At 42.4% G+C, this 144,179-nt stretch overlaps 1 protein-coding gene across 1 annotated transcript; it reads left to right on the top strand.

Annotated features, from left to right (window-relative positions):
• Positions 1-25,802: 25,802 nt before the first annotated feature.
• On the top strand, positions 25,803-102,634 carry kdr (kinase insert domain receptor (a type III receptor tyrosine kinase)). The gene is made up of 30 exons (XM_078217277.1): positions 25,803-26,165; positions 34,800-34,881; positions 36,531-36,736; positions 39,801-39,925; positions 49,107-49,275; positions 51,028-51,167; positions 56,021-56,189; positions 58,978-59,095; positions 59,924-60,099; positions 63,669-63,822; positions 66,231-66,363; positions 66,643-66,751; positions 68,905-69,255; positions 69,579-69,725; positions 73,958-74,089; positions 83,044-83,150; positions 83,604-83,739; positions 84,346-84,450; positions 85,078-85,191; positions 87,645-87,733; positions 89,490-89,646; positions 89,949-90,046; positions 90,580-90,702; positions 91,004-91,115; positions 91,242-91,341; positions 92,234-92,339; positions 93,818-93,963; positions 94,787-94,880; positions 96,104-96,189; positions 99,739-102,634. The coding sequence occupies exons 1-30, from the start codon at positions 26,102-26,104 to the stop codon at positions 99,935-99,937; spliced, it is 4,047 nt and encodes a 1,348-aa protein (XP_078073403.1). The 5' UTR covers positions 25,803-26,101; the 3' UTR covers positions 99,938-102,634.
• Positions 102,635-144,179: the final 41,545 nt, after the last annotated feature.

Below are 144,179 nucleotides of genomic sequence, written 5' to 3'. Positions count from 1 at the left end.
TTGGGAGGGCGGAGAGATGGTAAAAGAAAGATAAAGGCAGAGTACTTCTGTCATCAAGCTAATTTTGTATCCAATTGGCTATCTCACCCTGAATCCCATGAGATTTAGCCTTATGCAACAACCTACCATGCGGTACTTTGTCAAAGGCCTTGCTAAAGTCCATGTAGATAACATCAACTGAACTGCCCTCATCTACCTTCTTGGTTACCGCTTCAAAAAACTCAATCAAGTTCATGAGACATAATTTTCCACTCACAAAGCCATGTTGACTGTCCCTAATCAGTCCTTGCCTCTCTAAATGCCTGTAGGTCCTGTTTCTCAGAATACCTTCGAACAATTTACCCACTACAGATGTTAGGCTCACCGGCCTGTAGTTCCCAGGCTTTTCCCTGCAGCCCTTCTTAAGAAAGGCCCAAAATTTGCCACCCTGCAATCTTCAGGTACCTCACCTGTGGCTGTCAATAATTCAAATATTTCTGCTGGGGGGACCCGCAACTTCCTCCCTTGCCTCCCACAACAATCCTGGGATACACTTCATCAGGTCCCGGTGATTTATCTACCTTGATGAGTTTTAAGACTTCCAGAACCTCCTTCTCTGTATTATGTAAACTCCTCAAGACATCGCTATTTATTTCCCCAAGTTCCTAACATCCATCCCTTTCTCAACAGTAAATACTGATAAGAAATATTTATTTAGGATCTCATCCATCTCTTGTGGATCCACACATAGATGGCCTTGTTGATCCTTAAGAGGCCCTACTCTCTCCCTAGTTACTCTTTTGCCCTTTATGTATTTGTAGAAGATCTTTGGATTCTCCTTTGCCTTATCTGCCAAAGCAATCTCGTGTCCCCTTTTTACCCTCCTGATTTCTCTCTTAACTGTACTCCTTCATCCTCTACACTCTTCAAGGGATCCACTTGATCCCAGCTGCCTATGTGTGTCATATGCCTCCTTCCTCTTCGTGTCCAGGGCTTCAATATCCCAAGTCATGCAGGGTTCCCCTGGAATGACTTCCATTTCACCCTGCAAGCTTCATCTGGGACCACAGCTGTGGCAATTTCAGATTTCCTTCATCAAATGAGAAACTAATACTGTTGTGAATCCTGAGGACATGGGAACACACAATATTAATGCAAGGCTACTCTTTCCTACTGGTTTGAGGAGGCAAGGAGCCAGGTTGTTAATTTTAAGCTTTCTTTAGCTTCGAGTTAAGGACAGGTCACGCAATTGGAAAATCTGTACATTGTTGCAAAACTAACAACATTTTTGATGGGAGAATTTCTGCAGCATTCTCCTGTTTCACTGTAACTCTGGCAGAAGATAGGTGGACACACTGGAGAAATGATTTAAATACTTTTTTTTGTTCAACTCTTTTGTTTAGGCTTCCCTCAATTCTTTTTCCTTGAGAACCCTCGTGTAAACTCCAGCTGATTGTCCTTAACTCTGAAAACTCCAGCAATTGTTGAACAAAGTAACAGCTGTTATTAATATACAAAAGACCAGCAACTTATTACAAGGAAGAAATACCCTATCAATTACAAATCACCACAAGTTTCTGGATGATTGGTGTTGCTCCATTGTTTGCTTTGTGAAAACAACATTTTGACCTTAACTTGCCTTTGAGTTCCATGATTTGTAGTATTGTACCTTCATTGACCATTAAAATGATGACAGAAAGTTAAAGCTAGTAAATTAAAAGCATAAATATCCTTTCAATGGCATGATAATTTTTTACTCACTCCCAAACATCCAATCTGGCCTAGAAAGTGAATAATTTAAAGTGTGGCATCTCATTCCTTCAGTGGATGAATCGTTGTCGGCGAATTTTTAAAATGGCAAATTAAAAGAAAATGTTATTTTTATTTATTTTATTTTCTCTCCTCCCTTTCCCCACAACCCAAACTTTATTTTCATTTAATATTACCCTATCTGTACCTGAGTTGATGTTCAATCCATCCCCATATATTCATCCTCCTTCTCAATCATTCCTTGGTTAAAAATAACAGAAAGATTTGCATTTATAACACACCTTTCATGACCCCAGGACATCCTAAAGTGCTTACAGACAGTGGAGTACTTCTGAAGTGTAGTCATTGCTGTAACATTGGATTCCTAATGTAATCTCAATCCTTAATCCTCTTTGGTGGCCCTGCCCACTCATTTAGTCTAACAGCACGCTGTGAGATATCTCATTCAAAATTCAGTGCCAATGAAATTTCCTGGCTCAGATCAATGCTTATTATATCCTGGTATCTCTAAACATCTCACAGCCTGTTTTCAGTCATAACTAATCAGACATAGCTTTGTAATTACTACATCCCCTGAGACATTGGACATTATGACTTGTGTACATAATGAGAAACTGTGCCTTCCAAATGAACATTTGATTGTTAAAATTGTCTGCTGGGGAGACCAGCAGGATATCATAATGTTAATGAGACTAACTTGCAGGTGGCAACGCTCCTAACGAGAGGATGCCAGGGTCAGGAAACATGTGGAAAGGGGGAGCTGTGATCATGCAATTCTTCCTGGAATTAGGATCAGGCCAAGGAAAATGAAAGGCTGTCCAAATTTACTTTTATGAGCTTCAGTTGCAGACTAAACCTGCACCACGTTATCTGCATTTTGCAGGGATGGAAATCTCTATATAAAGGGTGTGAGTTCAGTGCGCAGCTTGTCGTATAACAAAATACTAACTAGCGAATTATTACACGTGGGATTTAAAAATTAATGAAAGGAAACGGATTGAGTTGAGATGAAACGGTTCAAGCACTTGACATAAGAATATTTACTTTTTGAAGCAGCATATTAGATCTTGTGTAATTTACACTTATTCAGGTCAGGTTAGTTATACTACTGGAGCTAAATGCCAAATACATGCCTTGCCTTTCAGTTGCAATTTAACCACTAAAGCGAAGTCTTAACCGAGACACTGAATACATACTGGTTCATTGCATTGTTTCCAATCATTTACACAATTTACAGTGTCAAATGATGGGTCAATGAATGCTTCTCTCAATTTTAGGGACAATTTTGCATGGATCCAATCCAACTTTGGCAGCAATAAGAGGGTGCTGCAAACATCAGACCGCTTTGTGTAGCAGATGCACAGAATGCTGCCGCATACTATAAAGGAATTGACAGTTTTCCTTGAGAATGCATGTGAGTAAGAGCCTTGTTTGAACCTTGAAAATTCTGTTAATGAAGGATGTCCCATGCTTTTGGCCAGCTTGAACCACAGCTCTGAGTTCATAGAATCATAGAATCATACAGCGTAGAAGAGGCCTTTCAGCCCATCGAGTCCACACCAAGACATTAGAAACATCTGAATTCCAACAATCTCATCTGCCAGCACTTGCCCTAAGCCCTGAATGTTATGATGTGCCAAATGCTCATCCAGATTACTTTCACAATTGCAATCTTCACTTTTTTCAGTCACTCAGCATGGCTGCTTGGTTATGGTTTGCTCCCAGTAGTTGTTTCAGTTACAATGCACTTCACAGTTTTTGTACCTTTTCCCCCAACACTGTTATTGCAGTTCATCTTACAACCAACAAAATGGTGAACGTGGGAATTCCTCTGGAGGTTCCCCTCCCCCACACCTGCCAACATCTCCCCACCAACCATTTGTTCTAAAATAATAGGAATTTCACTTACCGCTTTTCAACAGAGAGCACTCTCTTGACAATTGCTGTCCTGTTGTTTCTCACCTTCAGGTAGCTTTGTGGTCTTCTGGCAAGCTTTCCAATATGAAATTGGAACAATTAAGTGACCCAAAGTTGAGAAGCAGCAGTGCAGCAATTTGTGAAACTGACCTGACAGACCAACTTTCAAAAAAATAAGACCTGTCAGCTGACAGTTCCAATTATTTAAACTGATCTTTCAGGCCTGAGGCTCTGATGATTTGAGAGCTCCATTTGCAACACAGAGTCTGGGTGCCCCTAACCCCCAGGCTCTGATTTATGGCATTGCCTGCATTCCCCTCTCTGAGGCTCTGAATCCACCCAGATATAATTGATCACTGTGAATTACAAAATCTCACCAAAACTCAGTGTCCCTCATGAGAGACACTTTTGAAGACCTAGCTTCCGTTTTCCCTCAAAAGCTGGTCCAATTAGGATTGCCTCAATAATTACTCACTTCCGATGGTTCAATGTGTCTTCCTGGAGCCTATTCACAGCTTCCAGGGCTTCTCTGTGAGATTCAAACCATATAAGGTCCAAATTGCAACCAAAACCCCTCTCCCACCAAACAGGGAAATAAATTGAAGCCACAGAACCTTCTTAAGCTCCACACATTTCCATGATGATGTAGCCTTTAAGACTAATTTAGCTCTAACTCCCAAACCAAAACATCTCTCTGTATTTCACTTCTTTGCAAGCAGTGTAGAAATCCCTTCTCCAATTCATCAGCTAAGTCAAAAGGCTACTTCCATTTCTGTGCACTCTCAGCTTTGCCAGTAATCTTTTGTGGGGGATCTTGGCAAATGCCTTATGGGCTACAAACAACTAAATTTGAGCGGAAATCAGTCCAAAGCTCCAGTTTAAAGTAGAAAGAATCCACTTGACCTTTGGTCAATAGAACAGGAATTACTTCCTGTAAGAATGAAGGGAAATCTTGTGCAAAAAAAAAAGTTTATGAAAAGATAACTTAACCAGCCGGGTGATTTCAGGAATGGTGAGAATGCGAATGTGTGCTACAGACCAACTGATAATGTAGAATAAGTTCTACTAAATGGCCAGATAAACAGACCAGCACATTAAACTTTGTTCAATTGAGGAAAACTGAACTGAAATGCATTCTATTTAAGACTCAGCTGTGATAGGCTGATCATTCTCAGGATACCAGATGGGTGGCTCCCTCAGGTTGAAATTTGCGGTTGAAAGAATGAAACAAAGAAAAAAAGCAGTGATGTCAAGAAATTGTATTAGGACACATTGAGGGAAAACATTAACCATCACAATATTTCTAGCACCTTCTGGGAAAATATTTGATTTGATTTATTATTGTCACATGCATTAGTATGCAGTGAAAAGTATTGTTTCTTGCGCACTATACAGACAAAGAACACCATACATAGAGAAGGAACGAAGAGGGTGCAGAATGTAATGTTATAGCCATAGCTAGGGTGTAGTGATGGTTTGTGTGATGGACTGGGCTTCATTCAGGACCTTTTGTACTTTCTTGTGGTCTTGTGCAAAGTAGGAGCCATAACCTGTGATACAACCTGAAAGAATGCTTCCTATGGTGCATCTGTAAAAGTTGGTGAAAGTCATAGCATACATGCCAAATTTCCTTAGCCTTCTGAGAAAGTAGAGGCGTTGGTGGGCTTTCTTAACTATAGTGTCGTCATGGAGGGACCAGGAGAGGTTGTTGGTGATCTGGACGCTCTCTCATGTTCACTCTTGACAATTTCCATTTCATCCCTGTTGATGTAGACAGGATGTGGAAGATGCCGGCTTTGGACTGGGGTAAACACAGTAAGAGTTTTAACAACACCAGGTTAAAGTCCAACAGGTTTGTTTGGTAGCAAATGCCATTAGCTTTCGGAGCGTTGCTCCTTCATCAGATGGAGTGGATATCTGCTCTCAAACAGGGCATATAGAGTCACAAAATCAAGTTACAGAATACTGATTAGAATGCGAATCTTTACAGCCAACCAGGTCTTAAAGATACAGACAATGTGAGTGGAGGGAGCATTAAGCACAGGCTAACGAGATGTGTATTATCTCCAGACAGGACAGCCAGTGAGATTCTACAAGTCCAGGAGGCAAGCTGTGGGGGTTACTGATAGCGTGATATGAACCCAGGATCCCGGTTTAGGCCGTCCTCATGTGTGCGGAACTTGACTATCAGTTTCTGCTCAGTGACTCTGCGCTGTCGTGTGTCGTGAAGGACGCCTTGGAGAACGCTTACCCGAAGATCAGAGGCTGAATTCAGCCTCTGATCTTCGGGTAAGCATTCTCCAAGGTGGCCTTCATGACACACGACAGCGCAGAGTCGCTGAGTAGAAACTGATAGCCAAGTTCCGCACACATGAGGACGGCCTAAACCGGGATCTTGGGTTCATGCCACGCTATCAGTAACCCCCACAGCTTGCCTCCTGGACTTGCAGAATCTCACTGGCTGTCCTGTCTGGAGATAATACACATCTCTTTAACCTGTGCTTAATGCTCCCTCCACTTACATTGTCTGTATCTTTAAGACCTGGTTGGCTGTAGAGATTCGCATTCTAATCAGTATTCTGTAACTTGATTGTGTGTCTCTGTATGCCCTGTTTGAGAGCAGATATCCACTCCATCTGACGAAGGAGCAGCACTCCGAAAGCTAATGGCATTTGCTACCAAATAAACCTGTTGGACTTTAACCTGGTGTTGTTAAAACTCTTACGATGTAGACAGGGTCATGAATGAAGCCCAGTCCATCACTCAAACCAGCCTCCCACCCATTGACACTGTCTATACTTACCGCTGCCTCTGAAAAGTAGCCTACATAATTAAGGACTTCACGCATCCTGTACAAATACTCTTCCACCATCTTCTGTCGGGAAAAAATACAGAAGTCTATGGGCACGTACAAACTGACTCAAGAACAGCTTCTTCCCTGCTGCCATCAGACTTTTTAATGGACCTACCTCTCATTAAGCGTATCTTTCTCTACACCCTAACTATGATTATTACACTACATTCTGCACTCCCTCCTTTCCCTCTCTGTGAACAGTATGCTTTGTCTGTTACTATGCAAGAAACAATACTTTTCACTGTATAGTAATACTTGTGACAATAATAAATCAAATCAAATCAAAATCAAAACAGGCTTATTTCTCAAATTATTTATCGAAGAAAGTAACATAAGTGAGTTATGGAAACCCAAACCAAACATAGAAGTTTGAACCCAGTTTATAAGGGGTTAAAGAGAATGCTGAGATTCTTTTAAAAGTTCCTTACAGATTGTAGGATAAAATAAATACTTTATAGAGAGAATATGATTATGAGCAGACTGGTAGAATGTTGCAAGAATCTTCGAGATACATTTAAAGATGTGTATTCCAATTCATAGAGAGATGAAATTGAACTTAAATCCAGAATGCATGTGATTTTTATAGATGCAAAAACCCTTTGAAGACAGGCACTGATGTTTGTTGTGGAATGTAAAAGGATGACTTTTTAGGCCATTGGTATAACCTAATGGCACCTAAATCTAAGCAAGAGAACCCTTTTGAATTGGTTAAGGTGATTTTTTTTCCTCATTATTTTTGAATCAAAATATTCATATAATAAAGATGCCAGACTGGAATTCCTAACAGTTATAACAGTATTATAGCAGAACATGAATGAAAATTGCATAATTGGTCTGCATATCCCAGTAATAGTCAAAGGTGCGAGATTATGTGACAGTTGCTATCTGTCCTAATCGGGGAAAAAGCTCCTTTATACAGGCACTCATTACAGTGCAGCAAAAAAATGGGAACTCCTTCACATAGATTCCAAATTCTGAATCTCATACAGGTCTGGTAAAGGCTGGAACCCAGTAAACCTGAATAAAAAGCAGGTACCAACCTCTTCAAAGGTGCATGTGAGCTCAAATGGAGAATACAGATGATGTTTATTGCAAGTTTTATACACTATCTGTAAAATTTTCCATAATGAATACTACATTAGTGGCAGGAACAGAAGATGGAATGACCTCTGCTGGAGGGTGAGGTGGCTAAACACATACAATCAAATGATGTTCAGCTCATTAATTACACAACCGCAAGGATCTCATCAAATCTCATGGTGGGGCGGGCAGGAATGAGAAAAAAATGGAAATGTGCCCCCCTGCCATGCAAAAAGGTTGGACAAATTAGTATAAGGTCAAAGGGGAGGCAGTAGCATGGTAGTATTGTCACTGAACTAAAAATCCAGAGTCCAAGGGAAATGCTCTGGGAACCCTAGTTCAAATCTTGCCACAGTGAATGGTGGAATTTGAGTTCAATAAAAATCTGAAATTAAAAGTCTGATGATGACCTTGAAACCATTGTAAATTATCATAAAAACTCACCTGGTAAACTAATGTCCTTTAGGGAAGGAAATCTGCCGTCCTTACCAAGTCTGATCTACATGTGACTCCAGATCCATAGCAATGCTGTTGACTTTTAACTGCCCTCTGAACTGGCCTAGCAAGCAACTCAGTTGTATCAACCTCTTAAAAAATGTCTAAAAGGAATTAAACTGCCCGGACATCAACCTAGGCCCTGGAAACAACAACTGTCATCCATGCGAAGTCCTCCATACTAACATCTGGGACCAAATGCAAAAATTAGGAGAGCAGTTCCACAGACAAGTCAAGCAACAGCCTGACACAGTCATACTCACGGAATCATACCTTACAGATAAAGTCCCAGACACCACCATCACCGGCCCTGGGTATGTCCTATCCCTATAGCAGGACATCCAGCAGAGGTGGCAGCACAGTGGTATATTGTTGGGAGGCAGCTGCCTTGTGAGTCCTCAACAGTCTCAGGTCACCAGGGAAACATAGACAAGGAAACCTCCTGCTGATTACCACAGACTGTTTCCCCCCCTCTGCTGATAAATCAGTACTCCTCCATGTTGAACACCACTTGGAGGAAGCACTATGAGTGCCAAGGGCACAGAATGTACTCTGTGTGGGGATATTAATGTTAATCACCAAGGTTGGCTCAGTAGCACCAAAATGGACTGGGCTGGCTGTGTCCTAAAGGACATAGCTGCTAGACTGGATCTGCGGCAAGTGGTGAGGGAACCAACAAGAGGGAGAAACATACTTGACTCCATTCTCCCTAATCTGTGATTTGACTGTAACCTATAACTTGAATGTCAAAATCACTGATATCCCACATATGGCCAACCCGAATAACCAAAATAATCTAAATTATGATAATGAATGGCCAATAATTTGCGGGTAATTTTATTGCAACCATTATAGCCATTTCCTGGAATCACATGACTTTGAGTCCAGTATTTGCTGTTTCATTTTAGCTATTTTTTCCTAATAAAATACAAAGCTCAAACTCCTACAAAACATGACATACAGCTTTCACAGGTCAGCAAAACATTTTTCTTAGCTGCTGCCTCAGAAAAAAAAATTACACTCAATATCAAAGTTCAGGTTGGTCATATCCAGCCGTTGAGCTGGTGAGAAAATGGCACTGTTAACTGTCGGGTGGCAATTACCACATTATCACTAGAGGAAAAATATTTAACAGCCACAGAAATGCTGATGCCACTCAGCATTTTTAATGGCTGGATTAATGAATGACAACTGCTCCCAGATGAATATATAGATGGAACTCGCAGACCTGACTCAGAGCTGGAAAACCAAATTCCTTTGTGCTTAGATCTGAAACAGGGAAACAATTGCTCTGACTAATTTATATAGTAAAAGCGTGAACACCTTTTTTCTCAATGCTTTATTGATATCACTGCACCTGGCAACCAGAGAAATTCTTCTCTTCAGAATGTACACCAAATCAACAAACTATCCTCAGGGTCAACATCCCACCTTAAGTGCCATGATATGCTTATTAGTGGCCTCTTTAAATTTTGCCAGCAGTCTCCTGCACCACTGTGAGTGTATCTTGGGCTCCTGAAGTAGCTTGTGGAGTTTGCCTGTTCTGGGGCTACCTCTAGAAATGTACCATAATGTGGTCCACAGCTATCTTTGATCAAACAGATCATTAGCGAAAGGTCAAAAATGTGTGGCCCACCCAATGCACACTCTCTGAAAATCCAACGGCTGTGCTGGTAATTAGGCCAAGGACCAGATATGGTGAAGTCCTTCCTTCTCCTTCAGTGTCTGTGGGATTCATTCAAGTAAGAAGTCTCACAACACCAGGTTAAATCCAATAGGTTTATTTGGTAGCAAAAGCCACTCGCTTTCAGAGCGCTGCTCCTTCGTCAGGTAAGTGGGAGTTCAAGAGATTCATTCAAGAGCAGAACTTCAAAACAGTCCAGATAAGGTCTCACGTATCAGAGAGGTCATGGGCAGTGTGAAGGGGACTTTAATACCTGAACTTTCCTTTGTCTTGTTTTGACCAAATAACAGTTGTCCCAATGAAAAGAGGATGCACTGGCTACTGCAAGGATCCATCTTGACTTAAAAAGTGTATTGATGGCCCACCAGGCATATTCACTAGTTATGGATTGTGGAAGTAACTCTTGATGGGATTCCTTGTCAGTACCTCAGAAGGTAAGAACAATTTGTTTCAATAATGAAAGTGTCATGTGCGCTCCTCTATTCTTGCTCTGTTTAATATTAAGTGGGTGACTAACAGATGATTGTAGAGCCATTCATCATTTCTGCCACAGCTCGTTCAACAACTTAATCTTGGACATGGAGACAATAACTAAATGGTTCATTGATCTTGAGCTTTGATTTACACATGCACGTTCTGGAGTGCAGTGATTGTTAAAATGGGCAATAGGTCAGGTTAACAATAACCTGCTACTGTTGGGATAACTTATTACAAGATAGAATGTTCTTTTTTACCATATTGTACTGTTAGGAAATAGATGGTGCACAATGCTTATTGGGGTAATAAAATAAAAGCAAAATACTGCGGATACTGGAAATCTGTAGGTAATCCATATTTATATTTTTGTGTTCAGTATAAGCAATAGTTCTAAGTTTAAGTTTTAGATTTAAGTTTAAGCTTAATTTATATTTCTGTAGGAAACCTGAGTTTTTGTTTCACTTTAAAAGATGCCTGCATTTTAATGATGTCTTACAACTCCTAACAAAGGGGAAAACTATGCTGTTGCTGAGCAACAAGGGGCCCCACAGAAAGAAAAAAAAGCAGTCAAGTGCAGTTAGAAGCAGCATTCTACAGAAAGTTCCAGAACAGGCAGGACATGAAAAAGGGATAGAAAGTAAGTCCCAAAGAAGAAGGTTCCAAAAACCAGGGAGGGACAGAAAAAAGTTCTAAGACGACAGCTAAGTCAAGGAACAAGAACAGGGATTGTGAGCAGGTCCTACTCAGTGAAACTAAGAGAATGGAGCTGAGGAAAAGGGCTCCAAGGCAAAAGATAAAGGGCAGGATTTTGCAGCCCTTCCCACAGGTGACTACGACAGTAGATCCTCCGGTGGTGGTTTGAGCAAGCCATGCAAAACACTATAGGCATTAGCAGGACCAGAACATCCTGCTGGCGGCCAATGACGAGCTGTCTCCTCTGCGGGAAAACATGCTGCATGGGGACTGGAGAATCCCAGTCAAAGTAGCAAGAAGCAAATGTAAAGCAATATAGGCTTGCAAGAAGCCAGAGATCCAAGCCGAAGGTCTGTAACCCCTTAATACAGACATGTTAAGCAGTGGTGTTATGTTGGCATGGCTAGGTGTCTGAGAGATTGCAAGGAAAGTGAAACTTGAATGCACATGGCACTCCAGGGCAGAGGAACATCAGAAGTGGAGGTTGAAACCCTGGAGGAGGATCCTTGATGAAGACATCCAAGAGAAAGTGTTGTTTGACAGAAGATTCCAAGGCGTGTTCCTTGAGAGCTGAAATGGGAAACCCTCAAGTGAAAGACAGAGTTGACCTAGAATATGACAAGCACCTGGGAGGAATTGATGAGAAATCCGTACAAATTGTTTGGGTGACATCTGTCACTTGATTTCAGAGTCTGACCACAAGTTGTCTTTTGTTTTACATGGACTGTGTACTTTCTGTGAACATTGGAGAATGAGGTAGATTTTGTAACTTGTGTTATCCCTACGATTCTGTATATATCTGTAAATGACCTGTTATGGATGAAGGAGTAGTGCAATATAGTTCTTTCCTTTTTTAATAAATATTTTATTATTTTGTTAAAAGTACATCAGAGCTCTCTGTGAGTCTGTTCAGTAGCTGCTCTCTGCATTTCTGAACCAAAAAATACAGAAGTTCTACCAAAGCAAGTTCCACCTAGGGATCTGACTTTTTCAGTAGTAACATCAGCTGGAATTTTAACAGCTTGATGGAAAATATAGATCAGTTGTTCCAGCTTATCCAAAAGCTGTTTTAATTGTATTTATTTTAAACTTAAACATTGCCTATCAAACTTCACTTATTTCACAGCAGAATGCAAACAGCAAATCAATAACCTTCCCATCAATGGGAATGTACTGACAATCTTTAGCTGTATGCATTTAATTTATTTTTATGGCTAGATTGACAAACTGACCTCAAACTTGAATTAAGGGCATTACCCCTGTCACATTATAATAAGTAGGATGTAATATTTCATATATGCCATAGAGAGAAAAATTATTTCAGAACAATAATTTGCCAACATTTCCTATATCTGGGGTCAATTTAGATAAAGAAATATTTGTATGGACCAATTATTGCTATACTACAAAGAATGAGACATGCATTGTTTTTAATACATTTGGTTTAGGGAAATAGTGTTTTCTCTAATTTGTTTAATTGTCCAGACACAATAAATGACATAAGTAACATAAATAGTAATTTTACCCATTAATTTTAAAGTTAAAGATGATGTTTGGCACAATAATAAGTTTTTCACGTGTAATAGCAGTTATCACATTAACTTCAGTGTCCAGATGGAAAAAAATAGATGTATCATTTCCTTCCTTCACAGAAGTATGAAGCTGATAAAAGATATTTCTTTATCTTGATAATGGAGATGAATTTATGTGTATTTATGGTTACGTAGAGATATATCAGACTTCTTTTCACTTTATCAAACAAGTCTGACCACTAATCATGACATCCTGCTGAGTCACGGATTCCAGTCCCACATCATAAGCTTACTGGATTCTCCAGAATAATTATGAAATGTTATTAATTATATTGCACCATGCTAAGATTTTTAAAATGGCATTGTCCATTTCATGGCAATATTGATTTGACTCTGTTTTACAAATTTCTGTGGTCTGAAGCATATTTTGGAGCTGACAAATTGATCCCTGGGAAGATTCATGCGGCAGCAAGAGAAGACAAGACATAACTTGTAATTGTTGGTTCTGGCCAAATGCTGTTGAACTGATTGTGGGTGCCTGGCTGCAATAGTGACTGCAATAACAAGGGGATTATTATTCTCCTGAACTTTTTTTTATTATTTCAATCAAAAAAGCCAATTCAAATTACGTCCAATTTATGGTCCCTACAAGAGGCACAAATGAGATCCAAGCTGACAAGACAAGACTTTGTATCCCATCTTGGGCTCAATCAAATAAGATCCAAGCTGATAGGATGAGGTATTGCACCCCTTCCCAGACTTGATCTACCGCTTCATCTTAGCCAAAAGGCTGAGGTGGTTTGGAAAAATTGCACCAGATAAAGCCTTGGTTTTACCTCATTGACTACCCTGGCCCTTTACCCCACCCTAGCTTAGGCAAACCACAATCACTTTATTGCTACTGATATTAGACCTGGTGGAAAGGTCAATGTTAATTTAGAAAGTCACATGTTCTTCACCTGCTATTCTATCAACAGAGTCAGCTTATTTCTTTGGCTTCTTGACTCAGATCTATCGCCAGTGCATACATACACTTAGGAAAGTAAAACCAAAGTTGGTAACAGTAAAAGTTGGTAACATCCCTGTTACAATATTAATAGACTGACCCAGCATCAGCATAAGCAGATTGGCCCCAGTGCAGTGTAAACAGACTGTCCCCAGTAGCAGCATCTCTCCTATTTACTGTACAAAGGAAAACCCGGTCTAATCAGAGAAATTCTGATTGACTTGAATAGGGCCTGACCATTCAGAATCATATTGATTTGAATTTCAGAAACTCAATATATTGGATTATGACATTAGACTACAATGCAAAAAGCAACAGTGTGTGCATATCTGACACATTGCAGATATGCCTAAGCATTGTGTTATTACATGCCTCAGTATATATGGTATTATAAAAATAAATTCATAAGCCACGAAAGGAAGTACCACAGGCATTCCCAGTAGTATTTAGGTCAAATGCACTGCTAGGTGTCATATTGACATGTTTAAGCATGAGCAGTGCTGAATTGATTGGTCGCAGCCAGGGGATCAATGCAGTTTTCCTCAGAATGCCAGGGCTAATGAAAGTAAAAGTCAACCAGGGTTTCTGCTCATAATTGCGAACCAGAAATTCCTGTTGAAAATTGCATGCGTGGAAGCTGAGCACACATAGAATACAGATCACATGGCAATCTCTAAGGTGAAATATGCCAACACTCACTGATTAATCAACCACATGAGGAATGGGCAGTAAGGTGAGGTACCAGAATTCTGCCAAAGCCCATAAAACTGGTACCTCAGTAAAGAGTCAGTGCTTTCAAGAAAGAAATAAAAACTGAGGAAGATGAGGATTGACGTCCATTAGAAGCTGAACAATTCAATCATGGAACTACCTGGTCAAGTCCACATCGACAATTACTTTGATGTATTTTTGCCAGTGCTGGGGAGGTAGAATAGTGGATAGCTTTTTGAGAGTGAATAATCACTGAATAAAAGTCTCAATTTTGACCAAACCTATGCGGCAAGAACTGGCCAGGAATGGCTCAGCTGGCTGATCTACACTTCATCCAATTTCTACCTCCATTCAAGTCAATAGAGCATAAATTTGGGCAGGGTGTAAAACAGACTTGAGACCCCAGCGTGCCCCACCCAGTCTTGTGCGGTTTGTTAGGTTGAAATCAGGGCTTAAATATCTTCTGTGTTGAAGTGAGTTTCGTTTTTTAAACTAGGTGCAAACAGACAGTGATGGGGTCTAAACTGCACCCAAGGTATTACAAAACTCATCAATTATCTGAAATTCATACACTGGTGACAATGCTGGGAAGTACCTTGGAATGCCTTACTATATTTAAAGAATTATAGCGGTGTAAGTTAAGATATTAATTTCACTGGGATAATTATAATTGCTCAAGACATATGGACTGCATCGGTTCAAGAGGCAGTTCATCAACACCTTCTCAAGGGCAATTAGGGATGGACAATAATTGTTGGTCTAGCCAGTGATACCCACATCCCATAAATGAATTCTAAAAAAACGCAGCCCTATAAATAATGTTTGAATTAAGGGCCATGTTCCAGTAAAATGTTGAAAAAGGTGTGTATTTTATATGCTTCAGCAATGGGTCCAAGACAATAGATGGGGGGTCAGAGAAAAATAGATGGGGGTTATGAGCACTCCTTACTCTAAGACGATGCCCTGCAATACATAGAAGCCCAGGCAGTGTCCAGCTCTGCCCATCCCCTGCTCCTGTCTCGGTCTCTCCCCATGGTGTGGCAGAAGAGAGCAATAAATACACTTGGCAAGTGAGCAGGGAGATTAAATAAATATCTTATGTAGGCTGCAAACATAAGAACATAAGAACTAGGAGCAGGAGTAGGCCATCTGGTCCCTCGAGCCTGCTCTGCCATTCAATAAGATCATGGCTGATCTTTTCGTGGATTCAGCTCCACTTACCCACCCAATTACCATAACCCTTAATTCCTTTACTGTTCAAAAATGTATTTATCCTCGCCTTAAAAACATTCAATGAGGTACCCTCAACTGCTTCACTGGGCAGGGAATTCCACAGATTCACAACCCTTTGTGTGAAGAAGTTCCTCCTCAACTCAGTCCTAAATCTGCTTCCCCTTATTTTGAGGCTATGCCCCCTAGTTCTGGTTTCACCTGCCAATGGAAACAACTTCCCTGCTTCTATCTTATCTATTCCATTCATAATCTTATATGTTTCTATAAGATCTCCCCTCATTCTTCTGAATTCCAATGAGTCTCGCCCCAGTCTACTCAGTCTCTCCTCACAAGCCAACCATCTCAACTCTGGAATCAACCTAGTGAATCTCCTCTGTATCCCCTCCAATGCCAGTATATCCTTTCTCAAGTAAAGAAACCAAAACTGTACAGGGTACTCTAAATGTGACCTCACCAGCACCTTACACTGCTGCAACATGACCTCGCTGTTTTTAAACTCCATCCCTCTAGCAATGAAGGACAAAATTCCATTTGCCTTCTTAATTACCTTAATTGGAGGGATACAAAAGAGTGGTCTAGTTTGGACCAGGGAGCGGCGCGGGCTAATTGTTCCTGGTTTCTCGTTTCAAGGCTTCATTCTATGATCATCTTGCTGGTGCCAGTACAGAGTGAGACTGCGGATAGTTGGGAACCTGTCTCGGGGGCAGGGAATTCATATGGTGTTCGTGGAAGTGGAAATGACTAGGGTTGGGAAGCATTTTCCGATCGGGGCCATTGTGATCTCCTGGACTCGTTTCGATCGCCTCAGGGGGTCGGAGAGGAATTTCCCAGATTTTTTTTCCCCATATTGGCCCTGGGGTTTTTCACTCTGGGTTTTCGCCTCTCCCTGGAGATCACATGGTCTGGAATGGGGGGGTGGGGGTAAGTTAATAGGTTGTAATGAACAAAGCATCGTAGCTGTGAGGGACAGCTCGGTGGATAGGATATTGGTATGTAGATAGGCTGGAAAATTGGGCGGGGATCCTGGATTCAGGATTCAATCCTGGACCGGGGAGCGGCGCGGGCTTGGAGGGCCGAAGGGCCTGTTCCTGTGCTGTATTGTTCTTTGTTCTTTGTTCTTTGTTCTTTGTACCTGCTGCACCTGCAAACCAACTTTTTGTGATTCATGCACAAGGACACCCAGGTCCCTCTGCACAGCAGCATGCTGCAATTTTTTACCATTTAAATAATAGTCCATTTTCCTGTTATTCCTACCAAAATGGATGACCTCACATTTACCAACATTGTACTCCATCTGCCAGGCTCTTGCCCACTCACTTAGACTATCTACATCCAAACAAGGAATGACCTGATCCTGTGTTTCCATTGAGCAGAGTAGCAGCTGCAGGGCTTCTTCCAGTGACAGGCCTGACAATGAACTTTCATCTCTATAGAGGGCAATGAGCAGGAGGGCATATGGACAGTCATCCTGGGCCAGGAAGCTGGAGGGGAGGACCTTCACTGGGTCTCCTATCACTTGGGGAATATGGAGAGCTCGACTGAAATCTGCATAAATGCATGAACTAATAACATTTTTACAAAGTAGAAAAAAGTACAGATTTGCGTATCAGTATAATGTTTATCCATAATGCACAAACTATAATAATTATATGCTGAATGTTACTACGCTATTTTATTGCTGTTTTGCTTTTGTTGGGATCTTGGGTCATGTTGATTTTCAAATATTAAATTAAAGTCATATTGGTAATTAAGAATTAAGTTTGAATTGTAGAGATAGGCACGACAACACGCAAACAGTCTGGGAGGTTTTGCACATAAAAAGGTCAGAATAGAAGAGGGAGAGCTGTAAAACAGCAGGTGGAGAAACTGTCTAACTGTATGAGGATTCTTGCAACATGTGTTATTAGCAGACCTGCCATTTTGCCTTGATGTCACTATAAATATCTTCTTTAGAGTTTAACACTGCCCAGCAGAAGCAGCGTGTGATAGACAGAGATAAGTGATCCCACAGTAAACAGATCAGATCAAACTCTGCTGACCTGTCACATCCAGTCATGAATCGTGGTCGACAATTAAATAACTAATAGGAGAAGTCTCCATTAACACTTTGTGTCTTTTGCCCATGACATCTCGGTCAAAGCTCTCCTAATTCCCACCTATCACTGACCTATTTTGTTCCATCTGCTGCACTCCTCTTAAACAGTATAAAATCCATCATATTTCTCCCTCTCTGAAGAAGAATCATATGGACTCGAAATGTTAACCCATTTTCTCTCTCCACAGATGCTGCAGAGTTTTTCCAGCATTTTCTGTTTTTATTAATGCAAATTAGTTTGGAAGAAACGGAAAAATAACCAAAACAAGGGACTGAATCATTTGGGGTCAAGAGATGGTAAATGACAGTTTTACCTCTAAGAATAGCTGGAGCTAAGGGGGATTAAAGTAGTCTTCAGAGGACTGTAGCATTCTTATGGTCCCGACAGAGGTAAATAATGTTAAGATTGATGTACATTGCAAGAGGGATATAAAGGGGGTTATCAAAAATAAACCAGAGTGCATAAAATAAAATCACCATAGTCCCAAATGACCATAGACTGGTGGTGATTTTAACCAGCAGATCTTGCAAGGGGCAAGGTGGAGAAGGCAGGATTTCATGAATAACCTCAGCTGGTATGGGAATTTTACCTGTGTTGTTGTCATCACCCTGCGTCATGAACTAACTCCAGCCAACTGAGCTAAACCGAGCCCCAATGCATAAAATACATAGTTATAACCATATTGTTAAATGAATAGTGCTGGTTTTATTTCAGTCTTTTATATACAATAAAGTTTGTTTTTGTTTAAGAATGTGAAATCTTGTGGCGTAGTTTGGCTTTCTCTTTAAATGCTAATGTTCTCTAACCGAATCATAATGATCTGCTATCTCATAACCTGGCATATTCCTCACTATTATTACCAACAAGTCAGGTGACCAACCCTGATTCAATGAGGCGTATAGAAGAGCATGCCAGGATCAGTACCAAGCATACCACAAAATAAAATGCCAACTTGGTGAAGTTACAACACAGGACTGCATGCACGTAAAGCAGCAGAAGCAGTGTGTGATAGACAGAGATAAGTGATCCCTCAGATCAAACTCTACTGTCCTGTCACATCCAGTCATGAATTGTGGTACACAATTAAGTAACTAATAGGAGGAGGCTCCATGAATATCCGCATTCTCAATGATGGCAGATCCCAGCACGTCAGTCACAATTTCAAGATGGTGCTGCAGCGAGACGACTTCTTGGAAGCTGTGTCCAGCATACCTTCTAATTCTATCTTTTACTTTCATTCTATGCTTCATTCTAACTCTTTTAAACTCTCTAATAATGCTCACTAAGTTGATCTTTCTCCACACCCTAGCTATGGCTGTAACACTACATTCGGCACTCTCATTTCCTTCTGTATGTACGGTATGCTTTAGAACATAGAACATAGAACATTACAGCGCAGTACAGGCCCTTCGGCCCTCGATGTTGCGCCGACCAGCGGAACCAATCTAAAGCCCCTCTAATCTACACTATTCCAATATCATCCATATGTTTATCCAATAACCATTTGAATGCTCTTAATGTTGACGAGTCCACTACTGCTGCAGGCAGGGCATTCCACGCCCTTACTACTCTCTGAGTAAAGAACCTACCTCGAACATCTGTCCTATATCTCTCACCCCTCAATTTAAAGCTATGTCCCCTCGTGCTAGCCAACACCATCCGAGGAAAAAGGCTCTCACTATCCATCCTATCTAATCCTCTGATCATCTTGTATGCCTCTATTAAGTCACCTCTTAACCTCCTTCTCTCTAATGAAAACAACCTCAAGCCCCTCAGCCTTTCCTCATAGGATTTTCCCACCATACCAGGTAACATCCTGGTAAATCTCTTCTGCACCCTTTCCAACACTTCCACATCTTTCCTATAGTATGGCGACCAGAACTGTACGCAATACTCCAAATGCGGCCGCACCAGAGTTTTGTACAGTTGCAGCATGACCTCCTGGCTCCGAAACTCAATCCCTCTACCAATAAAAGCTAACACACCGTACGCCTTCTTAACAACCCTATCAACCTGGGTGCCAACTTTCAGGGATCTATGCACATGGACACCCAGATCCCTCTGTTCATCCACACTACCAAGTATCTTACCATTAGCCCAGTACTCTGTATTCCTGTTACTCCTTCCAAAGTGAATCACCTCACACTTTTCCGCATTAAACTCCATTTGCCACCTCTCAGCCCAGCGCTGCAGCTTATCTATGTCCCTCTGTAACCTGCCACTTCCCTCCGCACTGTCTACAACTCCACTGACTTTAGTGTCATCCGCAAATTTACTAATCCATCCTTCCACGCCCTCATCCAGGTCATTAATAAAAATGACAAACAGCAGTGGCCCCAAAACAGATCCTTGCGGTACACCACTAGTAACTGAACTCCAGGATGAATATTTCCCATCAACCACCACCCTCTGTTTTCTTACAGTTAGCCAATTCCTGATCCAAACCACTAAATCACCCTCAATCCCATGTGACCGTATTTTCTGCAAAGTCTTACCATGGGGAACCTTATCAAACGCTTTGCTGAAATCCGTATACACCACATCAACCGCTTTACCCTCATCCACCTCTTTGGTCACCTTCTCAAAGAACTCAATAAGGTTTGTGAGGCACGACCTACCCTTCACAAAACCGTGCTGACTATCCCTAATCAAATTATTCCTTTCTAGGTGATTATAAATCCTATCTCTTATAATCCTTTCCAATACTTTGCCCACAACAGAAGTAAGGCTCACCGGTCTATAATTACCAGGGTTGTCCCTACTCCCCTTTGTCTGTATAGCGTGCAAGAAACAATACTTTTCACTGTATACTAATACATGTGACAATAATAAATCAACTCAAATCAAAGTAAATGACAAGACTGAAGTGCTCTCAGCTATTTTCAGCCAGAAGTGCAGAATGAGATGATCCATCTTGGCTTCCTCCATAGCATTGCAGAAACCAGAAATGACATTTGGATGATGAGAGAATGTCAGCATGAAGTTTGGAGAGAAGAGTGTTACAACTAGGAGGGGAACCCTGGCAGAGGAAGCATACCTCTGAGAGGAAGGCCCACCACAGCAGATTGTGAAATTTGAATTCAATAAAAATCATAGATCATAGAATCTCTAAAGTGCAGAAGGAGGCCATTTGGCCTGACTCTCCATAACCCCACTCATTTACCCCACTAATCCCCCTAACCAAGGGAGAGGGGCACTCAGGGGCAATTTTACATGGCCAATCCACTTAACCTGCACATCTTTGGACTGTCTGGGGTGTTTGCCAAATGTGAGAACTTAGAGAAGAGGTGGAGGATTGTTCAGATAACCTTTGGGGACATCAGACATAAATGTGTAAAAATGCTTACATCTAGGATGCAGAGTTTCAGTGTTAAAGTTATTTTTCATTTCTAAAAGTATTTTGTTTTTTCCAATAATGAACTGTCTGCTGACACTGAGAAGAAAAGGTTTTAAAATATAGACAGAATCCCTGTGTCAAATGCAAGATAAAAATTAGCAAATTATCAATTTTTTAAGAGGAATTCCCTTGTTCATTGTATCTTTGAAATGTTGGAAAACTCACCCACTTTGTGGGAGGCATGTCTCAGAGTGTCCTAGAAATTAGGTCTTGGGCTTTCAGCACCAATCCTTCTTCCAATGCACATTCCGATTTCCATGTAATTCTGCAATCCCCCACTTCCATTGGAGTGCATCACTTTCAGGGATGTTCTATGAGGGAATTTCAGCCACACAGCCAGGGGTCATGTGGCTAACAACCTCTTAACATAACATCATAGTCTAAAATTTCTGAAATGAACAGAATTCTTTATTCTTGGTGAATTCCGCTTTGGTGTTTTACTTGAAGGTGAAGACAACTTGCGAGGATGACTCCTCAGACATCAAAACTATTCTCGTCTGTATTCATTCATAGCCTCTGTGAGAGTCTTGGGCAGAAGCAGAGCTCAGATACCACACAGTTATCATTAGAGGATACCAGTAATTTCGAGTGACTAACAGTACAACCTCCACCATCATTATTGCATGCTGTGTATAATGTGGTAATGCAAACACACACAAGCATTGAGGTCCACCCCACACCCAAGACCAGAGTGAAATATAAAAATCGACCAACGGAATATCAATGTAGGAACCCTAGATCAGCCAGAGATTCAAAGAAGACGTTTTTTAAAAAACTTCCATTTACATTGTATCCAGTAGAGCGCCGTACAGGCCGGAAATGTATATTGGCATTTCAAATGTATATTGCCACGTTGTTCATAACTTATCAAAGGAAAACAAAATCAATGGACAGAAAATGTACAGCCTGATCGAATTTGAAAATGCGTTTTCACCAAGCAAGGCTACTCGCTGTCGAAGTCAGGGAAGGAGTCCTTATTACTCACCATAGTGAGATTAGGCAGGCACTTAAATCAACTCCTAGACTGTGTACTGAGATCTCTTGTAATACTGCCACCTTGGCCTTCACGTGAACCAAAAGTTTATTTTTTTATATGTTGATAAGAGCCAGGCAGGAGTGAGTAGGGTACATGGACGATATACAGCGCGCCAGCCTCGTGCTTATCTAACAGAGAGCCAGAAACCCAACAAGTTCTTTTCTAAACTAGAAATCGTGACAGAAACTGGTCAGGCGTGACTGCAGGAGATCATCTGCAAGGGGGAAAAAAGCATTCCTTCGAGCAGGAAGTCTTCCCCCATTGTGGAAAAAAAAGCACTTAAGGAATACAGTTCTTTTCCCCGGTGTGCTACAATAGTTTGTTTTATCTAAATGTGGAACAGTTTGATCTTGTGTAAACCATAGAGTAACACATGCAGCTCAGTCACAGACTCCTGCCATCTACTCTGAAGAATAATGTTGCTGACAAGTCAGTCAGCAAAGTAGCAACTTGATAAGCGGGTCTGTGAGGGAATCTGGGGATTAATGGTTTGTGTGATGTTTCATAATTGTGTGAATTGGTTGGGACATAATTCCATAAAAATATAAGTATTTCCTGGGCAAATCATAACCCGGATTGTTTAATATCACCCAAGACACAGCAATGAAAATTCAAGAGTCCAGTTTGTGGTATGTTGGGGTGTTGTCTTGAGCGACAGAAACCTCTCAGGACTCGATATGGACGGACAGCGCCTTCACTCGCATTAATCTTTAGTGTTTGCCCTCATCAACTGGGAACTGCTTCCGTTGAATGACTTGTTGGGAGTGTTATACAGATAAGCACGACACAAATACTGCAGCAGTCCAGCCACTTCTCCCGCTTCAAAGGTAACAAGCTGTGTGAAGGTCCTGAAAATAAAAGCTCTTCTTCACACGGCCTCCAAACTGACGGGGAACTCAACACAATTCATGTTGAAAACTTGCTGAATGAAACATAGTCGATACGTGGCAGGAGCAGTCAGCCCTGAACACCGAGCCGGCACAGTCTGGCCACACCAGTGTAACTGGACAAAGGTAGCCACCGTGTAACTCTGAAACACACAAAGAAAATGGTGCAATAACAAGTCAGCAGATCAGGCAACATCTGGGTTAGCAGGGGTGGGGGGGGGGGGGGTGCGGAGCAGGTAGCTCAACTTCTGTTAGCTCTGTGTGGAGATAGCAATGGGCAACTTTTACTTCTGAGATTGCCATGGACTGAAGGTATAGTTTAATGTCCTCTGCATTTTTGGATTCTCTTATCGTGGCTCCGTTTTTCTATTTGATTTCCACCCCCCCCCCCCCCCCCCCCCCCACTCCATTCCTGAATATATTGATTCATGCTGGGTCTGAACTCCACAGGGACCACTCCACAGAGACCATGCCCATGTGATTAACCTTCATGCGTAATCGAGGGCAGTATCTTAGGGGAGGCCAACTCAATTCTGACATTCCCGCAGAAACAGCATACTTCCAGCACCTTTACAGATTTGCGGTCTCCAGTATCACAAGAGATCCAAAATAAATATTTTTGTAGTCGATTTGAATGGAAAATGTGCCCTTACTAGAAATTCCAAAGGGCCCTCAATGTTCACAGTCTTTTAATGACTGTGAACAGTATCGAGTAAAGTGCTTGAGATAAGACCCAGTAAGACCTCAGCAACGTCTGAGGTGAGGAGAAATTTATTCACCCAGAGGTGGAATTCACTATCACCGAATGCAGTTGAGGCCAAAACGTTGTCTAATTTCAAGAAGAAATTAGATATAACTCTAGATGCTAAAGTGATTAAGGGGTATTGGGGGGAAGGGGGATCAGAATATTGAATTCGATGATCAACCATGATCAAAATGAATGGTGGAGCAGGCTCGAAGGGCCGAATGGCCTACTCCTGCTTCTAGTTTCTATGTTTCTATATCTGTAACAGCTGTATTTTAAACATAGGTTAGCAGATGCATGGAAGCGTTTGGCTGGAAAGGAGTTGAGTCGTTCCGAAAACATCAGAATGAAGTTTGAGTCACTTGTTTGGATAACATCCAAAGCGAAAAGGTGTTTGTACAAAACTGTAAATGTTCAGGATAATCCAACATCCAGACTGTAGTGTATGCCGCAGGGCTGAAGAAAGTCAGTATTTTCGCCCATCAGCATGACTCAGATCAGGAGTCCGCTAACAACTCGAATGACTGCTTTCTGAAAAGGTTTTTTTGTGTATTTTGTCTATTCATCAGTGCGAGGAATACCAATGGTAGTGGTGGAGCCGTTTTCCTAAGGTGCCCGGTATTAGCTGAAACACTGGCAAGTCACTAATCTGCTCCAATAGTTGGCCTTGGTATACCACAGCAATATTCTTTCCCCATTTCCACCAGTTACACCGGCTGGGGCCGCCACTTGGTGCCGACTGGTGCCAAAATAAAGATAGTTTTGTTCTATTCTTCCCATTTGAAATGATGCCCTTGCCCACCTCCTGGTAAATTCATTGCATGATGTGGAGATGCCGGCGTTGGACTGGGGTAAACACAGTAAGAAGTTTAACAACACCAGGTTAAAGTCCAACAGGTTTATTTGGTAGCAAAAGCCACACAAGCTTTTAGAGCTCTTAGCCCCTTCTTCAGGTTGAAGAAGGGGCTAAGAGCTCCGAAAGCTTGTGTGGCTTTTGCTACCAAATTCATTGCAATCAGCGCATTGGACTCACGGGTTAAAGAGTGGGCAGTGAGGAGAGAAACCTAAAATGTTTACTTGGCCGTGAACTTCTGATTGAAATGAATTCCATGGGGTGCCGATGCAAAGAAATGGCAGGAAGAGAACAAGTCACCAAAACGACAACAGTTTTTTGTGAAGTATGACGGGAAAGCATCAATGAGTCACAGACATTCATATTTGTGCATATAAAGTACTGGTACTGTTGGGCAGAAAATCTACAAAGTGCCACCTGGATTGAACTGAAATTAAATGTATTGAATTTATTGTATTTCTCGGTGGCCCTTGTGTTCATTCAGGAAAAGGTGCCTCTGTTGGCGGACAGGGCACATACTGTATGCCCCTAATGTCAGGATTAGTGATCAGATGTTACTCCCGAGAAAATGCAAGAGCCAGCTCTGCACCCCCAAAGTTAAAAATTCCAAATTGTGCTTTTGATTCACATCCTCCGAGAAATGGACGGAGATTACTCAAATTTATTTCACACAATATCATTCCAAATTGTTCAAGAGAGAGAGACACAGGTAAAGCGCCAGGCTGTGACTGACTGGAGCTCCCTGTGGGAAGCTAACAGCGGAGAGACCTGCCGCCACATGTCAACGTTAAGAGAGTCGTGTTGTAATTTAATCAACATCGCCGGGCAGTGATAGGTGCTCATTGTATCAAGATGGGCTCATTATTCTTTGAATTGTCGTTGCTTGGTTTGTGCCAAATAATTACAGATAGTAATAGATCCAGATTAAAAGTTAATGGACTTTGTACAATTAATTTGTTTAAATATTTGTGATTTGGGCTTTTCACTTCCCAATAATTATACTAAAGGAGCGCCGTGTTACATAACTGCAGCAGTAAGATAGGTTTACTTTCGCATTTTGGAGCTTTTAGATTTAGATATGATCTTATTTTCAGTGTTGTGTGCGGATGTTGTTTCCATTCATTTTTCAATACGCGTTTTTAGTGCGAGCTTGTTTTCTGCTGGGTGATCTGAAAGATTTACTATTTAGTGTTTCTCAGTCAACTTCGTGATTATCTTCCTTTCTAGATTGTTTGGGGTATTTTTTTTCTTTTTTGTTACAGGAGACACTACGCCCTCACGTCACGTGACGGGTGGATCAACTTTCCCAGTTTGGAACCGCCTCCTGTATATAATCAGCAAATTGCCATCTCCACTTGACACTCATCCAACCGAACCCAAAGTGTGATACCTTCCTTCTCGGGGACGGCCTGGATTCCAATAGCAGCTCCTAGGATTATCGCTTTAGGCGACCTTTGCCGAATTCCTTTGCATCTCCAACGAATGAAAGGCGATGTTAATATGTTACGCGATTTGGGTCGACGATAAACGAATAAGACTGTGAGGCTGGAGAGCATCCCATAATTTATTGAGAAAACAGGCGCCCTTGGAGCAGCGGCTGCTGGAATAATCCATTGGAGGTCAGGACAATCTGGACCCCGGGCTTCCCATTGTGACATGTGGAAAACAGGACTGTTCGCGCTGGTGGTGTGGCTGCGGATGGGATTCTCTGAAGCAAAGGGTGAGGACTGTTTGCAAAGTAACATTGCAATATTGTTGTTGTGTAATATTTAATGGCACCAAATTCAAACCGAGGAATTCCAGTTGTAGGACAGAAAGGGGTTTGGTATTGCGAAGGCGAATTAGTTTTACAAATTAGTGAAAGCATATTGCAATCGAGTTTTATCGCGCACCGGAATTTAACCCCTTGTGAGATTTAATTTCGTTTGAGACTAAACCCTGAGTACGAGGTGTACAAATTAAACAGAGTACAGACGGTGGATTGTTGCGATTATGCTGAACCTATTGTGTGAAACATCTGTTGGATCCAGGTGTGGAGGGTCCGGTCTGCTACTATTGAAATTCCACTGAACAGACATAGCTGCCAGCTTCACCCTAACAGGTCACTAGCAGGCAAGGTCCACCTTCTCACTTTAAGAAGCGGTCTGACAAGCCTCTCCTTCAAATAATTCCCCAGGTTCTGGTTAGTTCGAGTTGCAGAGTTCTTTAAACAGTCACACAGTCTGACAACAGGTAGAATTGCAGGAACACTTTATGAAGCAAGGGGCTGGGATAGAAATGCTGGATGTGACTGTTTATGATCGAAATGATTATGTATGGACCCTCTGCTCAGGGAAATACTAACAATAGTTAATTCCTTACAACAGACGGAGGATTTTAAGACAAAACTTTGTAATCACCTTCAATGTAAAACGCAGTTGGGCACCGGGTTGCTGGCCACATCCCATCCAATCTTCCTCATTCTCCTGCTGAAGGGCTGGAGAAAGTTGAGCAGGGAACCGGCTGTTTTATACCCACATTCATTTATGTTAAGGAGAACTCTGTGCTGACGGTGTGGAGAGCTAAAGGCAGCGCACTGTAATTAACCCAAGTGGAACATAGGAGCAGGAACAGGCCATTCGGCCCCTCGAGCCTGCTCTACCATTCAACAAGATCACGGTTGATCTGGTTGTGTCTCAGCTCCACTTTCCTGTCTGCCCCACCCCCCCCCCCCCCCCACCATAATTCTCGTGTCTATCAAAACTCTAACTTAGCTCTGAATACAGTCAATGACCCACCTTCCACTGCTGTCTGTGGAAAAAAAGTTCCACACACTAATGATGGAGATTCTCTGAGATCAGTTTAGGAAAAGCTGGGTAACACAGCACTGAAATCAGCCAGGACCCGCCTCCCTCAGTGGGCCAGCTTTAACACTGGAATAACGAGTGTCTGATGTGAGAGAGCCATGGCCCCAGTCAGATGCCGATTTCAGAAAGTATGAAATGCACAACACATGCCTCAATGTCCATCTATTCCGAACCAGCACCCAGAGTATGGAGTTGGGGCAAACTTCACAGTAGTTAGCACTGCTGCCTCCCAGCGCCAGGAACCCGGGTTCAATTCCAGCCTTGGGTGACTGTCTGTGTGGAGTTTGCACGTTCTCCCCGTGTCGGCGTGGGTTTCCACCAGGTGCTCGGGTTTCTTCCCACAGTCCAAAGATGTGCAGGTTAGGTTGATTGGCCATGATAAATTGACCCTAGTGTCAGGGGATTAGCAGAGTAAATATGTGGGGTTACGGGTTAGGGCCTGGGCGGGATTGTGGTCGGTGCAGAATAGTTGGGCCCAATGGCCTCCTTCTGCACTGTAGGGATTCTATGATTCAGCTGCCCATCGAGAATCTGCTCCAGGATCTGGGGCGGGGAGGGGGGGGGGTGGTCTGTGAGACGGATTTGAGGTCTTATTTAGTGCTCACACTTCTCCAGAAACAGCCAACCAAACAACCAGTAAGGCGCAGAAAGGAAGTAGAATACAGATAGGCGCGGTGAAGCTCTATCGAGATCTGTGCAAATGAGTCTGAGCCACCATCCCCATCTCAATACGAGTAACCAAGTAACTTCAATACAAGTAACTCCAGGCAGCAACCAATCCACTATTTGTGATTCAAATAGAAGACACTCCTTAGTCAAAATAAACGTATTTGCTTTCTCTCTCTCTACATATATATACATGTATAATAGTTCCCAGTCTTCTGAACTTTACAAATATATTTCGATTGGATTCGATGGTTTACATAGTTTGGAGGAAAAGAAATTAGAACAAAATAATCTGATTTAAACCGCCCGTTTTCCCACGTATTCCTCGAAAAGGAAATTGAAAAAGGCCAGGGGCCAGAGAGGCTTTGAAACTCTTTGGACCGTTATTCACTTTTACAAGGGTTTTAATTCACTGCAGTTCCCCAGTAGCTGATTAAAGGTGAATGGTGTGGGGGGCGGGCAATCGAATCGCTGAAGTCTGCTGTCAACACGGATTGTCTCGCTGAAGTAGTTCGTGACAGACGGGCAGGAGATGTGGGAGTCGAAACAGAGGAAATCTATTACACAATAAGTGCAAGTGCCCGAGAACAGAGAGTGTTCATTCTCATGAGGTGAATCTATACCCCTTTTAAACTCAACTTAATTCCAGATTTGGACCCAGAACTATTCAGCAGTCCTCCGAAATAGGGATGCCTTCTGTTGCAATATATTGGTAGAACGATTGTACAATTCACATTTCTTAAACTGTCATTGTCATAATCGTGATGTTAGTTGGATATAAGAAAGCTATATAAAGATTGCAGTCTATGATAGAATGAACCATATAAAGAAACAGATAGAATTTTATACTGTTTAAATAATTGCACCATGTCCAAAACACTTCGTAATGTGCATTTATTTCTTTATTTCTCTATGTGCATGAATTTCTTTTACCGATCCTACAATTTAAGGAAAGATATGTGTAGAAAAAGCTTTGAAATTCCCCAAAGCGTGAGATCATCTGCTGATTGTCCAATTCATTCCAATGTTTCACATCCTTTGGAAGTCCTTGAAGTTGGGCAACATCAGAAAATCGGAACTCTGCCCACAGTTTGCAAGGTTTCAATCAATCAACTAATGCTTGACCATTTGCCCTTCATCCTGTTATGACAGAGGCTGCATAACAACATACTGTGATTTGAAGAGACAGTGTTCTTTTTATCACCCAGTATTTCAGAACTACTGCAGTACAGGATAAAGCACTCTGGATATCCCATCAGTATGTTCCTAGCATTGTTAAAGTGCGCATCCAGTTATTCAAATATTTCCTTTTGAATGTTGTGTTTCTGTGAATCAAATGGAATTCACTGCACTTTGTTTGATGTTCTTGAAGCAGTTAAATGTAGAAAATAACAATATTGTGCATTTTACTAATGGCATCAACTTGAAATAGTTTGTGGATCAGTAGAATGTGTATTTTTTTTAATACTTTTCCAATTCAATCAAATCAAATCCAATTCAGAGTCTCAACAAGTTGAGACATTTCAGATCCAGGCTGACAAGACAGGACGGGAGACCAAAACCACTCTGTCCTGGGCCTGATCAACATGAGTCAAGCTGATTGGAGAAGGGGGAGGATCCTCCTCCAAGACTTGAGCTCATTTGCATCTTAGCCAAAAGGCCGAGATGCCGCTTTTAAAAATTGCTTCATATGAAACATATGAAGCCTCAGCGTGTATTGTGCTACACAAGATCACAAGATACCTATAGAGGGAGAAAGGCGTTAGGTTCATTCTAATTCATCTATTCACTACAACATGCTTCTTAGCCTTTTGGCTAAGATCAGGTGTAGTATAGATTGGATGCTGCGCTTGGTTGAGGCCATTGGGTTGCATTTAAGCTTCATATTCATATGAAGCAATTTTTAAAAGCGGCATCTCGGCCTTTTGGCTAAGATGCAAATGAGATCAAGCCTTGGAGGAGGAAACCTCCCCCTCCTCCAATCAGCTTGGCTCATGTAGATCAGACCCAAGACAGGTGTGAAGGCCCTGTCTTGTCAGCTTGGATCGGAAATGTCTCAGCTTGTTGAGAGTCTGAATTGGACTTGATTTGATTGAATTGCAATAAAATAAAAAAAACATGACACTCCTCAGCCTTTTGGCTAAGATCAAGCGTGAGATCAGATGCAATGCCTGGTCTTGTAGCTTGGATCTGGTATGGGGACCATGAATTGGATTCAATTTGAATTATCATAGAATCATGGAATCCCTACAGTGCAGAAGGAGGCCATTTGTCCCATTGAGTCTGCACTGACCACAATCCCACCCAGGCCCGATTCCCAGAACATGACATATTTACCCTGCTAATCACCTGACACTAAGGGCCCTATTTTACCATTTTCATTCTAAGTGCTAGGCGGACTTGAAACTGGGAGTGTTTCAGATCCAAGCTTTAGGCCCGTTCTCAGGCACCCCTATTCTAAGTGCCAGGCAGACTTGAAACTGGGAGTGTTTCAGATCCAACCTTTAGACCCGTTCTCAGGCACCCCCATGCGCACTCTGCCTGAAAAAATATCAGTGATTCTGAATCGTACTGCAGAAGCCTGTGGGCGGGGCATAACGCACCCAAAAACCTGCAGCTCCGACCGGTGCCTCCAACTGTGCATGTGCAGAAAAAAAAGGATAGAATGCAGGTCCACCGCCACATCACTCCCGGGCCAGATAATGCCTCCCCCTCTCCCCCACAGATATTGCCACACCCCCACAACATTATTGGCACCCTTATCCCTCCACCCCCTCCGCTACCCAGACCGATCCCCCTTCCCCGTCACTGATCTCAGGCAGAGTAGCAGTGGACCCCCCCCCCCCCCCCCCCCCGCCCCACCGATCTCAAGCAGAGAACCGTTGGACATTCGGCACTTACTTCCTCACTAACTAGAGCGCCCGAATTGGACTTTTGTGGAGCATGTCAGTTTCAAACCAAATCTGGATGGGCAAACACGGTGTAAAGGGGGAAGTGCCGGTAAGGTTGGGCATGCAGCCCATTAAGTCAAATTAGATGCATGCAAATGCATTTAAATGGCCATCATGCCCGTTTCAGGCACTGTCCCTATCGCAGCCATTTTTGGCCTTGGTAAAGGGGGAACCGGCGCGGAGGCGGGCATGGATTGTGCTACTCGCCTCACGCCCAACTTTACTAAGTTTCCGCACCCGAAGACGGGTGCAACTTGATGGTAAAATTTGGCCCTAAGGGTCAATTTAGCCTGGCCAATGAACCCAATGATGTGGAGATGCCGGCATTGGACTGGGGTAAACACAGTAAGAGTTTTAACAATACCAGGTTAAAGTCCAACAGGTTTATTTGGTAGCAAATGCCATTAGCTTTTGGAGCACTGCTCCTTCCTCAGATGGAGTGGATATTCACTCCATCTGAGGAAGGAGCAGCGCTCTGAAAGCTAATGGCATTTGCTACCAAATAAACCTGTTGGACTTTAACCTGGTGTTGTTAAAACTCTTACTGCAATCAAGCTGACCCACACATCTATGGGCTGTGAGAGGAAACAGGAGCACAGATATCCACTCCATCTGAGGAAGGAGCAGCACTCCGAAAGCTAATGGCATTTGCTACCAAATAAACCTGTTGGATTTTAACCTGGTGTTGTTAAAACTCTTACTGCAATCAAGCTAACCCACACATCTATGGACTGTGGGAGGAAACAGGAGCACCCGGAGGAAACCCACACAGACACGGGGAGAATGTGCAAACTCCACACAGACAGTGATCCAAAGCCGGAATTGAACTCCGGTCTCTGGCGTTGTGAGGCTGCAGTGCTATCCACTGTGCCACCAAGCCACCCTTGTTGAATTGAATTGGTTTTTGGAGCAAGGAATTGGATTCGGGGCTTGCCCTGTCCCCTCTCTGCATTGGCTTTGTAACTCGGAGAAAGGAATACATTTTCTTTTCAATACAACACTCCTCCACATATTGAGTCTAAGAATCATCACCTTTAACTGTTTCTTTAATGATTCCAGGGCCTTTACCTCCACTAATCCTGTGGTGGTCCATTTCAATTAATTAGCTCAAATATATTATAATATATGCCAAGGTGTTCAAATGCAGCAATGTATGTAACACACATTACCCATATTCAATAGTGTTCTAATCTTTGTCATCTTTCCGTTTTTCATTAAAATTAAAAATGCCGAGTTAGACATAAATTATTATAATTTGTCAAAATCTATCCTATAGGAACTATAGCATAAGTCTAAACTACAGCTAATGCAAGTCAAACATGAAACTAAAATACTCTAATTAATTACACAATTTGGAGAAACAACATTTTTACTAATGAGCCTACTAATGTGATGCCAGGTAGTTATATTTCCGAAGTGCATGGAGTGGAGTGTAGTTGTACTATCAGCTTTTGGGGCAGGTGGACCCAACTGCATCTGTTGAATGTTCCATGGGAGTAATGCAATGGGAAATCATCTGTGTCACTGAGGGCGAGCATGCACTGGTATTGCACCAGTTACTGATACCCCAGAAAATATTTAAGGGCCGTGCTTTATGCTATAGTTTTAGCCCATGAGCAGCACTGCCAGACCTCAGCACCCATAAGAAATAGGTACCTTTTGAATGGCCCCTCAGCCATGTTGACTCTGGTTCTGTAAATGTGTTGAGTCGGCAGTCACAAAATCTTGACATGGCAATTTTGTTATTTACTCATGGATTTTGCTATTGTTCCTTTTTAAATTTGGACGTCATTTATCATCAGTTAGCCAAAGAGTATAATGGAGCTCATTCTCATTGAAAACTATGGATATTCTACCTCTCAACCTCTGCTAATCCCAAAAGAGGAAGGACAGGAACAGAGGAAGCGAGTCATATAGGTTGGCATTGCTGTCGTGGATGATTGAAATCTGGTGGCCCTTGCACAGCCTCAGCATTCAAATGAATAGGAGAAGTTTCCTCAATCAGTAACAGGCATCATCTAATATATCTTGCACTCAGTGATTGTCCTTGGCTGAACTGGAATGGCAATATCTCAATGGTCACACTGAAATGTTTAAAGTTTAAAGTTTATTTATTCGTGTCAGTAGGCATACATTAACACTGCAATGAAGTTACTGTGAAAATCCCCTAGTCGCTGCACTCCGGCTCCTGTTCGGGTACACCGAGGGAAAATTTAGCATGGCCAATGCACCTAACCAACGCGTCTTTCAGAATGCATGGCGAGTGCAGAGCTAAAAATATGGATGGCCTAAGTGAAAGAATGTGCCATGGATTCTTGCTCTGTGATGTGTCATCAGGCTTACAATAACAACTTTTAAGAGTCATTTCTAGGCAACACTGTATAATTAAGCAAAGTATAAACATGTTTATGCTGGCAACATTTCAAAGAGGAGCAATTTTCTTCCTCACCTGTTGCTAGCATCTGGCCATGGTTAATGACATATTCGCTCTTTGTCCTATCTCCATCCACCTACTCTTATAGTGGCCTTCAGAGAAGTTATTCCCTGCTCTGGACAAGTACTGCCCTTTCTCTTCAGCACCTCTTGCTACAGGACCTTCAAAGGTCTATTCTGGAAGAGTGCTGTTCATCATCATAGGCTTGATGAAGCCATTTCTATCTTTTAGCAGCAGTACAGTTTTAAGATTAGTTTGCAAGGGATGTGGACAGCCTTTAGTGTACCTCTGTGCTACATGTGCTGTACGCTGATAGCACCACAAAATCATGTAAAAGAGCTGACTTCATATTGTAATATGAGCTTAACTCATAGAATTAAAACTGCAGGCAGCACTTCACTCCCATTGCCACAGTATACTGTGTGTGAATGATGAATCCTCAAGCTGCAATATTTTGTCACTATGTAATAAAAGAAGTTAAATAATTTTAAAAGTCCTTTTTTTAAAAAAAAGGCCTAGCTCCTTTTGCAGCCGTAACTGGCATTCCCTAAATATTGCTTTGGTGTCACCATGTTGCCTCCTGAATTAAGTTTGTCATGCAGCCAACCCTCTTCTGGTATGTTCTTATATAATGGGTTCTGCTAAAAAACGTTTGCTTATTAGGGCACCATATTTTCCATTAATTAAATTGATAATTTGCTTCATTTGTTTTAAATGAGATATTGTGCAATTACTTAACTCTTGGCAGAGTCAGGCTTTATTCATTGAAGTTAGAGCTAAAACTACGTGTAATTAAAAAAACATGCATGCAAATTTATATGGGATTTGTGGCCCACATAGTATATGCAATATAGATGCACATTTGCTTTGTTTATTGAAGAATTTGTGATAGAATGTTCAGATAGAAAGGTTTATCATAACTTCATGCAGCAAATGTACTACGATTTATTAAAGACACTAACAATGTGATCAGTGAATTGTCATCCTCATTGTTCTATCACAACCTTCAATCTCCGGCTGGGCCTTCAAATATTGTAACAGACATAGTCTCAATGACAGGAAAATACATATTTGAAAGTATAGTTTTGCAAGGTTCCTCAGGGGAAACAGTCTTTGGACCCTCCCTGGAAGAATTTCCTTCCTATCTCCCTCCAACAGTAGTTACATATTTTCTAGTCCTTCCTGACTACACCCTCGCACACTATGCATAATGCAATGGTAATTGACGGCTGATACATGGACAGGTTTCTATTCAATAACACTAATAAAAGAGTGAGGTGGCAAACAAAGACAACTTATTTTGGCACAAATCTTCACTCACAACAATTGTGGGAGCATTTCAGCCATCAAACTTACTTCAGCATTTCTATAGTCAGCTAATGTGCACAAGTGTGTTCACTCTATTTAGTTTCTACAAATGTTTCTCTTAAAAATTAATCCGATGTTTTAATTTGCAGGCTCCTACCCATCCCCACACCTCAGCATCCAGAATAAAGAACATGTAATTAATGCAAATGAAACTTTAATAATTACTTGCAGGTAAGAGAAGTTTCTGCATTTTACCTGACATAATACTTTTGGAGTAAATATATATCACATAATCTTGTACTTGATTTGTATATTTGTGCGTAAATAAGTGTGTATTCCTGAGCATCTATTCTATTCTATAATTTTAAGTCAATCTATCTTTCTAGTTACTATTATGCATACCAGCTATGACCTAAAGTTACTACTGGCAATATCAATGGGCACAGTTAAATATTTGTAAGATTCTTTTAACCTTGTATAAATGAAGATAATTCAAGATAAAGAAGTTAACACTTGTGTATAATTCACAGTGTAAGCATTAAGTTCATCGATGTATTAAAACAGTCAGATATCGACCATTTCCAGTTTTTCTGTACTAAAATGTATTGATTAGCTATAACGTTGAAAAAAGTGAGACTTATAAAATTTACTATAGAAAGTTCGCAATCACCTCTAATCATTTTTGAAGCAGGCAAACAGGAAAATATAAAGTTTTTAAAAAACGTTTATTCATTAGTCACAAGTAGGCTTACATTAACACTGTAATGAAGTTACTGTGAAAACCTCCTAGTCACTACACTCCAGTACCTGTTCGGGTACACTGAGGGAGAATTTAGTATGGCCAATGCACCTAACTAGCACATCTTTCGAACTGTAGGAGGAAACCCATGCAGACTCAGAGAGAACGTGCAGTCTCTGCACAGATAATGACCTTAGCTCGGAATCAACCCCGGGTACCTGGAGCTGTGAGGCAGCAGTGCTAACCACTGTGCCACCATGCCGCCGTGCCGTGATGTTATCATTCATAGCTCATAGTCCATGTTGCATTTCTGTCAACAAGGGTAGCACATGGACAACACTTTATGAGTTAATTTAATTTTTCCCATGATCTCTCACTAGGAAATTTACTAAATATCTCAAAATATATGTTTAATGAATTTGACACTTTTTTGTTGGAACTACTGAAATGTTTTCATTTTCTGCATAAAATCGGTACTGTCAATGGATCGATTACGATGTTTCAAAAAATATCAAATCTGTGACTGATTTCTTCCCTGGCTTTCCCCTTTGAACTGCCTGCTGCCAATTCATCTCACCAAGCTGACCATCTCACTATATGTTGATACACCTTAAACAAAGAGCTATGAATAGCAGAGTGCATCCCCAAGGCGCCTCACCAGGGAAAGCTACTGGTTTTAGCATTACTCCATGAAGGCAAAATAGTTCTATAACATGCTCTGGAGCTACCTTTCTTTGCAATTTTCACTTTAAAATAGTAGTGAAAATACAACAAATGTGTATGCAACTGTCTTTAATTTTTTTTAATTATGGGACATAACCATTCATAAAATAACCTCACTGTGTAACACTATGATCTATTATATTCTAAATAATTACTCATTATTTCCAATTTAAACAGTAATTGCAACCCCATCCTGAAGAACCTCTTTCTGTAAATTATAATATGCCTGTTAAATAATAATTTATATCCTGGATTTTGTTCCTTTTTGGAAACAGAATAGGGAAAAAATGAATAAAAATCATTTTGTTAAATGAGATTTTATCATCATTTGTGGTTAAGCAAAAAAACAAATGAAAAGAACTTCATGCAGCTCTGCATTTCTAACCAAGAGTATGTTGCTTCTGAATGTTTGCTGCAGTGGACGTGAGCCGTTGGAATGGTCATGGCCCAGGAATCACAGTAGCATGGAGCACAGGATATCATTGAGTGACTGCACCAACGGGACTTTGTTTTGCAAAACTCTTATTCTGACAAAAACCATTGCAAATGATACGGGGACATACCGATGTTTCCACAAGCATTCTATGATGCAAATAGCTGCAAGTATCTATGTCTTTGTTCAGGGTAAGAGAATTTTTCTTAAAATGTCATTATGCAACAATGGGAAGAAATTTGTTGTGTAGGTTCCAGTAAACAGCAAACATTTCCACCTCGTTAGTCCTCTAGAGGTCACTTCTTCTCTGTTTAGTGTCTAAGTATTCCCATGTAGTAATTTAAAAAGGTAACTAATGAAGGAAAAAGTACAACCAACATTTTAAACTTAACATTAGAAGTAATAGCACAAGTGTGAGTAGCAATAATAGCAAATGAATTCAATGCTTGCGTATGGAAATAAATACAAACAGAGCTCATTTTCAATTGGTAACATTTTCTCCAGTAGGTAGCATTTCAATTTAAACTTGTATTTCCTGCAGCATGTGGATTCATTCTGTTTTACTCTTTGATCTCAGGGCAATGCCTCGTTTGTGGGAACAGATACAGATCCTTATCAGACGCCGTACAAATGATCACCTTTGCTTCCACTGGAGTAGTGTACCCACAATAAAGCCCACCACATGCTGGGGTTAACCTCCATAGGGTTCCTGTTCTTCGACTTCCAAAGCAATGTGGTTAAATGCACATTGCCTGCAGCACTTCCTTCTGTCTTACCGATCAGACAGAGCTATAATGAGAAAACAGACCAATTTCCTGATTGGTGTCCTTCACGCCTTGCATTTTATGTCTGTCATACTATTATACTTCAGACAATTGTGAATCAACCTCATACAGTGATTTAAAAAAAATAAAAGAATGCAATTCTCCTGGAGCTATAATGCTTAACCAAAATTACACTTTTTGGGGAATACCTTATAAACGTAATGGGAAAGATGTTTTGTGCTTTATTCAAAGCTTTTTGGTCAGTAGACCTTATGCAACTCACTTACTCAAATATTTTGTAAGATAGCTCATTTTAAGATGAAGCATACAACAAATCCATCAGTGTCATGTAAATAAAGAAAGCGTCTGTAATGGATATAAATGATCTGAGAGAAAAAGCTCAAAATTTGTTCTCAGCGTATGTTGACATTCTTTTAGCTAATGCCTCAGTTGCATACCCAATAGCTCCATTGTACGTAGCTGATGAGATGCTGAAGAGGTTATTTGGCTAACAACACATTTTTGAACAATTTTGAAGCGCCCATAAGCTTTAGAATTTTTGGTGCCTCACTGGAGCTTAGAGATGTTGCAAGAAAATATATTGATTGATTTGCAATTGTCAATGCGGCTTGTAGGTGTTCAGGCTGATACAAAGTTCCCTCAGAGACTTTATGTAAATCTATCTTGCTACAATGTTTATTAATTGACTGATAATATAGATGGTTGCTTACAAGCCTTTTGGAACTTTTTAGTCCAATACTGACATTTACTGACATTTTTATACATTTATGGTTTGAATGTGTATCAGCATTGAAAGTAGACAGGTAAACATTTGTCAAATGTGAATGACAAATTGCCTCATTGTTCTCACTGAATTTTAGAGGCAGCTTAATTAACTTTCAATTATTTGATGGTTACTTCATATGAAAATTGTTTCCTTAATAAGGGGTGGCACGGTGGTTAGCACTGCTGCTTTGTAGCGCTAGGGATCTGGGTTCAATGCTGACCTCAGGTGACTGTGAGGAATTTGCATGTTCACCCCGTGTCCATGTGGATTTCCTCCAGCTGTTCCAGTTTCCTCTCACACCCCAAAGATGTGTGGGTTAGGTGGATTGGCCATGCTAAATTTCCCCTTAGTGTCAGTGGAATTAGCGAGGTAAATACGTGGGATTATAGGGATAGGGCCTGAGTGAGATTGTTGTCGGTGCAGGTTTGATGGATCGAGTGGCCTCCTTCTGTACTGTAGGGACTCTTTGATTCTATGAACATTCAAATCAAAAAAGAAACATTAATCAAACATTTTAGGCCTGGTTCTTCGAGGTTCTTCTGCCTGCACTAATTCTAGTGAGAGTCCGGCAGATTCCATCATAAAACAACATCAACCTGGTTGCTTGGCAATCTCCTTTTCTGGGCTTTTCCAAAAAGCCTTGTAAGATGTGGAATAATTTCCCACGCCGTCCAAGGTCAGTGATATGAAAAGGCTCCCACTGGGGCTATTAGGTATGGTGTGGGAGGGTGAGGGCCTTCTTACTCTAGAGGTTTGTGTTTTCCTGGCCCCATGGTGGAAAGGAGACAGATTTTTTGGCTGAATGGGGCAAATGTTGGTTTAATGCTTGTGCATGCTCCTTGACTCAATACAAATTAGTAGGCTCCCATTGATTCTGTGTGGTCAGCGTGGTCTGCTATAATTGTAAATCTGTAGGCCCTTAACTCTTTTTCCTTTCTCAATATTCCTGCCTTGTGGCACAATCTTTGAAGAAGAAGGAAATAAGGATTTTCTGAGTGATGGATCTTTCACCCACTATGACCAGTATTAATCCATTTCATTCAACCCATGCATTCTTTGCAAGGCCAGAATTAATGACTTTCCTTTTCCAAGATGAAATAACTACAGGAATGTTTTTTTTTATCGTGAAACTGTGAATGTTGAAATGCTCTTGATGTAACAGTCTGAAAAATGGCAAAGTTGCTGCCTAATGTGGTAAACTTGTGAAAGCTGACATGCAATCCAAACCTTAAGAATGGGAAACCAGTTGAACACCAGTAGAGCAATCAAAAAACTATACATCTAGCACCTTTCCACATTAAGTCAAATGGACTTCTCCTCCTAAGCCCAACCAGGAACTATAGGCATTGCTTGGAATTTCCTGGCCCCCTCACAGCAGATTTCCCGGCAGCGGAGGCAGTTTGCCAAGGGTTTTGGTGGGATCTTCCAGTCCCACCAAAGTCAATGGCCATTTGCGTTGGTCGCCAGCTGCGCCACTGAGGAGTCCGCCTTAAGTGGGACTGGAAAATCCTGCCGGTGGGATGGGTTGGAAAATCCTAGCCATTGTTTCAAGTTTCTTGAAGGACTTTGCAATTATATTGTTCTAAGGATTTAATTTAAGTCATCAGCACCTGTTGATAGCCTAAAATGTGTTCTAGAAGCATCTGCCAGTTATATCAAATTACTCCCCTTCGGGCCTAAACAGATATGTTATTTACTTTTTAGACTATAAAATTCCCTTTGTGAATTCCTATCCTGGGAACCCAGAAGCACTGTACATAATGGAAAACAAGACACCAGTCGTTCCATGCAAGGTTTCCATGCCAGATCTTAATGTGACTCTACATACGGTAAATATAATTGCTTAAGTTGCAATGTATAACTTCATATAATTTGTCACTCCCATGCTGTAAGTTAAGGCCCAGGCTACAGTGAAAATAGGTCTGTTTGAACGCAGCACTGAGTTTAAATCGACATGCTGAATTCAGGTTTCTCTCAATCCCTTTCCCCTACCAACGAAATGGCATCTATTAGAAATTGTGGTAGGACTTCCAAATCCAGGTCCCACCCATCATTGTTAAAGGTTCCTATAGTCTCCATGCAAAATCCATCCCTTTGTATTTACAATATAGTTTACCTTTTTAACAGCCATGTTATTCAAGATATGAATGTGCATAGATATCTAATATAATGGTGTTAATAGTGTGATCACATTCAGGATAATTGTTTATTTATCTGCATCATATTGGAATACTGGAGCCCTCTCTGAAATGGGAATGAAAGTAACCATCAGCTAAATCAAGCATTTTAGGATACTGTACAGTATTATACAACAAAACGTGTTTGACGAATTTACTGGATTTTTATGAAGATGTGACTAGTGCGGTTGACAGAGGGGAACCGGTGGATGTGGTGTTTTTAGATTTCCAGAAGGCGTTCGACAAGGTGCCTCACAAAAAGTTGCTGCAGAAGATTAGGGTACACGGAGTTGGGGGTAAGGTGTTGGCATGGATTGGGGATTGGCTATCTAACAGGAAGCAGAGAGTTGGAATAAATGGGTGCTTTTCTGGTTGGCAGTTGGTGACCAGTGGCGTGCCGCAGGGATCAGTGCTGGGGCCTCAACTGTTTACCATTTACATAGATGATCTGGAGGGTATCAAAGTTTGCTGGTGACACGAAGATGAGTGGGAAAGCGAATTGCGTGGAGGACGCGGAAAGTCTGCAGAGAGATTTGGATAGGCTGAGCGAGTGGGCGAGGATCTGGCAGATGGAGTATAACGTTGGCAAATGTGAGGTTATCCACTTTGGAAGAAATAATAGTAAATTGGAATATTATTTAAATGGAGAAAAATTACATCATGCTACTGTGCAGAGGGACCTGGGGGTCCTTGTGCACGAGTCGCAAAAACTCAGTCTGCAGGTGCAGCAGGTGATCAAGAAGGCGAATGGAATGTTGGCCTTTACCGTGAGGGGGATAGAATATAAAAGCAGGGAGGTCTTGCTGCAACTATACAAGGCACTGGTGAGGCCGCAACTGGAGTACTGTGTGCAGTTTTGGTCCCCTTATTTGCGAAAGGATATATTGGCCTTGGAGGGAGTGCAGAGAAGGTTCACCAGGTTGATACCGGAGATGAGGGGTGTAGCTTATGAGGAGAGATTGAACAGATTGGGTCTGTACTCGTTGGAGTTTAGAAGGCTGAGGGGTGACCTTATAGAGACATATAAGATAATGAAGGGGCTGGATAGGGTAGAGGTAGAGAGATTCTTTCCACTTAGAAGGGAAACCAGAACTAGAGGGCACAGCCTCAAAATAAGTGGGGGCCGGTTCAGAACAGAGTTGAGGGGGAACTTCTTCTCTCAGAGAGTAGTGAATCTCTGGAATTCTCTGCCCATTGAAGTGGTGGAGGCTACCTTGTTGAATATGTTTAAATCACGGGTAGATAGTTTTCTGATCGGTAGGGGAATTAAGGGATATGGGGAGCAGGCGGGTAAGTGGAACTGATTCGCTTCAGATCAGCCATGATTTTGTTGAATGGCGGGGCAGGCTCGAGGGGCTAGATGGCCTACTCCTGCTCCTATTTCTTATGTTCTTATGTTCTTATGTAAAACAGTGACATGGAGAGAGGGCAGGTATTGAGGTCCTATGATTAGACTTTCAGGAGATAAGGAGGAAATTAAAAAGCAGGACCGCAAAGATAATAATATGCAGATTACTCCCACAGTCACACACATGCAAGCGTAGGAATAGGAAGGATAGGGAGGGACAATGAATGATTTGAGGCATGTTGTAGGTGGGAGGTCTTCAGATTTTTGGGTCATTAGGGCCAATTCTCAGGCAGGAGGCACCTATTCAATAGGGAAAAGTTGCATCTCAGCAGGACTGGGACCAATGTCCTCATGGGGAGATTCACTAGTGTAGTGGAAGGATTTGAACTAAATTGGTAGTTGGATGGGCACCAACATATAGAAGGAGAAAATAAAAATAAAGTGAATAAAGCAGTGGAAATGTTAGGTATTGGAGAGAAGGAAGCTGTACCATATTAGGTAGGAGCAGACTAAGGAGAACTATAAGGAATACAACAACAGGTTTAGAATGCATTCATGTAAATGCACAAAGGGCTGGATCCTAGAAACCTATTTAGCTCTTTAAAAATGATCGGTAGGAGCTGGATTTAGAAGTCCCACCACACTTTCCAATGGATCCCATTTTTGCCATTAGGGGAAAGAGAGTGAAGTGCAATTCACATGAGAGAAAACTGAATTCCAGTTTAAATCAGTGCTGGGTTCAAAAAGATTCAACTTTCGCTGGAGCAATGGCCTTCACTTACAGTGTGGGAGTCACAAAGTTTTAGGTGAGACGTAAATGCTTGTGTAGGGCGGATAAAGTCTGTAGGGACTGTCAAGCTGTGAAACTATTTCAATCCACAACCCATTAAAAATTAAAAACTTCATTGCAGTGTTAATGTAAACCTACTTGTGACTAATAAATAAACTTTACTTTAAAATGACTGCCTATGTTAATGTGAGTAGAATAAATCTGTTCTAGCAGCTCCAATAGCTGTTTGCTGACATTGTTATTGCCAATGAATGCTATCCTTATTAATGCTTGTCTGTTTTCCACAACCTAAAATTATCTCAGCAGTGATTTACTAGCTCAATTTTATTGAAAGTTCAAGGAAGTTATAAAAAGATTAGCTGTCTTTGATGTGGGGTAATGATTACAAGTCTTTTTGTCTTTATAAAGGATTCAGTAATTGATGCTATCTAAAAGCTTTGAATGGGCTTTCAGGTATGGGATTTCTTTTACTATAGTAAAGGCTATAATACATATTTAGAACTTTATCTTATTTCATCTGAACAGGGCTCCTAAGGTCTGCCCATTGGTGGATACTGGGTGAGTTGGCATGGAGGCCATGAGGGGCAAGTGTGGTGGATGGGTTTTGAGTACAGGAGCAGGGATGTGTTGTTGAAATTATACAGGGCCTTGGTGCGGTCACACCTAGAATATTCTGTGCAGCTTTGGTCTCCTTTTCTGAGGAAGGATGTTTTTGCTCTCAAGGGAGTGCAGCGAAGATTTACCAGGCTGATTTGGGAATGGTGGAACTGATGTATGAGGAGAATTGACTAGGTTAGGATTGTTTTCGCTGGAGTTCAGAAGAATGAGGGAGGATTTTATAGAGACTTATAAAATTCTAACAGGACTACAGGGTAGATGCAGAGAGGATGTTCCCGATGGTGGGAGTGTCCAGAACCAGGGGTCACAGTCTGAGGATTCGGGGTAGACCATTTAAGACGGAGATGAGGAGACATTTCTTCACTCAAAGAGTGTGAGCCTGTGGAATTCATTACCACAGGAAGTAGCTGATGCCAAAACATTGACTGTATTCAAGAGGCAGCTGGATATAGCACTTGGGGAAAAAGCAGGATTAGGCTATTGAGTTGGACTATCAGCCATGATCGTGATGAATGGTGTAGCAGGCTTGAAGGGCCAAATGGCTTCCTCCTGCTTTTATCTTCTATGTTTCTATGCTGGCATGAGTTGATATGGGAGCTTGAGGTGGCATGCAGAGAAGTGGGGGAAAGGGATGTTGGGGTGTGAGGGGTGAGGGTTAGAGAGCCTAAAAATTAAGGAATAAAATGGGAATGTGTGTCAGAGTACTGAGGCAGGCTGTTTAAACAGCTCATCTCACCACTTGGGTGTTTTTGTAGCTACCTATAATCTGCATCTGGGGATGGTATGCCCAATTCCATTCTGCAGCATACCTCCACCCTAGAGCAAAAGTCAGGTCTAGTAAGACGCTTTCTTACAAAACCAGTGCGATGAGCCAGAAACTATCCTGACTCACACTATCTGCTTTGAAAGTGAAAATCTGGCTCAAAGGTTTGTTGAATAGGATTGATAAGGTGCAAGCACAAATAATTGTGGGACTGTGATGCAGTGACAATAATGGAAACGTGGTCTAAAAATGGTGAGGAACAATTGCTTAATATCCAAGGATACAAAATATTCCGAAAAGATGGGGAAGGGAAAAAGGGGAGTGGTGTGGAATGCTAATGAGGGAAGAAACTGAACTTTGGAAAGTAAGGATGTCAATGAGGGGGCAAGAGCAGAATCAATTTGGTTCAAGATGAGAAGAATGAAAGGTATGATCACACAACTGAGGTTGCTCTATAGGTTTCCAAGTATTATGAGATAGAGGAGCAAATCTGCAGCGAAATCATAGATATGTGGTTAGCACTGCTGCATCACAGCACCAGAGATCCGGCTTCAATTCTGGCCTCGGGTCACTGTCTGTGTGGAGTTTTCACAATCTCCCTGCGTCTGTGTGGTTTTTCTCCGGGTGCTCCGGTTTCCACCCACAGTCCAAAGATGTGTGGGTTAGGTTGATTGGCTATGCTAAATTGCCCCTTAATGTCAGAGGGACTGGCAGGGTAAATATGTGGAGATTGCAGAGATAGGGCCTGGTTGGAATTGTTGCTGGTGCAGGCTCGATGGACCGAATGGCCTCTTTCTGCATTGTAGGGATTCTATGATTCTATTCTGTATGTAAAAACGATGGAGTGATGATATTGATGAAAATTAACCAAATCTCACTTTAGGATAATGTTAAGAGTTAAAGTTTCATTGGTCAGAACATTGAATACAGGAGTTGGGACGTCTTGTTGAAGTTGTACAAGACATTGGAGTACTGTGTACAGTTCTGGTCACCCTATTATAGAAAGGATATTATCAAACTAGAAAGAGTGCAGAAAAGATTTACTAGGATGCTACCGGGACTTGATGGATTGAGTTATAAGGAGAGGCTGGATAGACTGGGACTTTTTTCCCTGGGGCGTAGAAGGCTGAACATAGAACATAGAACATAGAACAGTACAGCACAGAACAGGCCCTTCGGCCCACGATGTTGTGCCGAGCTTTATCTGAAACCAAGATCAAGCTATCCCACTCCCTATCATCCTGGTGTGCTCCATGTGCCTATCCAATAACCGCTTAAATGTTTCTAAAGTGTCTGACTCCACTATCACTGCAGGCAGTCCATTCCAAACCCCAACCACTCTCTGCGTAAAGAACCTACCTCTGATATCCGTCCTGTATCTCCCACCACGAACCCTATAGTTATGCCCCCTTGTAATAGCTCCATCCACCCGAGGAAATAGTCTTTGAATGTTCACTCTATCTATCCCCTTCATCATTTTATACACCTCTATTAAGTCTCCCCTCAGCCTCCTCCGCTCCAGAGAGAACAGCCCTAGCTCCCTCAACCTTTCCTCATATGACCTACCCTCCAAACCAGGCAGCATCCTGGTAAATCTCCTCTGCACTCCTTCCAGCGCTTCCACATCCTTCCTATAGTGAGGTGACCAGAACTGCACACAATATTCCAAATGTGGTCTCACCAAGGTCCTGTACAGTTGCAGCATAACCCCACGGCTCTTAAACTCCAACCCCCTGTTAATAAAAGCTAACACACTATAGGCCTTCTTCACAGCTCTATCCACTTGACTGGCAACCTTTAGAGATCTGTGGATATGGACCCCAAGATCTCTCTGTTCCTCCACAGTCTTCAGAACCCTACCTTTGACCCTGTAATCCACATTTAAATTTGTCCTACCAAAATGAATCACCTCACATTTATCAGGGTTAAACTCCATTTGCCATTTTTCAGCCCAGCTTTGCATCCTATCTATGTCTCTTTGCAGCCTACAACAGCCCTCCACCTCATCCACTACTCCACCAATCTTGGTGTCATCAGCAAATTTACTGATCCACCCTTCAGCCCCCTCCTCTAAGTCATTAATAAAAATCACAAAGAGCAGAGGACCAAGCACTGATCCCTGCGGCACACCGCTAGCAACCTGCCTCCAATCCGAAAATTTTCCATCGACCACCACCCTCTGTCTTCGGTCAGACAGCCAGTTGCCTATCCAATCGGCCAACTTTCCCTCTATCCCACACCTCCTCACTTTCATCATAAGCCGACCATGGGGGACCTTATCAAACGCCTTACTAAAATCCATGTATATGACATCAACTGCCCTACCTTCATCAACACACTTAGTTACCTCCTCAAAAAATTCTATCAAATTTGTGAGGCACGACTTGCCCTTCACGAATCCGTGCTGACTATCTCGGATTAATCCGCATCTTTCTAAATGGTCGTAAATCCCATCCCTAAGGACCCTTTCCATCAATTTACCAACCACCGAAGTAAGACTAACCGGTCTATAATTACCAGGGTCATTTCTATTCCCTTTCTTAAACAGAGGAACAACATTCGCCATTCTCCAGTCCTCTGGCACCATCCCCGTGGACATCGAGGACCCAAAGATCAAAGCCAAAGGCTCTGCAATCTCATCCCTTGCCTCCCAAAGAATCCTAGGATACATTTCATCAGGCCCAGGGGACTTATCGACCTTCAGTTTATTCAAAACTGCCAAGACATCCTCCCTCCGAACATCTATTTCCTCCAGCCTATTAGCCTGTAACACCTTCTCTTCCTCAAAAACATGGCCCCTCTCCTTGGTGAACACTGAAGAAAAGTATTCATTCATCACCTCGCCTATCTCTACTGACTCCATACACAAGTTCCCACTACTGTCCTTGACCGGCCCTAACCTCACCCTGGTCATTCTTTTATTCCTCACATAAGAGTAAAAAGCCTTGGGGTTTTCCTTGATCCGACCCGCCAAGGACTTCTCATGTCCCCTCCTAGCTCTCCTAAGCCCCTTTTTCAGCTCATTCCTTGCTAACTTGTAACCCTCAATCGAGCCATCTGAAGGGTGATCTTATAGAGATCTGTAAAATAATGAGGGGCATAGATCAGCTAGATAGTCAATATCTTTTCCCAAAGGTAGGAGAGTCTAAAACTAGAGGGCATAGGTTTAAGGTGAGAGGGGAGAGATAGAAAAGTGTCCAGAGGGGCAATGTTTTCACACATAGGGTGGTGAGTGTCTGGAACGAGCTGCCAGAGATAGTAGTAGAGGCGGGTACAATTTTGTCTTTTAAAAAGCATTTAGACAGTTACATGGGTACAATTGGTATAGAGGGATATGGGCCAAATGCGGGCAATTGGGACTAGCTTCGGGTTTAAAAAAAAAGGGCGGCATGGACAAGTTGAGCCGAAGGGCCTGTTTCCATGCTGTAAACTTCTATGACTCTAAGGGATTAGGAGATTTGCTTCCCAGATTGCTAAGGGAAGTAGGAGCCGAGAGAGCAGAAGGGCTTGTCATAATCTTCCAAACTTCCCTTGATATGAAAAAAGTTTCCATAAGATTAAAAGACGGCCAATGTGGCATCCTTATAGAAGAAAGTGTGGAAGGAAATTCATCATAACTACTGGTCAGTGTAACATTAGCGATGGATAAAGTTTTAAAAAATATAATCAAGGAAAGACTGAACAAGCACTTGGAAAGGGAGAGCCATTTTTGATGAACAATGTAGGTTGATGAATGCAGTGGATTTTAAGAAAACATTTGACAAACTACCAAATAAAAAGCTGATTAACAAAACTGAGGCTCAGCAAATATGACAGTGCCAACTTGGATTAAAAAAATTCGCTTCAGGACAGAAAATAAGTCATGGTCTGTGGTTGTTTTTCAGACTGAAGGATGATGAACAGTAGTGTTCCCTTAAGATCAGTGCTCGGAACACTGCTTTTTGATACATATAAATGACTTAAATATTGGAATACGGAGTATCATTCCAAAATTTTATGATATGAAACTTGGAGGTGTAGCAAACTGTGAAAATGATAGCAATTGTCTGTAACAGGACATAGGCAGACTAGCAGAATAGATGGACAAGTGGCAGATGGAATTGAATTCAGAGAAGCATGAGGAGATGTATTTTGGCAGAAGAGATTGAGAGAGACACAGTTCCAAAGAGTGTGCCGGGACTGAGAGATGTCACGGTTCATGTGCATAAGTCTTGGAAAGTGGCAGGAAATATTGAAAGAGTGTTTAGCAAATGGGTTCTTAGGTTTCATAAATTGAGGTCTTGAATACAATAGCAGGTATGTTGTGCTGAGCCTTCACAAAACTCTGGTTAGGCCTCAACTATCCCACAACTGGGGCAGCACAGTGGCAGATTGGTTAGCACTGTTGCCTCATAGCACCAGGGACCCAGGTTCGATTCCCGCTTGGGTCACTGTCTCGGCAGAGTCTGCACGTTCGCCCTGTGTCTGTGTGGGTTTTCTATCGGGTGCTCGAGTTTCCTCCTACAGTCTGAAAGACGTGCTGGTTAGGTGCATTGGCCATGCTAAATTCTCCCTCAGTGTACCTGAACAGGCGCCGGAGTGTGGCAACTAGGGGATTTTCACAATAACTTCATTGTACTGTTATGTAAGCCTACTTGTGACCCTAATAGAAAATTAAAAATAGAGTACTGTTTCCAGTACTGGTCACCACATTTTAGGAAGGATGTGAGTGTTCTTGAGATGGTGCAGTGGAGATTTGCCAGAATGACTCCAGAGATGAGGGATTTTAGCTACATGGTTAGGTTGGAAAAGCAGGGATTGTTCAACTTGGAGTCAAGGAGATTGAAGGGAGATTTTATGGAGTTGTACAGATTTAGACAGTGTTGGAAAAGGAAAGCTGTTCTCATTAATTGATAGTACAAATGCTAGGGGACAAAGATTTAAGGTTTTGGGCGCGAGGTGCAGGGGGATATGAGGAAGAGCTTTTTCACACAGCATGTGTTAATGACCTGAAAGTTATTGCCTACGAGGGTGATGGAAGCGAAGACAGTCAATGATTTTAAAAGAAAATTGGAGGTCACTTGAGGTAAATAAATTTGCAGAGCTATCGGTACAGAATGATGGGCCAATGAGACAGATCGAATTGCTCTACAAAGAGCCAACATGGAATCGATGGGTGAATGGCCTCCTTCTGTCCTGTTATACCTCTGTAACTCTATGACATATTTTATAATATTAAGTAATCATTGAATATATTCTGAAAAATAGTTAGCAATTATATTTTGATATTACAATTTTTCATCCATTAAATAATCTCTGTTTAATTTTTGAACAGAAATATCCAGAAAAATACATTGTTCCTGATGGAAAGACAACTTTCTGGGACAATCAGAAAGGGTTCACTATTTCGAGTCACAAGATCAGAGATGTCGGAATCGTGGCTTGTGAGACAACAATAAATGGAAGAGTCTATAGTTCCAATGTGTATGTGGTGGTAGTTTTAGGTAAGGTGCCCTTTGTACATTTATACTGAGACGCTAATTTTTATACATCATACTTAACTTCCACTACAGAACAACTGTTTTTGAAAAATGAATATAGGACAGATGGGACATGTACTTGCCAGCCCAAAGTTTTTGTCACAAGACCCAAGCCAATATTTGGCCAGATCCTGTGCAGTTTATTTTGGTGAGGTGCTAGTGCAGAATGCCTTCCTTAGAGGCAGCTCGCCCATCAAATGGTGGGATATTCAGCAGGGGCTGCTGAAAAAGCAATTCCTATTGCAGCACCTAAAGAAGAGTTGGAAGTGTTGAGAATGATTTGGAGAAACCAGTTTTGAGAAGTAGACAAAAACTTACAGCATTTATAATGAATAGAGCAATAATATTGGAAGCCTTTCAACCTCAAAATGAACATAGAAACTAGAAGCAGGAGTGGGCCATTCGGCCCTTTTAGCCTGCTCCGCCATTCATTTTGATCATGGCTGATCATCAAATTCAATATCCTGATTTCCCCCTTCCTCCCATATCCCTTGATCCTTTTAGCCCTAAGCAACTGACATTAAAAAAAAGTCAAGCCAGCATCCAGATTGCCCTGACTGAAGCTGACAATTCCTTCACTGTACACTCAAAATAGCTGGCTCACAATTTCTACCACCAATATTTGGTGGACGTTACTCGGAACTGGTGGAAATCTGTCGCGCCAAGATAATAAAAAATGGCGCTCAGATCGAAATCATCTGACTCTGCTTGCTACTGGAGGAATTTTTAGCTTTCAAGCTAAGACCTGTGTGGGAGCAGATGGGAACTGATCTTCTACCAGTCACTTTCTGATGATCCCACAACTGTCCTGATTTCAAGGGCAAATGGTACGGTAATGATAAAAATCATTGCAGTTTCTTTCTACTGTTTCTGCTCAAGTGGATATAATTAAAACAAAACAGTGGGAGCACAGTTCAATGACTGCGGAAGACATTCTAATACATTGCCGAAATAGTTCTCTGGTAAAAATAATATGGATGTTTATCAGCCTATAACCTGAAACATCTGTACCATGGCCCATATGTATCTCACTTTAAAAATACTCCAAGCAATCTGTAAACTGAGATAACAGATAATCGGAACTGGCCAGCTTATACTACTTCTCACAGTGGGGCTGCTGTACTGGCTGATAACCCTCAGCACAGCTACAGACAGTAGGATGCCATTTCGTGCTTATTGCCTGCTGGGATAGAGGTTCAGGTTTGGAGATCGTTTATACTACTGTGTCTCCAGTTTTATCAACAGGAAACCTAGCTCTCCTCCAGTAAATAATTCGATTGCTTTTACACAACAAATTCTTTCAATAATTTAGAACATACCAAGTTCTTTTGGCATGGGATTGATATCGTAATTGGTTGAGGTTACAGCTCAGAGTCTCTCTTATTTTCTAAGGCATTTCATTTGTTTTCATCATGTTTATTTTCATCACAGTCGGTCACCTGATTGGTAAGGGTGGAATGCAGCATAATTTTAGGTCTATGTTCAACACTCTGACATGGTCAGGGATTTGGATGGTATTTGCTAATACAGGAAGATTTCCCTCCCATATCTGGTGTAAGGAAATTGTAAATGTACTCTTTATAGCGCCCAAAGCAAAATACCTGTACAATTTGCATTACCTTCATCTCTCAACTTTCATTTCTCATGACTCAAAACTTATTTCTTATCATTGTGCCATCATATCAGGGATACTTATGTAATGTATGCTCCCTGCAGGAACCAAGATTCAGGAGCTTACATTGACCCCTCGGTCACAAGTGGAGTTAGCAGTGGGGGAACGCTTGATACTTAACTGCAGTGCCAAAACTGAGCTCAACGTACGGCTAAACTTTGATTGGAAGTATCCAGGAATGCAGGTACAACATATGAAAGTTTTGTGGCTTTGTTTAGTTTGGAGAAAGCAGTTCTAAGTGACACAATGGAACAAATCCACAGAGAGAAGCAAGATCCTGGGTTCAATCTTTGATATTACAAGCGTGAGGTCAGTGCATTCAATAGGGAAGAGAAGTGAAGTCGAGTCTATAGTATAAAGTGTTAACAAATGGGATATGCTACTATATGACATAAATGATTATGTAACACTGCTATGATTCAGTCATGTGCTAGAATCTTGAGAGAGAGGTGGAATCATGCCTAGGAGTGATGTGCCCACTCTGTAACCTGATGTAGTACTAAACAAGTGTTAAGTTCCCAGAGTATGTCTACAGTCTGTCTAAGAACCAAGTCCAATGCCTATAGTCCAAGACGTGAAAGACCAATCTCAGACCGATCTCAGAACATGGTGGCAGCAATAGAGACATCAATGTAAAAATCGCATTGGTTATTGAAGGAATTGAAGGAACCACAGAGTGAAGAAACCTTTAAAGCAGCTCAGAATTTCAGCATAAGAAGGAGGCACAATGGGGAGAGATAATGATGACCATACCTAGTAAGAAGGATTTGCTTTTGCTCTGCCCATTTGACTGCCTCGAGGTCCTGCAGAGAGGTCAGCAGTGGGAGTTATGGAAACACTTATTCTCCGGTACTGAGTAGCATCATATCATCATGAAAAGAGTCAAAGCTTCAAGTTAGTTCATTTCTTTATGCAGTAGATCAAATAGCAGACAACATTCTCCTAAGGCAGAGCATGCAGGGGTCTGCCACAGACTTTGATTCCATTCTTAAAGCCTTTGACATCCATTTTAACGCAAAGCAAAATTTAGCAATTGAATGAGCATGTTTTAACCAGTGCTCACAACAATCTTTGGAATCAATTGGATCATTCCTCACTGACTTATAGCTGGTCTTGCAGATGTGGTGCATTGAAGGATGAGCTAATTCATGATCACATAGTCATGGGTGCCAAGAATGAAAAATTCTCTGGCTTTCTGTGATGATCTCACATTGGATCAAGCAGTTCAGTTTGTGACGCAGGCTGAGCTTCGGGCAATTAATCAGGCTATAATTCACGGTGACTCCAAGGCTTCACAGTCTCTATAGATTGGGTAGGCCCACGGGCCAAAAGCCCCACCCATACCAAACTCCCAAACCAACTGAAAGGGCAGGAAAATCCTCGCCAGCAACCATTTTGAGATGCTTGCATTGTGGTGTGAAGACCAAGCATAGATGCAAAGATTTCACACCTTGTGACACGATTGCTTCCAGTGTGGCAAAACTGGAACATTTCAAGCATTTCTGCAAATTCAGCAATTTTAATCAAAGTCACAGATCAACAAGTATTTATGAAACATATTCCTCCCAAGAAATGTAAAATCCAAAAAAGACAACATTACAGAGTTCCTCGGGGAAGTAGATAGTCCTGATCCAGACTACTGGATCAAGATACTGGCTAAAATTGATACTGGTGCAGCTGTTAACATTAGCAGATTAACTCAACTAGCTTCAGCCAATGACCCTTCATCTATCAGATATCAACTTCAGAACTAGATTTCTGCCTCAGATCAAAGCAACATAGATCTTCCAATCAAAGGCAGGATTATTGCTCCTCTTAGCTACAATTGGTGGTTCTCTCTATGTACTTCACAATCAGTGTACATCCTATTGAATGGCAATGTTGGTGTACTTCTAGGAATTCTAGACAAACCAGATGATGCTCATCATTTGACCAACTCACTTTCTTTCATGCAACAAAACCAACCTTCCTTTAGAAGCAATAGAAATTCATCTTTCAGAGGCTGTGGATGTCTGAACACTCAGCAGTCTTTGTTCACAGAGACACCATCTTCTAGACCCAGGGCAGACATAGAAGTTATGAATCTCCCAGTTCATCACAAAGTAAGGGCCAAGGTGGGGTTTACAGAAAGCACTGCAGCAGATGGTGACCATTCCCATGAAGATCTGTTGAACCAGAATTGACTCTTCCTAAAGAGTGATGAGGAATAATTCCTTGCTGCACAGATCTCTTGGAAGTTGATGTCCTAGAGAATGATTCATTTTCCCATTGACGGATGCATCTTATGACATCTCTGTTGTCCTTTTGGAAAAATCAGCTGTGATTTCAGTGGCTGAGCAGCATTCATACCTTAGGTCCATTGAATCTAATGATCTACTGCCTACTTTTTTTCATGAAGAGTCTTCCACAAAAAATGCTTTGTCTGCGTGCAAATTGGAGTCCATAAAGGATCACCCTGCTAAAGAGCTGGTACCTTCCCAGGGTGAAAGTCAATTGGCACACATGCTTCAGTCCCAGCTGCAAGTCTTCTTTTCGAAGAGCTGGAGGTCAGCACAGAAGCTGAGGCAGAAACCTAGTATCAGTTCTGAAGCTGCAGAATCCTGTACAGCAATTTTGTCGCAGAGTTAATTGTCTGCAGGAAATTCATCCCATTACAGAAGATGAGGCTGTCTTGTTTCCATAGTCTCAGCAGTTCTTCCCATTGTCCATAGTGGAGCAATCTCATAAAGGGAGAAGTGTGGCCCTTTTAGCACTGCTGACCAAAAGAAGATGGTTCTCCAAAAAATATCATTGGGGAAATTGTCTCTTCTACTTTTCCTGACAGTCTTATAGGTTATATTCATCGTCTAAGTTCATTGAAATCTCAGATCTTCAGTGCCTTTTCAGTTGCTCATACAACAATGGATGACACAGCTGTGATCGTCTTTCCTGGAATTGAAGATCATTCCCCTTATGAAACTTCTTCCCAGAGTCCTTTGAGGAAGCAACACATTCCTCTTCTTCTCTTCTAGACCCGGAGGGTCCAAAATTTGATTCCTTCAGTCTTCTCCTTTAGATCAGTCTTTCATTGAAAAGTCTTTGTTGTCCTTGCAGTTCAGTTATCCTGAAACTTGCATTCTGCTTTCCAGCAATGTTGATATCATTGATGATAATGTGTTGTCCTATACTGCAAATGCTGATGTCCAACCAGATGTATGTCTCCAAGACGGTTTCCCTAGGGGCTGAGAATACTGAGGAAGATTTTAATCTCCAGCACTGTGAGCTGGGGAGGGGAAGAGTATGAGTTGGAGTTGGCTAGCAAAAAGGGAGTTGTAGAAATACAATTCAGATAGTTTGTTTCATGCTGTTGTCAAAAAGTAGGAGAGCCTACTTGGAGGGAGGTTTACTATAAAGAGTTAACGGATGGAATATGCTATTGTATGATATAGATGATGATGATTTACCACTGACACTAGTCAGTCATGTATTGGACGCTTGAGAGAGAGGTTGGAACCATGCCCAGGAGCTGCCTCCCATACATACTTTGTTACCCGCTTAGGTGTAGTACTAGCAAACACGTGTTAAGCAGACACCAGAGTACGTCTAAAGTCTGCCTGTAAGCAAGTTCCATGTCTATAGTTAAAGACAGAAGAACCAATCACAGAACAAAAAAAATTAGTTTGGAGGTAGTCATCTCATGGTAGCGATAGGTATAGAACTTTTATACAGTGGCCAATCTGTTCGAGGTGCAGGTGTTGAACAAAGAAATTTTAAAATAGCAAATCAATTAGATTGAAATATCAAATGAAATAAGATTGTTAATGAATCCTTCTTATGCTGTACATTCAGGTGAAAATCTCCAAAAGCTTTTAAGGTTACATTATTGGGGGCAAAACTGATTCAATATATTTTGTAGTTACTTAATATCCTTGAATTTGCATGAGAAATGTGGAATACACTTTCAGTAAAATTAATTGAAGCTGCATTGTTCAACCCGCTCAAATGGAAGTGAATAAATGTGTGGTTGAGAGCTATTTTTTGCCGTAAGGTTAGGTATAGTTTGGGGTGATCAAATTCTTCATTTGGCATTTTCCTTTGCAATTGCAGCAGATGATGGTCATGTTCTCTGAGTGTGACAGCAGTTCAGAATTAAACAGTTCAGAATTGAACAGTAGAAATATGAGGGGCCAGAGTTCAATATTAAAAAAGTTGGCACCTGAACAATTCCCGCCATTACTTATGTGTATGCCAGGTAGCAAATGTGGTCAGTTTGACCAGTCCAGGAAAAATAATTTTCCCGTTTTCCTGAATTTTGATCCCCTTTTCTGACAATTATACATACTGACTTCCAAAAGATCTAAACTTGAATATCAGTTGCAATTTCAAGTTGTGATTAGTACTGTCTAAATCTAGCAAGATATTACATAGCGGTAAAATATTCTCATTGCTACCATAAATATTTCATTCAATTAATTTTGATTTTCTGTGCATGCCCAAAAGGACAGACCTCTTTATTGCGCTGTTCTCAATATAGAAAGAACTCACATTCATATTGCATGATGTCGTTCCCCAAAAGAATTATTCATACTTCTAAAGCATAATTACTTATTATGAGGTAATGTGGCAGTCAGTTTACACATAATCAAGTTCCATTGACCAATTAACCTGTTATCATGGAGGGTGGGAGGAATGTTGGTCAGGATGCTAGGACAGTATCCTACTTTTTGTCATGGGCCCTTTGGTCCATTTTATCAGGGCAGACAGGCCTTCAGTTTAATGTTGAATATAAAGGCAACACTTTTGATAATTCACACTTTCTCAGTATTTTACCAAAGCAATGTAAGTAATGCAGTTTAAGTCCTAGAATGGGGTTTGAAATATTTTGCTTCAGAGGTAACAATACTGCCAAATGGATCAAACTGACACATAAGCAGCATTCATATTATTCAGAGGATCTGCATTCTCATACTGTAATCCACTTCAGAAAATATCCAGTAGATTTTGAAACGCAATTAACTGGGTCCTGTACACTAAGTGACTTTTTGTTAATTACTGCAGAATAGACACTCATTCTTCCACGCAATAAAACTAGAAGTACCCAAAGGACTGGTACTCTCAAGCATTCTGATTATAGACAATGTGACAAAAGGAGATGAAGGGACATATTTCTGCAGTGCTTCCAGCGGAGTTATGACAAAGGAGAACAGTACCGACGTCGTCATTCACGGTGAGATCTGCTGTTTGATGTGCTGTAAAACATTTTTAAAGCAAATCATTATTTTATAACCATTGAAGGAAGGGATACACTTTCATTGATGACCATCATTGGTAAATGCAATTCTGAATCAAGAGTTCCTACATCAAATGAACTGGCCAGTTAAAGTCTGAAGGACATATTTGTCATTTAAAAATCCAGCTCATTCACTTGTTGAAAAGATGGGGCCATCACTGACGAGGCATTTATTGCCCATCCCAATTACACTTGAGTAGGTGGTGATGAGCTGCCTTCTTGAAGGTACATCCACAATGGTGATAGAAAGGCAGTTCCAGGGTTTTGACAGTGAAGTAATGGCAAAAGTCAAGATGCAGTATGGCTTGAAGGGAATCCTGTAGATTGTAGTATTTCCATGTATCTGCTACCCTTGTCCTCCTAAGTGTTAGGGTTGCTCCTCACCTTTCCAGGATAATCTCTCTGAAAGCTTTTGCCTTCCTACCCACCTCTCCCAGCCCTCTCACCAAGAAGAAGAGTTTATCTGTGTATTGTTTATATACCTAGAGATAAGATGGTGCTGCACCATGGCAACATGGGATTTTACATTGCTCATTGTTTGTGATGTAGTTTAATGTGATGTAGTTTAATAACTGTTAGTTATTTGTTTGTGTGTGAATTTTAATAAACAAGCTGTGTACCTGCAATTAATTTTTGAATGGACAATAAAATTTGGATTGAATTGAAAAGAGGGAGTTGCTGCCTTGGGATGGTCCCACTTTAACAGCAGAACACCTAGAATAATGAAAATCTTGCTTGACCTTAAGAACCTTTTGAGGAGGTAACAGCAGAGACTAGACAATGGCAATGCAGTCAATGGAATTTAACTGGATTTACTATAGGCCTTCAATCAGGTACCTTATTATAGGGGAGATGGTGGCATTGTGGTATTGTCACTGGACTAGTAATCCAGAGCCCCAGGATAATGCTCTGGGTACCCGGGTTCGAATCCCGCCATGGCAGATGGCGAAATTTGAATTCAGTAAAAAAAATTTGGAATTAAATCACAGAATACTACAGTGCAGAAGAGACCCTTTGGCCCATCGAGTTTGCACCGATGCATGAAAGGTCCTGACCTACCCACCTAATCCCACTTGCCAGCACTTGGCCCATAGCTTTGAATGGCCTTTAGAGGTCTAATGATGACTATAACACCATTGTCGATTGTCATAAAAACCCATCAGGTTCACTGACGTCCTTTAAGTGAAGGAAATCTGCCGTCCTTACCTGGTCTAGCCTACATGTGACTCCAGAGCCACAGCAATGTGGTTGACTCTTAACTGCCCTCTGAAATGGCCATTCAGTTCAAGGGCATTAGGGATGGGCAACAAATGCTGGCCCAGCCAGCAATGTCCACATCCTATGAATGAATAAAAAAAATAGACTAATGAATAATGTCAGAGAATGTGGAGTCAGTGGACAAGTAGCAAACTGGATTGCTGGCTGGCTTCAAGCTAGAAAGCAGAGGTTGGGAGTAAAGGGTAGTTATTCAGAGTGGCAAAAGGTGGTCAGTGATGTTCCACAAGGATCAGTGCTGGGACCCCTGCTGTTTACAATTTATATTAATGATTTGGCCCTTTGAATCAAAACCACAATTTCCTAGTTTCTGCATGACACCAAATTGGCCTTCTAGTTAAAATTGAAGAGGACAGCCACAGATTACAAGAGGACATTTATAAACTTGCAAAATAGCCGAATAATTGGAAAGTGAAGTTAGCACAGACAAAGGTGAGGTCGTACATTTTGGTGGGAAGAATAGGGAGTAAATGTATTACTCCAAGTCACTCGCCATCCCGACTTGAAAATATATCGCTGTTTCTCACTATCACTGGGACAAAGGGCGGGATTTTACGGCCTTGTTTGAGCGAGACTGGAAATTCCCATCCGAGGTCAACGGTCATTTCTGTTGTCTGCCCTTCGCCCGCTCCGATTCCGTGGTGGGTGGGGTGGTAGAATTCCGGCAAAAGTTCTGGAACTCCCTCTTTAACAGCCCCATGGTTCACCGCAGGGACTGCAGAGGTTCAGGAAGGCGGCTTGCCACCCAAGGGAAATTCTCAAGGGAAATTAGGAATGGGCAATAAAATGCTGGTCTAGCCAGTGACCCCCACACCTATTCAATGAACAAAAAAACCCAGCCTTTCATATGGTGAAATAAAGTACTCGGCTGGATTGGAATTGTGCATGATATACCCACCAAAAAAGCCTATGCGTACTCCCATTATACACTCACATTTGAAAAGTGGCTATTTGAATGAGGGACATGAAGGGGCCTGGCATCCATATACCTGTCCCCCAACAAGATGTGTCATCAGGAGAGAGGGAAAGATGAACCAAAATTAGCAGAAAAGTTAGGACATAGACTAATTTGGAATTCAAGTTCCTGTCAGCTGAAAACAGGGTAATAAAGAGTTGATGCTGTTTAAAGGTCAGCTGAAAAATGTACTTTTTGGCCACCGGGGAAGGCTTCCAGTGCTTGTTTGGAGAATTAAATTCCTGGCAAAATAAAACTATTCCTTGTAGTGATGACTTAGCACTCTTCATTTCATTCTGACAGCCTGATTTTCACACATTTTTTGCTGAACGTTAAGATTTGTTTTCTCAAACTTGCTCATACAAATATAATGAAGAATGCCGCCTTACACAAACAGTGTCAGTTCTTCTGGTGCTCAGAAAGTTACAAACCTCATGTTTTCAATAAGAACACTAGCTTTTTGGATCTGACTTTGTTTTCATTATGTGCTTTCAGACAGACCCTTCATCTTCATAGATCACAAAGCCGGGTCGATAGTCGAGGCAGTGCTGAAAGAAAGGAATGTCAAAATTCCAGTGAAGGTTACAGCCTATCCCCAACCAGACTTAAAATGGTAATTGCTAAATAAATGATGCAAAGAAATAAAGAGACTTACTTTTTCAAAATACCTTATCATAATTTCAGTTATATATAGTGGGGCATTTCTAGCATTTATTCTACTACATATAATTGTCAATGTAATGATTACTATTGGCATATTTACATTCAGTAGTGAGTGCCTGTGTGCAATTACTGAAACAGAATGCATTCCAATTGAACAGGGAATTCCTGCACTGGTTTCTCAGTTTTTGGTGTAGTGCACCAATCATCATCAAGAATAATTTTTGTGAGAATTTCAGATATTTTGAAACCTGATATTAGATCAGTGATTTCTGAATTTTTAAGGCAGATATTCTTGGGAGGCAAGGCGGTGGGTGATAGGTTATCAAGGCTAGGCGGGATGCAGATTTGAGATGACTATCAGACCAACCATGATCTTATTAAATGACAGAGCAGCCTGGAGGGACTGAGTGGCTCGCTTCTGCTCCTTGCTCATATGAATCGATAAACAATATGCATTATTTTTACTGTTAGATAATTTAAATAATGCAATTGCCTGTACATTTATTAATGGCAAATAATTTAATAGTAAAACTCACATTCTTAACATCACCGTTGTGCGAAGGAGCAAGTCATAAAACTGCACAAACCTTTTCTCTGTATTTTGTGCTTAATCAACCAATAATTCCTTATTCAATGACAAACCCACTGAGTTGTTTATTATTGCCGTAACGCTGCACACATTTTATTGGCCAATTTCTAATGGCTGTTCTATTAGTGCTGAAAAAGACTTATTGCTATGTGCCTCACAACAGTTTCTAATGATTTGGGGTTTTTCTAGGACCAAGAATGGAAAGCTCATTAACAATGATCAAGCACACTATAGGATAAAGCAAGTTGGGTATACATTGATCATCAGTGATGTGACTGAGAAGGATGCTGGGAATTACACAATCATACTTACAAATCCAATAACAAAAGAGAAGCAGCGTCACACAATCCAACTGATAGTAAATGGTAAGAAATGCAAAATTCAGTAATCATAAGTATTCTTTTAAATTGAAAATTTCACGTGAAAGGCCAAAATCAGTAATGTAGGACACATCACCAAGATAGGAGAAAAGCTAAGATAAATCAGATAGTAGCTTTTTTAAAGCAAATAGCTTATAGAAGGAAGGTCTAAAAGAGCTTGGGCGCTTTGCAGTTTTGAGAAGGATGAGCACTGAATATAGTTTGCATGGAAAAGATATTCTGAAATGTTTCTCAGTATTGAAACTCATTGCATAAGTGCTTGTCCATGGAATTTCACCATACCAATTCAATATGGAATAAAGACTTTACTAATATATTCATACTACATGCAGCCAATGCTTTTTTTCTGATACATAAATTCACGTATGTGATGCAAAAAAAGAAATGGCAAGATGTCCCTAACAAGAGTATTTATTTAAGTTACAAAAGTATTTTGAATGCATCCTTAGTTTTAAATTTGATAGATTGATTTGAATGTATGGCTTGTTTGCATGCCTATGAGTTTATATTTTTATTCCACAAAGCACCAGATATAAAGCTTATTGTGATGGAATTCAATTTTGACTGGGGCACCCAAGGTGATGGTGTTGGATCTGCACTTTTCTATAGTCTCGCATCTGTCGGTCAGTTTAAACTGGGGCAGTAGGGGAGATGGTGGTGCAGTGGTAATCTCACTGAACTATTAATCCAGAGGCTCAAATCCCACCATGGCAGCTTGCGGAATTTAAATTTAGTCAATGTAAAAAAGAAATCTGGAACTGACCTGCTTGTCACAGTAATGGTGACCATGAAGTAATAATTAATTGTTGTAAAATCCCATCCTGTTTGTAATGTTCTGTTGGAAGGGAAATCTGCCAGCTTTACCCAGTCTGGCCTACATATGACTCCAGACCCACAGTCATGTGATTGACTCTTAAATGCCCTTTGAAATGGTTTAGCAAGCTACTCACTTCAAGGTTAGGGAGAGGCAATAAATGCTAGTTTTGGCGGTGATGTTCACATCCCATTAAAGGAAAAAAAACTATTGTCGGACCTTTTTTCCTGGTTGTTCTGGTGCTTTGAACAAGTCTAGCACTTCAACATTTATTGCACATCCCTGGTTGCCCCGAGATCATTAAAATAAACAGCATAATGTGCAATTGGAGTCAGGTGTAGAACAGAGCAGTAAGGGTCTCTTTCCGGAAACATATTAGTGAACTAGCTGGGTGTTTATAGCATTTAACAGTTTTTATGGTATTTTCTTTGATTTGATTTATTATTGTCACATGTATTAGTACACTGTGAAAAGTATTGTTTCTTGTGCGCTATACAGACAAAGCATACCGTTCATAGAGAAGGAAACTAGAGAGTGCATGCAAGTGCTCTTCCAGTATTAGCCCAAATATTAAAATATTTATTGTATTAAACATTATAATTTTCTAAAGAAGAGTTATACAGACTTAAAACATTAACTTTGGGTGGAATTTTTCCATTTTTTGGCAGAGAGGCGCAGCAGGTGGGAAAACTGTGTATTGTCGGGCACTTAGTTGGAAAAGGTTGAGAGGGTGGGTCCCACCACATCACACTGGCTGTGCCAACAATTTAGGTTTTAAAAGGTCAGGGTACCATTTTAAATACAATACAGAAAATTAAAAATAGAACCCCCACCCCACCCCCAGGAACACTGTCACCCCAAGCACCAGCCCCCACCCACCTCACCCCACGGAATAGCCATCTCCATGGAATATCCCCCATGCAACACCTTCTCCCACCATGGAACATGTATTGTTTTCCCCGCCACACACGCATGCAACACCCCCCCACCCAACACCTTCTCCCACCATGGAATGCCACCCCACCGACCCACAGAATGACACCACCCCTCAACAGAATATCCCCCATGCAGCACCTACCCACTCCATGGAACATGCCCCCCCCCCCCCACCACACACACATGGAACCCCCCCACCCAACACCTACCTCCCCGATTAAACACCACACCACCAACTCACGGAATACCACCACCCCCCAACAGAATATCCCCCATGCAGCATCTACCCACCCCATGGAATATGCTCCCCACCCACACACATGGAACCTCCCCCCCACCCAACACCTATCTCCCCTCCTCAGAACTCCTCCCCAGCACTACCCCATGTCATGGCCACCGGAATTGGCTGGGGAATGCCAATGCTGCAGTGCTCTGGCTGTGCCCAGAAGCAGAGCCGGGGCAGTGCCTGAGTAGTGAATAGTGGTATTGTCACTGAACTAATAATCCAGATATCCAGGGTAATGCTCCAGGAACCCGGGTTCAAATCCCACTATGGCAGATGGTGAAATGTGAATCCAATAAAAATCTGGAATTCAAAGTCTAATGATGACCATGAAGCCATTGTTGATCGTCGTAAAAAACCATCTGATTCATTAATGTCCTTCAGGGAAGGAAACCTGTGGTCCTTACCTGGCCTGGCCATCGTGATTCCAGAGCCACAGCAATGTCGTTGACTTTTAAATGCCCTCTGAAATGGCCTAGCAAGCCACTCACTACAAGGGCAATTGGGGATGGGCAATAAATGTTTGCCCAGTCAGCGATGCCCAAATCCCATGAATGGATGAATTAAGGAAAAGTGTCGGGAGCCGTTCCAGGGGTCAGTGTCCAGGCATGACCCTCTCCCTTCTGAGTGTTGCATTCACCTGAACCCTAGTGGGGGGTCCGCTCGCCAGGTGTACACTGTGGGAGATCTGTCATCTTAGAATCTTAGAATCTTAGAAACCCTACAGCACAGAAAGAGGCCATTCGGCCCATCGAGTCTGCACCGACTACAATCCCACCCAGGCCCTACCCCCACATCCCCACATATTTACCCACTAATCCCTCTAACCTACGCATCCCAGGACACTAAGGGGCAATTTTAGCTTGGCCAATCAACCTAACCCGCACATCTTTGGACTGTGGGAGGAAACCGGAGCACCCGGAGGAAACCCACGCAGACACAAGGAGAATGTACAAACTCCACACAGACAGTGACCCAAGCCGGGAATCGAACCCAGGTCCCTGGAGCTGTGAAGCAGCAGTGCTAACCACTGTGCTACCGTGCCGCCGTCATGGTTCACGTCATGAGTGGATTATATATGATATATGAAAGGAGGGATTATTAGGTTTAGGAACCTGATAATCAGATGTAAATGTATGCTAATGGACTTCCCGATGTTGCACATCCGTCACGTAATTGGTGGGGGAGGGTTGGGGGGGCAATCGCAATGGGAAATCCCGTTGGTGTAAATCGTGTTTAGGGCTTCTCGTGGGATATTCTGCTCCTATTGTCAATCCTGCCCACCGAAAACAGGAGCGGAAAATCCCCTCTTTTTTCTTTCTCCACAGTTGCTGCCAAAGCTGCAGAGATTTTCCAGCTTGTTTTAATGATGTAACTTCCTGTGGTAGAATTAGCACTCAGAACCTGTGGATTGCTTATCCAGCATCATTTACAATAGCATATTCTATTCAACAATCATATTGAATATTTATTCACAAAATCAAGTAACTTCTGAAAATGTGGTTTCAATATTTTTTGCAGTTCCCCCAAAGATTCATGAAAAAGCTGTGGCTGCACAAAGTGACTTTTACAGCTATGGAAGCAGGCAGAGCCTGACTTGTACTGTCTATGGCATTCCTGCTCCCAGGATTATCTGGGAATGGCAGCCGGCAGAGAACTGTAGCTTCCTCCACCAGTAAGTAATTAATAATGAAGATTTGATTTGATTTATTATTGTCACATGTATTAACATACAGTGAAAAGTATTGTTTCTTGAGTGCTATACAGACAAAGCATACCATACATAGAGAAGGAAAGGAGAGGGTGCAGAATCTAATGTTACAGTGATAGCTAGGGTGTAGAGAAAGGTCAACTTAATGCAAGTTAGGTCTATTCAAAAGTCTGACAGCAGTAGGGAACAAGCTATTCTTGAGTCGGTTGGTACATGACCTCAGACTTTTGTATCTTTTTCCCGACAGAAGAGGGTGGAAGAGAGAATTTCCGAGGTGCGTGGGGTCCTTAATGATGCTGGCTGCTTCTCCGAGGCAGTGGGAAGTGTAGACAGAGTCAATGGATGGGAGGCTGGTTTGCGTGATGGACTGGGCTTTGTTCACGACCCTTTGTAGTTTCTTGCGGTTTTGGTCAGAACAGGAGCCATTAAAAACCTAACTATTGATTTATTGTTCTTGATTTATTGTGTGCCTCAAGACTGGGTGGTGCCGATCGTATATTTTCCATTTATCAACTTCTGTGACCACTGAATAATTCCTTGTGAAGCAATATTTCTGTAGTGAAGCATTAACGTGTATCTATATGTGTAATATATTGTAATCTGTGCTATGGGAAACAAAGAAGGAACAGGTTCAACAGACCTACCGATGTCATAAAATCTAACAAATGATTTGCAATTTGCGATGTTGCAAGCCCTTTAGTACTTCATGAGACACGCCAGTATTTCAATTGCTACCAATTTGCAAAATAGTAGCTTGCGCTCTGCAACAATTGAGCTCTTAAAAAAAAATCTGACTCCGTGTGTCCCTGCAAGATGCATTCATTCTAGAGGAAGTACGTTGATTGATGTTCAGAATGAATGACAGCATCCCACACTAGGCCCAAGAGGCCTCTCTTATCTTGGCTCAGCAGAAGGTCCGGTAGACTTCCTGCATGACAATCCTGGGCAATCTGCTTTCCTGTTGTTTGTTTGGCCACTGACTTCCACTGACTCTTTCCTCCACCACCCCCATTGTTTTCCCTTTCCAATCACGGATGTAAGAATCTTACTGAGGACTGCAGAGGCTTCTCTGTCTCCTTATCTTCCTCAGAAGTTGAATTATCTCTGGCAACGAGCTTCATTTATCAAAGACTTGCTTCCAGAAATAGCTATTTCCTACTATACATCCTAATTAGAAATCACTTGAAGTTGTATAATATTTTGAGATTTGTTTCTATATTTGCTTTGCTGTGTACATAAAACATATATATTGGGTATGCATTGTAGGTCCTTTGTTTTTAAGAAAAAATGTTTTCAACCCTTTTTTGGTTTGGAAAAGGAGTGCTAGAAAAGTTTAACTTCATCTTCATTGAAATAACAATACTTACAAGTGACCCAAAAATGCATTCCAGTTTGAATTACATTACTGCATCATTCAAATGTTTGCAAAAACTTTTGCATGTAGATGACACCCTTCATCAAAGCCATATTAAAGTCAATTAACAATCAACATTCTGTCCTGACCAGGTCAATGGAAGGGAGATATTTTCAAATGTCATCTAATAACATTAGCAAAATACACTTTTATTAACTTGTTCAAAGTAATAAACTTCCTCATTTCTAGGGAGCCTAGTTTCTTTTGGATAGCATCTCTCAGATGGTAACACTCCACATGTGATGCCAGAGCATGTGCCAACAAACTGTTCAACCATTAGAATGAAAGGGTATCACAATCCTGACCACCTCTGACATTATGTGGAGATGCCGGCGTTGGACTGGGGTAAACACAGTAAGAGTTTTAACAACACCAGGTTAAAGTCCAACAGGTTTATTTGGTAGCAAATGCCATTAGCTTTCGGAGCGCTGCTCCTTTATCAGATGGAGTGGACCTCTGCTTTCAAACAGGGCATACAGAGACACAAAATCAAGTGACAGAATACTGATTAGAATGCGAATCTTTACAACTACATAATAAACCTGTTGGACTTTAACCTGGTGTTGTTAAAACTTTGACTGTGTTTACCTCTGACATTCACAAAGCTATCATAGGGCAATCCTAGTTACTCTGCAGAATATTGAGGTCAGTTCAAAGTGCAAAGCAAGGAATAGAGATCCCTTCCCACCTGCTACAGGAATTGTAGCGGGTGGGACAGAAAACTCGGCGGACCATGCAAAAGTAGGTTGACCTCAGGTAGGATTTTCTGGCCTTGGGATGCACGCAACCAGAAAAACCCACCCTAGGACTTCAGTGATCAGCTTCACACCAGGCAGTACATTGGCTCATTGAGGAGAGGAACAGACTCATGATTTGGTAGAAACATACCCATCATTTTATTTTTATTTTGGAGACCTGGTCTGATGATGATACATTGATGTCAATCTCTTTCTGATAGCTCCCAAGCAGAATTGGGAACGCCTTCCAAGTCACCTGAAAATAAAAGTTGGAAGAACGTTAAGGACAATGATGGCAGCAACAAGATTGAAATTACAGAGCCTCGGACCATGTTTCTTGAAGGGAAGCACAAGGTGAATTAACTATTAAAAAATAACGAAATGAACACAATCAATTTTGTATACCACTAATTAAATAAATATATTAAGTTGAACAAAGCTAAATAATGCAATTCAAGATTTAGTTAGAATTAATTTGACTCATTTGAGTTTTTTGAGTCTTATATTTCAATTCCATGCCTTCATGTGTTTCTTTCTGTATACACGCATTCCTTGGAAGGTATACTAATATCTCAGCTCATCCCTGTGCATTTGTTATTTATGTGGTATCATTTTTCTGATGTTTCCCACTAGGAGGTCAGTACCCTTGTGATTCAGGCAGCAAATGCCTGTGCTCTGTACAGATGTCGGGCTATTAACAAAGTGGGAAAAGATGAGAGGATTGTCTTCTTTCATGTAACCAGTAAGTACAGCATATCTACTGCAACAACTCATTAAAACAAATCCCATGGAGAGACTAAAGGGTCTACTCTGCATTAAACTTTGCGATTTGAGAAGTAAATGATTACAAACAGATAACTTAAATGGTACAAAGTGAAGCTGCCTCAGTTCCTGAAGAGGCTGTTGTCTATGAATCAAGGATTAATTTGTACAGTAAGTAAGTTCATTGTCGCAAGTAACTTTTGATAGATAACTCAAATTGTGAATTGTGCCATTTTCATCTATTCAAACTCATCTTAATAAGTCAAAGCAATGCAAGGACAAATTTCATGAATTAGCATACATGACACAAGGGTCATTGTAGGCCAGTGGTCAGACAGAATTACAATTCGTGGATGGAAGGTCATATGCGTTGTGCTTAATTCTGCACCTGAAGCTCTGCATTGGAAGTGATAATCCCTAAAAGCTACTTTAAAGTGTTAAACAAGAGGATTGAAATGAAATCTTAAAAGATTTTGAAAAGTGGGATTGTGGGGATTGGGTGAAGCAGTGGTGTAGGCAACAGGGGTTGTTGTTCATACCAAGACTGTAAAGAACGCTGTATTTTATTTTCATTAACTTAAAAGCATGCTTTGCACTTACGATCTGGTGGAGAATACTTAAGATGTGGAGATGCCGCATGCACGATCTTCTTGGAGATCCTCTCCACTTGGAGCCGGCAGAATACTTAAAACAGCTGTTTGCTTCTTTCAAAAATTTTATAACTATTTTTGAAAAAACATATATTTGTTAAAAACAGACTTATGGCCCACTTGATCTCATCTTCCTCTTGCTATTATTAGGTGGATTGGCACATGTAATAGTGACTGAAGGGAGTCTTCCACTTTTCCAGTTGTCGTCTGGGAGACAAGAGTAGGTCACAGGCGAACAGAAACCATCCGCCTACATTGAAAACAGTACCATAGAAATTGGGATTGCAGCCAAATCAAAATGCAATCCAAATGCAGCGCATTTGCCTAATGAGACCAGCAAATTGGTCCGTTAGCCTCATTAGGATCACACAGACAATTAACCTCCAAGCATTATTCACTGTTCCTAGAGGCAGCTTGATGAGAACACTGATTGGCAATAATTATTAGCAATGTGAATTAGCAATACTGACCCAGTAACATGTCATGTCCTTCTCCTATCATGATCTTCCTAACAACTTGAAAGTTAAAAACTGACTTCTTCAAAACAGAGAGACACAAATGTGATTTATTTTGTAAAATATTTTGACTTAAATTCTGACTAATAAATTAATAGTCTGACTGGAGTTGAGTTAGTTTTTATTTTAATAAGTTCTGTCAAAACGTATGACCTGCTTGGAAAACTTTTTATTTCCTGCGCAGAAAACAATTTCATATGACCTCATTAGGCAACGGAAACCAGTCCTTGCTGAAGAAGCAGTGGCATTTTACTCAAGTTTTCTTTAACAATTTGTCATTGCTGTTTTAGCAGATATATATGTGGCAGGTTTGTTAATGCAATATTGCTTAGATTAACATGCAATCGCTTTAGGATCCTAGTGTCCTAAAATGTTGCAGGTACAATTGCGTGTAAATAGTGAGGAAAAGGTTTCCATTTAGCTGATTAGAAAAAAAGTAATTGCATTGAATAAAAGACCAAAATCTGGCCCTCCCTGCTGGTGGGATCTTCTGGCCCTGTTGAAGGTGACCTCCCATCCCGTGGCGGGTTCCCTAGCAAAAGGACAGGCGGGCCATGCAAAACTCCATAGGCACGGCGGGACTGGAAGTTCCTACTGGCGGCCAATGGCATGCCTCCGCCACAGGAGAGGGTTGGAAACCAGGTGTGGATGCCCTTTAACAGTTGAAGACGCCCAGGTGTAGAATATTATTTTCACCCCTTGGCTACAGATTTGTACATTTACTCTACTGCCAACTGTCATCATATAAGTGACTGAATCTATATGAGGAAAAATAATTTTATAATTAAGATGGTAATTAGTTTAATATTTGAGCATGTAACTACTAAAGCTTTTATCAGAAAAACAAAATTATGTACTAGAACTCAGGTAGAGACTATGCAAATTTCACTAACTTTAATACTATATTTGATGTTTCATAGCAGTTTTATAGAAAATAAGTTAATGAGATTAATATTTTGATTTTTCAGAGGGTCTTGAAATTAATCTGCTGCCTAGTGACCATCCCATTGAAAAGGACAATGTATCCCTTCAGTGCAAAGCTGACAGATTTACATATGAGAACATAAAGTGGTACAAGATCCATCCTACAATTCTCCAAAGCTGCCATGGCAACCTTGCCATCCTCCCATGTGAAGAGCTCCAACGTGATGCACAACCAATGACCTGGAGGATGATTTCCGGCCACAAGACTGAAAATATCACCATTGAACTGCGCTTTGGCAATGTATCTCTTCAAGATCAGGGGGTCTATCTTTGTGAAGCCCAGAATAAGAAGACAGGTGAAAGACACTGTATGATGAAGACTCTTTCTGTAGAAGGTGAGGGGAAAAAAAACACCATGAACCTATGGGCTGTATCACCTGTGACCATTGTTCCACTGCTTTTTTGTGAATATTTGTACTGACATTGTGAAATGGGGCATTTTCTGATTTTGTGCAGCCACTGGTAGCACCTCCATTTAGTATTAAGTAGTAATATTCAACATAAACAGATTTCAGGCTTAGTATGAAGAAGCAACTACCTGTTTCAAGTTCAATTTTCAATTCTACCAATGCCATGTTATCGTTTTACTGTTCTAAAAATGATTTGTTACTCACCAAAGCATTGACGGGGTAAAGTTTTCTTCTGATTTTCATTGCAGCTCAACAGGCTCCACTGGTACTTCAGAATCTGACAAACCAAACAGTGAATATGAGCTCTTCCGTCGAGATGAAGTGCGATGTGGTTGGGGCACCGAGCCCATATGTTATATGGTATAAAAATAACAAGCAGCTTCTTGAAATGTCAGGTACGCTGATTATGGCCACCCAGTATTCTACCGTTGTTGAAACAAGCATAACGTGCCATCTTTCAAACCTGTTTCAGAAGACAAATTTCTAAACTAGATATATAAAATATGAGGGAAATCATTGGGGGTAATGTTGACTTTGACTGATGGTGTGAGTGGATCTGATAGCATATCAGCTATCTGTTATCCGTCACTGTTGATTTTCATTTCATTCAATGAGATGTCAAACAGACAGCTGATCTGATATTTGTGTGGAGGGTATATCCACACAAATATATATTATATGTATTTGCTGTTTATTGCAAGGGGAAAGGAATATGAAAGTAAAGATATTTTACTACTGTTGTGTAGGGTATTGGTGAAACCACTGCTGGAATTTTACCACCTCGTCCTGCCCGAGGCTTGTAAGATCGTGTCTGAGGCCAACGGAGAATCCGGTTCTGCAAGCCTCTCGCACCCCGATTCCAGAGCGAGCGTGCCAGTCAAATTCTGGCACACGTCTGGAGTACTGTGAATTGTTTTGGTCTCCCCGCTATTTAAAAATATATAACTGCATTGGAAGGAGTTCAGAAAAGTTTCACTCACTTGATTCCTGGGGTGAGGGGGTTAACTTATGAGGAAATGTTGAAGAGGCTGGGACTGCATCCATTGGACTTTCAAAGAATGAGAGGTGATTTTATTGAAACATATAAGACCCTGAGGGGATTTGATGGGATGCATGCTGAGAGGATGTTTCACCTTGTGTCAGAGACTGGAACCAGGGGACAAAGTTTAAAATAAGGGGTCTCCCATTTTAGGCTGAGGTGAAGAGAATTTTTTTCTCTCAGTGAATCTTTGGAATTCACTTCCTTAGAGCGCAGTGGAGGCAGTCATTGAATATATTTAAGGCAGAGTTAGACAGACTCTCGACTAACAAGGGAATGAAAGGGTATGAGGTGCGGGATGTGGGTTTTCTTTGGGGGAGGTGGTGGAATCGGTGAGAATATGGAGCTGTGGCCACAATCAGATCAGCCATGATCTTACTGAATGATCTTACTGGTAGCACAGTGGTTAGCACTGCTGCTTCACAGCTTCAGGGACGTGGGTTCGATTCCCAGCTTGGGTCACTGTTTGTATGGAGTTTGCACATTCTCCTCGTGTCTGCATGGGTTTCCTCCAGGTGCTCCGATTTCCTCCCACAGTCCAAAGATGTGCGGGTTGGGTTGATTGGTCATCAGGGAGGAAATTAGACGGGTAAATTGGAAGGAGGCATTCTTGGGGAAAAGTACCGAAGGAAAGTGGAGGATTTTCAAGGAATGTTTGTCTGGAGCTCTGCATGACAACGTTCCGATGAGACAGGGGGGTGTTGGTAGGGTACGGGAACCGTGGTGCACGAAGGTTGTGATGAACCTGGTGAATAAGAAAAGAGAGGCGTACAGAAGGTTCAGAGAGCTAGGAGGTGTTAAGGATTTAGAGGAGTATACGGGATGTAGGAAGGAGCTTAAGAAGGAAATTAGGAGAGCGAGAAGGGGTCATGAGAAGACCTTGGCGGGTAAGATTAAGGAGAATCCCAAGGCTTTCTACAAATATGTCAAGAGTAAAAGGATGAGATGTGAAGGCATAGGACCCTTAAAAGGTGAAGGGGGAAAAGTTTGTGCGGAACCGTTAGAAATGGCGGAGGTGCTTAATGAATACTTTACCTCGGTATTCACGGTGGAAAGGGATCTGGGTGGTTGTACTGCTGGTTTGCGGTGGACAGAAAGGATCGAGCATGTGGACATAAAGAAAGAGGATGTGTTGGAACTATTGAATGGCATCAAGGTTGGTAAGTCACCGGGACTGGATGGGATGTACCCCAGGTTACTGTGGGAGGCGAGGGAGGAGATTGCGGAACCTTTGGCGATGATCTTTGCATCGTCGATGGAGACGGGAGAGGTTCCGGAGGATTGGAGGATTGCAGATGTGGTCCCTATATTCAAGAAAGGGAACAGGGACAGCCCGGGAAATTACCGACCGGTGAGTCTAACCTCAGTGGTTGGTAAGTTGATGGAGAGGATCCTGAGAGACAGGATTTATGATCATCTAGAGAAGTTTAGTATGATCAAAAGTAGTCAGCACGGCTTTGTCAAGGGCAGGTCGTGCCTTACGAGCCTGGTTGAGTTCTTTGAAAATGTGACCAAACACATTGACGAAGGAAGAGCGGTGGATGTGGTCTATATGGACTTCAGCAAGGCGTTCGATAAGGTCCCCCATGCAAGACTTCTTGAGAAAGTGAGAGGGCATGGGATCCAAGGGGCTGTTGCCTTGTGGATCCAGAACTGGCTTGCCTGCAGAAGGCAGAGAGTGGCTGTGGAGGGGTCTTTCTCTGCATGGAAGGTCAGTGACCAGTGGAGTGCCCCAGGGATCTGTTCTGGGACCCTTGCTGTTTGTCATTTTCATAAATGACCTGGATGAGGAAGTGGAGGGATGGGTTGTTAAGTTTGCTGACGACACCAAGGTAGGTGGTGTTGTGGATAGTTTGGAGGGATGTCAGAAGTTGCAGCGAGACATAGATAGAATGCAAGACTGGGCGGAGAAGTGGCAGATGGACTTCAACCAGGATAAGTGTGTAGTGATCCATTTTGGCAGATCCAATGGGATGAAGCAGCAGTATAATATGAAGGGTACCATTCTTAGCAGTGTAGAGGATCAGAAGGACCTTGGGGTCCGGGTCCATAGGACTCTTAAATCGGCCTCGCAGGTGGAGGATGCGGTCAAGAAGGCGTACGGCGTACTAGCCTTCATTAATCGAGGGATTGAGTTTAGGAGTCGGGAGATAATGCTGCAGCTTTATAGGACCCTGGTTAGACCCCACTTGGAGTACTGCGCGCAGTTCTGGTCACCTCATTACAGGAAAGATGTTGAAGCCATTGAAAGGGTGCAGAGGAGATTTACAAGGATGTTGCCTGGATTGGGGGGCATGCCTTATGAGGATAGGTTGAGGGAGCTTGGTCTCTTCTCCCTGGAGAGACGAAGGATGAGAGGTGACCTGATAGAGGTTTACAAGATGTTGAGAGGTCTGGATAGGGTAGACTCTCAGAGGCTATTTCCAAGGGCTGAAATGGTTGCTACGAGAGGACACAGGTTTAAGGTGCTGGGGGGTAGGTACAGAGGAGATGTCAGGGGTAAGTTTTTCACTCAGAGGGTGGTGGGTGAGGGGAATCGGCTGACGTCGGTGGTGGTGGAGGCTTACTCGTTGGGGTCTTTTAAGAGACTTCTGGATGAGTACATGGGATTTAATGGGATTGAGGGCTATAGATAGGCCTAGAGGTAGGGATATGATCAGCGCAACTTGTGGGCCGAAGGGCCTGTTTGTGCTGTGGCTTTCTATGTTCTATGTTCTATGTTCTATGCTAAAAATTGCCCCTTAGAGTCCTGAGATGCGTAGGTTTGAGGGATTAGCGGGTAAATATGTAGGGATGTGGGGATAGGGTCTGGGTGGGATTGTGGTCGGTGCAGATTCAATGGGCCGAATGGCCTCCTTCTGCACTGTAGGGTTTCTATGATTTCTATGAATGGCAGAGCTGGTTCGATGGGCCGAATGGCCTACTGTTGCTTCTGATTTGTATGTTCATATGGCAGCACTCACTTTCCATTATATCCAAAGTCAAAATTACCCCACTTGTATCTGTTGCAATTTCCTTCTGTTGTATCTCCCCTATGGAGGTTGCTTTATTAATTCTTACTCTTCCTAATTGAAGAAAGAGTCATAGTTGCTGTCTCCGATTACTGCCTGTTGATTCCCAGTGAAAAGTTCACAACATTAGGTAAGGGTGGAATTTGGCTCTTCTGATGCCCCCTGCAGTCAAATAGCAAGCTCACTGTCTCAGGCAGCAAGGATTTCACTCCATTGAAGCTACTGTGGGATGGTCATTACTAGGCAGATGTACCTAATACAATCTTCGGAAGAGGACGGGAGGGAAAAAAATTAGAGTGGAGGAGAGTAAAAATAATAAATTATTTGATCCACATTGCTTCACAGTGTGCAAAGAAAACCAACACATAAGTTTGTAAAAGTTTTCAAGTAATATTCAATAAATAATAAGCATTGTTGAAATAAAAATGTTTGGCTTTGTGATAATTATTATTCTTTTTAATTGCTTTGTTATTCAGTGTATCCAGTTATTTCTGTTCACACTATGATTTATAAGATTGTGACTGGTACGGGAAATGATGTCCCACTGACCTAACGTCGTGTGTCTGTGTCCTGCCAGGCATCGTTCTAGATCAGCTGAACAGGACCTTGACCATCCAGAGATTGAAGAAGGAAGATGAAGGGATGTACAAGTGTGAGGCTTGTAACATGCAGGGCTGTACAGAGACTTCGGCGATGATCGCTGTAGAAGGTAAGGAAGCTGTTGAGAAAAATAATGGTGATTTTCAGGCAGAATGACCTGGATGGTTTTGAACTGAAATGTGATAATTATGCTAATTTTAAGAGGATTTTTTTTTTGTGGTTTGCCCATAATGTAAGGCTGTAAGGCCGCAAGTTAGCTCATACTTGCTGTTAATGTTTGAAATGATGCTACAAATGATCAATGCACATGGATTTACAATTTGTTTGACAGCACAGTTGTTGCTTTCTGTACAATGATGAGGCTATCAGCGCTCACATAAACACAGTAATCAGAACCGAGTTTCCCAGCTCTCCAGAAATTTTGGGGGCGATTCTCCCATTGCGACTTGCAAATTTTCTGGCGGGTCCAGTTGGGAGAATCGCGTGTCGGCCATTTCGTGGGATTCGCGCATGCGTTTCTGACACATGAACGTCTCCCAGAGGCAGAGAACAGGGGCAGTCGGGACCGCGCTGGAAACCGGCGGGAAGAGAGTATTGAATCTGAATCTGAGTCATTTGAATCTGTTTTTAATGTATTTTTAATATATTTTACATGTGATTATCGGGCATATTTTTATAGGCTGAAATACACATTGATTTTCTACTTCATACTCTCTTTCCCACTTGTTATTCAGGGAACTCTGACTCTGGTTTTCTTACCTTTCCGCCCGTCATGGGAATGTAGCTGGGCCCAAACCATTTTTTCTTCAAAGGCAAGCCAATGTTTGTCACAGTTTTGCCCGTCAGTTTTTGATTCCAATTTACCTAGGACAAATCCATTCTCACCACAATTAAACTGGGGCTCATCTAATTAAGTATTTTTACTCCAGGTTGCTCCTTGTCCTATTTCCATAGCTAATCTAAAATTTATGATACATTGCTGCCTGTACTCTACATGTTTCCCTACTGATACTTGACCAACCTCTTTCCCCAGAATCTGATCCAGCAATACTTCCTTCCTCATTAGGTGGAAATATATTGATTAAGAGATCTCTCCCTGCACCTGATTTCATTTGAGGATCAATTTATGCGAATCTCAGTGAGTCTTCATCCTTCAGGTCTGCACATAAGAAACTCAACCTATTCTTGAATGTTGTCAAGACAAAACTCAATTCACGCCTGGTCAGCTAAATATTCCACCTCCCATATACATTGAAGGAGAGGTTCTAGAATATGTTGAGTGTTCCCGAAGCCTTGATAGCCATCTCTCCCTAAAGGCTGCTTTGATGAGGATTTCCAACACCAGATCAGCTGTGGCAGCTCAGCTTTCTGCAAACTACAGCAGCAAGTGCAAGACAACAAAGGCCTCCGCAAGTCAACAAAAGTCCTAGTGTACAGAGCAGTTGCTGTCACCACACTTGTTTCCTGCAGAGAGACCTGGACTGTGTATCCGTGCCACATAAGCGTGCTAGAGAAATCCATCAGCAATGCCTCTGCACATCCTCTGGATTCAATGGGAAGCGCATCAAACAAATGCTAGTGTCCTTCTTGAAGTCAGCTGCATAACTCCTCCAAAATTAACTTCAATCGATTGGACACTGTATACGGAGACCAAAAATTGTATTGTCCTCCAGGTCCTGTTTTGATAACTCAGGGTTCCAGGGGAGGACAGAGACAATAATTCAAAGACATCCTGAAGTTTTCCTTGATGCACAACAGCATTGTCATTAATGACTGGGAGGAGTTCAAAACAGCAACAACTTGTCCATCAAGTTGCATCATGCTTTGAATCTAAACACCTTACTGATGAGGCAGAGCAGTGGCAGAGAAGGAAAGCAAATGAAACAAATCCTGTGCTCTGGATCCCACTGCCTAATGGGGCATGCTATCTCATGTGCCCAAAGATCTGTGGGTTGAGAATCATCCTGTTCAGTCACATGAAGACCCTTGGCAGAATGTCATGGCCTTAAGACCTTCTTGATCCGAGATGACAGCTGTGAAACTCAATGGCCCCGCTGTATTAACCCTGTACTTCCCATTCCTTTGATTTTGTCTATTCCTGCACCTGATTTAATTCAAGAATACATTTGTGCTAGTCCCTCTGCATGTGCCTGCCAATTCCTAAGTAAATCTTAATGCTCACAAACTATAATTATTATTTTTGTGTCAAAATAAAGGGTTTTTACACTCTGATAAACTAAAGCTTAAAATCTTAATATTCAAATCTTAGCCCTAATTATTCACATTACAATCTTTCTAATTTCGACATCCCAAAATAGCTAGCATCCACATCCCAAAATAGCTAGCACCCACATACCCAGTCCCATTTTAGTAGTACCCTATTGAGAAAACAACAATTGTGCAATGTTACCAAATATATAGTAGTCATGTGCGTTGATAACTTTATTACTGACAATAATTCAGTTCATTGGTGACAATATAATAATTAAATTAAGATGTTGAATCCAATGATGATTACGAATTGAACCTAATGAAGTACTCACTATCTTTAGTAAGATTTCTGATTATTTTATTGACGATATAGAACCTATACACTTAGTGCATTTGTATATCATAATTTTTTTTAAAATGATAGAAATTTCAAATGAAGGCAGAGTTTGCTGGAAATGTGCTTCAAGTCCATCATCACTGAGATAGAAAGTGTAAGTTTATATTTGGGTAAAGAATCAGTCTGATGAGGCGTCTACTGATGAAACGTTAACCTGTAAGCCCGCTATTCAAAAATGGAGGTAGAGAGAAAACAGTTGAACTATAAACCAGTGAGCCTAACGTTGGTACTGGGGAAGTTGCTGAAGTCTATTATCAAGGATTTCATAACTCGGCATTTGGAAGGCAGTGGTATAATCAGACAAAGTCAGCATGGATTTACAAAAGGGAAATCATGCTTGACGAATCCATTGGAATTCTTTGAGGATGTAACTAGTAGAGTTGACCGAGGAGAGCCAGTGTATGTGGCTTATTTAGACTTTCAGAAGGCTTTCGACAAGGTCTCACGTAACAGATTACTATGTAAAGTTAAAGCACATGGGATTGCAGGTAATGTTTTGAGATGGATAGAAAGCTGGTTAGTAGGTAGAAAGCAAAGAGTTGGCATAAATGGATCTTTTTCTGATTGGCAGTCTGTGACTAGTGGGTTTCTGCAGGTATCTGTGCTAGGACCCCAACTGTTCACATTATATATTAATGATTTGGAAGAGGGAACTGAATGTATTATCTCCAGATTTGCAGATGATACAAAGTTGGGTGGGAGGGTGAGCTGTGAGGAGGATGCAGAGATGCTTCAGCGTGATTTGGATAGGCTGAGTGTGTGGGCATCTGCATGGCAGATGCAGTATAATGTGGATAAATGTGAAGTTATCCATTTTGGTAGCAATAATGGGGAGACAGATTATTACTTGAATGGGAGTAAATTGAGAGAGGTGGATACTCAACGAGACCTTGAAGTCTTTGTGCACCAGTCGCTGAAAGTAAGCACGCAGTTACAGCAGGCAGTAAAGAAGGCAAATGGTATGTTGGCCTTCATAGCGAGAGCATTTGAGTATAGGAATAGGGATGTTTTGCTGCAATTGTATAGGGCATTGGTGAGATCACACCTGGAATATTGCGTGCAGTTTTGGTCTCTGATGCGTGATATAACTCACGAGGCTAGAGGTACACAGGGAAATAAAGGCTTTTATTGACTACAACAATAGGCCTACCATATTTAATACACGATCCCAGACTAAAGGGTCCCAGACAGAGCAGTGACCTTTATACCTCTCCCAGGAGGCGGAGCCCGACTGGGATGTACCATAAGAACTATATTACAGGTAGAACAGCCCAACCCTAACCCCAACAGTAACATGTAGAACAGCCCAACCCTAACCCCAACAGTAACATATATACAGACTCATAGTACTGGCCAGACCCTGGCTCAGCACTACCTGGTGGGAACCAACAATGGTTCACCACATTCACCCCTCCTTTGAAAACAAAGGCCGGCGGGGTACAAAACACAGAACAATTGTTCATCAGTCTATAAGTTCAGACGGTCTGGGGGACCGCACCGTCGTTGTGACCTCCTCAACACCGGCGATGACACCGGTGTAGGCACTCGCGGTGGCGTTCTCCCCAAGGTGGTGTCCAATGGCTCCTCCAATGTCTCACGGGCCGGTAGACCCCGAGGTGGTGACAATCCGCTGAACTCGGGCACGCCTTGAAGTGGCGACCATCTCCTGGACTCAGGCAAGCTGTACACGGGAGTAAAAGGGTTAAGTGATGGTCCCGATGCTGCCCGCGCCGTGTCAGGAGGGGAAACAATAGTTGGGGGGTCTCTAACAGGAGGTATGGGAATGACAGGGGTTTCCAAGCCCCCTGCTGGCACCAGGTCTCGAATCGAGACCGTGTCCTCTCACCCGTCAGGGTATGCCACATAGGCATACTGAGGGTTGGCGTGGAGGAGATGGACCTGTTCAATCAAAGGGTCGGACTTGCGGGTCCTAACATGTCGCCGCAGGAGGACAGGTCCTGAGTATGTCAACCAAGACGGTAATGAGGTCCCAGAGGAAGACTTCCGAGGGAATGAAAACAGTCTCTCATGGGGAGTAGCGTTGGTTGCCGTACACAGGAGTGAGCGTATGGAGTGGAGCGCATCAGGGAGTACCTCTTGCCAACAGGAGACTGGAAGACCTTTAGACCTAAACGCCAGTAAGACAGCCTTCCAGACTGTAGCATTCTCTCGTTCGACCTGTCCGTTACCCCTTGGGTTGTAGCTCGTGGTTCTAGTAGAGGCAATCCCATATGAGAGCAGGTATTGCCTCAAGTCATCGCTCATGAACGACGAGCCCCTATCGCTGTGGATGTAACAGGGGTAACCGAACAGGGTGAAAAGATCATGAAATGCCTTGATAACCGTGGCAGCGGTCATATCAGAACAGGGAATGACAAAAGGGAATCGTGAGTACTCATCAACCACATTGAGGAAGTACACGTTCCGATCTGTCGAGGGAAGGGGGCCCTTAAAATCCACACTCAGTCTTTCGAAGGGACGAGTGGCCTTAACGAGTTGTGCCCTGTCAGGTCGGTAAAAGTGCGGTTTGCATTCTGCGCATACCCGGCAGCTTCTGGTTATGGACCTGACATCCTCCACCGAGTAGGGTAGACTCCGGGCTTTTATGAAGTGGCAGAGCCGAGTGACCCCCGGATGGCAGAGGTCATTGTGGAGAGCCTGCAATCGATTCTCCTGCATACTAGCGCATGTTCCACGCGACAGGGCATCCGAGGGCTCGTTGAGTTTCCCTGGACGATACATGATGTCGTAATTATAGGTGGAGAGTTCAATTCTCCACCTCAAGATCTTATCGTTCTTGATCTTGCCCCGTAACGTGTTATTGAACATGAACGCCACGGACTGCTGGTCCGTGAGCAGGGTGAACCGTTTTCCCGCCAAGTAATGGCGCCAATGCCGGACTGCCTCCACAATGGCCTGGGCCTCCTTTTCCACCGCCGAATGTCGAATTTTGGGGCCTTGGAGGGTGCGAGAGAAAAAGGCGACAGGCCTGCCCGCCTGGTTAAGTGTGGCGGCCAGGGCGAAATCAGATGCATCGCTCTCCACCTGGAAGGGGATGGACTCATCGATAGCGTGCATCGTGGCTTTCGCGATGTCGGCTTTTAGTTTTTCAAAGGCCAACCGAGCCTCTGGTGCTAGGGGAAAAGAGGGAGACTTGATGAGCGGACGGGCTTTGTCCGTGTAATTGGGAACCCACTGTGCGTAGTAAGAGAAGAAGCCTAAGCATCTTCTCAGTGCTTTTACGCTAGTGGGCAGGGGAAGTTCGAGGAGGGGACGCATATGGTCTGGATCAGGGCCAATGACCCCGTTTTCCACCACGTATCCGAGGATAGCTAGGCGGCGCGTACGAAATACACACTTCTCCCTGTTGTAGGTCAGATTCAGGCGAGATGCAGTGCGTAGGAATCTAAGAAGGTTGGCATCGTGGTCCTGCTGGTCATGGCCGCAGATGGTGACGTTATCCAGGTACGGGAAGGTAGCCCGCAGTCCGTTATGGTCCACCATTCGGTCCATAGCACGCTGGAAGACCGAGACCCCATTCGTGACACCAAAAGGAACCCTTAGAAAATGGTACAAGCGACCATCCGCCTCAAAAGCCGTGTATTGTCGGTCCTCTGGGCGAATGGGGAGCTGGTGGTAAGCAGACTTTAGATCGATGGTGGCGAACACCCGGTACTGCGCAATCTGGTTGACCATGTCAGATATGCGCGGGAGGGGATACACATCCAGCTGCATGTATCTATTAATGGTCTGACTATAGTCTATGACCATCCGGGGTTTGTTCCCACTCTTGACCACCACGACCTGCGCTCTCCAAGGACTAGCGCTAGGTTGTATGATCCCTTCCTTGAGGAGCCGCTGAACCTCAGATCGAATGAAGATCCGATCCTCAGCGCTGTAACGCCTGCTCTTAGTCGCGATGGGCTTGCAGCCTGGCACGAGATTCTGGAATAAAGAGGGTGTGGTAATCTTAAGCATCGAGAGGCTACAGATGGAGCGTGTTGGGCAATTTAGAGGCTGTGAGTCTCCCACTGAAAGCGGAGGGAGTGGCCCACCATACTGTAAGGTTACACTCTTCAAGTGGACCATGAAATTTAGTCCTAGGAGTATTGGCGTGCAAAGGTGCAGTAACACCAGGAGCTTGAAGCTCTCGTAAACCGTGCCCTGCACCGTCAGATTTACCACGCAACTCCCTAGCACAGTGACAGTCCGGGACCTTGACGCCATCGAAATTGTCTGCTTGACAGGCTGAATCCGGAGGCCACACCGCTTCACGGCGTCTGGGTGAATGAAGCTCTCCGTGCTCCCGCTGTCAAACAGACAATAAATCGTGCGTTTGTTTACCTGTATGTCCATCATGGACTTGTCGAGTCTGTGAGGCTTTACCTGGTCCAGGATGATCGACGCCACCGTTGGTTCATGAGCGCCACTGCAGGCAGCTGAGATGGTTGATGACGACCCCTGCTGGTCATTCGCGGTCGGTGCCGACCAAAATGGCTGCCCCCATAGGTCGCACGTGGGCGATGGTGCCAAAACCAGCGGCCCCTGGTGGTCGCGCGTCTCTTGCAACTCCGTCGTCTGGAATGGTGACGTCCTGGCCTCGCACGTGGAAGAAGCCCTTCAACGATGCCGACGACGAGGAAACCGGCTCCGGGGAGTCACACGCCGCACTGCTGTTCCTGGATGGAAGTTTGGATCGGCATACCTTCGAATAATGCCCCTTCTTGCGCAGGCGGAGCACAACACCGCTTTAGTGGGACATCACTGCCGAGGGTGCTTCACTCCCGCCTGGAGCTGCTGCCGTCGCCAGGCCCGAGGGTGGGAATGCAATCACGCAGTTTTTCGGTCCCGCTGGATGAAGTGGGGTCTGTGACTGCCCCTGCCACGCTGTCTCCACGTGGTCGTCGGGATACATCGCCAGACTTTTGGAGGCCGTTTCTAGCGCATCCGCTAGCTCTATGGACTTAGTGAGATCGAGATTACCTTGCTCCAACAGCCGAAGGCGGATGTAAGACGAGCCGATTCCCGCCACAAACGCATCTCGAGCGAGGTCGTTCATGTTCTGGTCTGCCGACACTGCTTTGCAGTTACAGCCCCTGGCTAGCTGTAGGAGCTCGCACGCGTACTGTTCCGTCGTTTCGCCGGGCTGCCGCCGTCGAGTGGCTAAGAGATATCGAGCATGCATCTCGTTCGGCGGTTTAATGTAGCGCTTCTTAAGAAGCTCGAGGGCCCCTTTGTAGTCGGTGGCCCCACGGATCGCTAAATATACAGCGTCGCTTACCCTCGCGTGGAGGACCCGGAGTCTGTCGGTGGTGACCGCTGCGGAGGCTTCGAGGTAATCCTGAAAGCATTTCAACCAGTGGTCGAAGGTGTTGGAGGCGCCCACCGCACATGGGTCCAACGTAAGCCGTTCGGGTTTAAGCATTTGCTCCATGTTCTCTGTGTCGTTTTTTTTTTCAACGAAGAGAGTTCAATTGTAGTCAATAAAATTGATGCGCGACATAACTCACGAGGCTAGAGGTACTCGGGGAAATAAAGGCTTTTATTGACTACAACAATAGACCTACCATATATAATACACGATCCCAGACTAAAGGGTCCCAGACAGAGCAGTGACCTTTATACCTCTCCCAGGAGGCGGAGCCCGACTGGGATGTACCATAAGAACTATATTACAGGTAGAACAGCCCAACCCTAACCCCAACAGTAACATGTAGAACAGCCCAACCCTAACCCCAACAGTAACATATATACAGACTCATAGTACTGGCCAGACCCTGGCTCAGCACTACCTGGTGGGAACCAACAATGGTTCACCACAGTCTCCTTATCTGAGGAAGATATGTCCTTGCTATAGAGGGAGTACAGCGAAGGTTTACCAGGCTGATTCCTGGGTTGGCAGGTCTGTCATATGAGGAGAGATTAAGTCGATTAGGATTATATTCACTAGAGTTTATAAGAGTGAGAGAGGACAGGGTAGATTCAGGAAGAATGTTCCCAATGGTGGGGGAGTCCAGAACGAGGGGTCATAGTTTGAGGATAAGGGGTAAACCTTTTAGGACTGAGGTGAGGAGAATTTTCTTCACCCAGAAGGTGGTGAATATGTGGAATTCACTATCAGAGAATGTAGCTGGGTCAAAATGTTGTCTGATTTCAAGAAGAAATTAGATACAGCTCTTGGGGCTAAAGAGATCAAGGGATATGGGAGCAAGGGGGAATCAGGATATTGAATTTGATGATCAGCCATGATCAAAATGAATGGCGGAGCAGGCTCGAAGGCTACTCCTGCTTCTAGTTTCTGTGTTTCTATATGTTATATACTGCTTGTTCTGATTGGTTTGGTACCTATGTAGGACTTTATCTGTGTATTTATGTATTCCTTTATAAATTTCCACTCATCAATGATCGAATATGTCTCTACAAAACTGAAATGATTTTTTTTTCTTCTATTCCAGGAGTTGAAGACAAGGCAAACCTGGAGTTGATCATCCTGTTTGGCACTGGAGTGATCGCCTTGTTCTTTTGGTTGCTTCTGATAATCATCTTGCGAACAGTAAAGCGGGTAATAAAACAATCCCAGTATTGTCCCATGGGAACATGCGTTGCCTGACAAATGAAAACTGACTGTAGCCCTTTTATGTGGATTTTCCTTTGTGTTTAAAACAACACTCACATATTTTTCTTTCTTTCCGTAATGCTGCTGCATGATTTAACGAAGGATTGACTAATGTGTGTTAATTAGAATTGCCATTCATGGGGGAGGGAAAGCCTTGTTGCTCAGTGTTGCATGCCTAGCATGCTCCTTAGTTATTACAATGAAATCTGAAGTAATTGCGAACTAGGTTTGTGTGTTCAGTTCAGCTGGTGTGATGTGTGCTTTTGTTTGTTTGGCAACATTTAATTCTGGATCATTGACTGCTCTGTGTCCTTTCTCAACAGTCGCTAAAGTGAGCATGACCACCATGAGAACACAGAGCTGGCAGCTAAAGTAACTTGATTTGTCACTCTTTTCCAGCCCAGTGATGCAGAACTGAAGACAGGCTACTTGTCAATCATCATGGACCCTGATGAAATACCTATGGATGAACAGTGTAAACAGCTGTCGTATGATGCCAGTAAATGGGAATTTCCGAGGGATAGACTTAAATTAGGTGAGATTCTGCACCCCAAACCACATTGCTGTCATATGTATTCCTCCCTTTAGAATCAAACCTGCACACGCTGAATCAATCTCTAATCCATACAACACTCATTTTTGACATGAGGATATACCTTGTTCTGTATTAGTAACTCTCAATCATTTTGTCTGCAAGTATTGTTAAGAAGTTTAACATCTGTAACTCAGAGTTTCAAAGTACATGATTGGGATAATATCAGGTATCATTGTGCTGTACATGTTTTCTTATTTATCAAACATCAGAGGGAGTAACGACACTCTTCAATGGAACTTATTAAAATCTGTTCTTTATTAAACGACATACTGCTGTGGTTGCATTGTGTATTGTATTTTTGTACCTATCTCTGGACAGTAATATTGACCTGTTCTTCAGCACAATGCAGCTTCATTACCAACACCAGAGCTGTTGGGTTTTCCTCAGAAAAGTCTTTCTCTCTTTAAGGTTGTGCACCATTGTCTGAAAACGCCCGTTGTTGTATTCCCTGCAGTGTGGGATTTTCCAAGAACATTCAAAGAAGCAGATTTATTATTTCATATCATTTTCATGATTGAAAGATCCTGCTTTCATTTCCCAAACCAGGCAAACCATTGGGTCGAGGAGCTTTTGGCAAGGTGGTGGAAGCAGCTGCATTTAATATTGAAAAATCCTCGACTTGTAAAACTGTTGCTGTCAAGATGTTGAAAGGTAATTGAAAGCTGGAAAGATTTCTGTCTCAAATTGTGATCATCAGGTTGTTGAAGTGCTGAAGGCTGTTTTTCCAAGCCATGTGTAGTCAATTTATTGATTGTAAATCTCCATCAATTTATAACATGTTAAAGTCACCATTGACTGAAGATCAATTATTTTTGGATTAAATTAAATCCTCTGCCTAAAATGAGGCTGGATTTTTACAGGCCAGCCTCAGGAGAGAAAGCTGAAGGGTGGATCTGTAAAATAGGCTGGCGGGGCATTGGCAGCGTGCCCTCCCACTTGCTCACCTCACATGCCCCCACAGTGATTTTACAAGTGCTGGGGGAGGTGTTGGGAGGGCTGCCCACCTCTGGGTAAATTCAGGCCCTTGAATTGTCAATTAATGCTCACTTAAGGGCTTCATCCTACTGCTGCTCCCATTTAATGGGCAGCTGGGAGAAGCCTGTGCCCAGTGTGTAGCAAATGTTGAAATTTTGTGGTGGCATGGTTAAATTTCTGCACATGCTCCATCCACATGTCTATACATTCATAGTGTGATGTGTAAATATTATTAGATACCCTGTATTTATTCATGGATGCACATCCTCTAAACTTATGAATTTATCTGGCTGCTACTTTCAGATGGTGCAACAAGCAGTGAACAAAGAGCATTGATGTCTGAGCTGAAGATCCTGATTCACATTGGCCATCACCTCAATGTGGTGAACCTGCTGGGAGCCTGCACAAAAGTGGGAGGTGAGCCCAGACAATCTCTTTCCTTTGACCCCTTTTAGGACAACAGCTTTTTTACTGCCCTTCTCTGTGAAAAAAATTAAACAAATAATTTTTACTTTCACTAGTATTCATCTTTCAAAAGATTTTGGTGATATAAGGGTTAACCAATTAATCCAACTATTTTACAAGATAGTGAATGAGTTAACTGTTCATCTTTGCAGTTCCAGCAATTTGCAAAAATAACTAGTAAAGTAACTCAGAAATGAGTTCACCTAATTTGATCATCGCCATACGGAACTTGCATTAAAAAAGGAAAGCAATACCTGAGCATGAATCTTTAAAAAGTAGTTATGTGAGTTGAAGTGAGCATCTTATTCCTTTACTAGTCCCTTAAACACTTATACCAACTCCATCTATCTACCTGGGAGAATAGTTTAACATAGTCTTGCATTTTTCACGATCACCAGACATTTCAAGATACTTTGTAGTTTGAAGTATAATCACTGTTGTAATCTAAGAAGCACGGTGGCCAATATCTGCACAGTAAACTCCCATAAAGAGCAATGTGATATTGATCAGGTAATCTAATGTTGATTGAATGACCAGGACACCAGAGATAACTCAACTGTTCTTCTTCAAAATAGTGCCATGGAATCTTTTACATCCACCCAAGTGGGCATATGGGATCTTAAATTAATGGCTGGAATTCCCCAGTTGTTCATGCCCCGCCACTGCTGCAAGTGAGGACAGAAAATTTGGCACTCAGCTAAATCTCCGTTCACTGCAGTGGGACCAGAGAATCCCATTGGCTGGAGAATCCTGCCCATTGTCTTATCCAAAAGATGGCCCCTCTGACAGTGTAGCATTCTTTCAGTGCTGTACTAGAGTGTTAGCCTAGATTTTTGTGTTCAAGCCCTGGAGTAGGACTTGAACCCAAAGATTTAGAGGTTAGACTGCTGCCAACTGAGTCACAGCTGACACTCTTAAATTGGTGGTAGACTTCCTCAATGTTTCCAAAACCACTGACAATGGGTTTGGATAAACTTTATCAATTTACGGTCCTGTGCTATAATATTAATTATAGCTTTCACTGTCTGAGCCCAGCAAATTATATCTTCTGACTTATTAAAAATAATCAAAATACTCCTTTATGTGTATATATTAATTACAAAGTACATTACTTTGAAATAAATTAGGCTGTACAGGGATGTTTCCTGTCCAATGTCAGCACTTCACTGTGAATGTTCAATCAGGAAATCAACCCCCTCTGTTATAACTAGCTTCGCACAGATTACCTCAAAATCAAATCCGAGATCATAATCCTTCCTCTACGTATAGAATCATACAATGCAGAAGGAGGACATTTATCAACCTGTACCAGTTCTCTTAAAGATCTACCATTTTGTCCTCCAACCTGTTCTTTCCTCATAGCACTGCAAATATTTATTTTAATTACAAATCCGATTCCCTTTAGAAAGATGGTATTAAATATGCTTCCATCACCCATCAGATTGCACACCTCAGATCAGAAAAAATTGCTGAGTAAAAAAATGTCCCCTCAGCTTTTTGCCAATTATTTTAAACCTGTGTCCTTTTGCCACTGACCCTTCTGCCAGTGAAATATTTTCTCCATCGAAATCCCTCATCATTTGATGATTTTATAATGTTATTTTATCATCTCTTAACCTTTCTCCTTAAGGAGAAGTTTTGGTTTACCTTCATTTTTTTTACACAAGTCATTGAACTTCTTAACCTCTTTCGCATTTGAAGTCATTCACACCAGGCACTCTGGTAGCATTGATTTCCACTGACCTGAAGGACTCCTCTTTTCTTATAGGTCGCACCAATAAGCTTGGACAGAGATTCATTTGTAAATTGTATTTTATTTACGTTCAGCTAACAAATGTAATACTATGCATGTGAGTTAGATAGCCGGTGCCAACTAGCAGCAGCATGTTTTTAGTTGGTTGGCGGAGGTGGGGGGGGGGGGGGGGATTGCAGTTTCTGTATCCATTTTTTGTACATCCCAAACCATTAACAATAGAATTGTGAACCAGTGACCTCTCCGATTAAACTAACGTAGGCTGGAATTTTATCGGCCTGCCTGCCTTGGGAATCGGAGTGGGCGAGGGGTGGAGCATGGCAAGATCCGTTGACCTCAGGCGGGATTTTACGGTTTCAGGACCAGCAAGGCTGTAAAATCCTGTCCATTGTGTCCAATGAGTTGTTTGGGTTTTATAAAATGATTATTAACTGCAATGATAGGTTATTGATAAACAAATCAGAAATACTACAGAATAATAATACCATGGGTTTGATTTGATGCAATTATTACATTAATTTCATTGATCTGTGTAAATACCAAACAGAATTTAATATAAAATAACATAATGGGAACAATGGTTACTTTGCCCAGTGTATTGGTACATTTCTGGCAGCTAATAATATTGTTAACCTTGTTGTTCTAACTCCAGGTCCATTGATGATGATTGTTGAGTTTTGCAAGTATGGGAACCTATCAAACTACTTGAGAAGCAAGCGAAACAACTATGTCCCCTACAAGGTGAATCTGTGTTGCTCTGCAGTACATGTTACTGCACTGTTATTTAAGGTTTCCAAAGAGGCACAGTCTCAATAACTCCAAACTCTAGTCTAATTGAAAGAAATAATCTCCATTTTGACTTTCATAACCTCAAAATGACCACACGTGCTTCATAGCCAGTTAATTACTTTTGCAATGCATTCACTGGTATGATGTGAAGAAAAACAGTGCCAAAGTCCCACAAACAGGAATGAGATAGTCACCAGAAAATCTGTTTTTAGTGAGGTAGCCATGGGATTTTATAGGCGTACAATCATTGAATACCTATAATGCAGAAGGAGGCCATTCGGCCCATCGAGTCTGCACTGACCACAATTCCATCTAGGCCCTATTCCCGTAACTCCACATATTTATCCTGCTAATCCCCCTGACACTCGGGTCAATTTAGCATGGCCAATCAACCTAACCTGCACATCTTTGGACTGTGGAAGGAAACCGGAGCACCCGGAGGAAATCCACGCAGACACAGGGAGAATGTGCAAGCTCCACACAGATAGTGACCCGAGGCTGGAATTGAACCCGGGTCCCTGGTGCTGTGAGGCAGCAGTGGTAACCACTGTGCCACCATATATCTGAGAGGTCGACAGGACCTTTGTTTAACATCTCACCTAGAGATGGCATTTATTATATTATAGTAGACTTTCAGTACTTTACTGACTTAAAATGCCAACCTGGATTATATACTCAAGCCTCTGAAGTAAGACTTGAAGCCGTAACCTTTTCACTCAGATGAGTTTGCTATTAACTGGCCCAATGCTGGCACCTTTGCACAACTACCTAAAATCTGACAGACCAGCACAGATAGGCATCATCGAATATGTGTATTAAGATTAATTTTACCGACTAATATTACTCTGCGGTTTCTCCACTCCTCCAGTTGTGGCCTCTAGTGATTTTCTTTGCTGCACCATTGGCAGCTGTGCTTCGGGTGCCTCGATCCTCAAGCTCTTTCTGACTCTCCCTCTCTCTCTCCTGCTCTTCCTTAAAATCTACCTCTTTGACCAATGTATACAATGTTAAAGGTGCTATTTAAATCCAAGTTATCATTGTTAAGCAAATGCTTAATCACTCAATAATTAAAAAGGACAAATTAATTAAAAAACTTGAAATTGAACTTTTTGTTTGTCAATCTAACAAGTTGTATGTTGCAGTTAAAATAACCCAGTTGGCATTCCCCCATTGAAAACAATGGAATCAGAGCACAGAAGGACTGTTTTTTTTCCAGACTACCCTCTGTTTGTTGCCCTTTTATGATCCCATTGTCTTCAGTGAAATGAGAAAACTGCCAACAGAATTCCTATGTGGCTGACTCATATAAAAAGATAGGATTAAAATGGCTAGACTATGGACATATAACAACGGTGGCAAATCTTTAGCACCACATAAAAGTTAACAGCAATTTCTACAAGTGCTGAGTAATTATAATTTATTATGGGTTCCTTGTGAGGCAATCTGCCACTGAAAGTGGATCACAGGCTGCAGAGTATGTCCTTGATCTTTTCAACACTTCCCACTGCTGCATAGGAAGTGAAAACTGAGAATAGATCATCGAGTCCATCAATACTCATCTCAACTTCTCAATGCCCACCCACTTCAACTGATATCTAGCTTGCTAGGTTATGATATTTTTGTATGCATGGCTTTTTTTGTGCACATCACACGAAAATGTTCTGTTCACTCACTTATAATTTGTATTCTCATTCTCCTCTTGTTACAGAGTAAAGCACTGAAGTTAAGACAGATGAAAGAAAAAGATCCTGCTGAGATGGAGAATGAGTTTAAACGGCGTTTGGACAGCATTGCAAGTAGTGAGAGCTCCACCAGCTCTGGATTTGCAGAAGAGAAATCACTGAGTGAGGTGGAAGAGGAGGAAGGTAAAGTGATGATGCACCTCATTCCAAATTTCCACAAGTCTACCTTTGAATGGGCATCATTGCTTAATTTCTGAAACTGTGATGAAGCAAAGTGCATGAAGAGATGTTCATTTCATATTTAAAAGCTTCTTGGCTAAAGTATTAGATGAATCACGTTGCAAATAGAAGTTTATTTTGATAAAATGTGATTGTAAATTTAACAACCGTTATCAAAAGATGCACATAAATGAAGTGAATTAAAACAGAAGCAGCTTTTTAGGACCCAGCTCCACCAACTCACACTTCCTTTCATTTTTTAACAGCTGCCGATGACCTTTACAAAAACTGGTTGACAATGGAGGACCTTATCTCTTACAGCTTCCAGGTAGCCAGGGGGATGGAGTTCCTGGCATCGCGAAAGGTAGAAAACCATAACTTGCCCTCACTTTTCACTAATTTCCCATAACATAGTTTCCATAACATGGAGACTATCGAACCTTCATCAATTGCACTGCCTTTTTGTCAATACATTTCGTTTATGTCAATGGCCACTCTTTTAAATGAATTGGGGTAGATGTTGACTTTGTGCGATGAATGATATAGCAAGTGGCCAACCTGTTTTACACCTGTTCTCAATAGAAATAAAAACCAGAAGAGAGGTAAAACAAGCTGCTGACTTGCCAATACTCATTGTACAACATTGTGCTCTACCTCATTCTCCACAACCATGTGCTCTGACTTCTTTTGAAAGCAATGGTAATTCCTTTTCCTGCCACAAAAATATTTTTCTCAGCCATTCTTGTAGACATTTCTCTATCAGATCCAGCTGGACTGCTGCCCGTGTAATGATTGCACAAATGGTGAAATGATCATGACTGCCTCATGAGAATGAGAGAGAGAGAAAGAGAAGCTGCAGATGGGGCAAGACCAAAAAGTTTCTATTCTCTATTTCAGTGCATTCATAGGGACCTGGCTGCACGCAATATACTGCTTTCAGAGAACAATGTGGTGAAGATTTGTGACTTTGGATTGGCTCGAGATGTTTATAAGGACCCGGATTATGTTAGAAAAGGAGATGTAAGTATGTGAAAATTTAATTCTGCGAGTGCTGCAGCTCAGCAATCTGAACTGAGAGAACCTTGGCATGCACATTTAGAAATTATGATAATGAAGCATAATGGTGAATTGGATTGTCTGCATATTATGGAGCCGATTTGATTTAAAGGATTGGAAATTGAACCTATCATTGATAATTGATCTACTTCTACCTAAGCCTTATGATTATACTTTATGATATAAAATAATGTAATCTTAAGTCATCCTTTGGAATATTTAGATAAGAATTTATAATGTAAACTAACAATGTGTTCACTTGTAGGTACGTCTACCTCTTAAATGGATGGCTCCAGAGACCATTTTCGATAAAGTTTATACAACGCAGAGTGATGTGTGGTCTTTTGGGGTTCTACTGTGGGAAATATTCTCATTGGGTGAGTGCTTCAGTGAGGTTTTCTTCACATTGCATAATCAGAAAAATGTTTCTAGGGAAGATATTTTTTAAAAAGTGATTTTCCCAGTGAAGTTGACATGTCCTGCTCTTACGAATCACTTCTTAGGTGCTTCTCCATACCCTGGTGTCCAGATTGATGAAGAATTTTGTCAAAGGCTGAAAGAAGGCACACGAATGCGATGTCCTGAATATGCATCTGCAGAAATGTAAGTCCATGCCATTGTTTTCATGCCAATTTATTTCGTAGATTCTCATTGATTGAGTTACGGCATTTGAAATGCATTTCGCCAAAGTATATTCAATCACAGGCCTCTGTAATCCAGTACATAAGAAGGATGTCCACAGGGTTGCTTATTCTCCTAGGAACATGTTTTTGTAGAATCTTGTAGCCTTTGGATGATTATCCAATTAGTCTCACCCTCCTCCTCTTTCCCTACAGCACTGTAGTTTTATTTCTCTTTTCAAACATTTATAAAACATCCTTCTGACATGTGAAAAATTATGTGTTTTTGAATGATTTTGCTGTGGATGAAAAATTGGATGGGGCCAAGGAGACACCAGAGCTAATGATCTGGGAAGAAAAACCATTGCAGGTTATCCTCTGGCCAAGAATGCAGTGAGGCAAATACAGTCCCATCCCACTGGGTGATTTTGGAGAAGGATAGGATGGTTGACCATGTCAATGTCTGCAGACAGGTTAAGAAACATAGAAACTAGAAGCAAGAGTGGGCCATTCAGCCTTTCAAGCCATTTATTTTGATTATGGCTAATCATCAAATTCAATATCCTTATCCTGCCTCGCGCCCCCCCTCCCATATCCCTTGGAAGAGGAGGGAAAGTTTACCTTTATCACAACCTCATAGGATGTCATTTGTACCTTGATAGAAGCTGTTTTGGTAATGCAGCAGAGGTGGAAACTTGATTGAAGGGATTCAAACATGGGACTTCTGTGAACAGTTATCATGGATTTGACAGGCAGCAACTTGTTCAAGGACATTTCAATACTCGTATATATGACATGGACAGGACCCTTTGAATGGATTATTTCATGTAATATCCAAGTAAATGGTGAACATCTGAATTGTTCTGTCCCATCAGCTATCAGACAATGCTGGACTGTTGGCATGGGGACTACAAAGCAAGGCCTGTCTTTTCTGAACTAGTGGAGCACCTAGGAAACCTACTGCAGACAAATGCTCAACAGGTAAGTGTGTCTTTGTAAAATGTACTGTCTATTTGTTGTTCCTCTTCCTGCAACAAGACAGACTTTCATCTGATTTCATAGTTATTTTTTCCTGGAACAGGTCACTACCCTGTTCCCAGAGGCTCATAACTTAAGGGGTGCCACTCCGCATCAAGCATGGCTGACCAAGAGCCTCTTCTACTCTTGCTGCCTGCCATTGGCATTTGGAAGGATTTTGCAGGTTGATACTCAAACGGTTGGCTGTGTTAAGTGCAGGTGCCAATCTGTGTCGAGTGCAGTGTCAGGAGACATTAACAGGCCATTGCCTGGCCCTGTCCCTCTCCCCCAGGGACTATACTTACCTTTACGCCCTCGGGAAGACACTCACAACAGGTTCACGTCTGTGTGAACCTGTTGTAAACTGCGCCGACATGACATCACGTCAGAGGGGTGTCACTATACGCTGGTGGGGGTCAATATCTGGCGAGGGGGCAGGTTAATCACATTTAAATACATTCAAATTCATGTAAAATAGGTTCATACCCATTATGGGAATGAACCTGATGATATCGCTGACGGAGGAAGGGAAAGATCGGAAATCCTGAATTCGTGGCGAGAACTGCGATTTCTGGATCTTGAGCCCCCACCAGCATTCACATGGATGGCAAGCGTGGGCTTAAGGTCACCCCTGATCTTCTTGCAGCACTGATTCCATGTATTCAGGCTAGACTTGTGGCATTGACTATGTTGCCTCTATGCTCCCACTGCTTTTCATAATGTCTGACTGGGGACCTGGCTCTGTGTGGTTAGAATACATCATTCCCCCTCTCCACCTGCACTGAGGCTCCTGGCCAGACAGTCTTCCCCAGCTTCTTACACTTGACTGGCTGGCTTTAAGTAGTGCAAGGTAGCTTTAAGAGGTGCTAACCTCGCCCCAAAGTGGACCTCCTACCAAAAAGTACAGCTACCCAACCGTGTGCTTAGTCAGCACCTCTTAAAGGGTGCTGTATTCTGGCCAGAACAAGTGCTGGAAGTGATAAATAATAACGTTAGTTCAGAATTATTTTCAAGTGAACGCTTATGTTTATCTTTTTTGTCCTGTTATTCCAAAATGATACTTTATCCATTAATTGCAATTACGTACCTAAATAAATTCCATGCAGTTCACACATATTTCAGGAGTCTGATTTATCTTTCACTGAATATTGTAGATTTAAGTCAGCTGGGAATTGAAGACAACATTGCAATATAGCTTGTTCAATCTTTCAGATAGGTTTGAGTCCAAGACTGGAATTTTACCACCCGGCCCGCCAAGGGAATCGGAGCGGGCCAGGGGCGGAACATGGAAAGATTCATTGACCTCGGGCGGGATATTCCGGTTTCGGGACGAGCGAGGCCATAAAATCCCACCCCCAAGTGTTACTGCACAGTATTGGTGCTTTTTCTTTGCATACAATGCCTGCAGCAAATATAAAAATGTCTCTCCCTCCAATTTTTAGGATGGAAAGGATTATATTCCACTCAACATGTCACTGACTCTAGAAGATGATTCCGGGCTTTCTCTGCCAACTTCACCTGCTTCCTGTACAGAGGAACAGGAAGGGTGTGATCCAAGATTCCACTACGACAACACAGCAGGAATACGGTAATTACCTGATAGACATCCTATCGTTCCTAAAGGAAGCTTTTGTGTGTCTGTGAACAGAAGGAAAATAAGAGGAAATGGTGCTGAGCCATTATGTTTGATTTGTAGGTCAGCTCAGAGGATTAAACATTAAAGTTGTGCGATGTAACACTGAACAATGAGTGGAACAATTCATGGAAACATTCCAACAGTGGATAAAACCCAAAGTGTTAAAGTAGTCATGATAAAACAATGTACCAGTTGATAAGACAGCTACTGTAAGTTACAATAGATGATAAATAATTAGCTGACAGCTCATAGTCAGTAAGCTGGATGCTTTCAGTATGTCAAGATGACTGCTAGTAATGACAATAGGTCATATTTGGTGCCGTTACCTTCAAATTTCACAGGATAAAAATTCTCAGCCCTCCTTTGTCAGTGGATGAACTGGAGGGAGGTGGGGTGGGTGGGGGAGGCATGGGTGGGGTAAGGAACTATTAAAAATGTATTGGTCTGTAAAACCCACAAGATCACAGGGTGACTCTGTGATTTGGTGCTCCTTTGGGGCACCAGTACTCACAGGGAGAGAACCTTGGGAAATTTGAGCCCTTATTAGTTGACAAATCGCAGGCACTGTTCTGAGATGCACTCCTGTGAACTCCAATCTGTGCCAGGAGAGTTGGTTTGCAGAATCGCTCCTTACATAAGTTTATTTATGGAAGTATTGTACTTTCTATTTGGTGCCATTGCTACAGTGATGTCAATGGGAAAATAAATCCTTTCTGGCGTTTTGGAACATGCGTTTTGGAACACTGTATACCATGGATCGTGTTTATTTTTCCAGATATCTGAATGGCAGTAATAAGCGAAACAGGCCTGAGAGTGTTAAAACCTTTGATGAGGTACCTGTGGAACAAACAGCTATCGTTGTACAAGAGGTACATATAGATCCACCAAATTAAGTCTTTATTTTCCAAGTCGAAATCACAGATTTGGTTCTTAATTATTTCTTCGTGACATTAGGATAAATTGAGACAGAGGTAACACAGATGTTGGTAGGCAATTTGAGTTAGAGTAACAAACACAAACATGAAGGAAACAGCAGTTCAGAATGAACAATTTTAATACATTGTGGAAGCATTGTTATCAGCAGCATGGCAGTAGTTCAAGGAGAAAGCCTGCCATCATCTTCTCAGGGTGCCTAGGAATGGACAATAAATGAGGCTCTGCCACTGCTGCCCCATAATGAGAGCAAAGAACAAGTGAGTCGAGAGGTTAGAGGGAATTCAGTGTATATATGGGTATGGAAAAGACTGCCAGAGTTTGAACCAATTCGTTACTTACAAAAACAGATAAATAAATCTTTATTTCAAATAAGCCTTAGAATAAAAGGGAGTCACTTTAGAACAGAGATGAGGAGAAATTTCTTCAGCCAGAGAGTGGTGGGTCTGTGGAATTCATTGCCACAGAGGGCTGTGGAGGCCGAGACGTTGAGCGTCTTCAAGACAGAAATTGATAAATTCTTGATTTCTCGAGGAATTAAGGGCTATGGGGAGAGAGCGGGTAAATGGAGTTGAAATCAACCATGATTGAATGGTGGAGTGGACTCGATGGGCCGAATGGCCTTACTTCCGCTCCTATGTCTTATGGTCTTATGGTCTTAAGGTTTGGTGGTTGGAGAGATAATGAAATATGCACTGATAAGATCAAATATTCAAGAGGATTGAATTGAATTTTTTTTTGAATTGATTTATTATTGTCATGTATTGGGATACAGTGAAAAGTATTGTTTCTTGTGAGTCGTTACAGACAAAGCATATTGTTCACCGAGGACATGGGGAGAAGGAAAGGATATAACAGGTCTTGAGCTACAAAGGAAAGAATGGGGACTGGAGCATGGAGACAAGTTGATGTTTGTAGGATGATAGCAGGTTTAATGCTGGTGATACCATTGTGTATGGCTATCCTGTGGTTTTGCTCAAGGAATCAGGATGCATTTTATAGAGTACTTTCTCTCAGATGATCAAAAGAGTGGAGTAGAGTTCATAACAATGAGCTGCACATAGCCAGTGAACAGAGCAGACATGTTGAGATGATTGCCCTTTCTTACTCTACACTTCCTTATAAAGAAGTCAACATTGAGTGTTTTTTTCCTTACTAGGATAACCAGACTGACAGTGGCATGATACTTTCATCAGAAGAACTTCAAACACTGGGGACAAGGCAGAGTCAGAGTTTGGCATTTAGGTAAGTTTGCATGGCCCATGGTGATTTATAGTAATTGCCTTCATTAGAAATTGTTTTCTTTGGGGAAAGAGATGTTCAGTAGAACCGTGCATCATTTTTATCAAGAGAATAATGTGAAACACCATCTTGTTTTGTACCTTATCAGATTTCCTTCTCCAGAGTGGATGTCTTTCTGGCGAATGTCATAGATTTTAGGGAAACATGGACTAATTTTGCAAGTGCACATCTTCCTCACATTGTGAGATTTCAGGACAGCTCCAGCCCTAACAAGAAGTTGTTTTATATTTTCATTCCTGGGGTGTCTTTACAGTTTTTCCCTGTGGGAGGATAAATCACTTCAGTTATTCCTAATAATGGAATTTAGAATATTGGAGTAAAACTGAAAAGTGTGATTTATTTTGGCAGCTTTAGTTTTGTGTTCAGGAAATTGTTTTCTGATGAGTCAAAAATATTTAATATCCGATATACTTCCCAATGGAAGTGGGAATGTGTTGTGCTTGGAGTCAATATCACTTTTATTTAGTTCATATCAAATGGATTTTTAAATCCTAAGATAGTAAAACAGTACAATGTTATTCTGCTGCATCTCAGAGGAACCATAAAGGATTTATCACAAACTATTTGTTCTAAAGTGATGGAAAATTCCATTTGCTTGCCAGATCAAGATTTCTTTTCAAGGGGCTGGGAGAAATTTCCAGTTAAGAACAGGCAGGCATTTACGTAAGTTATTGGCCATATAGATTGAAGGTCTTAGTGGTTCCCTTTAAGATCAATGTGTTCAACTATATTGCTGTTCCTTCACTGTCACTGGGTCAAAATCCTGGAATTCCCTTCCTAACAGCACTGTGGGTGTACCTACAACACACATACTGCAATGGTTCAAGAAGACCATAATCATACCAAAGGCAGTTAGGGATGGGCAATAAATTCTGGTCCAGCCAATGACACTCACATCCCATGAACAAATTTTTTTAAAACCCTTTTAAGAATGACAATTTAGGGACTGGGGTTCAGTTTTTATATACTAAGAATTGCACAGGTGGAAATAACCAGGGTACAGATCTTGTGACCACTTGGTACTTGATTTCCCTGCTGGTCCTATACATGGAGTGCAGGAGACCTGCCAGCATTACTGGGCATTAATTTTTGTTCATGCAGGGACACATTGCTACAAATACACAGCCATCTGAAATACCCTTAACATTGTTCTGCCTGATATTTTGAAGTTATTCAACAATCATGCTTTTGGAGCTTTTTTTTGTATATGCATTTATGTGTTTGTTCTGTTGTAGTTTCTTTGCCCTACACCTTTAACTTGTTGCCCTTTTTTTGGTTTGTATTTAAGTTTCACTCCATACACCATTAAGCAGTTTGCCTGAGCTCGACACTAGTACCCTGTGGAAATCATGGAACTCTTTTGGGATTCCCCCTTCTCCTTAAATGTGAGGCAGGAGTGCCTGAAGTGCAGGACATCTTGTTGGCTTTGTGCCTATCAAGGGAGCTGTGTGTAAAGATCATATCACATAAACTGTATCTATTTGTTAAGCTATCTTTGCCCGGGCATTGCTGATTGCAGCTTGCCAAGGACATGCCCCTCAGATTCAAAAATGGCAAGCTGCCTTGGCATCACGTCCCCAACTCACAACTTAAGGGCTCTTTGATAAAAAGGTGCCATCTTTCCACCTCCGAAGGGACTGACAGACCCATCATGCATGGTAAAACACACAGCAGAAGCAGCATTAGACAATTTGCAGCCATCAGAAATTCACTGTTCCCAGTCTCCATGCTTCCAGTTCAATATCATTGGGGGTGCGCCAGCAGTATGTAAATGAAAAAAATCCCAAAAGGCAATCTCAGAAAAGCCCAGGGAGTCGACAGGATGTTCCAGAAGCAGAAACTGTGCAGGACCAAATCTAATAATAGCACCAATGTCCCTGCAAAGAAATTCTGCACATTTTGTGATGATTTAAAGTTAGCTTTGCACTTTGACACATTAGGTAGTGGGCTGATTTTCACCCAACCCATTTCATTAATGACTCTTATGGCCAACATATAACATTTAAAATTTTCCAATTGGGGTACCACAGAGATCTGTGTTGAGACCCCCAACTGTTCACATTATATATTAATGATTTGGATGAGGGAATAAAATGTACTATCTCCAAATTTGCAGATGATACAAAGTTGAGTGGGAGGGTGAGCTGTGAGGAGGATGCAGAGATGCTTCAGCGTGACTTGGACAGGCTGAGTGAGTGGGCATATGAATGGCAGATGCAGTATAACGTGGATAAATCTGAGCATATCCACTTCGGTAGCAATAATAGGAAGACAGATTATTATTTGAATGGTTGTAAATTGAGAGAGATGGATACTCAGCGAGACCTTGGTGTCCTCGTGCATCAGTCAGTGAAAGTAAGTGTGCAGGTGAGGCAGGCAGTAAAGAAGGCAAATGGTATGTTGACCTTCATAGTGAGAGGACTTGAGTATAGGAAAAGGAATATTTATTGCAATTGTGTAGAGCATTGGTGAGGCCACACCTGCATTTTTGGTGTCTTTATAAAATTCCATAGAATCCCTACAATGCAGAAAGAGGCCATTTGGCCCATCGAGCTTGGACCGAAAACAATCCCACCCAGGCCCTATCCCCATAACCCCACATATTTACCCTGCTAATCTCCTTGACACTAAGGAGCAATTTAGCATGGCCAATCCACCTAACCCACACATGTTTGGACTGTGTGAGGAAACCAGAGTATGTGGAGGAAACCCACACAGACATGGGGAGAATGTGCAAACTCCACACAGACAGTGACCCAAGGTCAGAATTGAACCCAGGTCCCTGGCGCTGTGAGGCAGCAGTGCTAACCATTGTGCCACTGTACCACCCCACTGCATCCTTATCTGAGGAAGAATGTTTTTGCTATAGAGGGACTGCAGCAAACGTTTACCAGGCAGATTCCTGGGATGGCGGGACTGTCATGTGATGAGAGTTAGGATTATATTCACTGGAGTTAAGAAGAGTGAAAGGGGATCTCATGGAAACTTTTAAAATTCTAACAGGATTAGACAGGGTAGATTCAGAAAGAATGTTCCCAATGGTGGGGGAGTCCAGAAATAGGAGTCCTGGTTTGAGGATAAGGGGTAAACCATTTAGGACTGAGGTGAGGAGAAATTTCTTCATCCAGAGATTGGTGAATCTGTGGAATTCACTACCACAGAAAGCAGTTGAGGCCAAAACATTTTGTGATTTTAAGAAGGAATTAGATATAGCCTTTGGGGATAAAGGGATCAAAGGATATGGAGGGAAGGCGGGATCAGGGTATTGAATTTAATGATCAGCCATGATCATAATGAATGGTGGAGCAGGCTCTTAGGGCCGAATGATCTACTCCTACTTCTAGTTTCTATGTATGTTTCATCTAATCAGTTTGGTCTGGGTTCAAAAGCAACTCGGAAATGAAAGGAGACTTTCTCAATTGTATTTTTGCACCCACATTATTTCAGAATGATGTATATAAATTGTAATATAGATTTTCTTTATATCTGCAGTGCTCTAATACCCAGCAAAAGTAAAGAATCTGTGACATCTGATGGCTCTAACCAGACGAGTGGCTACCAGTCAGGATACCATTCTGATGATACTGACACAGCTCCTTACACCAATGAAGAAGCAAAAACCAAGGAAGGTTTCTGCACCTTACCAGTTGATTATAACCTTGTGATTCGATACAGTGCGCCACCCGTTTAAGAATTCACTGCAAAAAACTCAGAGGATGCCAATCTTGTAGCAAATTCACCTGAGCCTTATGTGAATAAAGTTACCGCATATATTATCTAGAATATTGTCAAAATATGAACTTTATTCTAAACAATAGAACTACTAGGTATCTTTGTATAGCTGATAAAGGCAGTGGAGTAACTTGCAGCCAATGATATATCTACTGTATAGCTGACTAATCACCGGGCCAAGCTAACTCCAGTCTGTTCAGCTCAGTGTCCAACACATCAACTCCATCACACAAAACACAAGAAATAAACAAGGCTGTCAGAATTGCTCTCTAGAAAAAGTGGAAAACACTGACTATTATGTTAGTGCTCAAACTTACTTCATAATAAGGCACTGCATCAAGCTGCCTTTTATACTTCAAGCAATTCTAGGTTGAGGAGATGCAACTGTTGAACAAAGACACTGCACAATTGAAAGTTACATGGTAACAAAGGCTGGGTTCCTAATAGACATTGAAGTTGTCTGAATGTATAAGTCCTATAATGCCATATTTCATCCTTGTTTGATGGATAGCTCTCCAGTTAGACATTGGAGTGTGCGCAGAGAGAGCGTGTGAGAGAGCAAGTATAGAGAGGCACCTATTTATAGCATCTGAGTGTTGAATGTGTGCATATTCACAAATAAATGTAATATATTGAATTCAGATAAGAGGATTTTCATTGAATGAGCATGTTGTATACAGGACACATTCTTACTGCTATGTTTCAAGGAATGGCGGATGGATTAGGGCAATAGGAAAACCAGGAAAAGTTCATCTGGTGGTACATACACTCTCTTCATTGAGTGGCAATCAAAATAAAATGCTTCCAACTAAACATATATAGCATCAAATGGGAAGTGATTAAAGATTGTGTTGTGTATTATATATATTGGTTAAATACAGCTCTTTTACTACTTTTGAATGTGAATATTTGGAGCCTTCATTATGGTTTGCACAATCACCATGGAAACGGCCCAATGTATTATTGATCAATATATTGTTTCGTAAATGAAAGATTCTTTATTACAAAATTACTTTATATAAAGAGAATATTTGAGCAGCTATTCATTTTACTTTTCTAGTTCTCTGTTTTTTGTCTTCCAAAAGTGAAATATTTCAAAAGACACGCAGTAACATCCTATCAAGGCAAATCATGCCATTGTAAAATACATATATTACTATGTTTTTGCAAATTCTTAGATCTGAATTCAGTTTGTCAACAAAAACTTTATCAAAAATCAGTGTTTTATAGTAGAAATATTTGATAATGTTAAAGGAAATGAATTGTTCTGTTATTGGAAACATACATGGACAGACCTTTAAATTCAGAGAAGGCCAAACAATTCATTCTACCATTTCCTCTACCGCCCCCCTGATAGCTCACTTTGATTTTGGAAAATGTACTTCTAAGTGGAGCATATAGGTGTCAGCAAGGGCTTACTTCTAATGTTAATCTGTCAGTTGATCTGACTGCACTGATATTCTTGAAACCAATTAACTTAGTACTTGGAATTCTCACATATCCTTATGGAAGATTGCAGGACAAGCAGTTCTATTATCAAATAGGTGAGATAATGAAAGCCGTGCATCTTCTAAAGGTGCCATTATGTCAATTAATAAGCAATGCGTTTTAATGAGGGAAATACGCCTTATCCAATTCATTTTTTAAATATAAAACAATTTGGTTTCTGTGAGGGTATCCCAACATATTGGATTAAGACAAACCACATTCGAGGTAATCAACTTTTGCAGAGAGGCTACTCATCTTTGGATGAGTTTGCTAGGCAACAAACACATGTTTAAGGATTAAATTCATTTCATGAGGAACAAACTATAAAAAGATTTCGTTAAAAACATATTGCCATCAAATTAACTGATTTCCAATGATTTATTTTATTCCTTTAGTTTAATTAATGCAATCATATACAAAAGGATCTGTCACATGTCCCACAGTAAGAAGTTTAACAACACCAGGTTAAAGTCCAACAGGTTTATTTGGTAGCAAAAGCCACACAAGCTTTCGGAGCTCTAAGCCCCTTCTTCAGGTGAGTGGGAATTCTGTTCACAAACAGAGTTTATAAAGACACAGACTCAATTTACACGAATAATGGTTGGAATGCGAATACTTACAACTAATCAAGTCTTTAAGAAACAAAACAATGGGAGTGGAGAGAGCATCAAGACAGGCTAAAAAGATGTGTATTGGCTCCAGACAAGACAGCCAGTGAAACTCTGCAGGTCCAGGCAACTGTGGGAGTTACAAATAGTGTGACATGAACCCAATATCCCGGTTGAGGCCGGGACATGTCCCACAGTCAGATGACGAAAATTGATGTCAATGCAAATCAGCCTCATGCATGATGGGATTGGTCCGCTATCATCAGTTTTCTGCTTGACAGTGAAAGTATCCACTTAACTGCCTCATTTATTACCAGCGCATCTCTGGTCCATGATAATTTGTTGAACTCATCCATGGTTTAAAACTGAAAATGTAATATTCGCAAAACTGTTTAAAATTTCAAACTAAATACAACTCAAATCTTGAAAGTGAATGTGTGTCGAATGTAAAGAAGCAATTTTGTCTATACATGTTTTGTTTTAGAGTTCTTAGCAATTGGACAATGTGTAAAAGGTTCAACTTCTGTAATTTTTTTAATAAACATTTTTCATATATTTGACATATTTGTGGTTAAATTCTTCTTTATGCTTTTTGGCTTTTGGATTTATGTTAAATAAATTAATTTTGGATGCATCCTAAATACTCTCCCAGAGACATGGTAACCGGACAGCCCAAGCTCCCAGACTAAAAATTGTATGTGTCCTATTCCCTGCCACAGGAGTGGACATTCTATAAAGTTCTAAAGGACCTTTAAATGTTTCATTCAAATGTCCAATGTTTCATCTTGCACAGCTGTTTGCCTTTTTGGAATGAGTTTCAGAAAGACTCTACACTATTATAATGCAGTCTGCCTCCTTTTTCAGCAACCTCCAAAACACAAGGAAACTTGATATCAAAGCAGTAATGCCAATCATCAAAACCACCTGCTCTAATCATTAAACTAATACAATTCAATGGATAAAATCGAAAGTACATGAAAGCCTGAAAAAGATTTAGAAAAAAGGGATAGGAGGCATTTTGAATCATCTCATTTATTTTTCTATTAAGCATCAAGTACCCTCTTGAATGATTCCAGAGTTATTTTCACTACCCTACTCTGCCTAGATTACTCTATGAATCACTCCACATGAAATGCTTTCTGACATCCTTTATATCTCTGTCCCATCATGGTGCAGTCATGATTTGGCTTGAAATAACGCTATTGACTGACATTTTTCTTCCACTTAGAGGGGTGTCACACCCACATAGCTACACCTGTGAATTTATGAAAAGTGGACATCTTAGTTTTGAAAGCAAAATGGAAGATTGATGTTTGAAACAAGATGGAGTCAAGAGGGTCAGGTGACCTCCCTCTTTGTCTGCAAATACACATGAAACTGTCCAAGGCTGTAAGTAGCCTGCTTGCCTAGACAGGATATTAAATATAAACAACCTTGTTTGGGATATTTCATTGAAGAGATATTTTAAAATGCAACAGAATTCTCCTGGGGAATTAACAGTGATCATTAACTAAATATCTACTGTGGTGAACCATCGTTGGTTCCCACTGTGGGGTTGTTCTAATGTTGTTGTTGGGCTAGGGTGTTCACACTGTGGGATTGTTCTAATGTTGTTGTTGGGCTAGGGTGGGATTAATACACCTGTGGTTGTTACTGTTGTGGCACATCCCAGTCGGGCTCCGCCTCCTGGGAGAGGTATAAGACCCCCTGCTCGGGCGGGACCTCGTCAGTCTGGGATGGTGTACTTACGTTCTATTAGTTCCATTGTTAGACAATAAAAGCCTTCTGTTACCGAAGCTTCGTGCCTTGAGTTCAATTGACGTGCATCAATTTTATTGTCTAACACTAAGCTCTCGACGGAAAGGAGAGTATGGAGCAAATCTTAAAGCCAGAACGTCTGACGCTGGATCCACGTGCGGTGGGCGCCTCTAACACCTTCGACCACTGGCTGAAGTGTTTTGAGGACTACCTGGCAGCCTCCGCAGCGGTCACCACAGATGATGACAGACTCCGGGTCCTCCATGCGAGGGTAAGCGACACAGTCTACCTCGCGATCCGTGCGGCCACCACTTACCCGAGGGCCCTCGAGCTTTTAAAAAAGCGCTACACGAAACCTCCCAACGAGATCCACGCTCGTTACCTCCTCGCTACACGACGTCGGCAGTCGGGCGAAACCATGGAGGATTACGCCAATGAGCTCTTGCAGCTTGCCAGGGGCTGCGACTGCAAAGCTGTGTCGGCTGAGCAGTATATGTATGACCTCGCCCGAGATGCGTTTGTGGCAGGGGTAGGGTCTTCGTACATCCGTCTCAAGCTGCTAGAAAAGGGGAATCTCAACCTGACCCAAGCTATGGAATTGGCTGAAATGCTTGAGGCGGCTTCGAAGAGCTTGGTCCTGTATCCGGAGGACCACGTGGAGACAACGTGGCAGGAGCAGTCGCAAATCCCTCCTCGACCCACGGGCTCGAAGTGCAGTGTTATGGCGTGCTCCTACGTAGACCCGACGACGGCGGCAGCCCCATGCGGCCCGCGGTGCTACTTCTGCGGAGGAGCCAAGCATCCACGACAAAAGTGTCCTGCTAAAGCGGTGGTCTGTAACCAATGCGGTAAAAAGGGGCACTATGCGAAGGTGTGCAAATCGAAGCCCAAGAACGGCAGTGCAGCCTGTGACCCTTCGGAACGGGGATCGTCACCATCGACGTCGAAGTACCCACGGGGTTCGTCCACGTGCGAGTCCAGGACGACGCCATTGTGGTCGACGGAGTCGGAGGAGGATGACCACCAGGAGTCGCTACGCTTGGCGCCCTCAACCATGTGCGATTCATGGGGGCGGCCATTTTGTTCAACGACGACCAGGAGCGACCAGCAGGGGTCCTCAGTGTCGACCTCAGCTGCCTGCAGTGACGTTCAAGGACCAACGGTGGCGTCGATCACCCTGAACCAGGCTAAGCACCACAGGCTTGACTGTTCAATGATGGATATAGAGGTAAATGGTCGTGCAATTTATTGTCTGTTTGACAGCGGGAGCACTGAGAGCTTTATTCACCCTGACACTGTAAAGAGGTGTGGACTCCAGATTCAACCTGCCAAACAGACAATCTCTATGGCATCAAGGTCTCGGTCTGTCCCTGTTCAAGGACGTTGTGTGGTAACTCTGAAAGTGCAAGGCACAATTTATGAGCGATTCAGGCTCCTTGTGTTGCCGCATCTTTGCGCACCAATTCTCCTCGGACTAAACTTTATGGTCCACATGAAGAGTGTGATCCTACAGTACAGTGGGCCACTCCCTTCGCTGACAGTAGGGGAACAGCTGCAGTCTCCAAATTGTCCAAAGCGCCCCGCATGCAATCTTTCTACATTAAAGATCACCACACCCTCTTTATTCAAGAATCTGGTACCAGGCTGCAAGCCCATCGCTACTAAAAGTAGGCGTTACAGCGCTGAAGATCGGATCTTCATCAGATCTGAGGTTCAGCGACTCCTCAAAGAAGGGATCATACAGCCCAGTGTTAGTCCGTGGAGAGCACAGGTTGTGGTGGTCAAGAGCGGGAACAAACCCCGGATGGTCATTGATTACAGTCAGACCATTAATCGATATACGCAGCTGGATGCGTATCCTCTCCCGCGCATATCTGATATGGTCAATCAGATTGCGCAGTACCGGGTGTTCTCCACCATAGACCTTAAGTCCGCCTACCACCAACTCCCCATTCGCCCAGAGGACCGACACTACACGGCTTTTGAGGCGGATGGTCGTCTGTATCAGTTTCTTAGGGTTCCATTTGGTGTCACCAATGGGGTCTCGGTCTTCCAGCGTGCTATGGACCGAATGGTGGACCAGAACAGGCTGCGGGCTACCTTCCCGTACCTGGATAATGTCACCATCTGCGGCCGTGATCAGCAGGACCATGACACAAATCTCCAGAACTTTTTACGCACTGCATCTCGCCTGAATTTGACCTACAACAGGGAGAAGTGTGTATTCCGTAAGCGCCGGTTAGCCATCCTGGGATACGTGGTGGAAAACGGGGTCATTGGCCCTGATCCCGACCGTATGCGCCCCCTTGCTGAACTTCCCTTGCCCGCTAGCGCAAAAGCACTGAGGAGATGCCTAGGCTTCTTCTCCTATTATGCGCAGTGGGTCCCCAACTACGCGGACAAAGCCCGTCCGCTTATTAAGTCCACGACTTTTCCACTCACGCCAGAGGCCCAATTGGCCTTCAAGGCATTGAAACACGACATTGCGAAAGCCACGATGCACGCGGTAGACGAATCCATCCCTTTTCAGGACTTGAACCCAAAGATTTAGAGGTTAGACTGCTGCCAACTGAGTCACAGCTGCCAGCACCTCGGTGGAAAGCACTGAGGAAGGGACTGACCAGGCTTCACAGGCATCACCAGTGCAGAGACACACACCTCGGTGGGTAGAATAACCAGACAGGCTTCAGGTTCACTCTCTGGTGGGCACCACACAGCGGCTGTTGCACATCAGGTGGAAGCAGGAACATCCAAGGGATCGGGCAGACGGAGGTCTGTGGATCCCAGGAAACAGCTGGCCCCAAGCCAGATACCGAGCTACTGTAAAAAGTTCTCCCAAAGCTGCTGGAGATGCAGAGGCAGAGCCAGGAACTGCACAAAGGGATGATAGCAACATTCTGGCAACTGCAAGGCTGCTTGGAGGAGTCCTTCAACTTTCAGGCACAGGAGATGGTGCCGACATTATGTGAGATCTCGGCCAACACTGCAAGGGTGGCAGCCACAGTGGAAAGCCTGGGGCAGGAATTTGTAGTCATTGGCGGCGTGGTTGAGTCAACGAGGACCATGGCTAAGGCCTCGAGAGCATGTTCCAGACAGAGGGTCATGGCTGCAGGATTTGAGAGCAAGGCCCAGTCACAGAACAATTGCAGAGGAACTCCAGAGCTTGGTCCAGATGCAGAGATCCATCGCTGAGAGGTCTCACACCATGGTGGAAAAAATGTTGGACCTCCAGGACTGGCAGTGCCAGGTGATGCAGAGGCTTTTGGAGCTAGCTCCAGCTGCCCTTCCATCCCATAGAGTGTGCCAGGTGCCCACAAGTGCCCCAAGGGAGGAGGAAGCGCTAAAGGCCATCCTGGGGCCTTCCACCCAGGAGACTCCGGTAATCTCCAGCCCTTCTGAATCACCCCTTCCTGACACCGGGGCATCTCAAGTGCAGTGGGCTGAACAGGGTGGCACGGCTACATCTGTAATACCCGAAAGTCGACTGGGACCCTCCAGGTCCTGGCCCTCCAGAGGACACCAATAAAGGGCATCAAAAGCCATGAGGTGGCCTTTAAAGAAGGGGTGCCCTGGCTATAGCTCATCTGCATGATGTAATACTATATTGGTCGTGCTTCCCCAGAGAATGTTGCTGCATTCTCTTGGATCCAGACACTCAGATGGGAGGATAAGGACCACTGTCCCGGTTTTGGTCCTCCAGCAGCAGCTCAGCTTTTGGACTTATTCAAGAGACAGGGGATTTGACGCGGTGGTGAATGCGAGTATTTTATTCTGGCTGGATGAGTTAAGATGGGCCGAGTGGCCTCCTGCACATCCGGATCTACTTTGCATCCTTGTGAACTTCATTTCAGTTAACCAGCAGTTCAAACATTTGTGATAACATTTTGCGTTATATACAAAGTTCTTTTCCGCTGACAAAATTGCCATTGTCAAAGAAAGCAACAGCCTTTGTCAGTGTTTAAAACATAAAAAGACAATTAAACATCAAGAAATTATTCCCTCAGATACTTTGCTGCTCTTGCACATTAGCAACAGTTCAATGACCAGCTGCCTGTGGAACAGGAGACATTAGCCAATAAATCGTAACGACTAAAAGCGTACAACCACGCAAAAAAGAATTTCAATTAAAAATGTATCAATTTTCAGAGATGTCAAATTATACACACAACTCTCATTATGTAACAGACAATAGAATTCTGGACAGCAGATAAATCAACAGTAATATCTATTATAGTTTTAAAAGTAATACTATTAATGAAAATTAACTCAGGAAGATTGGGGTCCTGATTAGTAGCTTGACTATCTTCATTCTATTGTGCTATTCTGGTCAGAAAACAATAAAATAACTTCAAGCGTAGATATCAACAGACAGGATAGCCTTTATAAGAATATTAACATGGCCTGGACTGCAACAAAATACTCTACAATCCAGTTTTTCAACATTTGCGAATCTCATAAAGAATAATGAAGCCTACTTCTTAGAGAGAGTGGCTCTGCTTTGTTTTTTGCAAAGTTATTTATTTTTGTGCTGGAAAAAGCATTTACTCTCCTGAGTCTGGAGGTCTTGCCTCCCTGAAATCTGGCTTCAAAGCCCGGGGAAACCCACAACATTTCTGTAAAATTAACATCAGAATTAAAATTGCCTAATTTAAATACTTTATTGAAATATTCCATCTCTCCATAGCAGGCCACTCAGTCACCAATGTGTTGCGGTCAAGTTCCCTGTATTGTTTTAAATTAGCAATTAGGCTTACCTGTCCATCATGGTTGGGGGTGGGGGGGGGGGGGGGGGTGATTTAATACTGAGGCCAGAGTCCTCCAACGTGGATCCACTAACATGTTGACATTTCTATCTCTCCTCCACCTCATCTCTCCAATTGGAATTAGATCCTTTCTTATCTCACTGAAACCTACATTTTTCCAGTGCAGTTGATTTTAACATTGAACTGATTATATCACTGTAGTCATTTATAATCATTCTTTTGCTCTCACAGATTATTTGTTACTTGTCCCATTTCATTGCCCAGAACTAGGTCAAGCTAGCAGGCTGAAGTGTTCAGAAATATTGGAATATTGATTTGAAATGTTAGTTTTGGAACTCCAGTGTTTTGAACTACAGCCACTAGGCATACAGATCAAGTTATAATAAAATAATTAGTTTCTAATGCAATAAAACACACTGAGATCTGAAGATAATTGGGAATGAGGAAAGAAGCTGTGGCCAACTTTTATTTTCAGGTCTAAATCATTTTGAAATGGTTAAGAACTCGTGCAAACCTGAGCTGTAAGAGCAAGTGCAATTGTCCGTGAACACCTGGAGCGATGGACAGGGGCCAACTGCCTCCATGTTAGTTGAAGACAAAATAACTAATTTCCTGCTTTCAATTACACTCCCTTTGGAGCTTTAAGTTTTTTTAACACCCCTCTTCCAGTATTTTCTACATCCAGTGTTGTTAATGACAGGAAATTGTTTTAAAATTTCTTTCATCATTGCTGTGACATTTGAATATGTATGTGCATATTTGGGCAGACATATCCAGCACCTGCAATCACTTCGAATGTCGCATCCTTGAAGTGAAGGCAAGTTGCGGGAAGCCAGCAAAATGGCTTCCTGCCTAAGTTTCCACTCCGGACCAAGATCAGCCAAGAATTCTTTTGTACCAGGATGACTCTCAAGATAGAGATTGATGGGCTGAAATTCCTAGTTAGAAACCATAGAAACACTACAGTGCAGAAGGAGGCCATTCGGTCCATCGAGTCTGCATCAACAACAATCCCACCCAGGCCCTATTCCCCTAACTCCACATATCCAACCCATTAATCCCTCTAACCTACGCAACCCGGGACACTAAGGGGCAATTTATCATGGCCAATCAACATAACCTGCACATCTTTGGACTGTGGGAGGAAACCGGAGCACCCGGAGAAAACCCACACAGACACAGGGAGAACGTGAAGACTCCACACAGACAGTGACCCAAGCTGGGAATCAAACCTAGGTCCCTGGAGCTGTGAGGCAGCAGTGCCAACCACTATGCCACCATGGCTTGACCCATGGGAGGGAAATGGTGGTGTAGTGATAATGTCACTGGACTGGGCCTAGAGGCCCAGGCTGATGCTCTGGAAACACAGGTTCAAATCCCATCGTGGCAGCTGATGAAATTTAAATTTGATTCGTGAGTTCAACTATTAATCAAAAAATACATCTGGGATGAAAGCTAGTCTCAGTAATGGTGACCATGAAACTATTCCTAATTGCTGTAAAAACCCATTTGGTTCACTAACATCCCTTAGGGAAGGCAATTTGCCATCCTTGCCTGGTTTGGCCTAAAGAAGACTCTAGACTCACAGTAATATGATTGACTCTTAATTGCCCTCAAAGGGCAGTTATGAGTTGATCACAAATGCTGGCAATGCCAGCAATGGCCAAATCCTATGTAAGAATCAATTTTTCAAAAATCATCAGTGCCCTCCAAATCTGATCTCCCATAGCTTGTGGGATTCACGTTAGGCACACCTCATGGAGTACCTGTTCCATATGAGCAGCTACTCCTACCACTGGGACAGGGCTATTCCCAGACCCCCTCACCTGACCTCCGCTTGGTCCCAAGAGAGGAGCCAATCTAACATTGTTTTTAAGAATTACATGGCTCCTATTTGTCCAGCTGAAGGTGAGTACATTTCAGTTCACTGAACATGCTGTTCTTCACAGATACACCAGATCCTGACTGGGGTCAGGTGGGAGTGAAACAAAATGGAAAGCGAGATTTTAAAAGTGGAAAAATAAAAATAAGAAAATAAAGTAATAATCTCCCCACCTGCCCCGCCCCCCCCTCCCCCGCCCCCCCCCTCCCCCGCACCACAAAAGCCAACTTCACTAAGGCCGTCTGCCACATTCCTACACTCTGAATATTTGTTTATACATTCCAATCTCTTAATGGACGCAATTAACACCATTACTAGCCTTTATCATCACCATTTACATTCCCTTTGTTTTTTTGGCTATGCCAACCCCATCAATTACAGCCCACCACCCCCCCCCCCCCGACCACCCATGCCCCCACCCCTCCCCCCGCCCGCCCCCACCGACCCCCCTTCACCTTCACAATGTAAATCTTGTCCTATGTTCTTTGTCTTCAGGTCTGACAAAAGGTCACTCTGATTTGAAATGTTGCTCTATTCTCTCTCCACAGATACTGTCAGACCTACTGAAATTTTCCAGCATTTTCTATTTTTGTATCTACATTTACCTGATTAGAAGTCAGAATTGAGTACAAAATATTTTTTAAAAGGTTATATGGAACAATGCTTGAGCTTGTGTTTCAGATTCCAGCATCCACAATACTTTATCTAAATGTCCATAAATGTGTTTTACCAATTTTCCTTATCTTTTTAGTAGTTAATATACTTACTCCAATTTAACTCAAGAAAGCCTGGTTAAATTTGTTCCTTTTTAAACACAACTACTGGGTCTGGAAAAGGTATCCAAAGGAAAGCAGACCTTGTTAGATTAAACCCTTTGTTGGTACCAACATATGGTGGGTTGAATAAAGACACAGAGCCAGCCATCCATCCTCAATGGGTATATAGCAATTTGGGTGTATCCCAGCCAGACGGTGATAGATCGAGGGATCCCATACTGATCAAGAACTTTTGAGGAATCTTACCTGGAAGGTTATCGTAACATAGTTCATGAGTCAATGAAGCTAACATTCAGGTACAGCAAGCAATTAAGAAGGCAAATTGTATGTCAGCCTTTGTTAAAGAGGATTTGAGTATACTGAAATTACACAGAGGCTTGATGAGACACACTTGAAGTATTGTGTGCAGTTTTGGTCTCCTTATTTAAGAAAATATAAACTTGCCATAGAGGGAGTGCAACAAAGCTTCACCAGACTAATACCTGGGATGGAGGGATTGTCCTGTGAGGAAAGATTAAATCCACTGGTTCCTTTATTCTCTGGCATCTAGAAGAATGAGAGGTGATCTCATTTAAACATACAAAATTCTTATAGGGCTCGACAGGGTGGACGCAGGAATAATGGCCGCGATTCTCCCAAAAGTGCTGAATTGGTGGCAAAACTGTTCTAAATCCCGACTGTTTTGTCAGTTCAGCTTCTCACCTGAATCTCCGCACTCTGTGCACTGCAGAGGTCCCAGTCATGAATCTCATTAAAAACCCAGGGGGGGCGGGGCCTATTCGCGCTGGAGTTTGACAGTTCTGGAACTCTGCGCATGCGCAGTGGCTCCGATCTGTCAGACTCCTCATTTGCTGGCCAGCTCGATCGCTGGTCAGCCTGGGACCCCCGCAGTGCTGCCCCTCCAGCACCTCCCCCCACAGCCCGATCACGGCCCCCGCAGCAATTCCCGGGCCAGCCCTGACTCCCCGCCCCCCCACCAGCCCTGGAGCACCCTGATGTGAAGCCCACCTCTCCCCCCCCCCCCCCCCCCCCCACCGCCATCAGTGGCGATGCCCCGACCCCCCTCACCTCGGCAGACCCCCCCTGCTGACTCCCCCCCGGGGTGAGACCCCTCTCCTGGAGGCAGGCCCCTTCTCGGCAGACCACCCCTCCCCCAAGCCCACCCGAATCGCTGGCCTCCCTCCATCCCAGACCGATCCCCATGCAGAATGGCAGCAGGACCCCCTCGCCCCCACTAATCGTCCCTAGGCCCTGCCAACAATTGGCCCCACCTCCTTGGCACTGCCCAATGCCCAATGGGCAGTGCCAGGATGCCCCCTTGGTATGGACATTTTGTCCCTTGGGCAGTCCCAGGGGGCACAGGCTGGCACTGCCAGGGTGCCCATGCCCATGGGGCGCCGCCCCCCCTGCCGGCCGACCCCCTGGGGGGCCCCAATTGCTCCCTCTTCATTCCAGCGGGGTCTCCCAATAGTTCCCTGAATGTGGAGAGCTAGTCTGAATCCTGCCAGAATGAAGTACTCTTGGCAGGGTGGGAGATTCAATCGGGACCAAAAAGGTCCCGATAATTAACTCATATACATATTTCAAATACATGCAAAAAAGATTTAAATAATTTGCCTGCCTTCCGGGCGGTTTCCAGCATGGTATGACCGGCGACTGTTTGCCGGCTCTGGGAGATGCGCATGTGTTCCCGGCGCATGCGCAAATCCCTGTTCAAGGCCAGAGACGCGCGTCTCCCACCGCGACTTGACAGAAAAGTTGGGGGTCGCAATGGGAGAATCGCAGTCGATGTTTCCCCTGGCAGAAGGTTCCAGAATCAGGGACATATCTCCGAAAAAGGGGTTGGCCATTTAGGACTGAGATGAGGGGGAATTTCTTCACTCAGAGAATGGTGAATCATTGGAATTCTCTGCCACTGAGATTCAGTCATTGAGTATATTCAAGACTGAAATGGATAGATTTCTACATATTAAAAACATCAAAAGGTGTGCGGATAGTGCAGGAAAATGTTGAAGTAGAATTGTTTAAGCATGTTTTCCTTACTTTTCCCTCACCCCCTCACCCAACGTTATCCCTTTCTTTTCATTTCCAAAACCCAAGATTAGTTCGACAGTGGTGTGACGACAAGTGGACAGCAGAGATGGAGACACACAGTCATGCGATTTAGACACCAGCTCAAATACTGACACAACACAAATTTCAGAGGAGAGCATAAAGGCAGATTTGCACATGGCGAAACACTGGGTACAAGTACACTGCAGCCAGGGCAGGGATATATTTTTAAACAATTGCTTTAAAATTATGTTTGAGCAGAAACAAAGGGAAGAAAACACTTTTCAACATGGCGCAACTTTGCACGCAACTTACCCCAGAAGCATAAGTTACACCCAAAGTGGAAACTTTGTCCCAACCACACTGCAGATGACTAACCTTACATTTGCATCAAGTCTGTGGGTCTTTACCACTCCCTCATATTTGGACAGTGGTTCAAATTCTATGGCATATTTTCCTCAGAAATTATTGCAGAACCATATTCTGATGTGGTTAAGGGCATCATCTCATTAAAAGGTGGAGCAGGGTTGAGGGGCTGAATGTCCTACTCCCTCTCTCATTTCTTATGTTCTTAATTCATGAATACTCATTTTGCACAATCATACAAAGCCAAGCCCTTCCCTATTTGGATGTGAATGGGATCAGTTTGTCTGTGACATCTCTGCAGTCAAAAAGTCTGCCAACATTTGCTATTGAGGCCCACAATAGAGTAAGATTTAATAATGAAGTATGTGATAGCATTAACTACATAGTTACTTAGTCACAAACTGCAACAGTTAATCAGATAACCTGGAGAGTGTACAATGAAATCTCTATCTTTTTGTTGGATGTTTTAGAAATTGTAACAGGAAATATGATTGAAGCCAAATATCTGGCTATTTAGAGCGAGTGGGTTTTACAGTTACTGACTTGTCCTCCTTAATGTAGCTCAGCTTACAAAGTTCATTCCTGCAACTTCTTAATTGTAGACTTTATAGCTGTATTCTGCAATGACCTGAGTATTTCCTTAACGATTCATAAAAGTCCTTACAAACCTTCCTGTACTAGAGTCTGTGATCTGAATATAAGTGGTTCATTCCCCGCTAGAGATTAGCATCAATGTGTAATGGCTTCCAAACAGCTGAAGAGTACCAGTGTCTGGATAAGGTGTGGATGCAGAAGGCTGCAGTGTTGGAATATTTGCAGCTAACACTGCCGCCACTTACTAATTCAATCAATGTGAATTCTCTGGTGTGTAATTGTGGCAGTCATATCTTATCTATTACAGTTAAAGGAAATTTTAGTATGTAGTTTACTCCAGTGCTACAGAAACCCCATTGTTCCCATTTTTTGTTTCAGGTCCTCAGAAAAGGTTATAAATGAAATGAACTATTACCACATCACATTTAATCAAAGATAACAATGCTGTCCGTATGTCGTTCACAGATTGAGGGCTATTGGGTTGCCTCACAACAGCAGGAATAGTAGCAAGTTGTCATGACTTGCATTAGAAGTATTTTAAAATTGCAGCAGCATTAATGGCCTTTTGCCTTGCAGGAGTAAAAAAATGTGGTTAATTTCTTCCTCTTATTTTCCCTTAACCACATCAGAATATGGTTCTGCAATAATTTCTGAGGAAAATATGCCATAGAATTTGAACCACTGTCCAAATATAAGGGAGTGGTAAAGACCCACAGACTTGATGCAAATGTAAGGTTAGTCATCTGCAGTGTGGTTGGGACAAAGTTTCCACTTTGGGTGTAACTTATGCTTCTGGGGTAAGTTGCGTGCAAAGTTGCGCCATGTTGAAAAGTGTTTTCTTCCCTTTGTTTCTGCTCAAACATAATTTTAAAGCAATTGTTTAAAAATATATCCCTGCCCTGGCTGCAGTGTACTTGTACCCAGTGTTTCGCCATGTGCAAATCTGCCTTTATGCTCTCCTCTGAAATTTGTGTTGTGTCAGTATTTGAGCTGGTGTCTAAATCGCATGACTGTGTGTCTCCATCTCTGCTGTCCACTTGTCGTCACACCACTGTCGAACTAATCTTGGGTTTTGGAAATGAAAAGAAAGGGATAACGTTGGGTGAGTGGATGAGGAAAAGGTAAAGAAAACAAAAGAACAAAAGAACAAAGAACAATACAGCACAGGAACAGGCCCTTCGGCCCTCCAAGCCCGCGCCGCTCTCCGGTCCAGGATTGAATCCTGAATCCAGGATCCCCGCCCAATTTTCCAGCCTATCTACATACCAATATCCTATCCACCGAGCTGTCCCTCACAGCTACGATGCTTTGTTCATTACAACCTATTAACTCACCCCCACCCCCCTATTCCAGACCATGTGATCCCCAGGGAGAGGCGAAAACCCAGAGTGAAAAACCCCAGGGCCAATATGGGGAAAAAAAAAATCTGGGAAATTCCTCTCCGACCCCCTGAGGCGATCGAAACGAGTCCAGGAGATCACAATGGCCCTGATCGGAAAATGCTTCCCAACCCTAGTCATTTCCACTTCCATGAACACCATATGAATTCCCTGCCCCCGAGACAGGTTCCCAACTATCCGCAGTCTCGCTCTGTACTGGCACCAGCAAGATGATCATAGAATGAAGCCTTGAAACGAGAAACAAGGAACAATTAGCCCGCGCCGCTCCCTGGTCCAAACTAGACCACTCTTTTGTATCCCTCCATTCCCACTCCGGTCATATAGCTGTCTAGATAAGTCTTAAACGTTCCCAGTGTGTCCGCCTCCACCACCTTGCCCGGCAACACATTCCATGCTTAAACAATTCATAACTTGTAAGTCAGAAGAAAGTGTGGGAAGAGAGAGAGAAGTGGAATGTGGGAAGGAGGATTTGGCATGAAGGTGCCATCGATATTGGCTGTGGGCTCAACAGTGGTCATTATCACAATGATCAGAAGCATCTCCTCCACGGGGTTAGGACATGCAGACACCTTTCCCCCTCCAGTTAGTTCCTGATTCCACTGGCTGTCCTGCAAGAGCAATGGATAAGTCAGTCATTGTGCAGTCATTTTGATGATATGGTTGGTCATATCATGTGTGCTGTCTGTGAGATGTGAGGGCTGCAACAGTACAAAGAAATGAGAGTGAGCTGAAACATACGGGCTGGGATTCTCCCAAAAAAATTTGAAGTGCCGAATTCACATAAAAGCTGGAGTTTCAAAATGAATCTTCCACACTCTGAACACTGCAGAGTGCCCTAGCATGAATCATGATAAAAATCAGTGGGCTCTAGCAGCACAGCAGGCTGGAAGAATCGCCACCATTAATGTTAAGTATGACTCCTGATTGTTAGTCGGTGAGTGGTAGAGGTGTGCTGAATTGAGGTCAGGACAGTGGTCCAGTTGGTAGAAAATGGCATTTGAAAATGCAAGTACTGACCTTGACCACATTTGTGAGTTTAATGAACTTCTTCCAAAACTGTCTCCAGGTTTCTGGGCCTCGCTCCTCCTTTCCATCTCCTTCACCAAGGGCTCCGATCTGTGGGAGCCACTCTTTACCATGGTCAACCATTCTTTTCTCTTTCCCAGGTCAGATTCAACTGCTGAATATTTCTCAGCACCTGTTCCGCTTGCAAACATCTCCCCTTTAAGAGGTGTAGACCAGCACTAAGTAGTGTAAGTTAGTAACTATATTGGGACCCCTGCAGCCAATCAATAGCTCTGGGAGTGATGGCTCATGCAGAAATCATTATAATTAGCAGTCGGCACAAATCTAGTGCGCTGCCTGCATTCAACTCAACAGGCATGTGTTAACTGCACAATACGATACCTGCCCCATTTTCAGGGGCTAACTTTGGGCATGGGTGTGAATTGGGGAGCGGTGAGATGGAGGGAAAGGGAGTTTAGTTCCAACTCTTGTGCCATTAGCGAAAGGCATGATGGGCTAGCTCTGTCTGCCATTTTCATATGTTTGTGACCAAGAGTGTGATGGACTAGAAGAGTGATATACAACCTAGGCTACTGAATGGGCCGCTTGAGTGGCCCTCCTTCATCACAGTGGGCCACAAAATTGAAATTGGGCGTGTTCACCCACCATGACTCCATGAATAAGATTGAATAAATTTAATACATGCTGAATATTTCATAACAAGTTATAGAGAGTGCTTAACCATTCATATATTAATAGAACTGTCATTAACTTCAATTAGTTGAAAACAAAATAAATATTTACCCTTGATTGGATGCAGTGCACAGCTCTCACAGTCATGTTGTGTGCAATCAGCATGCACCTCCTTTCATTTACTCTTTCTTTACATGCGAATCACTTTAGCCATATGGTAGGAAAAAAACAACATGAATGGAAACCAGCAGAATCTATTAAACCTGCACATGGGCAACAGTCAACAAAATGTCTTGCATGCTGCACTGCAAACCCTGATGGGCCACATGTGGGCTGGGGTCTGTTTGCCCACCACTGGTATGGAACATAGTGACTGTAGCTATTTCCCATAATCTTTCACATGTGATCTTCCAAACTTAACTGTTCTATCATGGAGCTGTCAAATGGATTCTAGTTGCTTGTCCAAAAGAAACCTCTAGAAGTGTCATCCAGAGCTACTTCTGAATACCTTCAACCAATGATTTACAGACTGGTGTTAACTTTGACCTACAAGCAATGAGCTAAACAGAAGAAAAGTAAAACTCAAAAAAATGTTCAAGCTCTTCTCTCATTGAGGTAGATTTACAAGCTACTTCCAACACCTGACAAGCACAAATGCTAATTTCAAATTCTGAAATGTGAATCTATATAACACTTCCACTTCCCTCAAAGTTTAAACCAACATGTTTTTCTTTCATGGGATGTGAGCAGCACTGACAAGGCCAGCCCATCCTTAATTCCCTTAAGTGTGAGCATTTCAGTGGGTAGTTAAGAGTCAATCAGATTACTTTAGATCAATTACCATATGTCGTCCAGGCCAGGTAAAGGTGGCAGATTTCCTTCCCTGAAGGACAAGATGAATCAGATGGGCTTTTATAACAATTGGCATTAGTAAAGTAAAGTTTATTTATTAGAAGTAGGCAATGAAATTACTGTGAAAATCCCCAAATCATCGCACTCCGGCACCTATTCGGGTACACTGAGGGAGAATTTAGTATGGCCAATGCACCTAACCAGCAAGTCTTTCAGCCTGTGGGAAGAGCACCCGGAGGAAACCCAGGCAGACATGGGGAGAACGTGCAGACTCCGCACAGACAGTTACCCAAGCCAGGAATCAAACCTGGGTCCCTGGTGCTGTGAGGCAGCAGTGCTAACCACTGTGTCACTGTGCTAGTTTCATTACTGAAACTGGCTTTCAATCCCAGATAATTCTAATTTCATAGTTCCCATGGTGGGATTTGAACCCCCAGAGCATTAGCCTGATGCATTACTTACTGAGTGACATTACCACAACACCACTAACTCCCCAGTAAGCTTTGAGGGGATTGTCAACCAAAATAAAAATATTCAAACCAAAAAATTACTTTTGTTTTCAAATAAATGTAATTCTGCTTTATAATATAGCAGTCAATTTACGAAAATGATTAAATAAAGGGAAATAAAGAGAATCTCTACCTTATAGGAAACAGCCTAAACAGCCTACTTGTAAAACTGCATTAAGTCATTTTAACTTTGTTTCATATAAAAGTCAAATTTGTTTTATTAGAACATCAAGGTGTATAAGATTGGATAAAGTTGATCGGGTGAGATGGTATTGGGTGACTGTCTGTCCGTGTCTGCGTGGGTTTCCTCTGGGTGTCCCGGTTTCCTCCCACAGTCCAAATTGGCCATGCTAAATTGTCCCTTAGTGTCAGGGGGATTAGCAGAGTAAATGTGTGGGATTACTGGGATAGGGCCTGGGTAGTATTGTTGTCGGTGCAGGCTTGATGGGCTGAATGGCCTCCTTCTGTAGTGTAAGGATTCTATTTTATGCTGTAAGGTTGAGGGAAATTGCCTTAAACTTTCTGGGCTGAATGGCCTGTTTCTTTACCGTAAATACTATGTAATACAAAGTATTGTAGACCTCTACATTTTCAGTCCTATTCCGTAAGTTAATTCAGGCCAGTTTAGTAGATCTAAATCTTTTGTAGGTTGGCAAGGTTAGCAATTTAATTAGATATCCGTGTGAACAGTCAGGAGTTTTATATAAATACCAGAACTACTGAATATTTCGGCCTAAGTTTACCTTCCTTTTCCAGTCTGTGACTTCCTTTAGAATGATCTGTTGCACAGTGAATCCAGTCACGAAGAAGCAAGAGGAAGTTTTTAATTAATGTCTGTTAAAAATAGTTTTTCTCAAGAGAAGTCATTTCCCTTGCGATCTATAAAGTTGTTTGTTTGCTTTGAGATATCAAGATGGTTTGATTCTTACCCGAGTGCTGGAAAAGATGCAACAGAAACATTTTTCCACAAAGCGCAGTTTGGCACTAAATTTCACCAAACATAGTCTGAGGAAAACGTTTCATACTCAATATCATCACAGTTGAGATCAGCTAATTTTTAGCAAAATTATTCTTTCAGAGGATGTTGGCTTTGCTGGCTAGGCTAGCATTTATTGCCCTTTCCTAATTGCTCTTGAGAAGATGGTGGTGAGCTGCCTTCTTGAACCACTGCAGCCCATGTGATGTAGGTACACCCACGGTGCTGTTAGGAAGGAAGTTTCTGGATTTTGACTAAGTGACAGTGAAGGAACAGTGCTAGATTTCAAAATCCGAATGGTGTTTGGCTTGGAGAGGAACCTACCAGTCGTGGTGATCCTATGCATCTGCTGCCCTTGTCCTTCTGGGTGCTTGATTTCTCAGGTTGGAAGGTACTATCAAAGGAGCCTTGGTGAGTTGCTGCAGTGTATCTTGTAGATGGTACACACTGTTGCTACTGTGCATTGGAGGGAGTGAATGTCGAAAGTGGTGGTTGGGATGGTGATCGATGACCTGTTTTGTTCTGTACGGTGTCGAGCTTGTTGAGTATCTTTGGAGTTGGAGTAATTATGGACTCTAGCTCAACAGTTTTTGAGATTAACAATTCCATGTGCCAACTATCTCCTGGGTTTAGAATATTGTTCTAACCTCCACTTTTTGATGGCTGTAAGTTTGTGCACCTTTGTTACTGTTGCATAGATATTGCAAACAATCTGATTTTAATTATCGCATATTAACATTTCACAAGTTTAATACCTCTATTAGGCCACCCCTTAAGCTTCTCAGATCTAATAAAGAAAGCACCTTTTTCATACCTTCCTGGTAACATCCTAGTGAATCTATATTGCACTTTTTCCATTGTTTCTATATCCTTGCCCAACGGTATACAATGATTGAATTTAATGGAGCCTGTAAGAGCAGAAATGAGGCGTCTGGGGGGATTTAATTCAGTAGGCACTGAAATCTGTTTCCCGATGTCAGATTGGGTGTGAGAAATTCAGTCAGCAGCGTGTTGGTGTTGAAACTGGCATCACACAATCCTGTGGCAGTAACATATTTCCCATGTATTTGCATACCATGAATATTTATTAAATGGGAACATTTTCAAATGAAGAGCCCGATTCTCCCATCATGACCCGCAACTTTTCTGGTGGGTCCGGTCGGGAGAATCGCGCGTTGGCCTTTTTCCGGGATTTGCGCATGCGCGTCTCCCGGAGCCGGAGAACAGTCGCAGTCCAGACCATGCTGGAAACCGGCGGGAAGAAAGGTTAAGTAATTTGAATCTTTTTTCAATGTAGTTTAAATATATTTTGCATATCATTATTGGGCCTGGCACGGAACTTGCCAGGCCCGATAGAATATTCCACCCCACCAGGAGTACTTTATTCCGGTGGGGTTTAGAGTAGCTCCCCATGTTCGGGGAACTAGTGGGAGACCCTGCCAGAATAAAGGAGGGGCAATCGGATATCCCCAGGGGATTGGGTGGTGGGGGATAGTTCCCCCTGGGCATGGGCACCCTGGCAGTGTCAGCCTGTGCCCCCGGCACTGCCTAATGGGCAAAGTTCCCATGCCCAGGTGACACCTTGGCACTGCCCACCAGGCATTGGGCACTGCCAAGGGGTGGGACCTCTTGTGGGTGGAGCCTAGGGGGTGATTGGTGGGGGGGTCCCGCTGCCACTCTGCATGGGGATCGATCTGGGCTGGAAGGAGGCCAGCAATTGGGGTGGTGGTCTGCGAGGGGGGAAGTCTGCCGGGGTGAGGTGGTGGGGGGATCGCTACTGCTGGGGGGCAGGGATGGGCTGGACATCATGATGCTCCGGGGCGCGGGGTTCAGGGCTGGCCCGGGAATTGTTGTGGGGGCTGCGATTGGGCCATGGGGTGGGCTGGAGGGGCAGAACTGCGGGGGTCCCGGGCTGGCCAGCAAACGGGGAGACTGACAGATCGGGGTCACCCGCATGTGCCAAGTTCCGGAGCTGTCAGATTCCAGTGTGAATAGGCCCCGCCACTCCCTGGTTTTTAATGATATTCATAATTGTGACCTCTGCAGTGCACAGAGTGCGGAGATTCGAGTGAGAAGCTGCACTGATAAAACAGCCGTGATCCAGAACAATTTTCCCACCAATTCAGCACTTTTGGGAGAATCGCCCCAAAAGTCTCATCTTCCAAATTAAGTCAATGGTACATGACAACTTGTGCCTCCTGTTTCCCAACAGCTTAAAGGTGATGTGCATCCAGGTGAGGTTCAATATTTGGATCTGAGTTGAGGTCTTTGTCCATCTTAGCAGGCAGAAGGTGGGAGTAGGTGAAACTAGGTGGTAGTGCAAAGGAAGGGGATGGGGAGAGGGTGGAGGTGTTTGGGGGCTCAAGCAGCACAGTAATTGAGCTGGCAGGAGGGTGGCGGTGGTTGGGGCCTCAGCTTTACAATAAGTTGTGAATTTTACCGCTGAACCATTGGACGATCAGTTTTATTGGTCATCATAAAAACTTGTTTGTCCCCTTTTATCACCTGCATAATATTTTTAATTCTGGCTGATCTTCCATCTTGCCACATGTTTCAGATTGCTATTCCCTTTCTGCAGTCTGCTGCATTGCCCTGAGAAATGCTTTTTGTCTTGGTAGCCCTAAACTAATCTTTCAATAGTTTTCTGTGGTTTGTAGACTTGTTTCCCAGAAAACCATGGGCTGGAATTTTACCAGTATGCCCGCCCTCCCCGATTCCGGGGGCAGGCTCGGCTTGGTGAATGGCATTTTCCGTTGGCCTCAGTTGGGATTGTATGAACCTCGGGCGGACGTGCTGGAAAATTCCGCAAAATGTTTTTTTATCCATGTATTCTGATCAATAATTTCTATAAAACATATAAAACGTTTGGTTCATCAGAGTCAGCCTAAGTCGCTTCCATTTTTGTTGATGACATAATTATTTTTACTTGGTCAACAATTAACATTGAATGAATTCAACCAACATACAACTGTTCAACACCTGGAGTTCAACGATCTTCCTCGCTGGGCTTCAATGCAGCGATTTATTTTATCAACGCTGTACAAACAACTGGGAAGACAAATTTTTAAAACTGCACACTTTCTCAAATCGCTTGAATACATGATAATGTTTACCTGAATGTAATCATAAGCACATATTAAAACTTTACTCCAGATTTTCAGGGGCAAAATGAGCAATAAAGGCCACAAAGTTCTTCTTGGCATGTTCAAGCTAGGGTTGTGTTATCACTTCCACGAGATTATTTTAAAATGTGTTCACAAAAGCTGTCCATCCTGTACACATCCTGCACACAGGCACTGTCAAAACCACCAGAATCTCCATCTGTTCCTCTAGCCGACAATTCCCAAAACTGGCTACCTGTCCCAGCCTGGTTTAAGTGGAATTTGTTCTAACAGAACAATTGTCTCTTTCTACAATACTGGACTACTTCTCCATGAACTGAAACCCCAGTCTCCTAATTTTATATCTCAACAGCAGAAAAAGGTAGTCCACATAAAGTATTTTTATAACATTTAAAATCAAACCCTTGACTAAAAGCTTAACCCACACTAGTTTTGTTAAACAGATAACATACTATTTGGTACAGAGCCAACAATTTGAATGCACAACAATGTGTTCAATTTGAAATGGACACTTTACGACCCTCATTTAGCTGGTTTCCTGTCTGCAAAACAATATGCCAAACATCTTTTCTGTGCAGATGTAAATATTTATTCATGGCTCCTCAGTCCCACTTGGTGTTTTCCTGCAGGTAAAATTGTTTGGATTCCTAATTGTTAGCATTGGAGAAAAGGATGGCATCCAATGTATTTCAGTGTGGGAGCCGCTTGATTAAACAGGGTTTAGTGAAATAGTTCTAGTTTATCTGCACAATGGTTATCATAGAATCATAGAGCACAAAAGAGGCTCTTCGGCCCATTGAGTCCACAGCAACACATTAGAAACACCTGAACTCTCACCTCATCCCATATGTCATCACTTGGCCCATAGGCCTGAATGTTATAGCATGCTAAGTGATCATCCAGATACTTTTTAAAAGATGTAAGGCAACCCGTCTCCACCACCCTCCCACGCAGAGCATTCCAGACAATCATCAGCCTCTGGGTAAAAAGGTTTTTGCTCACATCCACCCTAACATTCCTGCCCTTCACCTTGAACCTATGCCCCCTTGTGACTGACCCTTCAACTGAGGGGAAAAGCTGCTCCTTTACAATTCTGTCCAGGTCTCTCATTATCTTGTATACCTTGACCAGGTTGCCCCTCAGTCTTCTCTGCTCCAACGAAAACCCAAGCCTACGCAATCTCTCTTCATAACTTAAATGTTCCATCCCAGGCAGCATCCTGGTAAATCTCCTCTGCATTCCCTTCAGTGCAATCACATTCTTCCTATAATGTGGCGACCAGAACTGCACACAGTACTCTAGCTGTGGCCTCACCAATGTTCTATACAACTTCAACATGACTTCCTTGCACTTGTAATCTATGCCTCGATTGATAAAGGCAAATGTCCCATACGCCTTTTTTACCATCCTACTAACACGCCCTTCAGCCTTCAGAGATCTGTGGACAAACACGCCAAGGTCCCTTTGTTCCACAGAACCTCCTAGTGTCCTATCATTCATTGCATACTTTCTTGTTAAATCACTCCTACCAAAGTGCACTACCTCACGCTTTTCAGGGTTAAATTCCATCTGCCACTTGTCTGCCCATTTGACCATTCCATCTAAATCTTCTTGTAGCCCAAGACACTCCACCTCTCTATGGAACTTTTTGCATTGGAAAGCATCTGAAAGGATTCCTAAGTCTTTTTGGAGGTGTTTTCAATCATTTACCAGAGAGTATTGTCACATCTTCTCAGAGATGGCAGAGATGACTTGTCTACAAAAAATCTGCAAATAGGTATGAGGACAACAGTGGCAGTATCTCTGGATCTGCAACACAGGGAGATGGAGTATTGGCTGTGGAGAGGACAAGTTCTCTGCCATCCTGTCAGCCATTTGAAGCCAACTTCCTCCATGCTCCTTAAGAGTAACAAGAGTCTGTCTTCACCAATTCACCTTTCATTTTGGTGTGTATGCCCATTCAGTGTTTTCCTCCATGCTACCCTTTATGTTGTGGTCCTCATGTAAGTCCTCTGAAGTACTCCTATTAATCTGCCACCACACCCTTCAGTGAGTAAATGGACCATTCCTTAGCCATGATGCGTTTGCTACCTGCTCCTCACCAGTAACTCACAAGGTGCTGATCCCAACTCTACACTAGCAGCCAAGGTAAGTGCAGTTGCAGTGCCTGAGTTGGTGGCTGCTCATGTCAATTCAAGTGATGGTTCTTCTCCATTAGTACAGTGCTGTTTCTCTTCCCTTTCCCCTTGGGTTGAGCAGGTGGCAGTTCTTATGTGTTCTTTGTGCTATTGAATGCTTTGGGCCCTTTGGCAACTGGTCCCTTGATGCAGAGAATCATATCTTCCATAGAGTACAGGAGATGCGGATACCCTCATCCCCCGCCGGCCTTGCTCTGTTCCCTTTTCTTGTGTGCCACATATTTTTGGAAAAAAGAGAGATGACTGTTAGTAATTGTGAAGCGCTGTGTTTGAGTGATGTGCCTGCCATTACTGAATAGCAGAAGATATATGGAGGCTGTGAGAGATAAATGTGATATTGGTAGAATTGGTAGGTATGTGAGGGCGAGGTGGTGTATCTGGAGGTTAGGCATTAATTCTGAATGGCAGTGTGCTTGCTGAGTGAGTGTTGGAGGTGTGGGGCACTAAGTCGTGTCAGAGTTAGGTGGTGCACTGGGTAGGAGATGACATAATGATGCACTCACTGAGGTTCCCCACCCATCTGATGTCATTAAACTTCTTGTGGCACTATTGCCAGGTATTGGGGTCCAGACTCTTGGAGTTTACCTTCTTACCCACCTCCTCGATCCCTTCTGAGGGTGATCACTGAGGGGCTCCTGGCCCCTGGAGGTATCATGGCGCTTCTCCTCCTGCCCATCTATATCAATGCTTCTAGTGCTGTATTTGCCAGACTGGCCCCTCATGTCCTTTCAGCAAACATTTTTCAACTTTAAGAGACAGGAAAACCAGGTTGCCAAGTTCATTGGGAGTGTTCACTGAGCAATGTTGTCAGCGTCTCATGCTGTGTGAGCTAACAGACTTTGATGAAAGTTCATCCAGATCTGAAGCATGAACTCTGGCCCAGAATTCCTTCCAGGCTTGGATACAGAGTTGGGAACATTCCAGTAGGTGGGGGTGGGGGGTGGGGGTGGGGGGGGGGGGGGGGGGGGGGGAGACACTGGATGGGAAGTTGAGCCCGCTGCCCCAGGGATGAGGCTGCTGGATGCAGAGGCAGGCTAGGAGGAAGGCTTGTCTCTGTATTCTGCTACTGTGTTGAAATAAATCAGCAATAAAACAAAAAAACAGCCCTCCAACCCTCTCCTCTCACACCTCATTAACCCACCTGACACTCCCATTGCCCCATCCATGTTAGCATATGGCACCTCATGCCCCCACCCAGCCTCCATGGCACCTCATGCCCTCTATGTCAGCCCATGCCCCTCTGCCCACCCTGATGGCCCCTCATATTCCTTTAGCCCCTACAACTCCATAGCCCTTAATAGCCACACATCATCATTTGCCCCAACCCATTCCATGCCAACTCACCTAATATGCTTCAGCAGCTCCTTGATAACTTTTATAGTTCCTTAACAGATTGACAGTTCTTTGATAGCTAGAGAACTCTTTGACAAATCTAATATGTTTGCATAGAAATTGCAGAATCATATTCATTCCTAACAATTCCAAATGTTGCCTTACCTCTCCCAAAGGTGTCCCAGAACCATTTGCAAATGGGTACTTGATCTCTCCAAAGGGATACCTTGGATATCCAAACAAATCCAACAAGTTCAGACCAGATCTCACATGTTCTAATCTGCACACCCTGGTTTCCACACCCCTGGCCTTCCAAAATCCCACTTCAGCGGAGGCAGTTGGTGATTTAAATGACCCCAGCTGCATATGTAATGCACGCGTGCACGAACTCTGACCTGACTCCACTCAGCCCCCTCAAAATGGAACATGTCATGTTCAGGAGTGAGATTTTGAGTTTTTGGCCATTTCCAGCAGAGAGCTTCTCCATCATGGCAAAAGTATGGGCCCCTGTTTTTCTCAAAGATGCTGCCTGAACAGCTAAATATTTCCAGCACTTTTATTGTTTTTTAATTTTGATGGTCCTCTTACAAGGAGGAATACATGGAATCTCCAGGACAGGATGGGGGTGAGAGGCAGGAAGCTTGCGTCCCCAACCCCTGGTGGTGGGCAGAAGCAGACAATTTGTGCACAGTGATTAGGTGAATGCAAGTCTCTTGCCGATGAGATGTACTACCAATGTTTTCTTCAAAGTAGTGCTATGGGATCTTTGTGTTGGTGCCTCAGTTTAACATTAATTCAAACATTTTCTGACAGTGTTGTATTGTCTATTGCACTGGAGTTTCAGCCTGGATGTTGTGCTCAAGTCACTGGAGAGGGTTTAGACCCTGTTACCCTCTGACTCAAAGATGAGATTGTGACCAACTAAACCAGAGCTGACACTTTAATCAATCCGGAGCATATATGAGGAACTTGGACACATCTTCGCAAGGCTCCCAGTGAGTAAAGCCGCATGTTGCAAACATTGGAGCCTAAATTCATTCCAAGGGAAGAGTATTTTGAATCTCTGTTTTTCCGACAGCCTCTGTTATGATGCAGATAATCTATGGGCATCGACAATTCTCTAAGCAGCAGCCATCTATCTGGGACCCTCTTCTCTGACTGTTTGTTTTGGAAATAAAACTGTCAGTAACCTGCAAACGACATCAGTATCACTTTTGAAGCAGTTATTCGATATATGAGCCAGCCAGGGTGTTAATGTCAGTGTTAATTGGGGGCATGAAGAAGGAACCAGGAAACATGTTTTATTACACCCAACTGGGATTTCTGCAATACACTCTGGTGCTTATGTTACAGCTTCAGTTCCTCTTGTTTACTGCAGCTTATCTTCATTGCTACTTCATTGGACAGCAATGTTCCTTGTCTCTACTTAATAAGAAGTAGTTTCATGTCATTGACGCAGATTTAGTGAGATAACTGCCTTTAAATTCACCAAACTTTAATTTTTGTGCTTTTCATTGTCGTTCGACAATTTCTGAAGTATCAGGTGGTGTCAAAAGTTCAAACTTTGTTTTAAGCTTTTTAAAAGCAGCATTGCTGATAAATTCTGTGCTGTTGGATGTGCAGTGTTCCTGTAGGATAACAAAAATGTATTTACTTGTTTTGACAAGGTCCCTTGGTTCTTTGATACCTTTAGTGAGTGTTTTAGTGGCTGTATAAATCATTTGGCCAATCCATTTTTTTTGCTTGATGGTATGGAGCTGACTTGATGTGTAGGATACCATTTTCCTTTAAGTAGCCTTTGAACTACTTTGAAATAAATTGTGTTCCATTGTCACTTACTATTTGGTCAGCTCTACCAAATCTAGCAAATATTTCATCCAGCTTCTCAATAGTCTGTTCTGCTGTCATAGATTTTATGATCCCTACTTCTGGCTATTTAGAATGTGCAACTACCAATACAAGGAACATACATTCCTCCACCGGACCTGGGCAATCTAGGCGTACTCTCTGCCATAGCTGTTTTGTAAGAAATCTCACAACACCAGGTTAAAGTCCAACAGGTTCATTTGGAATCAAGCTTTTGGAGCGCTGCTCCTTCATCAGGTGAGTCCTGATGAAGGAGCAGTACTCTGAAAGCTCATGATTCCATGTAAACCTGTTGGACTTTAACCTGGTGTTGTGAGACTTCTTATTGTGCCCACCTCAGTCGAATGCCGGCATCTCCACATCCGGCTGTTTTGGCCATTCCCACAGATGTAAGGGTTGTAGCAGTGGAGTGTTTCTTAGCTTTGCACAGGACTGATATTGGCCCAATTTCTCTTTGCTTTGTGCATCTAAACCTGGACACTTAAAATAACTATGTGCCAGTTCCTTCATTCTTAACAGACCTGGAGATCTCATGTAGCTGTCCAAGACCTCTTCCACACAAGCACTGAGGAATAAGACTCAGATTTCACATTGTAAAATTTCACTCTGGACTGTCAACTCAAATCTTCTGGTGATGTAAGGCTTTAGATCTGGGTTTTTTGACGTCCTTCCATCATTGTTCCTTTTAGGACTATATCTATAATCTTCCCCATGACTGGATCGGTTCTTGTGTGTCTCTGAACTTAAGATGAAGTCACAGGTGCACTATCCACTGTTAACATAATTTTACTCAGGTCCTTGCTTAATTTGGAACAGCAATCTTGATAAATCATCTTGTTCCGACTGATGATATTTAATATCGTAGGTGTGCGCCCATAACATTAAAGATCACCTCTGTAACCTACTAGCTGCTAAAGTAGGAATACCTTTATATGGCCCGAAGATTGTCTTCAAGGGTCTAAGGTCTGTCAAAAGTGTAAAATGATGCCCATAAAGGTAGTGATTAAATCTTTCTGCTCAGACTATAACACTTAGAACTTTTTCTAGCTGAGCATAATTTCCTCCTGCGGTGTAAATGTTCGAGAAGCGAAGGCTATCAATCGTTCTTCTCCTGAGGGCATTATGCATGAGACTACTGCATAACAGGGTGATGCATCACAAGCAAGTTGTAACTTCAGTTTGAGATTGAAATGAACCAATAACTCTGACTTCCTTAACCTCTTCGTAAGCTCTTTCACATTCTTCTGTTCAATGCCCTGGCTGTTTGACACATAGCAAAGTGTACAAGGGCTTCAATAGCTTTGCTGAATTTGGAATAAATTTACCATAATAGTTGATTAATCCTAGATGAAATCTCAGTTGTGTCACATTCTGAGGATGTGGTGTTTCTAAAATTGCTAGCCAACTTTTTGCTTTCTTATGCAAACCAGCTTTATCAATGGTGTGACCTGAATAATTTATGGATGTCTGGAAAAAGTTGCAATTTTCCTTTTTCACTCGGAGATTGACTTCTGCAGATATTCCAATGTAGCTTCCAAGTTCTTCAAGTGCTCTTGTTTGCTTGAACCTGTGATGAGAATATCATCTAGATGACACTGTGCACCAGTTAGCCCACTTAGAATCTGATCCATGGATCTCTGGAATAGATGATGTGGAGATGCCGGCGTTGGACTGGAGTAAACACAGTAAGACGTCTCACAACACCAGGTTAAAGTCCAACAGGTTTACTTGGTAGTACAAGCCACAAGCTTTCGGAGCGCTGCTCCTTCATCAGGTAAGTGGGAGTTCTGTTCACAAACAGGGCATATAAAGACACAAACTCAATTTACAAAATAATGTTTACAGGTAATCAAGTCTTAAAGGTACAAACTATGTGAGTGGAGAGAGGGTTAAGCACAGGTTAAAGAGATGTGTGTTGTCTCCAGCCAAGACAGTGAGATTTTGCAAGCCCAGGCAAGTCATGAGGTTTACAGATAGTGTGACATGAACCCAAGATCCCGGTTGAGGCCGTCCTCATGTGTGCGGAACTTGGCTGTCATCTCCTGATCAGCGATTCTGCGTTGTCGTGTGTCGTGAAGGCCGTCTTGGAGGACGCTTACCTGAAGATCAGAGCTGAATGCCCGTGACATTTTAACATTTTAACCTGGTGTCATAAGATTTCTTTCTCTGGAATAGAGCATGTGCGGATGTTATTCCAAATGGCGGTTTCCTGTATCAAAACAAACCTTTGTGTGTCATGATAGTAACAGCTGTGAGCTTGCAGCCACATTATTATGGGAGTACACTGTGATAGATCTATTTTACTGAACTTCCAGATAGTCCAGCAGATAAGTCTTCAATTAACAGCAGTGGATATTGATCAGCTCAGAATACCAGGTTAATCATCGTCATAAAATTTCTGCATATTCTTGCTGAGCCATCAGGTTTCAGTACAGGCACGATTCATGTAGCACAACCACATGTCGTAACTGGTTCAATGATTCCTGTTTGGACTAGGCCTTCTGGTTCTTCTCTGATTTTTGGTCTGATGGCATATGGATTAATCCTAGATTAATCCTAGTTCTGGTTTTTAGACATGTTGGTATACTGTCCGGCTTAACTTTTAGTTGGACTTCAACTCCAGCCATTGAGCCCAGTGAGTTTTCAAACACACTTTTGTACTTTTTTCAGAGCCAGCTGACTTACAGCTTCCCAGTCGAGTTTGATTTTTCCCAACCACGCTCTACCGAATAAAGCAGGAAAGTTTCTGTGAACAACATGGAGAGGCAACTCCGCTGTCTGTCCATTCACATCCACTTTTACATTAATGTATCCATTTATTGGTATGATTTCTTCTGTATACATCCTTAGGTTTACATTTAGTGGTTTCAATAGTAAATGCTTTAATGTCTGCTTATATATTGTCTCAGATGTCAATGATATCACGAGCCCAGTATCCATTTCTATTTTGACTTGGTTACCATCTAGTTTTTGGAACACCCAAAAACATTGTGGAAACACCATTTACTAACAAAATTCCCAGACTGGAATTTTACCGCCCCGCCCACTACAGGAATCGGAGCAGGTGAGGGCGGAGCATGGGAAGGTCCATTGACCTCAGGTGGGGTTTTACGGTTTTGGGATGAGCGAGGCCATAAAATCCCACCACCTGTGCCAGCTCTTGCACTTGTTTTGCCACATTGTCTTCTAAGGTGTCCTCCTCTTCACCTGACATAGGGTAATTTTTTTCCTGCAGACTTGGATTTTTCATTTTTTCTGCATTTTAGGGGTCGAGGAAGTTTGTCCAGCATGCTTTGGCAATTTTTGCTACAATTTTTGCACTTACTTTCCCTACTCCAGCATTCCTCCACTAAGTGTTGAACTTGCGCACATTGGTAACATACCTGTTGGGTTTGCAGACTTATTCTTAGTGGTCTCCATTTTGTGGACCTTCACCCCCAACTCCTATCTGTGAAGCCTCTTTTGCAGCCAGCTCCATTGAAACTGAAATGTCCACTGCTGATTTCAGGGTCATGTTCTTCCTGTAAGCAGCTTTCTCTGAATAGTTTCATTCTGGAGTCCACATACTAACATATTGCAAACACTATCTTTAAGCATCGCACCTAATTTGTAGTATTTAGCTAGCCTTCTTAAGGTCACCATGAACTGTGAAATTCTTTTGCCTTCCTCCTGCCTCCAGCAGTGGAAACAAAATCCTTCTGCAATAATGAATCATCATGGGCGGCACGGTAGCGCAGTGGTTAGCACTGCTGCTTCACAGCTCCAGGGTCCCGGGTTTGATTCCCGGCTCGGGTCACTGTCTGTGTGGAGTTTGCACATTCTCCTCATGTCTGCGTGGGTTTCCTCCGGGTGCTCCGGTTTCCTCCCACAGTCCGAAGATGTGCCGGTTAGGTTGATTGGCCAGGTTAAAAATTGCCCCTTAGAATCCTAAAATGCGTAGGTAGAGGGATTAGCGGGTAAATATGTGGGGGTAGGGCCTGGGTGGGATTGTGGTCGGTGCAGACTCGATGGGCCGGATGGCCTCCTTCTGCACTGTAGGGTTTCTATGATTTCTATGATTTCTATGATCATCCTGGTACCAAACAAAAGCCAGGCAACGTGCCTGAATGACGATTGTCCGGGAGCTCTGACATCTATCATTATAAGTGCTTCAAAAAGTTAGTCATGGCACAAATCAATTCAGGCCTCCAAGATTGCCTGGATCCACTACAGTTTGCCTACTGCTGCAACAGGTCCACAGCAGATGCTATATCCCTGGCCCTATGCTCAACCCCGGAACACCTAGATAACAAAGACACCTATGTCAGACTCCTATTTATTGACTAAAGCTCAGCCTTCAACACCATTATTCTTACAAAACTCATCTCCAAACTCCATAGCCTGGGGCTTGGCTCCTCCCTCTGCTGCTGGATCCTGAACTTCCTAACCCACAGACCACAATCAGTAAAGGTAGGCAACAACACCTCCTCAACAATCATCCTCAACATCCAGTGCCCCACAAGGCTGTGTCCTCAGCCCCTTACCATACTCCTTATACATCTATGATTGTGTGGCCAAATTCCCCTCCAACTCGATTTTCAAGCTTGCTGATGACACCACCGTAGTGGGTCGGGTCTCGTACAATGATGAAACGAGTACAGGAAAGAGATAGAGAATCTGGTGAACTGGTGCGACAACAATAATCTCTCCTTCAATGTCAACAAAACAAAGGAGATTGTCATCGACTTCAGGAAGCGTAGTGGAGGACATGCCCCTGTCTACATTAATGGGGGTGAAGTGGAAATGATTGAGAGCTTCTAGGTTTTAGGTGTCCAGATCACCAACAACCTGTCCTGGTCCCTCCACGCTGACACTATAGTTAAGAAAGCCAGCCAACACCTCTTCCTTCTCAAAAGGCTAAGGAAATTTGACATGTCCACTCTGACTCTCACCAACTTTTACAGATGCACTATAGAAAGTATTTTTTCTAGTTGTATCACAGCTTGGTGTGGCTCCTGCTCTGTCCAAGACCGCAATAACTACAAAGGGTTGTGAATGAAGCTCAGTCCATCACGCAAACCAGCCTCCCATCCATTGACTCTGTCTACACTTCCTGCTGCCTCGGCAAAGCATCCAGCATAATCAAAGACCCCATGCACCTCTTCCACCGTTTTTTGTCGGAAAAAATAAACAAAAGTCTGAGGACACGTACCAACTGACTCAAGAATAGCTTCTTCCCTACCTTATATTAAGTTGATCTTTCTCTACACCCTAGCTATCACTGTAACGCTACATTCTGCATTCTCTCATTCCCTTCTCTATGAACAGTATGCTTTGTCTGTATAGAGTGTAAGAAACAATACTTTTCACTGTATACTAATACATGTGACAATAATAAATCAAATCAAAATCCTGGTTTAGGTGAGAAATGCTCCTTTAAGACATTCGTCAGTTAATAGTAGGTTTTAACTGCTGGCTTTGCTGGTTGGACTAAATTTTTTAGCAATGTAAATGTTTTGCAACTGACTAAACTGAGAAATGTTACAACCTTTAGGTGATCCAATACTTGGTTTGCTTGGCGAAAATACTGGAATCTTTCTTATGAGTTGAAAGTCTCACAATCCTCATCAAATACATCCATGGAGCTATCTTTTCCTGCCAATTTTGGTTATCGGGTTTTATACTTCCTTCAGTTTTCCCTCTCTTTCTTGTGCAATGCAAGAGAGTCCCTTAGCTAACAATGTCATTGTTTCCCTTTTCCTGGAACTTTTTCTTTCTTCTAAGTAGTAGCTTCATTTTAAGATTGCACAGATTTTTTTTGTTTCTGTGAGACTCCATTTTGCAGCCCGTTTTGCTTCGCTATGTGTGCGCTCTCTGCATTTTGGAAGTCTACCCACTTTTCTGAACAGTATGTAAGTTTAACCTTTCTTTCTTACTCAGGTTTTATTTCCATTAAACCTTTTTGTAGTGCGTCGGAGATTCTTTTCCTTGCCTTCAATTGACTTTTCAATCCAAAGTGCTGGGTTTCATTTTCTTTCAATCAGGTCGAAAAAAAAAAATTCTCAACCTCTCGTCACCAATTTCTTCTTTGTTGCGTATCGGTCAGTGGCTACCACAAAGACAAAAGTAATGAGGTTCCACACTCGTAGGTTGCAGTGAAACATGTAGGTTTATTAAAATGGTGTTGCTTGATCCCGGTCTACAAAGGAAGAGCCACAGAATCCGATGAATCTCTCTGCTTCCATGGCTACAGATCATGTGACAGCATACATTGGAGAGATGCAACCACTTGAAATATATAACAGAGTCATGCTTTAGGTGCTCTGAGTCCAAAAGCTGCTGTTGTTACTGTTGCTATTGTATATGCGTCATAAAAGCAAGAGAATATCATAAGGGGAATTGTTTCCTGTCAAAGGAGGTATGATTATAGTAACATCTGTAAATGGTCTCCATATACTTCCTTTTACAGCTTGTGTTTAAGGTCATGAAGAAGATCTGTCAGCTGTGTTGTCAGAATAAATAGAATGCAGCTTGTAGTTGCAGCAACACCTGTAGGTTGGTCATGCATGAAGAGTTAGTGCAGAAGTGCTTAAAATTTACAACATAGAATGTTACAGCACACAAGAAGGATATTTATCCATCATGCTTGCGCCAGCTCTGAGAAAGTGCTGTTCAAATTACTCCCCGTCTGTTGCATTTTCCCCATAGCCACTCATTTTTTTCTTATTCAAGTGGATATCCAATTCTTTTTAATGCTTTACATTACTCATATCCTACATCCTTACAATAAAGCCTGAGGGTATTGTGACCCACCTCACCTTAGCAGACCATCCTCAGCAGACTTGCTAATCAGTGTTCCTCTGAGCAGCCCTTCAAAGCCAACTTATGTAGCTATTGCACCTCCACTCATTGTGCAATGAGAAAAAGCAAGACTGTGCCATGAGGAAGGCTCTGCAGGCTGAATTTCCTTACTCCTCCTGCTGGAGACACATCAGTTAAAACTCCCGTCCACTACCCTCACTTTATATTAACCAACCAAACCATTACGGTCAGTAACGTAGCCTTTATGGAGACAAAAAGTGGGCAGTAGTAGGTCTTCCTTTTGCAAACACATTTGAAAGATTTCTTTCCATCAATGTAGATGGTCTTGTGACAAATTGGGTAGCATCCCTGTCTCTGAGCCAGAAGCTCTGGGTTTGACTCCTACCCTGGGACTTGGTGACCAAGCTAGGTGCGTTAATAATGTGCTCAAATAGTTTGAGTGTCAACCTGCAAATCTTTCCAAACACACCAATGGCTGGCGGTAAGAGCGAGAGAGACTCCTGGTCAGCCACACTTGATGTGGAGTGGCTGAGGACAGACTAGTGACTTGTTCCAGGAGTTGCTAGCTATGGTAACAGGCAAAAGTCTGCCTTAGTGCACCACTAGGTGCGGGAAGAGAATTGGAATTAGACTACACAAGGTCTATCACAATCTTGTCCTGGGATCTGTGGTAACGGCACTGGTTGTCATGGCAAGGTTCCAATCCATGCATTACCGTTGTGAAGACCAAGGTAACTTGCTGTGGGGGGACGGAAAATTAGGCCAGGGTTGGAGTGAGGTGTTAAACCTACCTGTCCGGTGTTTCTAAACTTAATGCCACTTTACTGTCAATATTCATAGTACAGTTTCAATAAAGAAACCGAACACATCCTATGATTGAAATCAGAAGGCTGCTCTGAGGAATTACAATTATAGGATTATTTCTCATCTCTGCGGTACAGCAACTTTCTTGACAGTGTTCCTTAAACAAGTCATTACTTAAGGTTCCTGCTTTTCACAAAAGATTAGTGACCAGCATGGTCTTGGATAATGTGTTTGCTATGTCGATGGATGCACTGCAGTTTAAACTATGACAGCATCATCTTACATCAGTGTCCAGTGTCCCTCGAGATGTTGATTATACAGAAGGTATTTCATTCCTCCAACTCGGTGACAGTACATTCTTGCTGAGCTTTGCTATTTTGCTGCTGAACCACAAGGCCTATTCCTGTGGCTGAATTCTCTTCAGGACTTGCAACCCAGCAGCATCAACAAATAGCTCTTTGTCTGGGTAACGGTGTCCACCATCCTGAGAGTGGAACTTCTTGCAGCTATTCAGAAGCTGTTTACAATGACTGTTGTGCACAAGACCAGTCTCTGAGTTGCCTCATCTGAAGGCAGGCTCTCATATTAAACACTGACACAAGCAGACTTGCTGACCTTTCCTGAATGTCTAATGTCTCTCGTGGGTGAGAAGAGGGTTACTTAGATGACTTTATTCCCATTGGATGACTCACAATCTTTTGCAGTCCTAAAACAGATGGCTGCCTTTCATTTGTTTCTCGACTGAAATGATGATTTGCTGGATAGGTTTCTCCATCTGGGCTAAAAAATATTGCAAGAATTTAAAACAACAGTCCCGCTATAGAGTCATCATGTAAGACTCCTCTTTCATCTCAATGACTTAGTATAAAAACCTACACCGACATTGGGAAAACTGGATTCAGTTACTTCAAACAATGGATATTTCTGCAAAAATGATTTGAGAAATAAAAGTCCAATTCAATTACATGTCTTTATTTTCTTGCTGAGAAACCTATGTGAAGAGCAGGCTTATAGAGCACCAGGGAGGCAAAGAGCTACAAAAAAGTTGAACTAAATCAGCAAACAGCAGACAGCTGACACAAAGTCAGCTTTTTAAAAAAAGCAATAGGTTGTAGGGAGAAGGGAAGGCTGAGGGAGACAACGGTTCGCAAGTCCTGGGAAAGGACATGTGTCACAGTAACACTGGAATGTGCGGCATGTGTTTTTGTGTTCACGTGTGTGGTGTGTTTTGCATTGGAGATGCCTCCTATGTATAATTTGTGTATTTCCTCCCCTGTTTTCATAATTCTGCATCAAGTTTAACAGGATACAGGATGTAAAGCCTAACAAAAGCAGATCACATCAAGCACAAATGGAAGGAGGTCGCTCAATCAGTTTGCAGATTAAGTCATATGCTGTGCTGCCAACCATTTATGGATATTTACACCGAAAACCTCCGATCTCTTTCGCGGCTGTTATTCTCCGGTGCCGCTGCAGTGAATGGAGTTTAGGCCAAACGTCAAATTCTCCATTCTCGTTGGCAGCGGTGCAGATATGGGCAAGATCGGAGAATCCCGCCCGTAATCATCATCATGTAGCCAGCAATTCTGCATCCATTATTTTAATAGCCAGGTATGGAATCACCTTCAAAGTGTAAGGTTAATGCTGTGATCAGTAGCATGGCCATTATGTTTTAAAGTTTTTAAAGTTTATTTATTAATGTCACAAGTAGGCTTACATTAACACTGCAATTAGTTACTGTTAAAATCCCCCAGTCGCCACACTCTGGTGCCTGTTCGGGTACACTGAGGGAGAATTTAGCAAATAATGGAAGAAGAATCAAAAGCTGCATGACGATGATTTCTGAGATGTGCTGTATGTAAATAGCACTGATGATTGGAGTGTTGAGTCACAAAAACATCCTTATTGCTTAAGAGATCACAAGACAGATATATCCGTTGGCACAGATCTAATTTTACATTCACACACATCTCAGCCTTTCTCAAAGCGGAGGAGATATTCCTTATCACAGTGTATAATAACTGGTGTAATATGCCAAAAACAGGAATATTGTGACTGGCTACTACCCTTAGGATAAGACTTCATTATCCAGTTCATACCCATTTTGTATGGCATCATGTTTTCCGAATTCATGCTCCCAGCAGCAAACTACACAAGCTGGAGTGAATATCGAAAATTCAGCCAGAGCATCAAATAGCCCCAGATGTTTTTCTCTCCATTATGGACACACAATCAATAGGGATCATTGACCTTTGCAAACAATCTCTGTAAAATCGTTCCTTAAATCTCATGTAAGCAAAGAGTTGCCTTTACACAATGCAACATAACTTAAGTATTTTACTTATACATATCTCAACATGATGTAAAAGGATGGGCATCACAGTACATCTGAGAGTGCAGGCCCTTAACGTTGGCAGAAATCTGTATTTTGATGACTAGTTGGCATCTGGTGAAAGGGAGGAAGAGTCTGTTAAAGTTAAAGGGAGTGAAATTGTTCTTAGGCAGTGATAGAAAGCCGGTGATAGAAAATTACCAACCATTTTACACTCCCCCTATATTATCATTGTGATGGCAGTAGAAAACAATGTCAGACAGAGTATTGCACAAAATAAGCTGCATATTTATTATTGACCAGTTTATGTTACCACCAAAATCAAATGCCAATCCAAAGGAGTACGAATTAGATTGAAGGGTTAGACATTAGTATGTATTAAGCCCATTTTTTTCACTATGAAATGAGTGCAAAGCATACCACTTAACAGTGGGATTTTTGCACGTAAGAATGGGTCCCCATGTCAAAATTGTGAGGCCAGTTATAACTAACTACCTGTGTAAATATCTAAAGCAAGTAGCGCACAACCAAATAGGGAAAAATGTCAGTAAAGGACCCCATTCACAAATTGAGCATGTCATCACACAGGACTCTTGAGTGGCTCCCACAAGCACCAAATGAAGCATGATTTTGATATTTTTTGTTAAAACCACCTATGGCACCAGCAAGAATGGGAATTTGTCCATGCCTGTAACCCCCATAGACTGCTCCAAGTTCATCCCAGGATGTAACTGAGTATGGCTGATGGCAAGGTGCAGGATAAATCTGGTACCTCCCACACAGTGAACTGGCAATAGCATTTGCATAAAAAGTGCAAGTGAGTCCAAGAACAAATTTCTATCAATCCTCAGGCCTCTTGCTTTAGGCGTGTGTTGCCTCCATGCGCCAAGTCTGGGCTCAAAAAGCCATGAAGGATTCTGCATTCCATCCTGTTTTCCTATTAAAAGGTAACTGCAATCATTAGATCTGTTAGCTGTTAGATATTAAAATGTTTCATCACCGTCATAGCTTTTCCTGAGAATGATAAATATTCCTTCAGATGACAGAAAGAAGGTAGATAATGAAGTACATTGTTGTCATACAATAACAAACCTTGTTGGCTGCTTTGTCAGATTTTCCTGTTTGCATTTCATAATATTCATCTTTTAAATTCTGAGGTTACTAAACATTGACTTTTCAACCATATGTGTCAGATAGATATGGGTTACTGCCCAGAGTAAAATATGTCAGGTTTATTGAAAATTGATTTTCCATGTTCTGTAGAGATTTAATTATGGTGTATACTCTTCTTTTTATAGTGAAATTAATATTTCTAATGAAATATTTGTGAATAAATGAGCGATTAACTTTGCAGGTGAACATTGCTGCATTATCAGTGTGAGTAAAACTTATTACTCTCCAAAATGAATCCACTTTTCCTGTTATCCTGTTTCCTGTAAAGGAAGATTAAATGCAGAAAAAACAGAACAATATGATCTGCCATTCAGCCAGATACCCTTAATTAAAAGAAATAAGAGGTAAAGATCAACAAAAGTATTAATGAGACTAATAATGTAAACGTTTCTTTTAAAACCATGGCTACTTTTACGTTTATTTAAATCCCACTCCTGTTTCTGTGACTTTGAGCTACTGGAGTTCATGTTTTATGTGTAAAATTATCACCTTGAGTTTATTTGCCTAAAGATCCCTTCCAGAACAAATATTTCTGTTGCCCACTGAATGTGGCACCCTTGTTTATGGAAGCAACTCCAAGGATCCCCTTTCTTCAGGAAAACATGCTCAGTGTGTAAACTACTTCTCACAGTATTTGTATAAAGACAGAGCGTGAAGTCCAACATTAAGCATATGCAAGTGTCTAATTCGCTGGGGACAAAGGTCAATATTGCCTTGGCAAATAAAACCTATCTTTGGCCCATGTGTTAACACTAACACACTTGTTCAAATGTGTGCACCAATTTTGTTGCAATGTTAAGCAAGCCTCATTATTAAATTGTAAATTATAACCTTCAATCAAATTATTTAATTCCATGAACAAAGCGAAATGTTTCTTTTTAGCCTCTAATTAGAATTGCCCACATAAGCTACATTCATAAGTTAATGGTTATTGTTCTCTATAATTAGTGTAGATTATATTTTTCTACTTCATGCTTTCCCCCTGGCTCAGTTCTTCGTTCTTCGATCCCCATATTCATGGTACAGTCTTCAGCCTGGAGGGTGGAGTGCTTGAACCCACAGTCACCTGCTTGGTGACCTTGAGTAATGTGCACAACTCCCTAACCACTTTCCTTCTGTATACAAGGTAACTCAGCCAGGACTCACCAAATGCAGAATCGGGAGAAATTTGAACAAAACAAGTCATCAGAAAATTCAAACTCAAAACTGAGAAAGAAGAAAAGAAAGCAGTCAATGTATAATTTCTCCTACCTCACCACGTGTAACCTGTGCTGTCTCACCATATTTAACATACATGTTCAGACATGTCAACAAATTTGGTGCAAATCTCATTAATAAATTGCTGGCTATAATCTTCAATCAAATTATGTAGTTTAATTAATAAAGCAAAACATTTCCTTTTAATTTTGAAAGTGAATTTTCCACACAAAATTACATTCAATCTTGAAGTTCATCATTAGTTTAATTTAATTTTGTGCTATGTTTCATATATTCTCCCATTTTTCTGCATTCTTCGGTAGTTCATCCCTACATCCATGGCACAGTCTGCAGCTTGGAAAAGTGTTGGGGGTTAAGTAAGAAAAAAAGGGAAGACTGTGATAGAGTGCAAGGCAGGAAAAATTAAATAATAAAGTGGTGATAGTGAAAGATACCTCAGACTCTTTCTTTCCTTGCTTAAAAGTTCTAATATCTCAAACTATTGTCAGTTCTGGGAAAAGATCCATGGCCTGAAACTCAAACTGTTTCTCTCTCCACAGATGCTGTCAGATCTGTTTGACATTTCAATGGAATATACAATATCGGTCATTAGGTATTATCACAATGTTCCAGAAGTAGACACTGATTTTAGCAAATGGAGGAAGCTATATTAGACATAACAGCTGCATTTAAAAATGTACCCAACTCTACATTCCCACCTAGCCCCAGAAACCACTGATTCACTTGTTAGTCAAGAGTCTATCTATCTGTCTCAAAAATGTTCAATGAACTTTCTTCTGTCATTCTCAGGAGAAGAGAGTTCCAAAGGCTAGTGATCTTCTAAGAGAAAAAAATTCTCTTCATCTCTTTTTAAATGGGAGATCCCTTACTTTTAAACTGTCTCCTAGTTCTAGTCTCTCCCACAAGGGGATATATGCTTTCAGCATCAACCTTATCAATCCCCTCAGAATCTGTTCATTCTCAATAAGATCATCTCTCATCTTGTAAACTTCAATGGAAACTACCTTCCCTCATAAGATAATCCCCCCCCCCCGCCCTTCCCAGATATTAGTGGAGTGATCCTTCTCTGAATAGCTTCTAATGTATTTATATTCTTTTTAAATAAGGAGACCAAAACTGTACACATGGTCTCACCAATGCCTTGTTCAAGAGTAGCAAAACATCTTTACTTTTATATTCCATTCCCCCTGCAATGAGCAACAACATCCCATTTATCTTCCTAATCACTTGCTGTACCTACAAACTAACATTTTGTGATTCATGTGCCAGGACATCCTTCTGCACTTCAGAGTTCTGCAATTTCTCTCCATTTGAAGAATATACTGCTTTTCTATTTTTTCTGCCAAAGTGAACAACTTCACATTTTCACACATTATAGTCAATCTGCCATTTTTTTCACACTCACTTAACCTACTGGAAGCAGATGTGATAGTGAATTTTAAGGGATGTCTTGACAAATACTTATATCCCTTTGCAGGTTCCGTATGTTCACTTCACAATTTACTTTCCTATCTATCTTTTTTGCTATCAGAAAATTTAGCAACCATACATTCAGTCCCTTCATCCAAGTCAATGATATAGATTGTAAATAGTTGAGGTCCTAGAACTGTTCACTATGACACTCCACTCATCACATCTTGCCGACCAATAATGATCCATTTATTTCTACTCTCTATTTCCTGTTAGCTAACCAATCCACTCTCCATGCTGATTTGTTACCCCCTTACGCCATGAGCTCTCATTTTGTGTAGTAACCTTTGATATGACATTTTGTCAAATGTCTTCTGGAAATCTAAGTACAGCACCTCTACAAGCTCCCCTCTATCCACATTATATGTTACTTCTCAAAGAACTCCAATAGGTTCGTCAAACATGATTTTACTTTCACAGAACCATGTTAACTTTGCATGATTGCATCACCGCTTCAACCACCTTATTAACAGATTCCAGCAATTTTGCTATGACATGTTGAGCTAACTAGCCTGTAGTTTCCTGCATTCTGTCTCCTCCCTTTCTTGAATAGATGAGTTACATTCCCTATTTTCTAATCTGACAGGACCTTTCCAGAATCTAGAGAATTTTGGAAAATTAAAACCAGTGCATTTATTATTTCTACAGATGCTGTCAGACCTGCTGAGATTTTCCAGCATTTTCTGTTTTTGTGTGTGGTGGCACTTATTATTTCAGCAGCTACTTCCGTTAAGACCTTAGGATGAAGTCCACCAGGACCTTTTAGTTCTAATAATTTTCTCTGTACCCTTCCCCTGATGATTGTAATTGCTTTAAGTTCCTCCCTCCCTTTCACCTCCTGATCCATAATTATTTCTGGAATGTTATTTGTATTATCTACAGTGAAGACAGATGCAAAATATTTGTTCAGGTCTGCCATTTCCTTATTTTCCATTATTAATTCCCCAGACTCTTTCTTTATATACTATTTTCTTTTTAAAATTTCTGTAGCAACTGTTCCTACCTGTTTTTATATTTCTGGCTAATTTTCTCCAGTACTCGAATTTCTTCTTCCTTATTAATCTTTTGGCCATTCTTTAATGATCTTTATTTTCTGTCCAATCTTGTGACCTGTCACCTATCTTTACAGAATTATGTTTGTTCTTTTAATTTGACACTACCTTGTAACTTCTTTAGTTAGCCATGGTTGGTGCATTCTTTTCTCAGAGCCTTTCTTTCTCATTGGAATGTATATTTTCTGAGTATCCTGAAATACGGCACGGTAGCACAGTGGTTAGCACTGCTGTTTCACCACTGCAGGGACCTGGGTTCGATTCCCGGCTTGGGTCACTGTCTGTGTGGAGTTTGCACATTCTCCTCGTGTCTGCGTGGGTTTCCTCCGGGTGCTCCGGTTTCCTCGCACAGTCCAAAGATGTGCGGGTTAGGTTAATTGGCTATGCTAAAATCGCCCCTTAGTGTCCTGAGATGCGTAGGTTAGAGGGATTAGCGGGTAAATATGTAGGGATAAGGGGTAGGGCCTGGGTGGGATTGTGGTCAGTGCAGACTCGATGGGCCAAATGGCCTCTTTCTGCACTGTAGGGCTTCTGTGATTCTATGATATATCCTTAAATTTCTGTCACTGCATCTCTACTGAGCTATCCCTTAACTGAATTTCCCAGCTCACTTCAGTCAGCTCTGTCTTCGTGCCCTCATAAATACCCTTACTTAAGTTTAAAACACTCGTCTTAGATCTCCTCCTCTCCCCCTCAAACTGAACGTGAAATTCTAACATATTATGATCACTGCTACCCAGGGGCACCTTCACTATGAGGTCATTAATTAGTCCTGTTTCATTGCACATTAAGAAGTCTCACAACACCAGGTTAAAGTCCAACAGGTTTATTTGGTAGCAAATACCATAAGCTTTCGGAGCAATGCTCCTTCGTCAGATGGAGTGGTCTCTGTTCTCAAACAGGGCACAGACACAGAAATCAAATTACAGAAGACTGATTAGAATGCAAATCTCTACAGCCAGCCAGGTCTTACAGCAATTTGATTTCTGTGTCTGTGCCCTGTTTGAGAACAGAGACCACTCCATCTGACGAAGGAGCATTGCTCCGAAAGCTTATGGTATTTGCTACCAAATAAACCTGTTGGACTTTAACCTGGTGTTGTGAGACTTCT

This window comes from Mustelus asterias, chromosome 1 (genome assembly GCF_964213995.1).
Source record: "Mustelus asterias chromosome 1, sMusAst1.hap1.1, whole genome shotgun sequence".
NCBI classification, from domain to species: Eukaryota; Metazoa; Chordata; class Chondrichthyes; order Carcharhiniformes; family Triakidae; genus Mustelus; species Mustelus asterias.
This window is presented reverse-complemented; position numbering and strand designations above follow the sequence as displayed.

What these genes read in the sequence shown, in the direction of transcription:
- kdr (XM_078217277.1), top strand. Translation starts at nt 26,102, where the DNA reads ATGTGGAAAACAGGACTGTTCGCGCTGGTGGTGTGGCTGCGGATGGGA. An exon ending in ACTTTAATAATTACTTGCAG is followed by an intron (nt 34,882 to 36,530) that starts GTAAGAGAAGTT and finishes TGTTTGCTGCAG; the next exon opens with TGGACGTGAGCCGTTGGAAT. An exon ending in GAGGGATAGACTTAAATTAG is followed by an intron (nt 83,740 to 84,345) that starts GTGAGATTCTGC and finishes TTCCCAAACCAG; the next exon opens with GCAAACCATTGGGTCGAGGA.